This window comes from Dipodomys merriami, unplaced genomic scaffold (assembly GCF_024711535.1).
Source record: "Dipodomys merriami isolate MVZ:Mamm:240054 unplaced genomic scaffold, mDipMer1.0.p SCAF_42, whole genome shotgun sequence".
NCBI classification, from domain to species: domain Eukaryota; kingdom Metazoa; phylum Chordata; class Mammalia; order Rodentia; family Heteromyidae; genus Dipodomys; species Dipodomys merriami.
The window spans coordinates 5,874,533-5,996,428 of record NW_027205826.1 but is presented as its reverse complement, the minus strand read 5'-3'; the positions used below and the strand labels follow the sequence as shown (position 1 = coordinate 5,996,428).

Genomic DNA, 121,896 nt, shown 5'->3' with positions numbered 1-121,896 from the left:
GATCTAGAATCCTGTATGCCTTATCTCCCAGTGTGTTCTGGATATAACTTCACCGTATATGATTGTATTTGTTTGGAGAGGTCAACCTCTTTGTGGAGGTGTGGTGTTTATTGAACGATGGTGGTATAATTTTAGGAGCCTAGGTGGATGTTTCTCAAAACTCATTTACCTGGGTAACCCCTTTCCCTCCAGACGTGGACTGTTTCTGTCACCCAGCAAGCTCCCTTGGACCTCTACTCATCTCATCCCATCCCAGAGCCCATTCCTTTCAAGCTGCACCTTTAGGTAATCTGATGTCTTACAAGCTCTTCATAGACACCCACCAATCATGCCTACCCTTACCTCCCTGCCTTTTGTTATTCTTTTATTATTGTTTTGTGGGCCCTGGGAGTTTGAATTCAGAGCTTGTGTGCTCTCCCTTAAGTCTTTCACTTAAGGCTGGTGCTCTTCCACTTGAACCACTCCTTTACTTCTGATTCTTCACTAGTCATTTGGAAATTAAAAAGTCTTGTGGGATTTTTTTTGCCCTGGCTTTAAGCTTGAATAGCTAAGATTACAGACATGATTCCACCAGTGCTTATCAGATTATTGCAGGTAAATATGCTTTCATCAGATTATTACAGGTAAATATGACTTGAAAGGAAAAAAAGAAATGAATAAGGATCTCTAGTTTAAAGGGCCATCAGTTGACTGCCTTCCTAAGCAAATCCCCCTTTGTTCTCTTCCATCATAAATTCATTAGCTGTGGTACTCAATATCCACGCAGCATCTGTAGATTGGAGAAAGTGTTTAATGTAATAAAACTGAAAGGGGTTTGATGACTACTAAGGGGCTCATCTTTTCATTTCTCTAGATATGATAACAGAAAGAACCTGTTGATAAGGATTTTGGTAATGGGGAGGCTTCGGATGTGTAAGGAGAGGAGATGTATGGCATCATGTGCTCAAGTTTGCAGGTAATCTAAAACTGCCCTTCAGGAGACTATGAAAAACAAATGTAGCTGGGTGCTGGTGGCACATGCCTATAATCTTAGCTGAGGATCACATCATGGTTTAAAGTCAGCCTGGGCAGGAAAGTCCATGAGGCGTTTATCTTCAATTAAGCACCAAAAAGCCAGAAGTGGAGCTGCAGCTCAAGTGGTAGAGTGTTAACCTTGAGGAAAACTCAGGGACAATGCCCAAGCCCTGAGTTCAAGCCCTAGGACACACACACACACACACACACACACACACACACACACACACACACACACACACACAGAGTGATCACTAAGAATCAGAAGTAAAATCTAATTTGCCCATGGCTAGACAGGTGGCTGAGGAGAAATAACCTCTTCATTCGTCACTTCCTTTAAAATAAACTTCTTGCCAATTATTCTGATATTTATTTGTTCATTGCCACCTCTGATCTTTGTGCCTACCAGGACATTCAGGAACAATCACTGTTACTCGTGTCTGCATTAAATGTCTGAGGAGCCTTTCCAGTGTGAGCCCATTATTATTTGTTTTAACTTCTTTGATAATGAGTTGATTCTTGAGATTCTAAGGAATTTGCCCAAGGTTGCCCCGCAATTGATGGCCAAGGTGGCATTGGAAAGACACCGCTTCCACAGCGCTTTATTAGTGGGAGCCATTTGCTTAATTCTGAACCTAACTCGGTTAAAAGGCTTAATCAGGCCTTGGGGACATCGCCACCTGCTTGCTCATCCCTGACCCTTGGGTGCCACCTGAGGCTCCACCGAATCCAGGTGGAGCCGCACACCGCCCCCTGGTGGCAGGCGGGCGCCCGCGCAGCGCATGCTAATGAGGCCGCGCCGCCGCCCGCTGATTGGCTGGCGCGGATTCCAGCTGTTTTGCAAGTCGGCGGGTGAGAGTAGAGCGGAGGAGCCTGCAGGCGGCTGCCGGGGCCCCGAGCGCTCCCCGCCCTGCGCCTGCGGGGACGACGCCCGGGCTGGGGCGGGCCAGGCCGGCTTCCCAACTTAGGGAGGCGGGGTGGAAAGGGGTGCTTTCCCTTTCTCTCAAATTCGTGTTGTGCTGGTGAACTCATCCCGGGTCCAGCATGACGATCCGACACCAAGGCCAGCAGTACAGGCCGAGGATGGCATTTCTCCCAAAGGTACCAGGGGTGTCCCCACCTGTGGGTCTGGCAGGGGGGCGGGGGGCGCCCCTGGGGAGAGTGGGGGGGGCAGCGGGGCGGGCGTCCCTGTCGTCGGTTCGAGATGAGCTCAAACGGCTGGGGAGGTCTGGTGTTGCCTTTTCAAGACGGCAATCGTTGGGTTTGTGTGTGAGCTGTTGGTCCTGGAGCTCCGGAGGCCAGCGAGGCCGGTCGGCCGGAGGCTGCTGCGGACAGCCAACAACCTGTTACTCGAGAAGCGAGGGGAGGCCGCTGTGGGGAGGCAGCGCAGGGCGAGGCTGCGCCGGGGTCCGAGTCGGCCTGTTTGTCTGGTTATAAGACACGGGATGCTAAGGGAACGTGTGTGTGTGTGTGTGTGTGTGTGTGTGTGCCATCTTCGGGTCCACACGGTAGTATTTTAAAGTGAGGGAGGGTGTGTGTGTGCGCGCCTAGACCGCAAAACTGGCGTGATCTGTAAGGATCTAGGGCCTCCCTGAGCCCTTCACTTGAGCAGAGCAGCTGGGTATCTCTCAGCTTGCACGATCAGAGCCTTTTCTTTCTGTTGCAAATATTTTCTTAGAGCAAGCAAGGGGGTGGGGAGGATACACTTGTGGGGTGATGTGTCTGGGGACAAAGCCCTGGTCATTTTGTTCCTGGCTTTTGAGGCAGCAAGTGTGGGAAGAGTTCTATGGGGGATTAGGTCTCAGGTCACTTGTGTGCCCTTCCTTCCTCCTGTCCCCAGCCACTTTCGCAGGACAGTTTGCATCTTCTTAAGCTTATCCCATTGAGTAGAATTAGCTGAATGTGTGGTGACAAGCTAGGCCTGGGCCCTGAGCCCCGAGACCTCAGCAAGTTGCTTAGAGTCAGTGACCAGCGCTCTGGATTTGCTGCATGTTAAAAACCTGTCCCATGGGGGGGCACACTCAGTCACACTTGATCTCCCTCCATAGGAGAGATGTGAGGATGTCCAGAAAACAGAATCAACCCAGAGCGTCAGTACTGCTGCGGCTGGATTCCTAAAAGCCAGAAGAAGCTAACCAAGTCTGATGTGGGAAAGCAAATATGAACTTCCAGGTTTTTTGCAGGCAGGACTGCTCTGGCTGGGGAAAGAGTAATTGTCTGGAGATACTGAGCTTCCTTATTAAATCTTGGGCATTCTTTCCCATGATGGCTGTTATCTAGTAGCTTCTTTCTTTACCTTGGTCTTCTCACTGGTGTCTTAATCTCCAGCCTCCCCTTCTCTATGCAATCTTTCCTCCTCTTCAGCGCTCCCTCTCATTCCCCCCCCCTACCTCCATCCTGGCCTCCCTCTACCCCAGCCTTGGCTTCCACCTTAGTTTCCCTTCCTCCACCCAGCCTCCCTTTTCCACCAAGTTTCCCTCCACCCCAGCTTCTCTTGCCCTCCTCACTCCCTCCTCCCCTCCTCCAAGACACCCCTCCCACACACTGGTTTTCTTTCCAAAATTAAATGACCCCCTCCACTTGAGCCCCCTTCCCCCCATTGGCTTCCTACACCTGCAGAATGCAGTCTCCCTTCTCTGCCTGGCTGCTCAAGATTCCTCTCCAGATTCCTCCCCCCACCAGATTCCTCCCCAGATTCCTCCCCTCCCCCCCTTCATTTCCCCAGCTTACCTCCCCCCTCCCCCCTTCCTCCCCTACCCCCCAGGAGGCAGAGCAGAGCAGTGACAGGTACCCAGGGCTCCCAGCTCCATGACCTCCATACCTTTTTCGGACTTATGTTCTGTCCTAGCTCAGGCTCTTCTGTGAGCCTCCTTTTGCCTCTCTGCGATCCTTCCATCCCCCCTCCCCTGTTCCCACAGCCCATGCATAGGCCCCTCCCCCGTGAAGGTGGGTTCTGTCAACCCCCTAAGTGGACTGACTTCCGCTCCTGTGCCTGCAGATGCCCCCCCATCTTTCTTATTGCTTCCCCTTTGTCTTGCACTGGCTAGGACCCTGCCTGCATCTTCCAGTGTTTTGGGTCATGTCACAGAGCAGCTTAGAGAGCAGGAAACAGGAAAGGCTCTGCAGAACATGTGCTGGGGGACCCTTACCAACCAGCTGGCCCAGCCATCTAGCCTACTGGAGACGGGGTTGGATCAAAGGCATGTGCGTGGCGACAGGTACCATAGTCTCCATTCCAGGCTTGTTATGCTACACATTGTGTCCCTAACAGGGTCTTACCGGCATTTTCTCTTCTGTTTCATTGGACAGTGGTCTGATGAAATGAATGATTATTATTTTACAAAGAAGGAAACTGAGGCCCAGACAGCCTCATGAAAATGATAGGACCAGCCAGGTGCTGGTAGCTTATGCCTAGCTATTCAGGAGGCTGAGATCTGAGGATCATGGGTTGAAGCTAGCCTGGGCAGGAAAGTCCATGAGACTCTTTTTTGTTTTGTTTTGTTTTTTTGTTTTTGTTTTTTGTCAGTTGTGGGGCTTGAACTCTGGGCCTGAGCACTGCCCCTCAGCTCTTCAGCTCAAGGCAAGTACTCTACCGCTTGAGCCACAGTGCCACTTCTGGTTTTCTAGTGGTTTATTGGAGATAAGAGTCTTACGGAGTTTCCTGCCCGGCTGGCTTTGAACTGTGATCCTCAGATCTCAGCCTCTTGAGTAGCTAGGATTATAGGCATGAGCCACCAGTACCCGGGGTCCATGAGACTCTTATCTCCAAAAAACCACTCAGAAAAAGCTGAAAGTGGCACTGTGGCTCAAGTGGTAGAGTGCTAGCTCTGAGTAAAAGAAGCTCAGGGACAGCATCCAGGCCCTGAGTTCAAGTCCCAGGACTGGCCAAAAAAAAAAAAAGAAAAAAGAAAAGAAAAGAAAAAAAGAAGAAAACTAAAAATAAATAAAGAGGTAGTACCAGAAAAAGATACAAAAAGATTACAGAAGTGGCCATTGTCTATTTCCAAGTGCTAAAAAATGCTACAAACATTTCTATGCTGTAAGATGGAATATGGAGGCTGTGGGTGGAGCCTTCAATGAGGCTGGGGACACAGAGCTTCCGGCTGAGGATAAATAGGAGGTTCTGGGCAGAGAGAGGGGAAGATGCTTCGAAGAGAGGGAACGGCACATGGCTGGGAGGCCAAGCATCTGGTGGTCTGCAGACACATGGTGCTGTAGATGGAAGTAGAAGAAAGGTAGATTGAGATGGAGGGATGGAAATGAGCTCTTGCAACTCTCTGAAGATGATTTGATTTGATTTCTTAAGGAACCATTGCAGAATTTGGACTAGGCAAGGAATGCAGCCGACTTGAGCTAAGATTGTTTACTGAGGGTCCTGCTGTGTCCCCCACTGCTGTGACACCCAGGGAATGGAGTCTTTTCATAGTATGTGTGTGTGTGTGGGGGGGTGATACGTTCAGAAGTATCCTCCTGTGAGTGCTGAGGTAGTTCCCCTGTGCCTCCGGCTCCAGCTCCACGCAGTGGCTGGAGATACCTGCCCATCAGCCCAGCTGCTGCCCACCTGCATGCCTGGGCTTGGTCAAGGTATGGTGGGAGAGCTCACCTGGCCCAGGGCTTTGCTCAGGATGGGGTTTAGCCAAGGATACCTGGACTAAAGAGCCACAGGTAAGTGGTTTTCAGTGGCTCTCATACCCATGATCATTTTTTTTTTGGTGCTGCCCCACGCTTTTGTGATTTCTGGTTCACCATCCCAGCCAATCCCGCCTCCTTCTTCCCTAGAGATTTCCCATAGGATTGGCTCTCTTGGTGACACGAGGAGGGTCTTCTGTTTCATGATTTACCTTTCCTATGGCTCCTGGCATCTCTCTGTCTCTGTCTCTGTCTCTGTCTCTCCCCTGCCAACCACCCCTTGGGAAGAGGACTTCATATACCTGGGCAGAGGGTTTTATCTTTTTTTTTTTTTGGTCATGGGGCTTGAACTCTGGGCCTGGGCACTGTCCCTGAGCTCTTCAGCTCAAGGCGAGCACTTGAGCCACAGCACCACTTCCAGTTTTTTGGTGGGTCATTGGAAATAAGAGTCTCAAGGACTTTTTTGCCCAGCTGGCTTTGAACCATCATCCTCAGATCTTAGCCTCCTGAGTAGCTAGGATTACAGGCATGAGCCACCAATGGCTGGCTGGTTGTATCTTTTTTTTAATCCAATACACTTAGTGAAACACCTTTATGCCAGGTGTAGGGGATACCAGGTTTCTTAGAGCACCCAGAGAAAGACAGCTATATAAACAGAGACTTTGTTGTTAATACACCCAGCAGGGGTGGCTGGGGGAGTAGTGTCTGGGGTGTGTGTGGGGAATTAGATTTCATGAGGAGCTCATTTTTTTTTAAAGGAGGAGGTTAGGAAGATGAGTGTCATTGTAGGCAGATGCAAAACACAGATGTGTAAGAGAGAGGGGTGGCTGGAGGAGACTCCTTGGGGTGAGGGCAGCAGGCTCTGAGAGGGCAGGGGACGGGTGTGGAACAGACAGACAGGAAGGCTGGGTGGTTGAGAAGGGTTCTGAGCTGGAGGGCTTCCTACAAGCTGCCAGGAGTTGATGCTTTCTGTGTTTAATGGTGCTGCTCTAAAACCAGGGATGAGTAAGATGGGTTGGTTTACATGCTACAAGTGGGATTCTGATGAGAAGGCGTGACTGCTTTTCAACCCCGGCTGGCTGCATCATTAACAGGATTCACATCAAGTCATTGTCCTTAGAATTTCTGATTTATTTGGCTTAAGGTGAGGCCCAGACATTTGTCTTTTTAAAAAGACCTTCCCAGGTGGTTTGAATATGTGGCTCTGGGGCCATTTGGCAACATCTGGGTATATTTTGGGCTACAGCCACTGGGAATTTTACTGGCACTGAGTGGGTAGAGACAGATGGCGATACTTTATAGTACACAGGATGGTCCCCTAAACAGGTCCCCCAGGCTAGAGAGCATATTAAAGGCTGTGAACCAATGCCCAGTAAAGGCAGAGCCTGTCCTCAGCCCATTGTTAGCTCACTGTGAGCCGCTGATCCACCGAGGATGAGCCAGTGGGTAGATGAGATACAGACAAAATCAGAATCAAGGGGCTGGGAATGTGGCTTAGTGGTATGGTTCTTGCCTAGCATGCATGAAGCCCTGGGTTCAATTCCTCAGTACCACATACACAGAAAAACCTGGAAGTAGCACTGTGGCTCAAGAGGTAGAGTGTTAGCTTTGAGCAAAAGAAGCTCAGGGACAGCGCCCAGGCCCTGAGTTCAAGCCCCAAGACTGGCAACAAAACAAAACACCAGTATCAATAGAAGTTGGCTATTGCAGGTCTTGCCTGGGACCAGCTGGAGTTCCTGCTGGGGTGTAGCAGGGTGGGGGAGCAGGTTCAGGAGAAAGAGCACCTCATACTTAGGCCCAGTGCAGGTGAGTGTCTCCAGATGCTGGGAGGAGCTTGTGATTCTTAGATTGGAGTTTGCCCAGCCAAGATCCCACTTTCCTCTATCAGCAAAACAATGCTGTGCGCTTCTGGGCCACTCACCCCTATCTCCAAGTAGAAAACTCCTAATGATCATTGTCTCCCCTGGGAGCTTCTTCCAGCAACCCCAAGGTCTTCCACTGTGAGTGGCAGCTCCTAATTTGAGGAGCAACGTGGGTGCGGTGGGTGGGCTGTCAGAGCTGTCAAAGCCATCAAAGCCATCGTTTCTGATCCCTTCATGATGTGGGGGTCCCCGGGATGGGACCTGCAGTCACATCTCAGTGCATGGATGACAGAGAGGAAATGTGGGGCTGATACCCCTCCCCCCTTCCCAGCTTCTCCCAAGGCAGCATCACCCTCTCCTCTTCCCCCCTACCCCCAACACAGGGTCAGATGGGGGCCCAGCGGTGGCCTGCTTTTGTGGCATTTATGTGGGAGGGGATGGGAAGCTGATCTGTCTGGGGACAGGAGCACAGCTCTTCCAATGTGGGCCTAGACCTGCCTGGTTTTCCTTCATCTCCTCAGGGACAGACGCCCAGGGGACCCAAAGCATTGGGAGGAGATGGTTTGCAACATTTTGGAGCAGAAAAGCAAGGAGAATGTGGAGAAACATGCAGTCACTTTTCTGAGAATGGGAGATGGCTTTTTTTTTTTCTGATTAAAGATGGAACAGAAAAGCCTGTGTTCATCTGCACAGGCCACCATAACAAAATACCACAGACTCAGTGGTTTAAACAACAGAAATGTATTTTCTCACAGTTCTGGAGGCTGGAATTCTTCCATCAATGTGTAGAGGGTGGGGTTTTTTTTTTCTGAGAGCTCGGGTCTTGGGTTTGGGGATGGTCCTCCTTATTTTCTGGTTCAGATCCTTTCACATACTAGACAAGCTTTACCACGGAGCTACGTTACATCCCCAGACCTTGTTTTGCTTTGCTTTGTTTTCTGTGCCTGGGGCTTGAACTCAACCTCGGTGCTGTCCCTTAGCTTTTTTGCTCAAGGCTAGCGCTCTACCACTTGAATCACGTCTCTTCTTCCAACCTTTTTCTGGTGGTTAATTAGACATAAATGTCTCATAGACCTTCCAGCCTGGGCTGGCCTTGAACCTATATCTCCAGATCTCAGCCTCTTTAGTAGCTAGGATTAGAGATGTGAGCTACTGGCATCTGGTGCTCAGACTTTTTTCTTTTTTGAGACAGGGTCTCTGTTTCTGTACCTCAAGCTGGCCTCAAACTTGTGATCCTCCTTGCCTTTGTCTCCCAAGGGCTGGGGTTACAGTATGTGCTATCATACCTAGCTCTTACTTAACTTTCTAAAAAGACTCTCATGTCCAAAATCAACCAGCTTCTGAAGTGTTAGGGGTTAGGTATGACTTCAACATATGAAGCTCACAATAGAATCTCCAGAACCCCAATGGTTGAACCCCTTTGAATGTTCCCCAGGCCCATGTGACAGTCTTCCCTCCCACCAGCTACTCCTTTTTGCAAAGGGTGACATACCTGCTAGAAAGAAATCTGACTCCCCTCATTGTGATTTTAAAATAACTCTCATTATTCCTCCTCTGAAGGTTATTTTCAAACTCTTAATAACTGGGTTTTTTTTTCTTTTTGATGCAAAGACAAGGAATCAAACCTGCTGACTTTGTCAGGGGAACTCAGGTTAAACTTTCAAGGTGGGATTTTTTATTTCTCCTCCAGTAGATGGGCCTTTTGTTTCCAGGCAATGCTGTGGTCTCTTTGAATGAAAAAACAAATTTCCCCATGAATACAGACTTTTCTCTGGCAGCTGATGTGGGAGAGGGTAGGCTTGGTCTTCACCATCACCAAACTAAGTGTTTCCTGAAGCGCATTGTGAATTCCAAGACGCACAGTTAACTCTGGAAGGAGTTGTTTCCGCAGCACTCTGGGAGACCATGGCTCCTTGGTCCCTTGATTGGCCCAGCCAGCAGGTGGTTCCCAGAACCTTGAGTTGATCTATTTGCTTCTCTCTCTGCCACTGACCCATGGTCTGAGTCATTGCCAGGTTCTGACCCCACAGATGGCCGATGACAAAGCCTTCCAGTGAACCTGAAGTGAAGCGATTCTGTGAGCTGAGACCAAGTGTGCGCTCCGGCCCACACCGGGAGCCCCTGGTACCGCCTGGGACCCGCTGGCTGGCTGAGCCACCGGCCTGTGATCGATTCCAGCTTGTTTCTTGCGATGATAGTTTTGCTTCAAACGCTGATCTTACAATGAAGATTGATACAGGAGCCCCTACTTCTCCAGGCTGAATTAGGACATTTTCCCACACCCCTTGTGAAGGGGGGAGCCTTCCAGTGTCAGGAGCAGGCTGGAGGAGTGAGAGGTGAAATCGAGTTTTCCAATTCAGGGCTTTCCCGAATGACCTTTTGTCTCTTAACACAGGTGCTTTATTTTTTAAACTTTATTTTGTGCCAGCTTGAACTCAGGGCCGCAGCAGTGTCTGTGAGCTTTCTTATTCAAGGCTAGCACGCTACCACTTGAGCCACTTCCAGTTTTTTGGTAGTTAATTGGAGATGAGAGTCTTAAGGACTTTTCCTGCTTGGGCTGTCTTCAAGCCATGATCCTCAGATCTCAGCCTTCTGAGTAGCTAGGATTATAGGCGTGAGCCACCCACACGCCTGGCCCATTATTCTTCTCTACAGCAGGTACACCTCTTTGCATTCCTGTCACCAGCAACACAAGCATTCTAGTGTCCATCACTTTCTTTTCCTGTGTGGACAGGCTCAGAGCCTTGGACCTATCCCTTGGAGAGAAGGTCAGTCAGTCCTCACTACCTAGGAAAAGTCTGCTCACCCTGTCAGCACATTTTGAGGGAATCATTTCAGTTTTTTTCCTCTTCTGTGTTTTATTCCAGTCAGTATCAACTTTTTTTTTTTTTGTGGTGCCAATACAGGGGCTTGAATTCTTCTCTACCCTCTCACTCAGCTTTTTCATTCAAGACTGGTACTCTACCACTTGAGCCATCTCTCTCCTGATAGCTTTTTGTAGGGGATAAGTCTCATCAGTGTCTTTGCTGGCTTCAAACCATGGGCCTCAGATCTCAGCTTCCTGAGTAGCTAAGACTGCAGGCTTGAGACACCAGCACCCAGTGAACACTGGTATTTCATTAGAGTCTACACAATTATAAAACCACCTCAATTAACGGGGCACCTACTATCATAGTCTTCATTTTATAGAAGAGGAAAGAGATTATGTGAGTTGCCTGAGATCCTTCTACTAGGAGAGAAAAAAAAATCACCTCTCAGAGGAGATGAGAGCTTGGGATTCTTTTTCTTCTGACCACAAGCACCTTCAAAGTCTAGAGGGTTCTGTTCATTGTGAGGAGCCTACAGTGTTGAGGGTGTTGCTTCATTAAATGACAGCGGGGTAATGAGGGCAAAACCAATGTAGATGAGATGGTGAGAAGTGGGAAGTGGGGAGCTACTTTCTCTTGGGTGAATGATTAGGATTGGCCCACAGATCTCTAGGAGTGTATCTCCTGGACAGCAAGAGAGAGCTTGAGAGCAGTAAAGGCAGGGCAGGGATTCTTCGTTCCCACCTGCTGCGTCCTGTCCTGAGCCTCTGGTTCCTGCAGCCTTAACAGCTGAGGAACCACGCTGCCCCTCCACTCGGCTTCCTGCTGCCCTGTCTTGCCTGTTCTGTAAGATTCACTTCAGGAATGACCCGTGTTCCTCTGCTGCGTGTGTCGTCTCTTGTATTCTGATGTCTTCTTCTTCTACATTGTACTTTCCTCTGTTTTTTATTAATGATCAAAAAGCCCCAAAGTACTATCACAGAGAGAGAGAGAGAGAGAGAGAGAGAGAGAGAGAGAGAGAGAGAGAGAGAGAGAGAGAGAGAGAGAGGATAGAAGGGGCAGAGGAGAAGATATAGTCTTCAAAGACCATTTCCTTCAACAAGGTCTCACCCCCTAAGTTTCCATCACCTCCAAATAGCCTATCAGATTAGGAGACTAATCCAGGGATGATATCAGAGCTCTACCCTACCCAGTCACGTACCCAGAGTCCTGTCTTAGACTGCTGCTGCATGACTAAGCCTCCCTTATAAGAGCCTCTGGGGGACATCTCAGATCCAAGCCCCAACACGATCTTCCCATTAGTGGGGACTTCCCTGGAGAACGTGACGTTTGGAGCCTGTGTGCAGGAGGCTTGATTAATGGCATTCACAAAGACCGAATGTCAAGAAAAAACAGGTCATCGCTTTTAAATAGAGTAAACATATTTTGCAGTTGATTTTATTTTCATTTAATTTTTTCAAGTGGAGAAACATTTGTGCGTGTGTGTGTGTGTGTGTGTGTGTGTGTGTGTGTGTGTGTGTGTGTGTGTGTTTATGAGACAAGGTCTTCTTATATAGCTCAGGTTGGCCTTGAACATGTGGCTCTCTGGCTTTTATTTTCTGAGGGCTGGGATTCCCGGAGTTCACCACCGTATGCATCTAAAGATGAGTGGGAGCTGTCATCTTGCAGTTCAATCTTCCTTGACAGTGTATTGACTTTTTTCTCTGGCTCCCAATATTTTCTTGAATATTCATGACTCTCTAGTTTAGCTCTCTGATCCGCATCTCTTCGGAAGTTGGGGAGGCCATTTCCAGACACTTGCTATAGTGTGAGTCTCTCAGCAGTCCCTGGTAGCTAGCAAGCCGAAGCAGAAGCGTGTGCGTCCGAAGGTTTCTCTGCCCACTTCCCTTCCATCTTCGTCGTTTCCTCCCCCCTCCCTATCTCCCATCCTTCCCTTTCCTCTCCCTTCTCTTTCCCTTTCCTTTCCTTTTCCTTCTCTCTTCTCTTCCCTTTTTTTCTTCCCCTCTCCCTTTTCTCCTTTCTCTCCCCTTGCTTCCCCTCCCTTCCTCTTACATTTCCTTTTGTTCTTTCCTTATTTCTTTCCCTCCCCTTCTCTTCCCTGTGCTCTCTCTCTCTCTCTCTCTCTCTCTCTCTCTCTCTCTCTCTCTCTCTCTCTCTCTCTCTCTCTGTCTCTCTCCCTCTCTCTCTCTGTCTCTCTCGTCCATCATAGGCTTTGAACTCAGGGCCTGGGTGCTGTGCTCTATCACTTTAAGCCACAGCGCCACTTCTGGTTTTCTGGTGGTTCATTGGAGATCAGAGTCTCATGGACTTTTTTCTTGCCCAGGCTGGCTTGGAACAGAGATCCTCAAATCTCAGCCTCCTGAGTAGCTAGAATGACAGGTGTGAGCCGCCGGAGCCCCTCCTTCCTTCCCTTCTCTTTTTCTTCCTTACCCTCCCTTCCTTCCTTTCCCTTCCTTCCATCCCCTTCCTCTCTTCCCTGTCTCTCCCCTCCCTTTCTTCTCTTCCCTTCCCTCTCTTCTTTTTCCTTCCTTCTCCTTTTCCTCTGCTCATCTCCCTGGACTTTCCTTTTTGTTTTTTGGTATGGGGATGGGCCCTAGGACCTCATGCATGATAATCAAGTGCCTTATCGCTAAACTATATCCCTAGTCCTTTTTTCCCCCCATTTCCTTTTTCCTGTGTTGAGAACTGGCAATTGTAATCACAAACCTCGGTATTGTTCTCTGCCGCTCACTGAGCTACCGGATCACTTGCTGGTGCTCCGCTAAGGCTTTCTCACCATTTCTTTATTATTCATGCAGCAGCTGTTTATCAAGTGCCACCTGTGTACCAGGCACTCATCCAAACAGTAAGAACTACAGCAAGGGAGCAAGACAGACTCCTGAAGAACTTAGCTCCTAGGAGGGAAGAGAGATGCACGACAAACAATTTCATAAGGTGCTTGCAGACTTAGTGTGTCAGATGCTGAATGCAGTGGGAAATGCAAGCAGCGTGTGGGCAAGGTAGACCTCCTGGGAATATCAGAAGAGGGAGGTGAGCCACATAGGCCTCTCAGGAACAGGCAGACAGAATATCCAGAGCAAAGGCCCTGTGGCCAGCAGAGGGTGTTGCTTGACACTCAGGAACAGCAAGGTGGCTGGTGTGTGGCTGGATAGAGAATCCTGGTAAGGAGGAGCAGGAGAAGAGTCATAAAGAAAAGAGGTTCCCACCATGGAGTTTGGTGACTTGCCCTTGGCCTTTGCTCTAAGCACAATATCTCTGGCAGTACAAGGGCTGGGCAGACAAGATAAAGGAATTACCGTGAAGGCATTGGACAAGCTCATCTGGTGGGCTGGACTGTCGCTGTGACTTTGAATGGATTGGGTGAACCGGCTTTTCCCTACTGTGGCAAACCTTTTCTGATTGTCTTGAGTGCTCTTCCAACGTGCGCACAGCTACAGTCACTGGAACAAACCCCACACTTCGGGTATGACATGCGGCACCCAGCCACAGGGAGCTAGCTTCTACCTGCCATGCCGTCCCAACCCTCCCAGTCTGGAGGCACCTGCTGGAGCTCAGGCAGCCCAGGAGGCCTTTGGGTCAACGAAGCGCATGTGTGGCTCTGATCATAAGGGAGCCATTCAGTGCCCATCTGGCTCCTGCAGGGTTAGAGACCCAGGGGTCCCCTTGTGTCTTTGGATCCCGCTCTGTAATAGTTGCAGTCAGCTGAACTTTTCCCTTTTCCTGTCTTGCAGATTGAAGCATTGGTGAAAGACATGCAGAACCCAGACACAGGGGTCAGAATGCACAACCAGAGGGTCCTGGTCACCAGTGTCCCTCACGCCATGACAGGTGAAGTAGCTCCATGACTCTTACCGGGGAGTTGGCAAATTCAATCACATAGGTCAATTCCTCTCTGGTCTTTGTTTATGAATAAAGTTTTATTGGAACACGTTCATGTCCATTCACTCATGGCCATTCACTCTTGTTTTGTTTTTGTTTTTGTTTTGTCGGGGCTTGAACTCTGGGCCTGGGCACTGTCCCTCAGCTCTTCAGCTTAAGGAGAGTGCTCTACCACTTGAGCCACAGTGCCACTTCCAGTTTTGGGAGTGGTTTATTGGAGATAAGAGTCTCATGGACTTTCCTGCCTGGGGTTGGCTCTGAACTGTGATCCTCAGATCTCAACCTCCTGAGTAGCTAGGATTACAGGCGTGAGTCACCAGTGCCCGGCTCACTCTTGTTTTTACATGCCAAGGGCAGGGTTAAAATACAGAGTGGAATCAGGACCCACAATGCTGAAATAGTTACTGTCCAGCCCTTTTACAGAATAGTTTGCTGATTTCTGGGCTTTGATTTTCTTCTAAGCCACAGGTCCCTTAAACCATGGTTCCCAGAAAACCTATCTTTTTGGTTTATTTTGTTTTAATGATGCCAGGCAGCAGGAAGTAAATGCACATTTATTAGGAAAGACACGCACATTTGCCTTGCTCCACTCTTTCCTACCTTCTAGATCACAGTCACACCCTTTGAGCATCCCCAGCTTTGAGCTTCCAGCTCTTCTTTGTGTTGAGGGTAAAGGGCCTGCAAGGCCTCGTTAGGAGATGTTGGCTGGGGCAAAGCAGCCAGCACCAGAACAGAAGGCCACATTTGGTTCCTCCGTTATCCATTCTTTAAGCTCTTGGGATTGTAGTAAAGAGTAGGTGTTATATCATGCATGCTGCTTTTCTAAGCCACAGACAAACGGACCTTGTGAGTCCTCACCCCCACCCCCCCGCCCCCTCCTGTGACCTGACTCCGTTTTTCACCCAAGGTGCCCTAGTCATGCGGAGCTACACTCTCCCAGCCTTGAAAGAAGAGGGAACCCCACTAGCAATGCATCACTCAGAGCTCTGTGACAGAAGCATTAGGACTCGGACTTGTTGACTGGAAAGCTACAGAGTAGCACAGGAAAGAAAGGGAGGAACATGGGAATGTAGGGATCAGAATAGAACTGGGTACCCAAAGAGCAGGGAACCAATGGGAAGACTCTGTAGGGAGCCCATACTCCCCACTCCCCTGCTATTGAAGAAGCAGCTATGGCAGTGGCAGTCTTTGAGATCATCCCTGACCTAGCCCCTCCTTGCTTCTGGTTGCCATGAATAATTTCTGGCTTGATTTCCCTAATGCCGGACTGCAGCGTCATTGCAGGGGAGGTATCCTGTGTCGATCCTCTGGATCACCACACTGCCTGGTAGGGGCAAGGACACACGGGAGGGCTAAGAGAAGTCTATTGATGGTGTGAAGCAGTCCCGGTGGGATACTGTGTGAGGATCAGCCATGTGGCAGGTGTTCCGTGAGAGGCTCCAGCCAGCAGACTTTTATACTGTGCATTGCACTCACAGAAAAGTCATAGTAGATAGCAGCAGCTAGGGACTCTCTCTCTCTCCCTCCCTCCCTCCTCTCTATCTCTCTCCCCTTGTAAATAGAGAGAGACACAAAGGAGTTCAGAGATTTGTCGCCACGTTACTAAGTAAGTGAGCTAGAGTTTGCCAGCTCTTTGAGTCTAAAATTTACCTCATCTACTGTTGGCGTGTAGATACGCATTTAGTTTTCTGCATCTGGGTGGCATCTATCCTGCCAGATTTCCCCTCAGTCTTGCTGCATGGGCGTCTTCCATCTCCTGTAGAAACAGGCTACATAGCAAAGCCCCCTGGTCAGTGCCGGTGATGGCAAATGTTCATCCAGCCTCTCGGGTGGCAGAGGACCCAGGGTTTCTAGAGAAAGATGGCTGAAGCGGGAACCTGAGCAGCATGCCCTGCTGTCAGCACAGACCGCAAGGTACCAATGCCAGTGGCATCCAGATCTCACTCGGTCTATTTCAGGAAGCAATCAAGTGGATGAGAACAGCCCTGGCTCCTCTGGGTGGAGAGTGCTCATCCGTCTCTCCCGTTTGCTGGCTCTCAGCTCAATGCTGCTGTGTAGCTCTTAAAAGGGAGACTGCAATGTCCACAGGCTCTGGCCTGGGATTATTTTTAAAATACAACTTTATTGTTATTATTAAGGTGTGGGGGGTGGGGTTAATCATTTCATAAGTCAGGTGATGAGTACATTTCTCTTTTGGACAATGTCTTCCCTTCCTGTGCTTTCCCCAACTTCCCCCTCTTCTGTCCCTGTCCATAAGTTGCCTAGTTTATTGTCCACGTAGTATATACTGGCTTCCACGTCTCTGTTTGCCCTTCTTCCCTCCCTGTCTGTGCTCCACTCCTTTTGCCCCCTAAAAAAAAAGATAAAAAACAAATCAAAGTGCTCGCTTCGGCAGCACATATATTAAGATTGGAATGATACAGAGAAGATTATTAGCAAAGCCCTCTTGCAAGGATGACACGCAAATTCGTGAAGCGTTCCATAAAAACAAAAACAAAAACAAATCAAAACCAAAAGCAAAATCAAACACTTCCACCACCACTACCACCACCAATAACAAAACACCATGTTTCCATTTCTTGGAATTTGTATGGATAAATAGTATCGTAATTGCTTAGAGGAGTTATGCCTTTAGGTTCCTCCCTTAAGGGCATCTTCCTTTAGTTGGTTTCTGTCCTGTATAAGTGATCATATCCAGTTATATCTGAGATCTATCTTCCACATCTGACAGCCTGGGATTTTACAAGTAGGATGTTAGAATAAGAATTTTGTCAGCCAAGGATGGATCCAAAGAAAGGAAATCCATTGCAAACAAGAATAGGTGGCATGCGGGTGCCGATAGAAGCCACAGCAGAGCATTGGTGCTCTCGGTGTGGCCACGAGGGGAAGAGACGAAGGTTGTCCACACCCAGCCAGAGTTGTAGGCACATAATTAAGCCAGGGGAGTGTGGGTGCTCCCTAAGAGATCCAGAAGGATAGCTCTGAAGAGCAAAGTATCATTTACAACCTTCCATCTCCAAGGACACACGCAGTAGTGTCTCACGTCCGGACTTTATTTGCATGCTTTGTGAGCCAATTTCCTGCCCCTTAAGTGGCTGATCAAAGTTAAGTATGACAAGAGTTGAAGATATGTAGGTGAGGATTGAGCTGCAGATACTAGAGTCCAATCGTGGACTGCCCTGACTTGCAGGCTACAAAGATTGAACTGTATGAAGTGGGGTCTCTGAGGGGTTTGAGCAGTTGAGGGACAAGTTCATTGATGAGCAGAGAGGAGACCAGGCAGGCAACCACACGGAGGAGGGTAAGGCCATGTGAAGGTGAGTTCAGAGGCTGTGATGGTGAATGACTTCATCTCTATTTTGCAGGAGGTGATGTTCTACAGTGGATTGTCCAGCGTCTTTGGATCTCCAACCTGGGTGAGGATTTGTCCTGCACTTGGTTATTGCTGACTACTGTATCTACACTACTACAGGGAAAACTAGACCAAGGCTTTGCTGGTGTGGTTAAGAAATTTACATTGAGCTGGGCACTGGTAGCTCACACTTGTCATCCTGTTGAAGAGGGTGAAATCTGAGGATTACCATTCAAAGCCAGCTGTGGCAGGAGAGTCCATGAGACTCTTATTTCCAATGAACCACCAGGAAACCAGAAGTGGAGCTGTGGCACAAGTGGTACAGTGCTAGCCTTGAGCACAAAAGCTCAGGGACAGCGCCCAGGCCCTGAATTCAGGCTCCATGACTGACCAAAAAAAAAAAAAAAATCCCCCCTCTCAAACCTGGAAATTTACATTGAGAAGATCTTCATGAATAAAACAAACAAACAAAAAACAGCCTGACACTTCAGAGATGAAATAGTTATTTCATGTAGAATAGCGAGGGCATATAGGCTGTAGAAGATGGAGACCATGCAGTCCCAAAAGACTTCTCAAAAGGGGTTCTGAGAAAAGTGGTGTTCATGATGGATGAAGAGAAGCCAGGAGGGTCTTCCAGCAAGGGGAGACTGACCAGAGCAATGCTGCGGAAATGGAACAAACAGAGACTAGAGGGGTGATGACAGGAAATTGGGAGTGATGATGTCCGCTCCGCTACTTGCGGTGGCGGGTGGGGGCACATTGGAGTGCACCTGATCTGTTTGCAGACTCAAGTTTTATCTAGAGATGAGTGTGAGGGAGCCATGTGCAGCTTTGGAGCCTGGAAGGTATCCAGTAACTGTATTTAAGCTGTGATGTTTGCCAGCAATCTGTAGAATTGATCAGAGTAAGAGAATCTGGGGAGCAAATTTCATAGTGGAAAAAAAAAGGCTTTGGGTTCAGTAAGGCATGACAGCTCAGGGTATGGCCCTTGAAGGAGGGGAGGGGAGGGTTTCCCAGGCCTTGGGTGATGGGATAGGATTTAGGCTGGAGTCCTGGGCAGGCTCTGGTTTTGAAGGATTAGGGGGATGGATTTCCCAGTGGAAGATGGAAAAAAAATCTATCTGTTCCATTGCTACTTCTTGGCAAGAAGGTATTCTTTTTTCTTTTTATTATTTTTATTTTTTTGCCAGTCCTGATGCTTGAACTCTGGGTCTGGGTGCTGTTCCTGAGCTTCTTTTGTTCAAGGCAAGCACTCTACCACTTGAGCCACAGAGCCACTTCTGGCTTTATTGAGTAGTTTTATTGGAGATAAGAGTCTCAAGGAGTTTCCTGCCGGGGCTGGCTTCAAATCACAATCCTCAGATCTCAGCCTCCTGAGTAGGTAGGATTATAGGCATGAACCACTGGTGCCCGGTTCAAGCAGGTTTTCTTTTATCTGAGATAAATGCAGAAAGATGACTCTGGTTGGACATGAAGAGGGATGTGGAAATTAATGTGGGAAGGAATGGAAGGCTCTGGATGCAGGCAACACTGCATACAGATGGTTGGCAATCAATGTGATCTCCTTCCCCTTTTCTCTCGAGTGAAGACGTGACTGATGGTCAAGCAGAGACATTTTCTGTGACCTTTGCTAGACCCAAAGCCTAAAGATGCTTCTCCAGGGCTTTCTCAACCATCAGCCACAAGTTACCTGCACAGGGCACCGGTGGTATCTAGTAATACCCAGTTCACTGACTTATTGAGTCGTCCCTGGGGACAGGACCTTTTAGCCCCCTTCCCCTGCCCATGCTTGCCTATAGTCAGGTTCAAGAACCTTGGCGTCCCTCAGGTACTGTGCTGGTAGGACACTCTCCTGGAGTTTGCGATGCTATGTGGGGGCTGGGCAATGCCCTTCTACCTCGCTCTTACTGTTCATGTCTGAACTACTTCTCCCCAGAGGCCCAGAACTTGGGCAACTTTATTGTCAAGTACGGGTACATCTATCCTCTGCAGGATCCCAAGAATCTCGTTCTCAAGCCCGATAGCAGCCTCTATCGATTTCAGGTGAGTTTGGGCCTTGACTTCAGGTGTTCACGGGAGGTTGATTTTATTTGGAAAGGTAACGGCTTGGCCTCCTATCCTCACAGATCAGGAATTTAAAAGTAGCTGGGCACCGGTGGCTCACGCCTGTCATCCTAGCTACTAAGGAGGCTGAGATCTGAGGATCACGGTTCAAAGCCAGCCCAGGCAGGAACATCCATGACTTTCTTATCTCCAATGAACCACCAGAAAACCAAAAGTGGTGCTGTGGCTTAAAGTGGTAGAACGCTAGTCTTGAGCAGAAGTGCTCAGGAATAGCACTCAGGCTGTGTGTTCAAACCCCACAACTGACAAAAATTAAAAAAAAATAGTGGAGTGAGCTAAGGTGTTTTTTAATCTCTTCCAACCCAGGACTAGAGGATAAGCAGTTTGTTCATGAGATTCCAGCCCAGTGGGTGAGCATTGTTTTCCTATTTTCTTTCATAGACACCATATTTTTGGCCCACCCAGCAGTGGCCAGCTGAAGATACAGATTACGGTAACTACTTTACCCTGCTCATCTGCCTTTGCTCATGCTTGCACATTGCTCATTTCCTTGGTGCGTTGTGGTGACATTTGTCTTGCTGTCTCCCTGACCTTTACGCCAGCTCACATCTGTATTGGGAAGGTCTCTGGGGATGGAGGAAAGCCACTGGGCTGAGTGTCTCCTTTAGTATTCTCAGCTCAGCAGCTTCCTGCCGAGAGAGGCTGCCAAGGGGAGGTGGGGGGGTGTTGAGAATTGAAATATGATGATGATGGAAAGCGTCATTGATTTATTTTCTAGCTATCTATCTCGCCAAGCGAAATATCAAGAAGAAAGGGATTTTAGAAGAATACGAAAAGGTAAAAAGCTGTTTTCAAGTAGAATTTATTATAATAGAGTGGGAAATTGTCATGAGCTGGGTTTTCCCTCTTCCTCATATTTATGCATTCATCTGTATCCTATCCACCCATCCATCCACTCACCCATCTGCCCATCCATCTCCTGATGTACTTAGAAATAGTTCGCTGAAGCAAGTTCTCCTCTGTGTCAGTTTTCATTTCTTATGCTCTTGCTCCAGTGGCGCTCAGGCACACAGGGACTAGTGTCTGCTTCCTTTTTTGGTCTCCAAATAACATGGTTTAATTGATATCTGTCATAATAATAGATCAGCCTTCATGAATACCGTTGAACTTGAGTTTATGAAGCAAAAGCAATAGTGTAGACTTTTGTCCATACTACACCGCATTATTTAATTTAGTCTGGGTGAATCATATTTCCCTAAGTGCAAACTTAACCTTCCAAAGCCTCACATTTCTGGCAGAAGGCAACAGTCTTGCTGTATTTTAATTATTTAAAAACATGTTTTTCTACCACTTTGCACTGTTCAAAAAGAAATGTACTCATTACTTATGTCACTGTAACCCTTCTGTACATCACCTTTACAATAAAATTTAAATTAAAAAAAATAAAAAGTTTTTAGTCAGGGACTGGTGGCTCACGCTTGTAATCCTAGCTACTCAGGAGGATGAGATCTGAGAATTGTGGGTTGAAGCCAGCCCAGGCAGGAAAGTCTGTGAGACTCTTATCTCCAATAAACTGCTCAAAAAGCCAGAAGTGGTGCTGTGGCTCAAGTGGTAGAGTGTTCACCTTGAGCAAAGAAGAAACTCAGGGACAGTGTCCAGGCCCTGTGTTCAAGCCCTAGGACTGGCAAAAAACAAACCAACAAAAATACCCCCCCCCCCCCCCCGCCAAACAACAAACATTACATTAACATTGGGTTTTATCTTCATGGATTTTAAATTAGTGTATATTAATTGTACAAATGATGTTTCCTTGTTATACTTTCATATATGCTTTGTGGACTTTTGATAGTCTGTGGTTGAATACTGAGTTTCCATATATTCCCCCTTCTTTGGTCCTCTCTTCCTAGTCGTTTGGGATAGATTGATAGCATTTTATTTAAAATTGAAAAATTTCTTTTTCTTCTGAGGCAGGGTCTCACTGTGTAGCTGAGGCTGGCCTCCAACTTGAGGTCCTCTTGCTTCAGCCTCCTGACTATACAGCTGTACGCTACCATGCCTGTCAGATTTGGGATTACTTAGTTTAAACCAAACAAATCCACATGCAGAAAGATAAGGCTGAAGGCAGTCCATATGGTCCCTCGAATGAACAAAGGTTGTCTTGAAGCTGGGCAAACTGGTTGGCTTAGAACTGTGGGCTCCAGTTGATTAGCTTAGAGCTTTTTACTCTGCTGCCTGTGGCCAGGACTCAGTGTTCTTATTTGTATTTTTCCTTCTTTAGGAAAATTACAATTTCTTGAACAAAAAAATTAACTACAAGTGGGACTTTGTCATTATGCAAGCCAAAGAGCAGTACAGGTGAGTAAAAGGAGCCATTCCTGTTCTCTGGTTGTATCCTTCCTTCCTTCCTTCCTTCCTTCCTTCCTTCCTTCCTTCCTTCCTTCCTTCCTTCCTTCCTTCCTTCCTTTCTCTTCCTCCCTTCCTCCCTCCCTCCCTCCCCCCTATTCTCTTTCTTTTTGTGGGGGATTGAATCTAGTGCCTCAAGCATGTTAGGCAATTGTTTTACCCCCCCACTCATCCCCCCCCCCCCGCCCCCCTGCCTCCCTGCAAGCTATATCCCTGGCCATGTTTGTTATGTTTTATCTTTGATATAGGATCTTTCTAACTTTTCCTGGCTGGCTTCATACCTCTGCCTTCAGATTAGCTGTGATTTCAGGTGTGCTTTGCCACACATAGCTTTTTGTTTCCTTTTATGAAAGTCAATCTTTGCTGAGCTTTGATGTGTCAAACACTGGGTCAGCTCTGGAGAGTAAAAGGACACACTGTGGTGGGCCAGGAAGACAAGTAAGCAGGCCCTGATGCTATCATGGTGTGAGAGCCACACAGTGGGCGTGTGCAGAGGTAGCTGTGGAAATATACTCAACTGGTCGCTGAGTAAGATATAACCAGGTGGAGGATGGCGATGGTGGATACAGAGGGAGCACTGGAGCCTGAAGGCAGGAGGTTGCTCTGGTGGGCATTTCCTGTGACTGGGGCAGAGTGCCAAGTGTGGACTGGGTAGAAGCTAGCACGATACTTGCTGGAGGTGTTAGTCGCAGATCACCAGAGGGCTATGGGGAGCTGTTAGGTAGGAAAGGCCATAATTAGATTTGTCCTTTGGAGCACCCACTTCTGGCTTGCATTTGCCTATTGTCTCTATGAGAATTGGAGCTAAATATCTCCTGGAGAGCTTGTCCTTGTCCATGAGGGCCAGAGATAAGTATTCGGTGGGGACAGTGACAGATCAGTCAGGACAAGGTTAGGCCATGAGTACAAACAGCCCCCAGCTATTAGGGGCTAGACTCTACAGGTTCATTTCTTGTTTGTGTTCTCGTCCACTGTGGGTCATCTGAGCTCCTTCAGTCCAGGATGCATTTGGAAAGGTCCACACCATCTAGGCTTTTCCTACCTCTGTATCAGGACACTCTGCAGATTAGAGAAACACCTGTCACCAGCACTCACATGGTTATGCTTGACTTCCAAAAGGACTGAATGGGGTTGTATAATCTTACCGATGGTCTTAGAAGTAGAGGAGCCGCTGGAAGATCTGGTGGCCACCAGCAGTGGTTACTTAAGTAGATAATTCAAGTTGGGGTCATCAACCTGCCTTGCTCATCCTGACCGTCCAGATCCTAGAATTGTAAGCTTGCTAGTATCCAGTTAGGCTACAGGGCAGACACCTGAGCATGACTCCTGTCCACTTCCTCCTAGGTGGAGCCGACTTCTCTGTGTGCCAGACCACAGACATACCCTCCCCACCCCTCTCTACTCTCATTTTGCCCAACATCTGATGCTTTGGAAATGCTAGGATAGAACCCAGGTCCTTGCTCATACTGGGCAAGTGTTCTACCACTGAACTGTATCTTTAGCTCTGCTTCTAATTTTTGAAACATTTAGGATCATGTCACTCTGATTCAAGAGAGGATGTTCACTTCAAATGTCACTTGCTCCTTTCTCATGGTCTGCTGTTGCACTCAGAGGGCCCTATATTTAGTATCTCAGAGCAGCAACAATAATTATTGTATTATCTGCCATGACTTTCAAAGGTCAGGGATGTGGGAATGGCCTGGGCTGAGTGATTCTAATTTCAAGCCTCCCTAGGAGTTATGGTCAGATGGTGATAGGCTGGGGCCCTGGTGCAGGTGAGGGCCTGCTGGCATTCCCTGTTTTCTTCTGGAAGCTTCTGGGCCCTGAGTGTTGTGTGGCTTGAGCTTCCTTGCAGTATGGCGGCACTGAGGAGGCCAGGTTGCTTAGATGAGGTAGAGGTTCATCAAGCGGCACAGGAGGAATGTGGGGGCCTCCCTCTCTTTTCTGGTCCAGCCTCAGAAGTTTTGCAGTGTGTGACATACAAAACTATCACAGAAAACCCACTTGGCTTCAAGGGGGAGAGGGCATCTCTGTCAATGGAAAGAGAATCAAAGCATTGTAGGCATATTTAGAAATCACTGCCGATACCATCCCCATGTCTACATTGTAGTCCTTGAGTGTTTCCTTACGGCACACGGTGCCTTTCCAATTCTGTTTCTTTAAATGGCCAATCTGTGTCATGTTTCGTCCAAATCTCCTCAAAGGCTGGGACTCCGTGTTTAGCTCACTAATATATTCCTAGTAATTGGAACACAGTGGAAGATCAATAAATACATGAATAAGAAATGCTGTTGTTTAAAAAAAATCATTGTATGACCTAACAGAGAGTTGCTGGTTTCCTGGCTGTCTTAGATTCCAGACATCACGACTCCCATCCATGAACATCTATTGCAGAGGAACAGCTGAGCTGAGCCAGAGAGGACCACTGGGGTCATTAGAGACTGGCTCGCATCATGGAATTCCCATCGTGCCCCAGGCCGTGTGTGGTCCGGCCTCTCCAAGACCGGAGCTAGTTAACCTGGTGGAAAATCCAGTTAGGTTGTCAGGGGGAAGCTGGAGTGACAGTGTTTCTATTTAATTTCCAGAGGAGGCTGGCAAAACACCCTGCTGGAATGGCGCTGTTCACCCAGCCGGCTCTCTGGAGGTTATTATGTTATTCACAGTACATTAACAGGGAGATAAATCTGCTGACTGTCGTGAGGGCATGTGCGTCATCTTACACTCCCTGGGAAAACAAGCGTTGATGAATGTGAGCACAGCTCACCCAGGAAATAGGACTGAATGCGGATTTCGGGGCCATAATTAACCAATGTTTCCCCAGTCCTGGGGGAGGGAGGCCCAGCATCTACTTCCTATGGACAATGGGGAAGGGAGGGTGGGGGGGCGTGGACAGATGAGAAAGGAATAAGCAACCAAGGGGGTCAATGGCTCATGCCTGTAGTCCTACAGGGGCTGAGATAGGAGGATCTTGGTTCAAAGCCAGAGTGGGCAGAAAAGCCCGTGAATTAACCAATAAAAAGCCAGAAGTGGATCTGTAACTCAAATGGTAGAGCATCAGCCTTACCAGCCTTGAGGGAAAAGTTAAGGGAGAATGCCCAGGCCCTGAGTTCAAACTCCAATACTGGCAAACACACACACACACACACACACACACACACACACACACACACACACACACGCACGCAGAAGAAGAAGAAGAAGAAGAAGAAGAAGAAGAAGAAGAAGAAGAAGAAGAAGAAGAAGAAGAAGAAGAAGAAGAAGAAGAAGAAGAGGAGGAGGAGTAGGAGGAGGAGGAGGAGGAGGAGGAGGAGGAGGAGGAGGAGGAGGAGGAGGAGGAGGAGGAGGAGGAAGAGGAGGAAGAGGAAGAAGAAAATGACTTTTGGCAGTCATCAGTTGAGTTCAGAAAAAAATCCCTGACTTGGCCTGTGCTCTTTGGAGTGACAGAGAAGGATGGACAGGCAGAGAAAAAAGAGGATACTAGGAGACCAAGGTCTATCCCTCTCCCCTCCTCCGCACCCCACGCCCCATGTCCTGTTTGGCATTGATGGCAGCCTGCTACACTAGATGTTGATCATGTCGTTTACCAAAGCAAGACACAGTAAGAAGCTAGTGGAGGTTCAGCGTCAGCTCAGATGGTCATTTCACTGCAGCTTGGGGCCATCAGAGAGAGAGCTGGATCTGGACATAAGCTCCGGGAGTCAAGCCCTATTTCTGCCCTGTAGTATGGCCCTGGCAGGGCAAAACCTTGCTTAAATTCTTTCAACTGTGAAGTTGGGAAAAAGCCACTAAGAGGACTAATGGAGATTAGAGGAAGCAATCCATGTACAAACAGTTTGAATGGTACCTGGTGTATGTGTGGTATTGGTGATGTTTATTGTTCTTATACTAGCACACCTGAGGTTACTTGGACAGATGGGGAAAACAGGACAAAATATCATCAAGAATGGAGGTTATCATGGAACAACCCCCTCCCCCCCAAATTTCAAAATATTGCTTCTTGGCCTTGAACGTGGTTTTCTTATCTCAGGACTGGGAAGGAAAGGAACAAGGCTGACAGGTACGCATTGGATTGTCAGGAAAAGGCATACTGGCTGGTGCACCGAAGCCCTGTGAGTATGGGGTCCCTCATTGCTTCTGAGCCCCTCTCCCCATCCTCTGCCTGCACTGTCCTGTCCCTTGCTAGCTTCGTTCCCTCCGGGGGTGGAACTGGAGTAGCAGGAGTTGCTGCTCAGTCTTGGGTGAGCAGGGAGGTGTCCTTCGCTCAGCTGGAAGAGGAGTTGTGCTATCTGCCTGGTATCTGCGCATGGCGCATCTGGACTCATGATCCTCAATACTAACGCATCAACTATCGAGGGACAGGGATGAATGTGTCCTTCTGAGGGGGAACGGTGGTGGTGGTGGTGGGTGTCATTTCTTTTTCATGCCTTGGGAAAAGAATATGAGAAGAAAAATGTAGAACACAGGCCCCAAAGCAGAAGAGTAAAATACTGTGAGGACAGGTGTTCTACGTGGCCAAGTAATCCAGGAACAGAAAAGAAAGCCATCCTGTGTATCTCCAGCTGCCTGTTCTCTTCCCTAGGTCCAAGCTGACAGCTGAGATGGGGTCAGGAGAAAAAGAATGAGTCTATACTCAGCGTCTTATTGCTTGGGGCATCTCTGGCTTTGAGAATTCTGGAGGGCCAGAGAAACAAGCAGTCCATAAATGAGCTGACTTGGGAAGTGTCAGCCCTACCTCTCAGCACAGAGCCGCAGGTTCTGACCATCACCACCCTCTGGGGTGAATTCTGCTGCCTCAGTTTCCTCCTGTGCCGAGCACATGTGCTGCCTGTGGGGCACAGGAGGCGGGAGATGTAAATGAGGCTGTGGAAATGGAAGAGTTGGAAATCTCCTTTTATGGTTTCCTTGTCTCCTTCCAGGCATCAGAAATCTTCAGAACTAGAAAGCTAAATCAGGTCCCTAAAGGTTAAGAACTTGTGAACTTCAATCTCATTAGAGTTCAGCTGTTTTGCTCATTTCCTCCCCTCCCCCGCTCCCCTAGAGTAGATTCTCTTTCAGGCACTGCTCCTGTGGTGCATGGGTTGGGATGCTAGTGTGGTTGAGGTTAAAACCCTGGAGTTGAGCCCCCAAACACATTTTCCCCTGCATTCCTTTAGGGGAAACCAGTTGCCTGACACATGCTTCTGGATGTATGGCAGAGGCTCAGTACCAAGCCCAGGCCTCCTCATGGGCAGTTTAGTGTGTATCAGCTACACACTGCCCATGCTCTCCAGGAGAAGACCACCTGGGTGAGGAGAAGGAAAATGGCATGGTGTGCCCCTGTGCCCAGTGGTACCACAATGGAGGGGACCTGCTCCATACAAAGGCTGGGAAATGTCTTCCACTGTCCATGCATAGACTCCGTAGGGTTAGATGGCCAGTGTGACTACGTTTCTTTCAAAGTGGCATAGACTGGCTGTGTCTGAAGTCTTCTCCACCTTCTCTGGATCCAGGAGGTCTGTAGGATAGAAAGTGAGGGATGAGGGTTTGTCTCATGTGATAGCACACCTGCCGGGAAGGACAATGCATAGATCACCCCAGGTTTGCCCTGGTTCTCCTTGGGTAAATTCTCAGCTCCTGCTAGGCAAATGGCTGGGTGGCTCCTCATAGCATGACAGTGTGTCTGTAAGGTTGTCTCTCCTACCCCTTCCCGCCTCCAACTCTGTCAACACAACCTGCACCATCTTATCTTTACCTCCATCACCTCTATCAATCCCTGCCTCCCCCCACCACGCAGCTCAGGTCCCCAACTTCCTCCTCCTCCTCCACCACCACTGCTACCACCATCACCATTCTGGTGCTAAGCATTCTGCCTTCACCCGCTTGTGAAAGGCACTAGTGTCATTCCCGCTCTACTGATAAGCAAACCGAGGTTCACACAGCTCCTAAAGTGCCAGAGCATCTGAACCCCTAGATCTGAGGGGGAGCTTTATCTCACTCCTCCTCTCAGGTCACCGTGCCCGACAATGTCATGTGATATATCCATTACATCGCAGTGTTTTGGTAACCTCCTTGGTCTTTAGAACATTGCCCGCTGCTCCTAAAGCATAACATTTGGGTTCGGCCCAGTCCCTCTTGGATAGAGTGTTCAGAGTGAGGCTTTGCTGTAGTCCTAAAACTCCTAGCACACGAAACTGCTCTTCACATCTAATCTCCCCTCAGTGGAAACCAGATACCAGTTGTTGAGGACGAGACAGGAGTGCATCTGGGGCCCTGCTTTCCCTAAATCTTTCGGAACATTCTCCCCCTCTTATTGGCATGCATGGAGCAGACATTATTCAGGCTGAGGAGTGTCTCAGCCTGGAATAGAGCAATCTGTCTGACAAACTCAGGGAGCCCTGGAGCCCACAGACTGCCAGACTGTCTCCAGGAGACACAAACAAACCATCAGTGAGTTGGGACAAAAGCCAGCCACAACACACTGAGCCTTGGGCTCTGTGGATGTGGCACAGTCGCTTTGTGGACTGACTGTGGCCACCTGCTGTAGTGTGTCACGCAGCTATGAAATTAACCGGTTTATTTGTTCATTTATCTGTATCTTTGTCTATGAGTCCCCGATTGGGCCCGACTCTGTGCCAGGTCAGAAGTTAGGTGCTGGGCATGAAATAGCAGCTAGAAATCATGGAGCTCCTCCTGTATGTACATGGGAAGCTCTATGCCTGGGTTGCCTCCTCCACCCCTGTCCACAATACGACGAAACAGGGAATGCCGGCATTCCATCACTGGGATGGGGAAATCAAGGCTTAGTGCTCTGTGCTGGGCTGCGAGTTCATACCAAAGGTCCCACGGGCTACTGTGGAAGAAGGACCCGGATGTGCCCCACCCCCGTGTGTGCCCCACCCCCGTGTTCCTCCAGAGCTCAGAATCCAAATTGCTATCACACAGGGAGAAGAGGGTGGTTGGCTGCTGCCTTGGGCCCAGCACCACTGGCAGAGGCCAAGATCAGATGTGGGGTGGGGATGGGGGATCACAGAGCCAAAATGGCACTCGTGATCCAGCGTCCAGTAGTGAAGGAAGATGAGGTTCCGCATCTGCTTTTTACCAGAATGGAACAAAGTAGAGGTCTGAGTACTGTGTAATAGTTTGTTATGTCTAGAGACACAATGGGAAATGGTCCCTTGAATGAGCCATCTTGGGGGTAGGAGGGTGAGGGTTGTCTTCCCTACACCTTTGTGTTACCACCCCAGACTTCTGGGGGTGTATGTAGTTCATCTCCCAGGCCTGGTGTTAAGGCCAAGGATGATTTCGAGTAGTGTACCCTAAATACCATGGTCACGTATCTGAATAGTGAGCTCAATTGCCCTGAGTTCAACCCCCACACACAGACAGACGTTCACCAGAAGAGATGGCAGTTTTCCATTTCCTGCCAGGGTCAGGATAAATGCCACACCCCAGTGGATGGCAAAATAAATGAAGCCAAATCTGACATCATAGAACACTGAGAAGTTATTCAGATAATAATTTCGAAGGCTATCCATTGCCCTAGAAAAAGTAGTCTGACACGTGATTTTATATCATGAGAAAATGGGACAGGAAACTATATATTCTGGTTCTATTCTTTTTCAATGCCGACATGTACTTTTGGAGGTCCCTGTATGCCAGATGCCTAGTAGGCAAGGAGAATAGTTGGATTATGACTCCAAACAGACTTGACTTGTGACTTTAAGGAGCTTACTATGGGCAAGCAGAGAGCTAGAGACTAAGATTATTGCACAAAAGAATGAGTGATGTACCAGAGTAGAGTACCAGAGTAGTTTGACAGAAGCAGGGGGCTTATATCAGTTCTCCATGGAAGTCACATTCAAGCCAATATGTGCTTGTGGCAAACTTCTCTAATCTTTCAACTTCAAATTATATCTTCTCTGCCTCTTCTCTGTCTCCCTCTCCCTGTCCTGGTGTTTTTGTTTTTGTTTTTTTTTTTGTCAGTCCTGGGACCTGAACCCTGGGCCCGGGCGCTGTCCCTTAGCTCTTCAGCTCAAGACTAGCACTCTACCACTTGAGCTGCAGTGCTACTTCCGGTTTTTTCTGCTTATGTGGTGCTGAGGAATCAAACCCAGGGCCTCTTGCATGTGAGACAAGCACTCTACCACTGAGCCACCTTCCCAGCCCATTCCCCTCCTTATCAAACAATTTAGGGGGCTTTGTTTTTCCAGTCCTGGGGCTTGAACTCAGAGCTTGGGCACTGTCCCTGAGCCTCTCTGTGCTCAAGGCTAGCACTCTACCACTTGAGCCACAGCACCACTTCCAGCTTTTTCTGTGTATGTGGCACTGAGGAGTAGAACCCAGGGCTTCATGTGTTCTAGGGAGCACTCTACCACTGAGCCACAGTCCCAGCCCCAATTTATTGTTTTATTAATCTTCGCCCCCCCCCCCACCGCATCAAAAAGGTCTGACACTTTAGGCAAGGACCAGGGAAGGAAGGGACAGGAGTGACATGAGGGAGGGTCCCCAAGCAGGGGACACCAGTTCTCTCTGGGCTTTCATTTACGTCCCAGGAAGTAGTTGGGGCTTCATGCTAACTGAAGAGGAGGAGTGTGTGCATCTCTGGATGGCTTCCTGTTTGTGGCACCAGGGCAGGGGTCCTGTGTGTGCCTCTCATCTCTTGGCAGCATGTCGCAGAGGTGTAGTGACTTCCTGTGCCCTGACAGTTATGTCTGGTCATCTTCATTCGAGTACCTTTTTGTGAGCCAGAAACTGTCAGCAGTGACTCTTGCTGGATTATGAGTCCAACAGCCTTGACCTGTCACAGCACACCAAAGATGATGCTAAGCTGCTGGATAAGTGAACGAATGGATCGAAGAGTGAATGGATGGATGAGCCCAGGAATCCCCAACCAAGCAGAGGTAGAAACCAAGCAGTTTTGGAGGTAGAAACCTGAATGGGACCATAGCTCCATTAACTGAGACAGATGGCTGCTGACAGGAGACAGGAGCAGGCACTACAGGACAGGGCCTGACCATCCTGTAGAGTTGAGGGAAAAGATGGGGCACAGGGAAGGCTGTAGGAACAATAATCCCTGGGGGTGGCTGCAGGCCTGGCAGTCTGAGACATCCAGTCTGGAAAGTGGAAGGAACCCCTGCATTATTCAGGTAAACCATTGAGCTCTCGAGTAGCTGATTTCATGTGGAGGGCGGGAAAGATTCAGAGGAAACTGCTGGATAACTAAGTCAAGCCTTTATGCCAAGGTAGCAAGAAGGGAGCCTGAATACAGACAACTGAGAGTGTGTGTGTGTGTGTGTGTGTGTGTGTGTGTGTGTGTGTGTGTGTTCATTCCAGTGTAGTAGGGTATGTATGTGTCTGTAAATGTGAATATTCATGCCTGAGAGTATAAATGCATGGGTTGTATGTATGTTGTGTTAGTGAAAACGGGTGAGTGTGTAGGAGCTCATATTTCCTGTGTGTTAGTATGAGTGAGTGAGTGTGTGTGTGTGCGCGCGCATATGCATTCAGGTCTGTCTTCTGTTTCATCCATGATCAAGTATTTCTCCCTAGCAGATGAAGGGGAAATTCTTGGAATCCATCTAGGCAAGGCATTGTTATGAAGGCTGCTTCCCATTTCCCTTCCCCTCGAGGTTAGCTCTCATGGCATCTGCCTTGGGCATCTGTATGTCCCTTCATGGTACTGGTCATGACTATAAGTTATATATATATATTTAAGTTTAAGCCAGTACTAGGGCTTGAACTCAGGGCCCGAGTGCTGCTGCTGTCTTAGCTGTTTTGCTCAAGGCTGGCACTCTACCACACTTGAATCACAGCTCTACTTGGCATTTTTTTTCTGTTTAATTGGGGATATGAGTTTTACGGACTCTCCTGCCCGGCTGGCCTCAAACCAGGCTTCTCAGATCTCACCTCCTCAGTAGCTGGGATTATGGGTGTGAGCTATTGGTGCCCTGCTTCTTAATGACCCTTCTGTGATGAGTCGAGGTGGGGAGGGGTGCCTCTCCTCTCTTAACACCAGAAGTGCCTTAGTATACGTTCTGGGGATGCCCAAGAGCAGGACCCTCATGTCACCTTCACCAGCTCCCCAGGGCAGTGTCCAGCACAGAGGAAGTGGTTATTTGTTAATCTAGGCCCAAAGGTCCCGGCTCAGGAGAGGATGGTGGGGCCCCTTCCCTGCCATCTTCAATATATTTTCTATTGTCTTGGTTTTCTCCCCTTCCTTGTCTAGGATGGAGGCCCAGTATGTTTTTGTTTTGTTTTTACCATATCAGGCTGCTGGGCAGGGCTTCTAGATTTAGACAATTAAATACAGATGTTTTGTGCCATTTGAATGTCAGCTAAACAGCATGTTTGTAGAAAACATATGCTTATTTGAATACATTTTGTAGTTTTTTTTGGGGGGGTCCTGGATGTGGGGCCTGAACTCTGGGCCTGGGCGCTGTCCTTCAGCTCTTCAGCTCAAGGCTAGCGCTCTACCACTTGAGCCACAGCGCCACTTCTGGCTTTTTTCTTTTTGCTTATGTGGTGCTGAGGAATCGAACCCAGGGCCTCATGCATGCAAGGCAAGCGCTCTACCACTGAGCCACCTTCCCAGCCCCTATTTTGTAGTTTTAACATAAATATACAATAAGTATTAAACTATTGGAGGGGCACAAATCATCTGTTATTTATCTGAGATGAACTGGATGCCCTAGTTTTTAATCTGACAGCCCAACCTCTGACCTAAAACCATTTCCATGCTATGGAGGAGGCCAGCTCTGATGGAGAGAAAGCCAGCAGCTCCCTCCAACCCTCTGAGCACTGAGTGCTCAGTGCACTGAGCCTTCTTATAACACGTGCCTGGCCTCCACTGGTGCCCAGAAGAAAGTGAAGGACCTCAATTGCTGGCCTCTAAAAGAGAGACCAACAGAGCCTGGCTGCAGAGTTGAGATATGGGGGGGGGAAGGGATCAGAGAGTGCAGACCCAGCTTTGGAACACACCAATGAATCCATCTACTGAATCATCTTCCCTTGTTGCGTGACAGTGACTCTTTACTGACTACGAATAGGACATCCCCTTCTGTTAAACCCTCAGAAGAACCTACCAGGTAGAATGCGTTGTCTCTGCTTCCCGGCTGGGGGCAGAGTGCGGACAAAGCGTTTTGTGAGAGATTTGGCCCAGCTGGAAAGTAGCTGAACCAGAGCTGGATCCTAGAAACGCCTGACTGAAACCTGGACTCTCCCCAAGCACCAATGTCTTACTTCTTATCCAGCCCAAGGCAGAACACTGCACTGTGGGAAGGAGCTCTGTGGGAGGGCTCAGGGGTCCCATGGATGGATCCTAGGGAACACTTACTGAATTTCAGTGTTATCCCTTCCTTCTCTCATTTGTTCATCTATCTATCTATCTATCTATCTATCTATCTATCTATCTATCTATCTATCTATCTATCTATCTATCTATCTATCTATCTATATCTATCTATCTATCTATCTATCTATCTATCTATCTATCTATCTATCTATCTATCTACACATCTACCTAGATATTTATCCTCCACACCCACCCATCCAGCCACGATTTTGGAGATGCTATCCATCCGGCTGTCCATCCATCCATCCATTTATTTATCTCTCCATTCATCCATCTATCAACCCTCCTACCCAACCATCCATCATCCCTACTATGGTACTGAAATGCTATCCATCTGTCCACTATCCATTCATCCCACTAACCACTCACCCATCGTTCCATTCATTCATCTATCTGCCCACTCACCCATCTGGTCTTCCATCACACGCCACGTTAGATGCTGGGGAGCACTGGTATCTGAACAGTCCCCAAGAAGCTCCCTAGCTCCCCTGGAGGGTTGACACACTCTTGTATCTCCCTATGGGTTGGGGTGCAAGCCCTTCTCCGCTTGGTCTCACAATTTGCAGCTTGGCTAACACCTAAAGTTGATCTAATCCTGTAGTGATGCTTACATTGTTTCTATTCCATTTAGCCAGGAATGAACGATGTGCTGGACTATGGCCTGGACCGAGTGACCAATCCAAATGAAGTTAAGGTAAACAGGTAAGTCTCTGCAGCATTCCAGGCATATACATATCACACACACACACACACACACACACACACACACACACACACACACACACACACACACACACACACCATCATCAGCATCAGCATCGTCCAAACAGACACAAATGAACCTGTGGACGCCTTTCCAGCCACAGAAACTGAGAGAGAGTCAGAATTGCTCAGGCTGGAAACCACTGGTCTCTTAATTCTGCCTAAAAGCCATATCATTGTTTTCTCTCTAACCTCCAGCTTGAGCTGTCAAGGGCAGTTACTTCTTTAGGGCATCATCCATAAGGCTTGGCAGTACCTTGAGGTGTGAGTGGAGGCTTGGAGGGCTGAGCCCCAAATGTGGGAAGATGGTAGGGCAAGGGGAAAGGGGAAGGAGCTGGTAAGAGGCATCTTTGGCATGTCTGGGGAGAGAGCCATGAGTCCCCAGAGAGCATCGTGGGGAAATTGTCTGGTTTCTTGTCCGAGAGGCAAAGTGGCTGTCCCGTGACACATACATGGTACCATCAGTTCCTATGGCAGCCTTTCCCACATCCCCTCTTGTCAGATAACAAATCACTGCGGAGGCCTGGTAGGCTCAGTTGCCATGGAGACAGAATATCCTTGAGTAAAATACAGAGCCAGGGTAAAAGATTTTTGTCGTTTCCCCCCGCCCCGCCCTGTCCTCCCCTTCCCTTGGATAAGGAGCTGCTCTGGAAACCTCTTCTCTGTTGGAGGGGGAGGGGAGGGGGAGGAAGCAGCCACTCATCTGACATGGGGGGCGTTGCAGTTCCATCTACGGCTGAGCAGTGTGAGTGTGTGGGAAGCCATTGGCAGGGCCTCCACTTTAGCAAGTGGTGAAGGCAACTGAGGAGCAGAACGGCTCCATCCTGGGAGCTGGGAAGGCTTCTGAAAGAGAGATCAATGCCACTGTCATGGCAGATGGGCTGTCCAGGAAGGAGGGGAGCCATGCCTTCTGGCTTTCCAAACCTGAAATCTTGACAGGGGCCGGCGATGCTCTTAGCCTAGGGCCAGAGCACAGAAGGGCTCACCGTGGTGGGTTCCCCAGGGACTGGGCCACCTCTGCCATTGATATTTCCTCTTTCTCTCTCTTTCTGTCTCCTCCACCAGCTTTTTCTTCCTGGGTGTGCCTGCTGGCTATGTGGAGTCATAAGAAGAAGCACGTGGCCCTCACGCAGTCAGGCTGTCATCCTCTCCGGGCCACCAGTGTCTGATGTGTCCCTGTACGGGGCAGGCCTGGGACCTCATATGCAGGCAGCATCTCCCACATCTGGGGGGCCTTACTTCCATTTTTCTGCCTCGAGAGGAGTATAGAGCACTTGGAACATCTCCATAAAGCCTTGGGAGTAGAGAGATTTTTGTGTTTGTCTCCATTCAGGGAAGAGGGAGGTCGTGTCTAAGAATGCCTGGACTCTGGACTTCTTCTTCCTACACAGAGCTAAAGCCCCACCAAGCCCGAGTTCTCAGGAGACTGTGAGGTTGGCAGGGTGTGTTCGGGATCCCCCGGTGACCACTCCCTCAGGCTAGCTTGGCTGCCCAGTCCTGGCAAGGCCTGACCCTATATCCTAGGAAGTATGCCTCTCTCACTCAGTTCCAGGGTGCCAAGTGCACAGATCTCCCCCTACTTGTGATGATCCTGCCTGGAGACCAGGCACTGGCCTGGCTGTTTGCTGTTATGTGCACAGGGCTGGCTCTTCCGTCCTGTTCCCCCACTCCAGGAGGGGGTTCTAGAGTCATCTAGTGATGGCTAGGGAGAATGATCCCTTGCTGAGCTTCAAAGCACCCAGCTCTGTCACTCCTTACCCATGGGAGCTTGGCTCAAACTCCTGAGCCATTCAGAGCCCCTCCCCTGTAGAGAAAGGGAATCATAAGAGCAACTCTGCTTCTGAGTTGAGGAAATAGGCCCGGGGCAGTGATGGTGGGGATTCACCTGAGGTTGTACAGCTTAGAAATGGTGATCCTGGGATTTGAATCTCCATGAATGGCCTCCAGAGCCTACCCCAAATACTGCCTGATGGTGTCTAATGCCTATGACGTGGGGCTTTTAGAAACATTGCTGGATTTCGTTAAGTCCTTTAGGGGAGATAAGGCGACTTTCATTTCCGTATAACAAAACTGGAATGGAGACTTCACTATTTGCCCAAGGAGGACCAGCTACAATTCTGATTTAGAACCTTCTAGTTTGTAGCGGATCACCACCCCTCTCCCATCTCCATCTCCCCTAGGCCTGGCCTACACACAGAGCCTCTGTGGAGAGGCTCCACAGGCACAGGCAGGTGACTTGGACCAGTACCCACGGCCCCACACCCAGAAGTGCCAGGCTGGATTTTTTTCTTGTCGCCATGTTAACATCTGCTTTTCGGGAGAAGGAGCTCTGCATTTTCATTTTGTAGCAGGGTCTTCAGATTCAGAGAAATCCTGCCTTGACCATGCAGGAAGTACCTGACTTGACAGGTGTTTGCTTCAGATGCTGACAGTCCCAGACCCTGTCTCCTTGGCCAGCTGTCTCTCTTCCCTTTTCCTGGCTGCTTGGCATGAACTCCCTCAGTTGCTGGCTTTCGCTGTTTCTGTGCGTTGATACACCCTCTCTGTGCGTCCATATCTCACCTTTGGCCCTACCTCTGTTTCTTTGCCCATTTCTACCCAGCACCCTCATCCAGAGCCCTTTGCCTCTTCCTGCCCTGGCTTTCTCCTTCCTGTCTGGCGGGGTCTGGCTGGCATGGCCCTGACCCTTCTCGCCCTGTAACAGTTGTCCTCAGCTTCTGTTCCCGTTTGAGCCACAGAGCCTTGTAAACAAGTCTAGACGTGCCCCTATTTGGGCGACTCTGCAAGTGAAAAATAGTGAAGTTGCTAGAATTCCAGGAATCCAGAATGTCAGGGAGGGTTCCTTAGGACGAATGTTCTCCGTGTCGCAACGTGGGTTCACTCTGGGAGGCCCAGTTTCCAGGGACGGGAAGGGATTGAGCTGTGAGTTCCAGGGAGAAAAGAAAAAAAATTGTGTTCCTTCCTGATTTATCATGAGGTAGGTCTCTGAGTTGCACAGAATTGTGGGTGTGTGGAATTTTAAATGATGTCCTTTGTGACCTCAATTAAATGACTATCGTAACAGTAGCAGGTTTGCCAAGTTCAGCAAATAGACGCACGGACTTCCCAGTTGACTTGAATTTCTGATACACAATGCCAATATTTGTTGGTGTTTCATTGTTGTTGTTGTAGACTCTTCTACTCCAGCTGGCTTCAAATTGTGATCCTCTGGATCTCAGCCTCCTAAGTAGCCAGGATTGCAGGCATGAGCCACTGGAGCCAGCTTTTTTTTTTTTTTTTAACCTTTGTTGGGGAAAAAAAAACCTAGGAAAGGCAAGACCAGAAAAAGTGGTATCAGGACAGAGATCTATGTATTTCAGAGTGGAATGCTTTCTAGAAGCTTCTAAAAACCTATTGATAGACCTCTTTCTGAAGCTGTCCTTTCTTAGCCTGAACTCAAAAGTCAGAGAGAGAGAGAGAGAGAGAGAGAGAGAGAGAGAGAGAGAGAGAGAGAGAGAGAGAGAGAGAGAGGACTTCTTCAGGTGACCCTCAGTGTGAACTTGCTTTGGCAGTTTAGGCAGAGGGACAACATGGCTATTTTTTTTTCCAATTTGTGGTGTTGGTTAAGTTGTTATGAATAACTGAGAATAAATCTTGCCATTCGTTCAGCATTCTTCCTCTATGGGAAAAGAAGCTTAAGATTCCTGCTATCTTTTCCATCTCCATCTCGCTCTCGATCCAGAATGAGAGAGAAGTGAGGTTTCATTTCTTTATCTCTCACTTCCCAGATGATTCTAGAGATATGACAGCAGACCAGGCCAGTCCCAAAGACAATCTTTGATTCTTTTTTGTTTTGTTTTGTGGCAGTGCTAGGCTTGCACTCAGGGCCTGGGCACTTGTTGTCCCTAAGTAATTTTTGCTCAAGGCTGGTGTTCTACCTCTTGAGCCACACCTCCATTTCAGGCTTTTTGGTGGATAATTGCGACAAGAGTATTATGGACTTTTTTTTTTTTTTTTTTGCCTATGCTGACTTCGAAACATGATCCACAGATCTCAGCCTCTTGAGTAGCTAGGATTACAGGTGTGAGCCACTGTTGCCTCGCTCATCTTAGTTTTGAGGAGAGCCATGTAAAGTCATAGTGGTAAGTTAAACTCCTTTCCTGGTCATACCACTTGATTGACGGCCTCCCATGGTTGCACAGAATGGGACAGAAGTAGTGGTGATGGGAAATTTCTAGCCTTTGAGTAAGAAAGGATGGGCAGTGTTCATAGGGGGGAAGGGGTTTTATTTTTCCAACAGGTATTTGAACTGTAATGATTTCAATGCCATCCATTGAATGGTTTTATTTCTTTGTTTTTACAGAAACAAACAATTCCTGCTGTCAGAAAAGAGGTAATTAGTCTTGCAGTTCCAGGGGTCTGGTTTAAAATCCTGTAATAAGTTACACGGACGCCGTCTTTATGCTCTGTATTCAGTAGCACAAATGAAACCCATGTGTGGTGTGCAAGCAGTTGTTGTCACATTAAGGGACAGTACAGAATGACAAGGTCATTCTGTCAATGGTAAGGTCAGCATGGAGCTGATGCTGAGGTCCAGATAAAAAATACCCATTGATGTCACACATCTGAGGGGAAGGCAGAGGGGGCCACAGAGGAAACATGATAGAGGGTCCATATTACCAACCAGACTCTGGGCTCATCTCTTTAGGCCCATTCAGAATAGCCTGCATGGCCCAAGATAGAGTCCTGGGTAACATCGCCTGCAGAGGCAGGGCATGGGCAATGGGTATCTGAATGGGAAAGAGGCGGCCTAGGAGGGGGAATGTCTTGCTTCGGCTGACCCTTCAGAACCAGAAAGACTGGGGATGGCCCTGTGGCAGGGACCACTCAGCTCCTATCACCAGGAGGCTGTGAGGGAACAACTAAGCATCAGTCCTTATGGCTCAGCTTAATACTACTTAGGACAGATTTTCCCAAATCAATGCATGATGGGTGAACTAACTTGGAGTTTGGGAGGTCACCTCTCTACCAAGTCCCTGCTCTGTTGGTATTAAGTTGGCTGGCTTAACTCTCATTGTGGATATATAAAAGGCTTCTCATTTTGGAGCCCTATGTGATTGTGAGCATTGGTGACTCTCAAGGGTAAGACTTGGTTGTCTCAAGATGGTCTCTCTTCCAGATCATGTATTACCAGCAGGCCTTGATGCGGTCTACAGTGAAGTCTTCCGTGTCCCTGGGAGGGTATGTCCTTGATTTCTTTGTCTTGCTAGGTGAGCAAGTAGGTAGTTGGTGAACAAGAGGAGAACTTGTGCTTTTGTGCTTTACTGTGTGTGTGTGTGTGTGTGTGTGTGTGTGTGTGTGTGTGTGTGTGTGTGTGTGTGTGTGTGTGTATGTACTGGGTCTTGAACTCAGAGTCTTGCATTCTTGCTTAGCTTTTTTGTTCAAGGCTCTACCACTTGAGCCACCCCCCCACTTTCTTTTTAAATTTTCTTTTCGTTGGAGATAAGCATCTCTCAAATTAGTCGTTTGAAACCAGGATTCTCAGATCTCAGCCTCCTGAGTAGCGAGGATTTACAGGTGTGAGCCACTGGGGCTCAACTGAGAAAACTTGGGCTTTAAGGCAAACAACATGATAGGCTGCCTGCTTTAAGAGCCAATAGAACTGTAGATGCCTCCCCCAGTCTCTTTGAGGTTCAGTTTCTTCTTCACTCACAGTAAGTCTGCAGGTTTTACCTTGGGTTGAGAAAAGTCAAGATTCATCAAGCTCCTATAAAAGTCTACTCTATTCCTTGTCATCCACTAATAGGGAAGCGGGGGCAGAGGCAGGATGGGGGAGGAAGAGTCCCAAGTTCACAGACATGACCTCCAGGGAGATCTGAGACAACCTGGTTCCATTGTCATCCACTCAGATTTATTAATTAGGGATAAGTAGGTTGTATTTACCGATTCAGTGGGCTGCTAAATGTCATTGCTGATCTTTGATTTAAAACCTGTTTCGGATACATTGGAAATCCATGTTTGGTTTAGTGAGTTTCCAGCAAACTCCCCCCCTCCTCCCCCTGCCCACCCCCACCATGAAAATAACCTGGCTTATTTCTATAATCCTTTACTTGAGCTACGTAAGACTTGAATACTGGTCCTGGTTGTTTCAGGGACTGAGGAGAGTTCTTTCTGTTTCCTTTTCTTTTTCTTTTTATACCAGTGTCTTCCAGTGTGGTTAGGAGTTTGTTTCTTGTTTAAAAAAAAACCATGAAACAATTCGTAGTTTACAAAAAATACCACTTCCCCTGAGAAATCGCCCATGGCTGTGGGTGGATTTGGCAACAGTCATCTTCTATGCACATGTAGCCAATGCTCCTCACCTCTGGGTGCTGGTTTTCTATCGGGAAGTGTGTTATGTGGAGGGTCTGGCTTGTCTTGAGAACATTTATTTTTGTCTCCCATGGTAGGTTTGGGGTTCATTTCTCTGTCAGGTTTTAAATAATGAAGCTCAGTAAACCCAATGAATAGTAAAAGACAAAAAAATTACATGTGGACATGATTAATTAAACAGCAGTCTGAACATTCACACAGTGAGACCAAAGAGGATATTCTTAGGAGAGGATCACAAGGGCCCCATAGCTGTGTGCATATGATCATATAAAATGAAGCCTATTGAAATGAACTCCAAGAAATGGTTATTTATTGTACTGTTTGTGGCTTTTTTTCCCTTTTTTCTTTTCTTCTGTTTTTTTCCCCCCATTTTGTTGCTGTTTTTTTTTTTTTTTTAATTTTTTGAATTTCTGTACCCTTTGTTTTGTATGTAACTTTATCTGATTTGGGGAGGGGAAGGGGAAGCACAGAAATGGGACAAAGGGTGACCCAATTCAGCAGTGATACTCACTAGACACTATGTTGGAAATAAACTATATAACTTGGGGGGAGAAGGGGAGAGAGAGGGAAAAAAACAGAAAGAAAATTAGGGAGGATGAACTGTTCTAAAAGAAATACACTCATTACCTGACTTATGTAATTGTAACTCCTCTGAATATCAACTTTACAATAAAAATTAATTAAAAAAATAAATAATGAGGCCTGGGCATTATCCTGACACAGGGTAGGCACCAACATATCAGGAGATCCCAGCCAAAGCACAAACAACCTGTGCTTCCAAGATGGGGAACCAAGACCCCAGCCAGTAAGTCAGCTGTGAATGCTAATATGTCCTGATAGCCAGGCATTGGTGGCTCTGCCTGTAATCCTAGCTACTCAGGAGGCTGAGATCTGAGGATCACAGTTTGAAGCCACCCTGGGCAGACAAAGCTTAGAGACTCATACATATCTCCAGTTAAACAGCAATAAACCAGAAACGAGGCTCAAAGTGGTGGAGCCCCACCCTTGAGTAAAAAAGCCAGGCAAGAGCACAAGGCTCTGAATTCAAGCCCCAGCACTGGTGTGCACGCATGTGCACACGCATGCATGTATGCACACACACTCTCCCAAAAAGTAACTTGATAAAGCATAACGAGGCCATTTTTTAATGAGAATTGACTAAACGGCATCACTTTCCCAAGTAGAAAAGGACAGATCTTGGCAAGTATCTTCCAGTCCTTGGGACTGTTAGAACATTTGTGAGAGGACAGTGGTAAATATGCAGCTCTGTCAATGAAGATTCAGAGGATGAACTGGTCAATCAACATGAGCAGCAATGTAATCTCTTGGTGCTGGAACTTCAGGAAACAATATTCCCTTGCTTTTCAGGATTGTCAAGTACAGTGAGCAGTTCTTGTCCAATGATGCCATCATGTCGGGCTGCCTTCCCAGCAACCCCTGGATAACAGATGACACCCAGTTCTGGGATTTAAATGCCAAATTGTATGTATTTGATGATTGCTTTTTTTTCAATTATAATACACACACTCTACAACTTACTCATTGAAAGCATCCAGTTCAACGTTTTCTTTTTAATAATTACACTCAGAGTAGTGCAGTATGGAGATCCCTCAAACAACTAAATATAGAACTACCCTATGATCCAGTAATTCTACCCCTGGGCATTTATCCAAAAAATTATAAAGCAGGATACAGTAAAGCGACCAATACAACCATGCTCATTGCAGCACTACTCACCATAGCCAAGGCATGGAATCAGCCCAGATTCCCTTTAGTGGATGAATGGATCAAGAAAATGCCACACACACACACACACACACACACACACACACACACACACACACACACACACACACACACACACACAAATGGAATTTTACTCATCTGTTAGAATGATACTGTACCATTTGCAAGGAAATAGAAGGACCTGATTTTAACATCTTTCCACAGCTCCAAAAGAAATCTTGAACTTTTTAGCTATAAATCCTCTAAGCTCTCATCTCCCTAGACCAAACCAGCACTAAGCTACTACTAATCAATAGTTCTACTTTCCGTCTATGGATCTGACCATTCTGGATCTTTGTGATGAGCAGTATCATAGGATCCTTTGTTACACAGCACTTTCAAAATTTATTCTGTCTATAGCTGAGTAATATTCCTGATGTCCCCCCTCCCTCTAATGGTCTTCAGGTCTGAGGCCTTTTGAACAGGGTTTGAGAGTGTGGTGTCCTCCTCGCCTCCAGGGGGCTTCCTCCTGGATGTGGGTCTAAGGCATTTGTCTGAGGCTATAGCTTTCTAGCAAGTTGGCAGGGGTTGGAGAAGACCCTGCAGCTTCCACCCAGGCCATTGCAGGGCAAAGCTCCTGCCTCACGTGGAGTGTTATATTTACAAATCATCATCCTTGCAGGGTGGAAATCCCCACCAAGATGCGGGTGGAAAGATGGGCCTTCAACTTCAGTGAATTGATCCGGGACCCTAAGGGTCGACAGAGCTTCCAGTACTTTCTCAAGAAAGAGTTCAGTGGTAAGTCTGTTTTTGTTTTCTTTTTTAGTTTTTTTCTTTCTTTCTTTCTTTCTTTTCTTTCTTTTCCTTCCTTCCTTCCTTCCTTCCTTCCTTCCTTCCTTCCTTCCTTCCTTCCTTCCTTCCTTCCTTCCTTCCTCCCTTCCTCCCTCCCTCCCTCTCTCTCTTTCTTTCTTTCTCTCTTTCTTTCTTTCTCTCTTTCTTTCTTTCTCTCTTTCTTTCTTTCTCTCTTTCTTTCTTTCTCTCTTTCTTTCTTTCTCTCTTTCTTTCTTTCTCTCTTTCTTTCTTTCTCTCTTTCTTTCTTTCTCTCTTTCTTTCTTTCTTTCTTTCTTTCTTTCTTTCTTTCTTTCTTTCTTTCTTTCTTTCTTTCTTTCGCCAGTCCTGAGGCTTGGACTCAGGGCCTGTGCACTGTCCCTGAGCTTCTTTTGCTCAAGGCTAGCACTCTACCACTTGAGCCACTTTACCACTTCCAGCTTTTTCTGTTTATGTGGTACTGAGGAATCAAACCCAGGGCTTCATGTTGGCCAGGCAAGCACTCTAACACTAAGCCACATGCCCAGCCCTTGTTTTTTGTTTTTTTAAATGAAAATAATTTGAGTCACACCCCTTTCCCATCTAGCCTAGGGTCTTAGAATTTCTCCAGGGATATTTTCATAGCTTTGCTAATGCTCTTGAACAGGACTTCACCCTCCCCAGCTAGAAGAGTCACACCCCGGTCCCTGGCCTGGTCCCTGGCCTGTTCTTTCCGTAGGCTCTACATTCCAGGGGAAAAGTGACCCCTGCTCACAAGTACGTGCTCACCAGGGCTCCAAGCTGGCAGGGCTGCCCTGCTGTCACTCAAAGAGATCCTGCTCCTGGCCCACCCAACCTCAGTCCAGCTTTTCTAGGACATGGAGGGCATAGACTATAAACCAAGCAAGCTTCACCTTTTGGTCTCCCAGACTGATTTTATTTAGCTCAAAGATTCTACAGATTTGATTCATTTGAGGATGGGTGCATGTACACACACACACACACACACACACACACACACACACACACACACACACACACACACACACACACACACACCCCATACTAGGGTTCTTGCTAATGCTTGCTAGATGCTCACTGTACCACTTAAGCCACTCCACCAGCACACCCCACCCCCACCCCGCAACCTGGGGATATTTGATTAATTAATTTGTGCCAGTCCTGAGGCTTGAAGTCAGGGCCTGGGCACCCTGAGCCTTTTTTGCTCAAGCTCTCTACCACTTGCACCACAGCTAAACGTCCAGCTTTTGGCAGTTAATTAGAGATAAGAGTCTCATGGACTTTCCTGCTCAGGATGAATTCAAACTGTGATCCTCTGATCTCAGCCTCTTGAGTGACTAATGTTACAGGTATTTATGTATCTACATGTTCATGAATATGTATGTCTTTTAGGGTCTAGCTCCTACATATGAATGAACAAATGTTATCTTTTGAGCATGTCTTATCTTGTTCAATATACAGTCCTCTAATTCCATCTATTTTCTTACATATACATGGTTTCATTTTTCTTTATGGCTGTGTAATATTCCACAGTATGTATAGAATCCACTCATCAGTTGTTAGGCTTCTAGGGTGATTTCGTTATATGACAGTTGTGAAAGTGCTGGAATAAATATAGTATGCAGGTGTTTTCTGGTCGATTATTTTCCCTTGGATATATGTCCACTAGTGGTATAACGGGCTCACAGAGCAAGTCTGTTTTTAATGTTTTGTTTTTTTTGAAGAACCTCCATACTGATTTCCATAGTGGTTGCACCAGTTTACATTCCCACCCACAGTGGATTTCTTTTACTGCACATTCTCTCCAGCATTTGTTGTTTTATTGATGGTTGCCATTTTCACTAGGGTGAAATGAAATCCTATTGTGGTTTTGATTTGCATTTCCTTTGTGACTGAGGATGCTGAACCTTTCTTTAAGCATCTGTTAGCCATTTGTATTTCTTCCTGTGAGGCCAGTCTGCTCAGTTTGCTTGCCTAGTTATTAATTGGATTATTTATTATCTGGCTGATTAATTTTTGAGTTTTTAAAAGAATATATTCTGGATATGAATCTTTTATATGTTGAATAGCTGGTAAAGGCTTTTCTCCCCTTCTGTGAATAGTCTCTTTGCTCTCATGATCATTTCTCAGTTTGTGAAGAAACTTGGGTTGGATATAGTCCCATTTGTCAGTTCTCGCTCCCATCCTCTAAACAACTGGAGTCCTATTCAGAAAATGCTTATCTGTGCCTAATAACTTTAACTCTACTACTTCCTGTAGTAGAGTCAAAGTTCCAGGTCTTGGCTTTTGAAGTTGATTTTTGTACAGGGTGAGATTTAGAGGTCCAGTTTAGTTATCCTCCAGGTAAATAACCAGTCTTCCCAGCACTATTTATTGAAGAGGCTGTTTTTTGTTTTTTATTTTTTTTCCCAGTGTATGTTTTAGGATCTTTTTGTCAAATAGATCTGGCTGTAGTTGTATGGTTTTATTTCTTCAATACCGCCCCATTGGTTTTTGGGTCTGCTTTGGTGCCAGTAACAAGCTCTGTATCTCTGTGGCTCTGTAGTATAATGTGAAGTCTGGTATGGTGACCTCTCTAGCACTGCTCTCTCTACTTAGGATTGCTTTTGCTATTTGGGGTATTTTATGCCTCCATAGGAATTTTAGGATTTATTTTTCTAGTTTGGTGAGGAATGAGAGTAGGATTTTGTATTGGATCTGTACATTGCTTTTGGCAGCATGACTCTTTTCCTGATATGAATTCTACCAATCTCATTGGGATATCTTTTTTTTTTTAAAAAAAGGTTTTTCCACAGATTTGTTTTCAGTTGGTTTGGGTTGGGATAGATTTTGAAAGTTCCCCTCCCCCACCCCCAGGTGATTCTAAAGTGTGCCCGGGAACCAGGGCCTTGCCTTCTGGTCTTGATTTCTTCAAGGCCTTTGGAGGGTGTGGATGGATGGAAGGAGGCAGAGTCACACGCTATCCTCCATGGCTAGCTGCCTCATCGTGGTGGGTTTTTATGACTTCTTCTTATGCTGTATCAAGGACCATCTGGGGAAATCAAGGCTAGATTAGAGCCAGTTTCACTAGGCTGGATGTTCAACGGGCTTTCCCACCTTTGCTGAAATGTTGTTTTGGGGGATTCATTTTCCTGTTAATGAAGTCCCCAGCCCTGGGGGGAGCTTAGTGTCCTGGTTTTAATATTCAGCTGCTGGTCTGTGGGGTTGGTCTGAAACAGATCCTACTGGACATGCCTTTAACCTGGTAGATGTAGATGATTATGTTGTAACATGGATTGTTGAAGATCTTTCTATAATTAGGCCTGATTGCTGTAATATAATAAACCCCAGATGGATGGGAAAAGTACACGCTCCAGGTGGGCCCATGAATGAATGGAAATGGAGCCATCTAGTGGCAAAAAGGATAAACTTCACACTGAACCCCATTCTTCAGTATTAGAATCCAGAAAGGGCTTCAAGACATCATTAAAACCATGGCTCTGTGTGTGTGTGTGTGTGTGTGTGTGTGTGTGTGTGTGTGTGTGTGTGTGTGTGTGTGTGTGTGTGTGTGTTTTCTGGTACTTGGAACCAGAGTCTCTTGCTCTTGCTTGGCTTGCTTGCTCACAACTGGTGCTGAACCTCTTGGCTTCATTTTGCTGGCAAATTGGATATAGTCTTTCAGACTTTCCTGCCACAGCTGGCTTTGAACTGCATTCCTCAGTTCTCAGCTTCCTTCATAGCTAGCATTACAGGCATGAGCCACCAGCTAAGACCATATTATTGACATTCCCTTTGTGATTCCCAAGGATGCATTTATGTATGAAACAAGGAAGATAAATCATCTGTTTTCTCATTTAATTAAAAAAGTCAAATTGAGATATGAACGTGAAATTCACCCCTTTAAAGCACACTGTTTAGTAGAGTTTTGGTTCTGCTTGTGTTTATTGGCAGTACTGGGGTTTGAACTTAGGGCCTTTCCATTGCTAGGCAAGTGCAAGATGTATATAGTGATATGTATACATACAGTAAGATACATATATAAAATATTATATATATATATATATATATATATTTGTTTTGACACAGGGTCCATGTAGCCCAGTGTGGTCTCAAACTTCTGATCCTTCTGCCTCAGCCTTCTGAGTGCTGGGATTGATTAGAGGCAGGCATCACTGCAATCCAATGCACTTCAGTGGGTTTTATTATGATCACTAAATTGGGCAGCCATGAACATTATCTAATTCTAGACAGTTTCAACAACCCAGAAGGAAACCCCTGCCCATTTTGAGGATTTCATATTACGCCCTGGCTCTTACTTGCTCACGGTGGCCCTCTCCCCATCTCCACAATCCTGTTCATTCCTAGACAACCACAAATCTACTTTCAATCTGTGTGGATTTGCCTCTTCTGGTTATTTCTTACAAATGAGATCATATGCCATGTGAGGGTTTCCCTTCGCATAATGCTTGTATTGTGGCATGTAGTGGCACCTCATTCCTTTTCTGTGGCTGTAGTATATATCCATTTGGTTCGCCTTTCATCAGAGAATAGCATTTGGGTTACTTTGGTTCTTTAGTGTTACAAGTAATGCTGCTGTGGACATTGGTGGAGGTACTTTCGTGCACTTACTTTTAGTAGTAAATTTGTATGTCAAAATCCTTATCACTGTGACCATTGTCAGGATACAATTCAGTGACAATCAATATGCTCACACTGACATGGGGTCCTTACCATCACCTATGCCTAGAACTTTCTCCCTGCTACCCCCCATACTACTCCCTCTGTGAATCTGGCTATGTTTGCCGCTTTATGTTAAGTGGAATCATACAACATTTGGCCTTTTCTATCTGGATTATTAGGCTTAGCATAATGACTGCAAATTGCATTCACATTGCATCATTCATTAGCTTCTCCTCCCTTTTTAAGGCTGAAAAACATTCCATGGTACCTGCCTACCACATTTTGTTTATAAATTCTACTGTCCTTGGCTATTGGAGTTGTTTTCACTTTCTGGCTATTGTGACTATTCATTTAATTTTAATCATAAGCAATCTTTTGCTATGAGCAAGATGGTTTACATTTCACCTGATGCCCAATCAGCTGACTGTCAGTTAAGAACAACATTGGCTGTTAATGGTGGTCCAAAGAATTCTCTGAAGTTCATGAGACAAAGAGTTTATGAGAGTGAGGAGGCATTTTCAACCTGAAATATCTGGAAACTTCTGCAAGTATTGTGAAAGGAGAGGAGGAGAATTCTCTTGTCCAATGCCTGCATCTGCATTGTGACACACATATGTACAGACACAGACACACAGATACATACAGAAACACACACACATCTGTGCCGGATTTATTCTACCACTGGTGTGATTGTCTTTATTTTCTTGGGTAAGACGCCACCCCAAATCGTCTTCCAATCTATTCTTGGTGTTTCTGGGTGCTGTGGACGGGTGGGGAGAGACAGTGGGGTGGGAAGGAGAGTAGGATTTAAGCGGTCTGGATCTCCTCTTGAGCCCCCATGAGCAGCATCTTCTGGCTCTGGTGGCGGTCCGTGGGTGATCAGTGATCAGCATGGAGAGAGATAAAGACCTTTGGGTTGGTAGATACCCTGGGAGGGGCTCTAGAACTCAGGCGTCTACCTTACAAAAGAGGCAGAAGACAGGCAGACCCGATGCTGCCACGAGGAGTTCAGGGGGTCTTTATAAAGAAAGGTCAGAGTGTAGGCAATGACCCTTATCACATGTGACCTTGGACGGGAAATCTCTGCTACAGACAAATTCTAGGACAAAAAGAGGGAGAGAGGGAGAGAAAACACAGCAGTTCCCAAGGATTAGCAGGAGCCTGTGTGTCAGTAGAAGGAAGAACCGAACCCGCAATGAGGGTTTATTGACCTGAGGCTGGCGGGTGGGAGGCCAGTGCCTTTCCAAGGACACTAGAAATTCCAGCTGTGGCTAGCTTCCAGCTGCTCTCCCGGGGCCCCTCCCCCACAGGAGCAGTTAGCCCGATGTCACCACACTGCCAGGTGGCCTGTTTTGCAGGACACAAAGCCTCAGCACCGACTCCATCCCCTCTGACCCGCGTCTTCCATTTCCTCTTTCCTGCTCTCTCCTCGCAGGGGAGAATCTGGGATTCTGGGAAGCCTGCGAGGATCTGAAGTATGGAGACCAGTCCAAGGTCAAGGAGAAAGCAGAGGAGATCTACAAGTGAGCCTCAGCCAGCGAGTTTTGGGATTGGGATGGGATGGCTGGGCTGGGGTCCGGCCTCGGCTCCCCACTGTTCCTCCCTGCTGCTTTGGCAGATTTGGGGGTTCCTGCCGGTGATAAGCCTGGTGAGATGGAGGAGGGGACGGTCCCATTCCCATGGAAACGTGCTCAGGGGTTGCACAGGCAAGCTGTTCTGAAGTACAGCACAGAATGTGTTGGCCAACAGCCCTCAGGTCTCCTGAGGTTTTACTGTGCACCTGTGCGCACATGTGTCCATGTGTCCACGGTGTCCACGTGTGTGAGAGAGAGAGGAAAAAAAAGAAAGGGAGGGAGACAGAAGGAGAGGGAGGGAAAAGGAAGGAGGGAAAGAGGAAGAGGGAGGGAGGGAAACAGGAAGAGAGGGAAGGAGGGAGGGATACAGAGGAGAGAGTGAGAGCACGGAAAGCAAGAGGGAAAGAGAAAGGGGGGAAGGGGGAGAGAGTGGAGAAGAAGTGAAGTGGGCCAGAACCCACCCCACAGGCCATCTTTGGTCCCTGTGGACTCTGAGGGGGAGTCAGGCCTCCCGTGGGAGGAACAGGAAGCCTCGCTTGGGAGACACTTGAATTTGCTTCTCTTAAGTCTCACTTTGTGGCTTTGTCCACCCCCAGCCCCTCAGCCCAGCCTCAAGTGTGTCCCCCTCTTCCACATTACCCAAGAGACGCGGGTGATGTTCCGAAGGGCCAGCGCAGTCTCTGGGGACCAAGTAGACAGGAGGGCAGGTTGCTAAGGAACGCTGCTCCCGCCCCTCCGCGCCTGCTCCCCAGCCTGGCTGGATGGCCTTGTGTGGCTGTGGTCACATCCCTGCCGGTCCTCACATCTGTCCTGGCCACAGTGGACACCTGGGCTCTGAGACCCCATATTTTGAGTTCCTACCCACATGCGATGCAGTGGGGAGCGGCCCCGGCTTGGGGGTGCTGAGCCATGGACAGGGGGGTTGGTGGGCCCGTCCCTCAGGGGGACCCCCGACTCTTCCTTCCTCCATACCCGCTCAGGTTGGGCCTCCCTGGCCTTCGGAGAGGCACGGGCAAGAGCGGAGGACTCAAGTCCCCTCCTAGGAGGACTTGAGGGCCCCCGTGCTGACTCAGACCTGGAGTGCTGGGATTATGGGCCACCTCCCAGTCCAGCACTGGAGATTCACGGTCAAACTCCACTCCATGGGACCCTGGGGAGCAGTCATTTGGAGGTGCCTGTGCCTGGTTTCTGGGTGAGAGAGGAGGGGGGGAGTTCTTCATGAAGCTGGAGCATCACACTTCCATGTTCTAGTTCCAAGGCTGACATGGCTGTTTTCTTGCTTCAAGGGAAAGTCGCTCAACAACCTTCTCAGTGTTCAAGTCTTTAGGGTTTCTTCTCCTTCCTTCCTTCCTTCCTTCCTTCCTTCCTTCCCTTTCTCTTTCTCTCTCTTTCTTTCTTTCTTTCTTTCTTTCTTTCTTGATTTCCTTCTTTCCTTCCTTCCCTTTCTCTCTCTCTTTCTTTCTCTCTTTCTTTCCTTCTCTCTTTCCTTCTCTCTCTTTCTCTCTTTCTCCCTTCCTTCCTTCCTTCCCTCCTTCCCTTCTTTCTTTCTTTCTTTCTTTCTTTCTTTCTTTCTTTCTTTCTTTCTTTCTTTCTTTCTTTCTTTCTCTCTTTCTTTCCTTCTCTCTTTCCTTCTCTCTCTTTCTCCTCTCCCTTCCTTCCTTCCTTCCTTCCTTCCTTCCTTCCTTCCTTCCTTCCCTCCTTCCCTCCTTTCTTTCTTTCTTTCTTTCTTTCTTTCTTTCTTTCTTTCTTTCTTTCTTTCTTTCTTTCTTTCTTTCTTTCTTTCTTTCTTTCTTTCTTTCTTTCTTTCTTTCTTTCTTTCCTGGGGCTTGAACTCAGGGACCTGGTGCTGTCCCTGAGCTTCTTTTCTCAAGGCTAGCGCCCTACCACTTGAGCCACAGAACCACTTCCGGCTTTTTCTGCTTACTGAGGAATCGAACCCAGGGCTTTATGCATGCGAGGCAAGTGCTCTACCACTGAGCCACATCTCTTTAGTGTTTTCTAACAAAGCCAGAATGGACAAGATCAGTCCCCTGCCCCGTGGGCCTGAGCATTGGACTAGCTACTTTTCCCAATATTTTCTTCCCTTTCCATTCCTCCCTCCCCTGCTACCTCTCTCCCTCTCTCTCCCCCTCGATCCCTCCCTCCCTCCCTCCCTCCCTCCCTCCCTCCCTCCCTCCCTCCCAGGCTGTTCCTGGCCCCAGGGGCCAGGCGGTGGATCAACATTGATGGGAAGACGATGGACATCACCGTGAAGGGGCTGAGGCACCCCCACCGCTACGTGCTGGACGCTGCGCAGACCCACATTTACATGCTCATGAAGAAGGTAGGGGAGCTGTGCCCAGGAGGCCTGGGAGCCTGGGGGGAACAGGGAGATGATACCACTTTGCTGGTGGCAGGATGCAGACCCGAACCCTTAGCTTTCCCACCTGTTCCCCAGGCTGGAGTCCACTGGCCGCGACAGACACCCGTGGAGGCTGTTTGCACCTGTGGACACTGGGTGATGTCCATGACATGAGTTGTGATGGTATGAACAGCCTACAAGGTGCATTTGCTTTGTAAAGCATAGACTTCTGTTCTCAAAGAGAGCCCACAGGGAGGCCTTGCTCCTCTGGGGCTGTGGGGCTCAAGGGGGGATCTCAGCAGAGATAGAGATGGGATTTCTTCTCTGGGTCCATCAGAGGCTCAGTCCACAGTGACAGAGGTCAGGCCTGGCGGGTGTGACACGTGAGGGGTTTCGTGTGTAAAAGAGCTAATTTAGGTGTGATTGTGGCAAAACCCTGGAAGAGTGCAGATGTCCTTCTGTAAAGGACCTTTCAAGGAATTGTTAAAAACAAAGAGCTGGGTGAGGTGACTGAAGCCTGTAATCCTGGCTACCTGGGGAGACAGAGATTGGGGCGTCCCACTATGCGACCAGCCCACCAATGGCTGGGCATGATGGTGTGTTCCTGTATCCCAGCTAAAGGGGAGACACCATGCGTATCATCCCTTGAGAAGCACAAGGTGGATGATTACAGCCCAGGCTAGTTCAGTCATAAAGGGAGACCCTCACCTCAAAAACAGCCAGTGTGAAAACGGGTTGGAGGTGTGGCTCAACTGGAGTGCACCGGTCTAGCAGGCATAAGGTACTGAGTTCAATACCAGTACCACGATAAATAGTGAGTCAATGCATGAATACATATATAAATGAATGCATGTAAACCAAAGAGGACCTAATAGAAAAATCAATTCCTTTTTTTGGTGCTGGTACTGAGGTTTGAACTTGGGACCTGGGTGCTGTCCCTTACAGGCATGAGCTCCCCACATCTACTCTTTCTTAGGAAATTCTAAGACAAGGTTTTCTTCTGCTGCTCCCACTTCTTATTATGGAAATTAGTCCCTTTATGGCAAGGTACCTGCTAATAGCTTTGTTGTGGGATATGGGTTGGTGGGGATGGTGGATGTTTATTAGCTTCCCTTCTTTATGTCATTTCCCCCATGTTATTCTCTTACAAGGCAATACGGTTAGTGGGTAATCACTTAGCACTTTCAGCAAGAACATTAACCATCTCTCATGTTTTCCCATTAGTGGGGTTTCTGTGTGTGTGTGTGTGTGTGTGTGTGTGTGTGTGTGTGTGTGTGTGTGTGTGTGTGTGTGTGTGTGTGTGTGTGTGTGTGTGTGGTGTTTTAAAGACCCACAGCAGGGTTTCTTTAATAATAGTCTTTCTTCATGTATTTGAAAATGTTGTGTTTCTTAAAAATGTACTTTTAGTACAGCACATTCAGGAGACATCCAGGAAGACGAGCTACTAGGCAGAATGGAACAGGGTCACGGGTAATTTACAAGCATGGACTCTCTTAGATTCTACTTCTCTTCAGCCTTGTTTCTATGGCGACAGGCACAACAGGACCCAATGGCTCTATTAGCCTTTCTTCTAGACTCCGTCCTGGTTCCTGTAACCATTACTGCTACCACTTAGCCCTTAGAATCAGAGCAATTCAAGAGACCTTGAAGGCTACTCTCAGCCCCCAGGCTTTGTCCTGTATATGTTATGATTAGAGTATTTAGCTAGCTTGGAAGTAGGAAGCCATCATGGAACCACTTCTCTGAAACTAGCGGGGGTTCTAAGTCATGGTCTTCTATTTTCTTGGATATCTTGCCTTTATGCCCCAGAAAACACAGGGCAGAAAAGGGCATGAAGGGGGCTGAGAAGTAGGTGCCCTACCTGTAAGCCACACTTGAAGGAGGGATTGAGTGGGAGAGGTCAATGTGCCCTTGTCACTTCCTGGGTTTGCTGCATGGAAGGTAACTGCAGGATGTTATTGTGGGGGTGTTAGATGATGGGGTGCAGTTGGCGCTGCTGGCCCAGGGGCCACATCTGACAGCTGCACTCACAAACACTGTTTTTCTCTTCTTCTTGTCAGGATTCGTATGCGCGCTACTTAAAATCTCCAATCTATAAAGAAATGCTGGCCAAGGCTATCGAACCTCAGGAAACCACCAAGAGAAGGCAAGTCCCCCTTGGCTTAAATCACTAGCGTCCCACTGCGTGGTTTATAGCGACATGGCAGCCTCTTTCAGCCTAATGTCTGTTATTGAGATATTTGCTAGATGGAAAATACTGGGAACTGAAAGTATCACTCTGGGAATAAATGTTTCAGTTGCTTCTAAGGCTGTAGTATCACAAGCAAGATTTCATTAGTAATTATCTCCAGCATGTTTTTGTGTCTCTAATGCTGGTTTGAAAGAATCCCAATGATCAAACCAAGAATTACTCAACCCAGACAGAAACATCTCATTGTTTTTTTTTTATTGCCACGCCTTCCAAATTGATGAATGGGTATTAATTTAGCTACATCTTTGTATCCGAATTGTTCTAAGACTTTAGAGACAATAGAAAATTGCACCCCAAGAGAAAATACCTGTTTGGTGGGGGTGGGGGTGGGGGGGAGGGGATAAATGGGAACTCCTGCTATGTTCTGGCTGCCTCCTGTTCAGAAATACATTGACTGGGTTCATTCTCACTTTCCCTGTTGCAAATGTGGGTCATTACATCTCATCTTGCCACTGGGACAGTGGGCAACACTAATGTCTGAGGGACAGATTGGCCGTGTGTGTGTGTGTGTGTGTGTGTGTGTGTTGGATTGAAGGTTCAAACGAGTAAGCAAAGGACAGCTTGAACAAAGGCATGGGACCCTGGAAGAGGTTTCCCTCAAACCCTGCCAGCCGTGTGTCCTGCTGTAAACGCTCCTATTTGTCTGTCCAGCTCACGCTGGGCTTTTTTCCAGCTTCTCCAGTCAATTTAAAAGGAGGGCAGTTGGACTGCAGCCTTTAATAAAGGCTTTCTTAAGAAACAAACCCCCAACTCGGTCTCCGTTTGGTGGACAATGACTCTGTTATGACTGGGAGAGAAAGAAGGCCTTTGTGGTACAGTTCTAGGTTGACGAAGGAAGAAAAGGAGTCCAGTGTCCCTGGGGACTTGAGTGCTTCGTCTTGAAGCCACAAGAAAGGGCCAGAAGAACGTCAGAAGTTCAGCGAGAAATGAGCCAGGCCTAAGAGCCAGGCTTGTACTTTCCTCTCCAGATACTTTCTAAGTTAAGGCAGACATGTGAGCTCAGCTGGAGACCTTGAGGGCCACACAGCCAGGGGCCCAGGGTGCCAGACACCCCTGGTGCGGGATGTTGTAGTCTGGCCTTGTGGTGAGTGTGAATCGTGCGTGTGAGTGAGAACCACGTGCAAATGCTTTTGTTCAGCGTGAAGCTCAGCCTGTATCCAGGAAGGGATTTCCAGTGGGTGGGAATTTGTTTCATGATTGACAGCTGTAGGTAGTCTCTTCAAAGTTAACCCTCCCAGGATGTTAACCCTAAACCCTAAGCTTTCCCCTTTGCCAGTCTGGTGAGACAGTCAATATTAGAGGCAGTTTGCGGGTAGGGCAGCCTTCTGCCTCCCTAGTACAGATACAAGCATTCTGTGGCCTTATGTGATCCAGAAAGTTGGGGTCCTAAATCATTCATCTATTATCTCCATTGAAATACTTATTTCCCAGCCGGTGTGGCTGTGGGAATCTGTCCAGGGCAGGTCTCTCTGATGCTCTTCCTCTTTTATCTCTCAGGCATGTAGGGTGTGGTGCTGGTTCCTAAGATGTCATTGAGATTTTTGGTTCCAAGAATCCAGATTTGGCTTCTAAAGGAGATATTTTTTTTTTTGGGGGGGGATAATCCTAAGATCTGGTGTTAGGAGCAGGGTACCGCCATCTTGCCACCCCTCTGCAAATCCTCCTCGCTCCCTCTGCCGAGGACACCCACTCCTCCCGGCCAGTTCCTTCCTTCCTTTTCAGACCTGTGGCTGACATGCTCCAATTCTTTCCTGAGGCAGAAAATCTTGGGGTTTTTTTTTAGTCCCTAAGTCTACTGTGCTGCTGGCTTTCATGAAGATCTTACAGGGTGCTAAGATAATAATTGGATGTCTAAACACTGGCGAAAGGTGTCTGTTGTAGTTGACCATCCAGAAAGCTCTCCTGGCATCTTAATTTACCAACCGGAAGCAGCTGTCTCATTCTCCAGGGGAGAAAGAGAAGAGCCAACGTTGAAGCTGGCTCTGGGAACTCCCCTTGACGTGCCCAGGGACGTGGGGCTAACCTCTCCAGGTTCCCGCCTTCCCAGCCCCAGCCCCACCGCCAGTACTGACAGCCAGTCACCATCTGTGTGCTTCCTCGCAGCACCGGCCTCCCGTTCATGCGTCGCCACCTACGTTCCAGCCCGAGCCCTGTCATCCTGAGACAGCTGGAAGAGGAAGCGAAGGCTCGAGAAGCAGCCAACACCGTGGACATCACCCAGGTTATGAGCAAGCTGGACCGGAGGAGCCAACTCAAGAAGGAGCTCCCTCCTAAATGAAGCTGTGATTCCCGGGGTGGATGGTGGGGCTGAGGGGTGGAGAGGGCGAGGGGAGGAGTGTACTTGGAAGAGGCAAACAAAGGAAAGTAGGATCAAAGTCTAGAAGATTCCATTCCCCATGATTAGAGCAGTAGGGTCAATGAGTTTTCCCCCAGATTCCTCTAATGTGCTTCATGGTGAGTTTTACAATGCTAAAAGTGACTTAAGTTTGTCCCCCCTCCCAGCTCCCCAGGGGTAACACTGGTGATGGCTGGGGGGGGGGAGGGGAGTCACCTGACTTATGACACCCACCTGTCATGTAGCACAAACCATAGGGAGAGTGGGCTGCCTTGCAGAGATACAGACACACCAAGCCTAGTTCTTCTAAGGACATTGGCCTAAAGTAGCTTCAGGAAGCTCCTCATCCTATCTCTCCAGTTTAGACTCTGCTCTCAAGCCATCTGGAGTCCTTCCAAGGAGCAGATTCTAGGTTCCCCCGTGGAAATACTTTTCTAGCTCCTATATTAACTGAAAGGGCCCCGTTAAGCCGGGCCTCCTGCTGAGCTTATGTGTTAGTCACAGCTACCTGAGGGGATAACAGCATCTTTTCCTTCTGTCTCTCCATCTTGTAACTCCCGGGTAATGAAGCAGCTTGTGAGGAATGCAAGACTCGGGCCAGAGAAGAATCTAGGCACTCATGTCTTCATTCCCGGGGAAGAAGGCTGGTAGCTATCCATGGCATTTTCATGATGACTTGAGAGCTAATAGAATGCACTTTTTTCTTTTTCTGGAGGATGCTCTCTAGCTCTTGATGCTTCCCTCTCTGCAGCTATAGGCTAGGCCAGCTCTTTGGTCAGGGGTAGAGGGAAAAGGCAGCTCCAACCTTGACCTTGTGAGGTCTATAAGGTTACTCTTGAAGTGAGGCTTACCTCATATACCTGCATGCAAAAGAGAGAGCAAGGAGGTGAGCAGGAACACATTCATTTACCCAGCTATGTTTTGAGCCCTTACTATGTGCAAGGAGTTGGTGAACAAGCAAGACACAGTTCTTTTCTCACGGAACGTGACGGTCTAGGACTGTCAAAGGTAACTGTTGCTGGGTAACATTCAACCACAAACAAGAACGCCATTCCACAGATGTTTATTGTCCGTGTATACGGGATCATCTCTGTGGCTTCGTGGTTCCTGGCTGGGTTTGCTCACATGTCTACAGAAGCCTAGGCTGGGGTGAATGGATGAGTCTGCTCTGCTTCACCAATCTGTCTTCTTCTAACAACTTGACCTAGGCAGGGAGCCAATGATGATGGCAGAATTACAAGGGAGTCAGTAGAAAGAACACAGGGCTTCACATGGTTTCTTCTGCGTCATTTCATTGGCCAAAGTAAGCCATGGAGGCAGCTGGATTCAAGATGACCTCTTCTAGTGAAAAGAGGTCAAAAGACACAGATGCAGGACAGGGTAGACAACTGAGGTTGCCACTGCAATCAATGACATCAACACAATGTAGATGGAAAACCTGCTGAATGTGTCCTAAAGGGAGGGTGCTGTGCTTGGGAAGATGAGTTGTATAGACTGGTTCTCTTGGAAGCAGTGGCAGAGAAGCAGAGGAGGAGCAAGCGTTGGCTGCAGAATGGGGACGGAGCAGGGAGCCTGTCCCAGGGAGAGAGGACAATGTGTACAAAGGCCCAGAGGAGGCAAATAGCTCAGAGTATAGTGCAAGGCTAGGAGAGCCATGGAGCCTGGACGATGAAGAAGAAATGGAACAAGATGAAGCAGGAGAAGTAGCAGACCGAGGTCATCCAAGACCCTCTAGGCCAGAGTGAAGAATCCATGGGCACTGGTTTTATATTAGCAAGATAATTCCAACCTGAAGAGGAGGGTGTCTGGCTCCCTTCATGGGTCAAAGACTAGCACAGCAAGGCTTAGACTTCATTTATCTCTCTTTTGAACATGGTTGGAATTTTCCAGCTCTGGAGGGTGCCTGCAGGTTGATAGTGAAACCACTATCAGGTGAGTGCCAAGAGGGAAGCGACCATAGCTACCTATGTACCACTTGGAGGCTAATGCTTAAGACCTAGCACGTTCTACACAACATGTATTCAGATGAATGAATGAATGAATGGAGTAGCAAGAGCCCTGGCTTTTTTTTGGGGGGGGGGGTCAGTTGTGGGCCCTGAACTTTGGGCCTGAGCACTGTCCCTTAGCTCAAGGCTAGTGTTCTACCACTTGAGCCACAGCACCACTTCTGGCTTTTTCTTCTTATGTGGTGCTGAGGAATCAAACCCAAGACCTCAGGCATGCAAGACAAGCACTCTACCACTGAGCCACCTTCCCAGCCCGAGCCCTGGGTTTTGATAAGTCTCTTGGACCCTGTTCTGATCCCAGCCCTAGACATGAGGTCTCGAGCAAGTCCCAGAACCTCTTGGTTTCTTATTCATTCATGAAAAGAGAAGTTGGGTCAAGATTTATTCTCAAAGCAGACTTTATGAATGTCAAGGGGAGGGGGGTGGGTAACCAGGCCTGGGATACCAATTCGACTTGAATATTTAGAATAAGAGAAAAAGTTTAGGTGGTTTTTAAAAAAAATTTACATTAAAACAATCATTAATATGTTATGAAATAGAATGCAAAATGTGCATGAATTTTTTACGGTTGGAATATGAGACATCAAAGACGTTTCGCGCTTGGCTGTGGCAGGTTCAGGCTCTGCCCTCAGACTCCTGCGGGAGCTGGTTGCAGCGCTCTCCTGCCGTTTGGCCTACTTTCGTGGGAAAGTTTGAGAAGCAGGAAATGAGAGGATACTTGCTGCTCCTTCAAGTTACTCTGCATGAGCCTAGAGCCCGCCCCTAGCAACATGGTGGGCAGGGTAGTAGATGTGTTGAATATATCATGCATTCTTTTCTGACATTTTTTATGGTATTGGGGTTTGAACTCAGGGCCTCACACTCCCGCAGCTTGCTTGCTCAGTTAGTGCTCCACCAACGGAGTCATGCCCCTAGCCTTACTTTGATTTTAGAGATGGAGTTTTTGTGGACCTACGCCGGCTTTGAACTGTGATCCTCCAATCACATCCCAGGAACCACTAGCCTGGGGAGGGAGTGAAGACTTGGAGAGAGCAGAGTTGCTTTGGGGGCAGTTAGCTGGATTGCAGGAACAGATGGAGTGACTAATCTAGACTATCTGGAAAGCTCTATCCAGCAACTGGAGATGTTCGATTTTATACACTTGTATAACCTCACTGTACCTCAGCTCTAGACATTAGCCCTTTTCCAGTCTTTACCTATGTCCTCGCCACCTCAGGAGTTTGCAGTGCTCTCTTCTACAATTCTTGGGCCCAGTAGGAAATTCTCCTGTGTTATAGAAAAGAGGCCATGGGTCTGAGTTCCGAGGTCCTGCAAGAGTGTTCATGGTTGCTGTCAGTTCTAGCCAGTAGCAGTTGCTCCTACCAGGGCTCAAGGGTAACACCAGCCTCACAGGGCCCACTTGGATGTCAGATGGCATCAAAGATCGTGTTAATTTGGACAATGTGAGTGACATGTTTAAATCATTATGATAGTCTCTTGGGCTCACACACCATCATAATCCTTAGTGCCAATAGTTGAACCCCATGACAAACCTTTTGATGCGTGTACATTTATGTTAGCACAGGCACCAGGGTTTCCTCTGTGGAATTCCATTTTCCCAGCTTGACTGTTAGAGAAAAGACTGTTTCATGAGGAGTATTCAGTGCAAATAGAAGGGTCAGAGCCAAGAACATGAGACCTTAGACCCATGCATGACATATAAATGTTCAATAAACACTAACTGCTGTTATCATCATCATCGTCATCATCCTTACTACTATTATGACCTTCATATCACCATCATTACCGTCCTTACTATCATCTTCATCACTATCACCACCATCACCATCCTCACTACCATCATCACAACTACCATCATCTCCAGTGTCTCACTACCATCAGCACTGTTACTGTCTTCATTACCCTCGCTCCCTACACTTCCATGCTCTTTAAGCAGACTTGTGTCTTCTTCTGTCTGTTGGTGTTGTCCAATAAAGAGGCTCCTTGTCAGGGCGTTTCCTGAGAGTAGGCAAACCACTCTTATCCTGCACCACCCTCTCTGGTCTCTCAAAATCTTGTCCTGCAACTATCTCCAGGGAACATTAGGATAGAGTCCAGGTGTGGGCAGGAGAAAGAGTCTGACCCCCAGAAGCAGCATCTTCTGGGAGAGGAGTAACTAACAACAGTGTAGTTACTGCTCAGCCAATGCAAGGGTGAGTTCCAGCTGGGAAGATTTTGTGCTAGACTGTGACCAATAGAATGACTGGGAGACAAAATGACATGGCCACCCAAAGAGCTATTTCCTCATGTAATCAAGTTTTCTTATTTGCTTCTGAAGAATTGAGGAAGGGGAGAAAGGAAAAGGTATAGCAGGCAAGACTGCATATCTGAATGTTAAATTGGAACACATCCCTCTGGTTCTCAGGAAGGCAGTTCAAGTGGCCATGGGTTTTCTTTTAAATTCTCAGCTAGTTTTCTGGGGACAGAAGCATGAGTTGCACCCTCCTACATCATGTGCTTTGCCTTCCATTAAAAAACCTGTGATTGCGTTCTCACATTAATGTACCCGCTCCATTTCATGCTTCCTTCTCTTGGTTAACCTCGCGCAATAAAATGCAGTGCACAAGAAAACGGAATCAAACTGTCCTCTTTGTCTGTGTCCTGTCACATTTCTTTGCCACGTGTCTTGCATGCCACCGCTTTGCTTTCTGACATCAGTGGTCGCTGGGGCATAGGTCTCCAAGCTCCAGCTCCAGGCTGGAGGGGATCCATGGGTCACTGGTGGGAGGAGGTGGATAAAGCATCCCTCTTAGAGCGTCCTCAGCCAACCCAGCCAATGGCCATTTGCCCAGAAGAAAGAACCATCTCAGGCAAGGTAAGTGAAGAAAGGTAGCAGTCACTTTTCCTATCCATTCTGTTTTTCATCCTTGGAAAAGAGAAGGTGTTGGAGGAAGAATGGGATGGGGAAAAGAGGGAGCGAGAGAGGAGGATGGAAGATACATAGGGTTGGGGGAAGGTAGGGAGGAAAAAATTCTAGTCATAAGCTGTACAATCCCTGTCAGGTTGTATCAGCTCCATGAGACTTGTTGTCGTATCTGTAGAGTAGAATTATGGAAGAAGAGTTTACCATTGATTCTGAAGGAATGGGTTTTCAGTTAGAGTCAGGAGGCACCATTCTGATACCTCTTTCTTTCCCCACATCTTGACAAAGCCTAGCTTCTCTTGTGAGTTATGTCTATTCCTTCCGCTGCTAGGATCCCAACCTCCCATGGGCAATAGGGGTCAACATGGCTCAGCAAAAACAGCAGGGACTTTTTGTTACACCGCTCTGGGCTTCCAATCTCACGTAGTCACTGATTAAGTCTTTGATGGATGGGTAAGCAACGGTCCCAAAGCACAAAGGCTTGTTAGTGCATGATTGCCCACGGCGAGACAACCGCAGGGGTGCCTTGGCCCATTGAGACCACCACGATAGAGTAGCATTACCTTGGTGGTGGCCCATTAACAGAAAATTCCCATGGTTCTGAGGACTGAGAAGTCCATGGTGAAGGCACCAACAGATCCAGAAAATGATAGCAGCATCTCACTGTACCCTCACTGTGCTCTCCGGGGTCTTTTACGTAAGGGTCCCATTCCTACTCACCTCCCAAAGGCCCCTCTCCTCAGATCATCAGCTTGGGCATGTGGATGTGGAGAGAATCTTCAGGCCACACATTGGTACCAGGTCCTGAACAAGGCTCACCAGCCAGGGGTCAGCCAGGGTAGCTGCACTCTAACCTGGAAGTTCTTGGGAGGGTCCTCTTCCAGGCTTGTTCAGGCTCTTGGTAAGATGTGAGTCCTTATAGAATGAGTGTCTTAGAGGACTGGAAGTAGCTTCTTGACCGGATATGCTGATCCATTCAGCCATGCAGACCTGGGAGTTTTAAGTCTCTCTCTCACCATTTCCACCATTCCTTGGCTCCTTGAGCATGAATTTTCCACCTCTGTCAAAAATGGAGATAATGGTAGTGATTTGCCTCATCGAGTGGCTCTGGGGGGGGGAGGGAGGAGGATACAAGCGTCCCTGATATTGAGTAAATTGTTCAGGCTGGGGACTTCTGGTTGCTAAGTTCTCACTGTGTCTTAACAATAACAATACTTGTTAGTAATGTGATTATTCACCAGCCCAGGTAGGTCCTGATCCTGGGGTCTGGTTCCTAAACTGTTACACGGAGCAATAGCTCAAGCTGCTGTTTCAGAATAGGACGTTGTTTGAATGTCAGAGAACCAGTGGGAGACAATGAAGACTCCTTTTCACCCCCATTTCCAATCTTATCCAGCCATTTCAGACATCTGCCCCTCCCTAAAAGCTGCCCTTCCATGCACCTGCCCTATTTCCTTTAGGTTAGGTCATCTTACCTGGGTGACTGGGAGACCAGGACCTCATGCCACAGAAGCCAACAGCCCCCTGCCCAGGGCTGAGGCCGCTGCCTTTCCATCTGCAGGGCAGTTCTTAGGGGGTGGAGAAAAGGTGACGGTGGAGATCCCTGTCCTACATCGGGGACTTGAGATACGTCCCCTTTCTCCACTCAATGACCAGGGGTCAGGCCCTGCTGAAGTGGTGGGGGTCTTGCTATTTCTTCTGCTCAGTGAGATGCTTCCAGGCCTGAGGCTGGGGCCACTGGTGCAGAAGACATGGCCCTGGGGGTGCTGGGGCTCGCTCCCCTGGGTCATGGTCCTGAGGGGTGATGGAGAACTCCTGGCTTCCCTCCAGCATCTGGGAATGGGAAGAAGGCTGGTTTGTGCTCTGGGACAGGACTGTCCCGCTCTGGGGCTCTTGGGGACAGACAGGTCCCTAACAGCAGGCCTCTATATGTCTGTGCTGCTGTCACAGGGGGCAGACAGACAGGCCTGCACCCTAAGTCATCAGAAGTGGGAGGGGGGTTGAGTTAACTGAGGGTGGTTTGAGGGGGGCCCCCAGAACTCACCGCTGAGCTTTCTCCTTTCCTTCCCTACAGCCAGGCCAGCACATGGCTCCCAGCCCCCACCTGGCCGTGTACACGGGGACCTGCGTGCCTCCCTCTCCTTCGGGCCCCTTCTCCCCGTCCTGCCGCTCTCCCCGGAGGCCTTTCCCCTCGCCCAGCCGCTTCATCAGGCGGCCCAGCACTGCCATCTGCCCCTCACCCATTCGAGCCGCCTTGGAGGGCTCTTCGGGCTTAGAGCCGAAGGGGGAGGCCAGCTGGTCTGGTGCCCAGGGCGATAGCAGCGAGACCTCCATCGATGGCCCCGCGTCCCTCAGCCAGCCCAGGGCCCCTGTCAAAGCCCGGCCGGCCCTGTCCCTCAGCAGGTTTCTGAGGCGAGGTTGCTTGGCTTCTCCGGTCTTTGCCAGGCTCTCACCCAAGTGCCCAGCTGTGTCCCACGGGAAGGTGCAGCCCCTGGGGGATGTGGGCCAGCAGCTGCCCAGGCTGAAACCCAAGAAGGTAGCAAAGTAAGAAGAAGGGGCTTGCACTGCGCTTGTGATGACCGGGGAGCTGCGGGTGTGGACAAGGCCCTGTGGCACACATGTGGCCGGGAGGTGGTGGGGCTGGAATGCTTCCCTCCCTCTTCCTGACAAGGAGGAGGCCCAGAGGTCTTCTTAAAAACCAATTAGCTAGGGCTGGGAATGTGGTTTAGTGGTAGAGTACTTACCTAGCATGCATGAAGCTCTGGGTTCGATTCCTCAGTACCCCATATACAGAAGAAGCCAGAAGTGGTACTGTGACTCAGGTGCTAGCCTTGAGCACTGAGAAGCTCAGGGACAGAGCTCAGGCCCTGAGTTCAAGCCCCAGGATTGGCAAAATAAAATTAATTAGCTAATTAGTTAACTAATTATTTTTTTCAGAACCAGGTCTGTATTCTCCCAATTAGGCCAACACCGCCAGCCCTTTTGGCTTTGGCTTTGGTTACTTTTTCCAACAAGATCTTGGCTTTTATGTTACCTTGGCCTACAATCCTCCTATTTACAAATCTCAAGTAGTTGCTTTTTATTTGTTCAGATTTGGGGAGGGGTGTCATAACTGTCCAGGATGGCCTTGAATGGGGAATCCTCCCGGTCTCTGCCTCCCAAGGAGCAAGGATTAAACGTGTGGGCCACTGCACCCACCTATATGGGGTTTTTTTTTGCTTTGACTTCTTTTCCTGTCCACCTTTTCCTTATGTCCCCCTCAACCCCGAGAATATGAGTTTAATAAAGACACTGATTTGTAAAGGGTAGAAGATCTATGGCCACGGTAGGATGCCCAGGTGATGTGATCCTAGGGTATGCTTCCCCTACCTTAGGGGGCTTGCATTCCCCCAACCCCCATCCTCAGGGGCACCTGCATGTTTCCATGTGCACCCCTCCTAGATCTTCGTGTTGGCGGTGATATCAAAAATGCAGATGCCCAATCTCTTCCTGAGCAGGAATCCTCCTCTGCCAAGTACAGAGAGGAGCTCAGAAGAATGCTTGATAAAGCCCATGGCAGAAAACCAAGTGGTAGACAGCACAAACTATGAATCAGCCCATCCTTATTGGATTTGAGAGGAGGCAGTCAGGGGTTACCCCTCCCCCCAAACGAATGAACTAGTTCCTACGTTTGGCCCTGCTTGAGCTTGGAGAAGGAAGGGACAAGCAGAGGCCTTAAGTTGTCATGGGTACCCAAGGAGCATTGGCTGCGCTGTGTGTTGTATGCATGAGGGGCGGTGAGTACCCCAGGCCCGTGCCCCTCCTACCCGCGTTGCTTGGAGGAGCAGGAGGGAAGGGGGGTCCCCCTTAGGAAGGGGAGTAGAACCCAGTGCATGCTTGTTGATTCTTCATCAGGAAGGGTGATGATGGAATGTTCTAGCTCAGCCCTGCTATGTGGGTGTGGGGCTTTTTAACAGTTTCTCAGGGATAAAAAGGCTGCTATGTCCTACAGGGACTTTCTGAATTCATCAAAACCCAGAAGATCTAAGCTCTTGCCCCCAAGTAAAATGAAGCATGTTTGGAATCCTAATCCCTAATAACAGGGATCTCCTGAGCCAAGGGGGGCACAAGCCCCTTTGGGTAAATGCCCCCTGTGTTGGTGTGTTAGTCTACTTGGGGCTGGGGACCAGCTGGCCTCCTACCCGTTTGTCATGTGTACTCTTTTGTGCCTGAAGCTTTTTCCAGATCAAAATGGATGTGCCTACAGACACTGGACACTGCCTAGTGGACTCAGACGACGCTGGGACAGGGGAGTCTGGTGACCGGGCTACAGAAAATGAGGTCATCTGTCCCTGGGAGAGCCTGGCGGAGGGCAAGGCTGGCTGAGCTGAGGCCTTGGACCAGGAGCATCTTCCTGGCAGATAGATACTGCCAGACTGGGCCGTGCTGCACACCTGTTCTCAAACCAAAGTGCATTAGAATGAAAATGGAGGGCTGGAGAGACTGGGGAACAGTCCTCTGGCTGGCTGGCTCCCCTACTTCCCGAGTCATGATGTCCCCTTGTGTGGCAAAAAAAAGGCATGTGGGCCCGAAGATGTCCCTTGCTGCCTTAATACCAATAAAAGGATAACTCGGAAGCATTTCTTGGACTGGAACGTGAGCATGTGCCCAATTGTATTAGCTGTTCATGAGCAATAATAGCTTACGAAATAAACTCGTGTTTTCTTCTGTTTTGTGGACAAGGGGACATTGAGTACCTTCCAAGAGTCTCCCCCACCCCTTCCCTGTCTAAATTGGTCCAGCCATAATGCTTTCATCAACTAAGCTTTAGGGGGTGGGAGGCGTCAGGCCACCGGAAGTGGAAAAGCACACCCCTGCAATGCAAGGTTCTATAAAAGTAGGCATCAAAACGGATTGTGTTGGGAACAACACCTATGAGGGTTAAAGGATGGAGCTGAGGAAAGGAGGGAGGGACTTAGCCCTCCAGGGAAGGAGGAAAGGGTGGAGGGAGTCTGAGAGGCAGCACATTTCCCAGAATCTGGGCCAGGCCACCAGGATGGCATCCTTGAGTCAAAGTCATTGTCAAAGGAGTCTTGCAGGTCCCGGGAATGGGCTCTGCACTGTTGCCCGGACAGTTGCAGGATCATGGTCTGAGGACCCCTTCCTACTCCCCCAGAGGAAAGCCTGGCCTGTCAGATACAGACTCTGTGTTGCAGCACTGGGTCATTCGTCCATCCTCTCCGTATAGGAGGACCCGGGAGCCTATTTTCTCTTCCACTGCGCCAGGCCAGTAGGAAGTTATGGGGGCTGGGCCTTGGGTACTCTTCCTACCTCTTTCTCCCAGCTACTCATCCAGAGAGTGCCTACTGGGTGCCCAGTGCTAGCCTGGGGAGGTAGCTGTGATAATGACTTTTTGCCCCCTGGATTGATCTCATGGTTCTCAACCAGGTTGATTTACCTCTGTCCCTAGGGCATACAAGGCAGTGTCTGGAGAGAGTTTTGAAGGTCAGGGTTGTGGTAGGGAGTCAGGGCTGCTGCTGGCATCTAGAAGGTAAAGGCCAGGGAGGGCTTCTCAACTTCCCACAAAGCACAGCACCCTCACAACAAAAGATGACCCGAAGAGAATAGATGGATAGCCACTCTAAGAAACCCTGGACAAGCTTGGGTTGCAGGGGGCTCACACCTAGCTACTCAGGAGGCTGAGCTCTGAGGATCGCAGTTCAAAACCAGCTCAGGCAGAAAATTCCATGAGACTCTTGTCGCCAATTAACCAACAAAAAGCCAGAAATAGAGGTGTGGCTCAAATAATAGGGTGAAAACCTTGAATGAAAAAGCTAGCGGAGGGCATGCGGTCCTAAGTTCAAGCCCTAATAACTGGCATGCATGTGTGTGCATGCACTCATACAAAATAAAACCTGGATTAGAGATTACACATTATATCCATGTCTTAGGGTTTTCCCCTAATCCTGGCATTGTTCCCCAGGTTCCTCCTGAACTTGTGATTGGATTTGACCAGTGGGTTGAAATTAATTGTTATCTGTTGAATAAAACAGTTGTTCAGTTCTGTTCTCACAACAGGGCATGGTGAGGCAGGTTTATAATCCCAACTATTGGAGAAGTCCGTCCTCTTGTAAGGTCCTTATTCTAGGAGATAGGATCGAGACTATCCTGAGTGAAGTTATCTTGGGACCGTATCTGAAAAAAATAAACTAAATTGGAAAAGGTTAGTTGTGTGGCACAGTGGTAGAAACTTTACCTGGCAAATTCAAGGGCCTGGGTTCAAAATCCATACTTCCAAATAAAGAGGAGGGGGAGGGTTGGGGAAGAAAGTTGAACAAAAAGTCTATAAAGGAAAAGAAGTTTGCTAAACCAGTTATGACATTCCCTCTCCTACCTCTCAACTACAGCAGAACTCAATCAGCAGACACAAGCCTGTCTCCTCCTTTGCCTTCTGACAGATTATCTCAGTTAGGTACAAATACTGAGGCTGGTGAATCACCTCTTTGCCCACTTCTAAAAATGAATGATGGGCAGATGGGTGGTCAAAACCTGGACTTGACGAAGTCTACCCAGCAACTACCGAGGCTCAGTACTCAAGAGCATTGCTCTCATGGCTTCTGATAGACTTAGTCCATGGGTCTGAGTTAACTTTTCTCCCAGGAAGAAAGTGGGATAGTCTGAGTCTTCCCTGGAAAGTGTTCGTTAGTTAGTTCAGTGCCTTTATTTGCAGGGCTGGTCTAAAATGAGATTAAAGTTGAGGGCAGTCCATAACCTTGGTCAGTGGGGCCAGAAATAAGGGGAATAATCTCTTGATTTGAATGCTAGTGTTTGTGCGACTCCACTTCTACACCCTGGAGTCCAAAACAGAACTCATGCTGCTTAGATCTTCAATATCAGTGATAGCAGAATCCAGAATGTACTGGGTGAATGGAGTAAAATCTAGGCTAAAGTTCAGTAATAAATAGATCCCAGAAAGACTTGACTCAAATAGGGAGTTGTTCTCTGTTACATAGTAGCTCAAAGACAGGAGGATAGTTCAGGGTCAGGAGAGTCAAAGGAAGGAAGGAAAGGCAGGGAACACTACTTTCAAGAAATATCTATTGTTATTATAAAAGTGATGTACAGAGAAGTCAGGAAAAGAGAACAGTTCTTTCTGTACAATGTCAGCCCTTCCCTCGATCTCTCCAAGTTTTCCCCTCCCGTCCCTACCCCCAAGTTGCATAATTCATTTTCAACACAGTGTCCAGTGAGTACCAGGGCTGCTTTTGTCCACCCTTTGCCCCTCTATTTCTGTGCCTCACCTCAAGACATATAAAGGAACAAATGTAATGAAAAGAAAAGAAAACAAAAACATCAAAAAGAGGGGGAAAAACCCTCTTGCTTTCATTTCCTGGAGTTCATTTCGATAATTACTATTTTGTAGGAAAGGAATACTTACTTTTAAAAATCTTGTTGCTCAGCCAGTCATTGATGGCTCCTGCCTGTAATCCTAGTTACTCAGGAGGCTGAGATCTGAGGATCTTGGTTCAAAGCCAGCCTGGGCAGGAAAGTCCGTGAGACTCTTTATCTCCAAAAAATCACCAGAAAACCAGAAGTGGCGCTGTGGCTCAAGTGGTAGAGAGTTTGCCTTGAGCTGAAGAGATGAGAGATAGCGCCCAGGCTCAGAGGTCAAGCCCCACCATTGATTAAAAAAAGAAACCTTGTTGTTCCACCCATCCTCTAGCCCCAGCAATGCTGATGCTTTTTTTTTTTTTTTTTTTGATTATGGGTCTTGAATCTGGGCCTGGGCGCTGTCCCTCAGCTCTTCCACTCAAGGCTAACGCTCTACCACTTGAGCCGCAGCAGCGCTTTCTTTCGGTTTTCTGAGTGGTGTATTAGAGATAAGAGTCTCAGGATTTTCCTGCTCAGGCAGGCTTTGAACTGCGATCCTCAGATCTCAGCCTCCTGAGTAGCTAGTATTTCAGGCGTGAGCCACCAACGCCCAGCTTGCTGATTATTTTATTTGAACACTAGAATCTGGGACTCTTGAATGATCCGATGCCCAGACTAGACAGAGTCCAAGCAAGTGAGGATCTCTCGGTAAGTGTGGGGGAGAAGTAATGGATTATGAAAGAGTCTGGGCTGGCCAAGTCATGGAGAAGTGTCTGGACACCCAGCAAATGGGCTGGGGAGGGAGAGGAGAGCAGGAACTCTTGATTACTGACTCTGCCCAGAGCCGGCCTGTCCTGTCTCCTTATTCTTCACCAGAAGAGGGAGTCTGCGCCTCACACATCCCAACCACGCACATTAAGTGGCTCCCAGTTTTTCACAGACATGATGTCATTATGGACAGCCGTGTCCATTCCTCTGTATCTTCCCAGGTCCGCAGCTAACAAGAGGAGTTGCTGGGTTTAAGATTGTGCCTATTTTAAGACCTGTCCCTCAGGATGAGTTAGATTGCTTCCAACAATGGACGGTGTGAGGGAAATCATTTTGTTAACATCCTAGCCACAATTGTCCCTGATACCTTGTCTGTGCCTGCATGTACTGTAGCATAACATCCAGGTGGGTCCAAGCACCTTCCTCCACACGCCAAGGATGCTGGGGTTCTGGTTCTTCTTGCCTATCCCTGGAAACAAGGACAAAGTGGGTAACCAGAGAGACTGCTGGACTTGGACCTCCCTGCTTGTCTTCTGGGAACCTGAGCTAACCATGGTGACCTAGCTTTGGTGGGACTCTGGACATTTATTGGGTACCACTGTTATCAGTGAGAGAAGCTCACAGAAGTTGGAGAACTTTTTTTTTCTTTTGCTAATCCTGGGCCTTGAACTTTGGGCTTGGGTGCAGTCTTGAAGCTCCTTTTGTTCAAGGCTAGCATTCTAGACCACTTGAGCTACAACACCACTTTTGGCTTTTTCTGTGATTAATTGGAGAGAAGAGTCCCACGGCATTTCCTGCCGGGGCTGGCTTGGAACCACGATCTTCAGATCAGCCTCCTCAGTAGCTATGATTATAGGCGTGAGCCACCGGCACTTGGCATCAGAGAATGTGTATCATGATGCTGGTCACCTTGCACGTTGTGTCAGTTGAATACCTGGTTTGTCTTCCAGTGAAGTCATTGAGATGGAGGACTATGTGGTTACCTTTGACCCCTGACACAGAAGTTGTCCCTGCCCCCAGGACAGGGACACTCTGTCAGCCTCCTTGTTGGAGGTTCTGTTCCAGAGGCTGCTGGTGTTCCTTTGTCTTCCCCAGGAATGGATTTTGTTTCTGTAAACACAAATGTGATGCCTCCTCTCCATCCATCCTCAGGATGTCAGCTGCCCAGGTGGGACACCTTAACCTTAGAAAATGCTTCGGGAGCCTTGGGTGGTCCCTCACTCTGGGGCATGGCACCTGGAGAGGTTGGCTCCAGGGCTGCTGAGACCGAAGAGACAGGTTCTGCCGTGACTGCTTGAAATTCATGTTGCCATAGCAGCGTGGCATTAGGCCACGGTGATCCTGCAGTACAAAGCTTTGATCTCAGGGAAGGCAGGGTTTCTTTTGCTCTTTGGCTGGTTCTAAGAGGACACTGTCTTGGGACCAAGCTTTGCCTTTGCTCAGGGGCCTGGGGATTGTCCCAGAAGCAGAAAGCTGGAGACAGAAAGACAGAGAAGGAGGCCCTTAGAAGTCGATTAAGCCCTGAGATTCTAGTCTGAGGGAGATGGCTCAAAACCCTAAGGGCAAACGATCCTGGGTCTGAAGCCCACAGTCAGCACCTAATGAGGGGATGTGCAGGTGTGAACTGACTTGACAGTCAAGCTGAAATATTTGTGTGCGTGTTGGGGTCGCAGAGCTAAGAAAGTGGGGGGCTTATACATAGTTATTGGGCTACTTCAGAATGCCTTTGCATGGATAATCATTTATCTCTTCATTCAACACCTGTTTATTGAGTACATACTAGGTAGCTAGTGCTAGGGGCTGTCAAGGGCTCTCGTGATTTTGGCGCTCAGCAGCTAGGGCTCTAAAGCTTGCATTCAAACGACACTCCCAACAATGTGATGGACTGCGGGAGGGAGAGAATCACTCACCTGGCATAATCAAGGCATCCACAGACCTGAAATGACAGGAACAGGAAGAAGACCCTCCAATCATAGGGCACAGAGGGAAATCGGTGTGGTCCAGTGGAGAGGGGTATGATTACAGAGGGCCGCAGAGTGCGGTTTATGGAGGGGAGGAGGGGAATAGGAGACAATTCAGTGGTTAGGTTGATCCTAGTGCTGAGCTTGAGGCGGTTCATCTGAACCTACCAGATGACGGAGAGTGATGGGAGGATTTTCATCCTGACTGTGGCTGATTACAGACACACTTCAGAAAAGGGAACGGAGGCCGGATGTGGGATGGAGTGAGGAGGGACGCTAGGTCTGAAATCTTCATAAGACCCAAGAAGTTAGGGACTGGGGGAGGGGAGCACACAGCAGGCCATGGCCTGATGGGATGCACAAGGTGACAGAAGAACCCTGGGACTGTAAAGGAAAGAAGAGCTGGACATGAGCACACCTGGAAGGTGACCTTAGGGGAAAGGAAGGAGCAAAGCCAAGAGCACCCACCCAGCCATCATGTTCCACAATGGCTGCCCTCAGTGTGGAACCAAGGAAAGGTGGAAGGAGAAGGAATGTGGGAGATAAATGGAGGGTTTGATTTTGACCCACCACATCAGCTTCCAAGAGGAACACTGAACTAGTGGTAAATCTTTTGAGGACAGCTTCATGGAGATCAGAAAAATACTGAAACCCTGGAATCGGTGAAGGGATTGAAGGACAGAGCACAGGGAGAGAAGGACAGAATAGAATCTGCAGTAAAGCCAGTGAAGGACGATCGTACTGAGGAAGGAGGGAGAAGAAAAAGGAAAACGTTACAGTGGAAACTCATGGAGATGGGGTCAAGACGCATCTAATATGTGCTGAGCTCTTGCCTCAAAGACACTCATTTCCAGTAGAGAGAGAAGGCAGAAAAGGCCACTGCTCATCTGCAGAAAGCTACCCCAGTCTCCTTGTCACTTAACTTCTTATTTCCTTCCAGTGCCTTGGTGCAAATTACAGAAAGGCACTCCTTCCAGATGATTCTATGTTTTCGTGTCTAGGGTGTTGGCGAGCAAGCTTACCCCTGTGAAAATTCTGAGGTGCCCTTTCTTCTACTCTTTGTGAAGAGGAGCAAGATCTGGGTACAGATGGCACCAGGTGCTAAGTCAGACAGAAAGGGCGGAAGGGCAACCAGAGAGTGGAGAGGAAGGACATACAATTTGAGTCGGGGAGGCTAGACAGAGAACATATCTCCAAGAAGATGCATTTGAGGAAACACATTCAGCGACTACAGGGAGAGAACCAGTGAGAGGGCTATTGCAGGAGAGCAGAATAACCTGAGCCGCAAGTGCTGATGTCACCTACTCCCTTGGGCTGCTGGGCTGAGGATGGATTGTAGATGCAAGGCTAGGGAAGGGGGACCACTCAGGAGAAGGAGACTCTCAGAGGCCAGGGTGAGAAATGAAGCTGGGTTAGAATAGAGGGATGATGTGGGGGAGGGGGAAGGGTTGTGCAAGGCGGGGCAGGTTCCCGGCACATTTTCATATTACAGCAAAAAATGATTCCCTGGTGGATTGGATATGCAATGTGTGCCTCTGACAGACAAAGTATAGGTAAAGTTTATTCTTAGCACGTCTTCTCCAAATTGTATTCATCCCATGTATTTTCCCAGAAAAAGGTTACTAGATTCTTTTTCCTCTGCCACTGCCATTACATTCAATACCACTGCAATTTACTTATAGCAAAGTTTATTACCATCTACGTGGTATCCCTTTGTTTTGAAAAGTTCCGGCCAATACAACAAAAGTTGAGACAAGATTTGTGAAAAGGAAGAGAAAAAATATTATTTAAAGATAGTATGACTATGAATATAGAATGTAAAGACTATTTAAATTAATTGGGGAATTTAGTAGGGGGAGAGAAATAAAAACAATATTTTCTTTCACCAGTATGGTAGATTCCTTATCCATCTAGAAAGACTTCCTTTCTCTTCCATTCTTGTAACTTATCTTGAAGGAGACATATACTGAATTGTGCAGTGTGGACGAAGTATTCTGTAGATGTCTGTCAGGTCTACAGTTTCATTTAAATCTATGGTTCCTTTGTTGAATTTTTGCCTCTATGACCTGTCAGTTGAAGAGAGTAGGGTATGGAAATATCCAATTCTTGTTGTTGGGTCTGTGTATGCTTTTAAGACCCTTAGGCTTGTGTAACAAAGTTGGGTATGCTGATATTTGGTGCACAAACATTAAGAATTGCTGTATCTTCTTGATGGAGAGTTCCCTTCTTAATATCCAATGACTTTTCTCTCTTTGGAATAATTAGGTTTAAAACTGCTGTATTGGATGTGAGTATGGAGTATAGGTACACCTGTCTGCTTTCAGAGTCTATTTGCTTGAAAAACCTTTTGTAGTCTTTCATCCTAGGCCAATATTTGTCTTGTTTTGTCTTTCTGACAGTGTGTTGCTTGTAGACAACAGATGTATGAGTCTTGACTTTTGGTCCAACTCACCATTCTCATATTTTAATTGAAGAATTGAGATAATAGATATTGAGTGTTAAAATTGAAGAATTATGTTGGAGTAACTACCACTTATAAAAACTAATGTTAGAGAATCTCCTGGTCTAAGATATTTATCTACTCATCTGGTGGGATTTGTTTTCCCCCATTTTTTAATATATACATCGATCTTCTTATTCTATGTGCAGAATATCTTTGAATATCTCCTGTAATGATGGTTCGGTGGTGATAGCTGCTTTAATTTTTGTTTGTAATGCAGTGTGCTTAGTGCCCTTTTGTGATAAAGGATAGCTCCACTGGGTAGAAGATTCTTGGTTGGCAATTTTTGACTGTGTTTGAAATACATAATCCCAAGCCATTCTTGCTTTTAAGGTGTCTGTTGGAAAATCTATTGTTATTCTAATGTGGTTCCTTTTGAAAATGACATACTTTTTTCTCATATTGCTTCCAGTATTCTTCCCTTGTTCTGTGTTACTATTGTTTCACCTGTAATATGTTGTGGTGACATTCTTTCATAATTTGTTTTGTTGTGTGTTCTTGAAGTTTCCTTATCTTTATTGTCCCTTTTTTTTTTTGAGATTTGGGGGGCTTTCTGCTATTATTTTGTCAAATATATTTCTATACGTTTAGTTGTCATTGCTTCCCTTTAATCTATGCCATAATTCATAAATTTGGTTTCTTAAATCAAGTTCTTATACATTTATTTCATATTTCTCTGGTCTTTTTTTTTTTTTTTGTTGGTCGTGGGGCTTGAACTCTGGGCCTGGGCACTGTCCTTCAGCTCTTCAGCTCAAGGTGAGCGCTCTACCACTTGAGCTACAGCGCCACTTCCGGTTTTCTGGTGGTTTATTGGAGATAGGAGTCTCACGGTCTTTCCTGCCCGCTGGCTTTGAACCGCGATCCTCAGATCTCAGCCTCCGGAGTAGCTAGGATTACAGGCGTGAGCCACCAGTGCCCGGCTGGTCTTTTTTTTTTTTTAACTGTATTTTCTTCTACTTTTTCTACTGTGAAGAAGCAGAAATTCTGACTTCCCTATTGTTTAATCTGCTAGAGTGACTTTCCATTTTTTTGGGGGGGGGGGTTCTGGTCGTGGGGCCTGAACTTGGGCCTGGGTGCTGTCCCTCAGCTCTTCAGCTCAAGGCTAGCGCTCTACCACTTGAGCCACAGCGCCACATCCAGCTTTTTCTTTTTTGCTTATATGGTGCTGAGGAATCGAACCCATGGCCTCATGCATGCAAGGCAAGTGCTCTACCACTGAGCCACCTTCCCAAGCCCTCTCCATTTTACTTTTTATCTGTAGGACTTCAGCTTGACTTTTTCTTTTTTCAGGATTTTTAACTCTTTATTTTACAGACTTCTTTATTTAATTTATTTGTTTATGGGCATAGTCTGATCTTTTTTTTCTGTTTATCTGTATTCTCTTTGAGTTCACTTAACTGTTTATTTGTATTTATTTGATACTCACTTAGATTTCTATTTGTGCTCTCATTAGATTCCTTTATTTGTTTGCTTGTGTTCTCTTTGTGTTTATATAGTTGCTTACAAATGTCTTCTTTCATTTCACTGAATGCTCATATCATCATTCTTTTGAGTTCCCATAAGGATTTTTCTCCATTTCACTGTTCTTCTGGTCCTTTGTTGTAAAACTGGTGATGTTTGGAAGTGTTACATTTCCTAGTTTTTTCATATTCTATGTAGAAATTCACTCATTTGAAGATTCCTCATGATTTGACTGAAATCTTCACATTGTATTAGTCTCGTTATTCTCACAGGATTGGGTATACCTGTGTTGATGTGTCCCTTTTCATCTTGGCATGGGGATGTAACTCAGCTTTAATAAATTAATTCAAAACCTGACCAGATAAGTACAAAAAACCATTGTTAACAGTATATACACAATCAATCATATTATATGTACAGGGGGATAGGGTTTTATGGAGGGGCTCCTAAGGGGTTAGGAGGAGGATAAGGAAACTGCGTATAGGTGAGAATTGAACTATTATGAGTGGGGAGGGTGAGAGAAGAGACAGCAAGTATGGAAGATGGGGGAAAGGAAAGTGAAGCATGATAAGTGCCGGCAGGGATTGCAAAGGCAGTCAAGATGGGAGAAGTAAAGAAGGGGAGAGATGGAATATGTTGCTGGTAAGACAAAACAGAAAAGAAAGAAAAGGTGCAACAGTGAGCTTTTGTTTTTTGTTGAGGGTGAGATTGACTGTTAGCTGGGCTCCATCAAATGGACTGGCTCATCCTAGCTCAGTTCTTGCTCCAGGACTTGGATTAAACAAATGGAGCTCACCTAGTGGAAGGGAGAACACTCTACTTCTCTTTCCCTGCTCAGGTGGTACTGTGTGAGTCCTGACAGTGCTCTGGGGATAAGGTAGAATTGGGAGGTGCCTGTGTCATTCTCTCTCATCTCTGTTGTTAGAGTGTCAGAGTGGAGATATCCATCCTCAGTCTGTTTGAGTTAGTCACCTTGTGGAACTTTACCCTGCTGAAGGGTTTTCTCATGGGGTAGGTGACTCCCATACCCTGGGTTTATCTGGGGTCAGATTTCCAAGGAATAAAACACATTAAATTACCACAAAGTTCCAACGAAGCTCTGTTTTGCTTCCATTCTACCCCAGGTTTCTGCTTGTGAGGTATCAAAGGGTCTACTCTCAGGGGTAGGAGATTGGCACTCATCCCTGCTGCTCAAATTCCCTTCTGCACCTGCTTACTTCACTTGGTCATCATGGATAGAATTCCCAGGGATGATGTAGATGATAGGAAAGTTTGGCAGCACAGAGAAGAGCAGCAGCTGCCACCCAGTAGAAGCACTCACCCACTGAACAACCTGGCACCTGGTTGGGTCCCTCTTGTGGAGCTGTGAGTTCAAGTCTTCCTTTGGTGTTGATCTGGCCTGGTGTCCATGCTCACAGGTGCTCATTTACTGCTCTTATTTTGCCCTGGGCCACAGGACAGAGTTGTCAGTTTGATCCCCCAAAACAAAAACAAAAACAGAAAGAAAATAAAAGCAACCAAAGCCAAGCTTGCTGAGCTCCATAAAGTTGAACTGTTCCTATGGTGGTTCACATGTGTGGATCTCACCAGGAAGAAAAGGTAAGAGGAAAGTACAAACCATAAGCCCCAAACAGAAGCCACCACAAGAGCAAAAAGGAAAAGGGAAAATGGGAAAGGAATCCAGGAAGGAACTTCTGTCCCTCTGCTACAGAGGGGGATTCCCTGCCCTGAGCTCCATCTGTCCAAGTAAGGTTGGTTCCTTTCTTCAGTTTAGGATTTACTAATTTTGCTATCCACTAACCTCTTTCTGCCTACACATTGTATGGCATCCTTGCCTAAGCTGGTCTTTCCCCTAAGTCACATACATAAAGTGGGTCCACAAGGACACAGGAAAAAGAAAGTGGCTATCAGCAGTCTGCCATTTTTCTCCTCATTTCTAATATTTTTTAAATTGAGGTAGTTTGTGTGTAAAATCTGATTTTCTTGGAACCTGGAAGGTCTCCCAATAACATTCTCATATAGCGACAGATGATTGGAGCAGGGTCTCCTTTAAACAGGAAATGCACTTTCTAATTGTTTCTTACATAGTGCCTCATTGATGTTAGCCATCTTGTCCCTGTAGACATTTGCTGATGTGATCCTTGATTAAATACTACATTTAATCCTTGGATTATAGAAGAGCATCAGAAAGCTCATTTCTTCTTTGGCTTTTCACCGCTGTTCTATGGGATTCCTTACTATGATTATTATATGAAGCTGTTAAAGACTTTTTCTCTGTACTCAGCACCTCACATACTTCTGAATCTTAATTTCTTGTGGCCAATCATGACTCTACCTAGCACAGGTTGCTAGGAAGATCAGAGTCAAATGTTCCACCAAATAATCAGAGCCATATATGTGATCTATGCATACAGAAGGTGTATATTGAAGATAAATGGCAATATCTTGGGGGACTTTCCCAAAAGTAGGTCCTGAGAAGAGAATTTATGTGTGATATTGTAAAGGCATACTTCCAAGAGAAACCAGTTAAGGTGAGGAGGATTCAGGGCATGAAAGCCAAGTAGGGGAGGGATTTCAGGACCATGGAGAGTAACTTCTCTTCCCTCCCCCTCTCCCCTACTGCTCCCATCCCACCCCAAGCAGTTCTGGCCTACCAGCTTTCTTTTTGTGTCCACCTCTTGAAGTCATGTCAGTCAGGGTCAAGTCTGATTCTCCAGTTTGCTAGCAGTTTATAAGTGTGTCTTGGGTCCTTTAAGTAGTGACAAAAGAGAGGACAGATGTGACTTTTTTTTTCAGTCTGTTGTGAGTCTTGAATTCTGGGCCTGGGCACTGTCCCTGAGCTCTTCAGCTCAAGGCTATTGCTGTACCCTCAGTGCCACTTTGGGCTTTTTCTGCTTATGTGGTGCTGAGGAATCGAACCCAGGGCCTCATGCATGCAAGGCAAGCACTCCACCATTGAACCACCTTCCCAGCCCTAGAGGATAGAAGTATAGTTACGTACTCACTAAAATGATCCAGGCAGGATGTTCTGGACAGGATGGGAAAGGATGTATTGATTCTGGGCACATTAAAGGGGCGAAATCAAAGGTTGGTGGCCAAATTAGAAGAGACTAAGGGTTAGCAGCAGGAAGACTGGACCCAAGTCCCAGCTTCTGTTGTTTTATTTTATTTTATTTTTAAGCAGGAACTTTTTTGACTGCCGTCCATGGTAAGAAATACATTTTACATGGTGAAGTCAATACTGCTGCGCTCCATCCATGTCACCTTAGTCTACCCCAAGGTCACTACAGACAGCACCCCTGCTTTCTGACCATTACTCTGCCTCTCTGTCCCAAAGCATTCTCTGGTCATGGGGACATGCTTGATCCACATGAAATATACCCACAAAGTACGGGGTTGCTCATGCCCAGGTGAAATACTGGCCAAGAGAGGGTGTGGTTGGTGGGCTGGGGTGCTGATTTCCTCACTTTCCCCCTGAAGCCTGTTCCACTGGGGACTGAGGGCTTCTAGTATGATCGGACCCAATGTTCCACAGTGGTAGCCCAGGCATGAGCGCTCACACTTGGCTGACTTTCCTCCCTTCTTGTCTTCTTTCCTTCTCTTCTACACAGTGCAGGTAAAGGAACAGGATGGTTGCTAGTAATCCAGTCCACTCCAATCTGCACAGACTAGACGTTAATACGGGCAGCCCTCTGTATCTGCAGATTCCTCACTCACAGAATCAGACAACTTCAGAACAGAAGAAATTACATCTGTATCAAATAGTTACAGATTTTTTTCCTTGTCATTATCCCTTAAACAAAAGAACAACTATTTATAGAGGGTATACATTACACTAGGTTTTTATAAATAATCTAGTGATAATTAACTGTGCGGGAGGATTGTAGAATTTCTAGGCAAATACTACACCAATTTGTATAAGAGACTTGAATGGACCACAAACAAGTATCAATAAAAATGTTTTTGCGCCGGGCGCTGGTGGCTCACGCCTGTAATCCTAGCTACTCAGGAGGCTGAGATCTGAGGATCGCGGTTCAAAGCCAGCCCGGGCAGGAGAGACCGTGAGACTCCTATCTCCAATAAACCACCAGAAAACCAGAAGCGGCGCTGTAGCTCAAGTGGTAGAGCGCTCGCCTTGAGCTGAAGAGCTGAGGGACAGCGCCCAGGCCCAGAGTTCAAGCCCCACGACCGACAAAAAAAAAAAAAATGTTTTTGCTTTGCTTTTCCTTTTTGATAATACGGGGCTTGAACTAAGGGCCTCGTGTCTATTAGGCAGGTATTCTATCACTGAGCCCTGCTTCCAGTCCTCAATAACATTTAAAATGGAATTACATTGATATATAAGGGACCTGAACATTGATGGATTTGGTATCCCCAGGGATTCTGCAACTACTTCCGTTCAGGTAGATATGAGGGAGAACTGAGTATCAGATACACCTCCCCTTCCCTTCCCTCCCCTTCCCTTTCCTTCCCTCCCCTTCCCTTTCTTTCCCTTCCCTTCCCTCCCCTCCCCTTCCCTTCCCTTTCCTTCCCTTCCCTTTCCTTCCCTTCCTTTCCCTTCCCTTCCCTTCTATTTTCCTTTCCCTTTTCCTTTCCATTTTCCTTTTCCTTTCTTTTCTATTTCCTTTCCCTTCCATTTCCCTTTCCCTCCCTTTCCATTTTCCTTTTTCTTCCCTTCCCTGCTCTGATTTCTGGACATGTCCTCCCAAATTGATTTAACGATCCATTCTCAGATGTCAGCCTATAGTTTGGAGACATCCCAGACGGTGAACATGTTCCAGAGACCTGGATCTTGCTCACATCAGACAGCCAGAGAGTTGACCCGCTCCCGGGGACACCCAGTGAGCAGCTCAGGGGCTTCTAGCAGCCTGTGGAGCCTCTGTTTCATTGAATTTTGTACTGACAGTTCTTGTCAAGAACTACTTTATTGGTCTCTGCTGACCATTTTGGCATGAGGCCCGATAGAAACAAAGCCCCCCTCTTCTCTGAATAATCCTTTGGGTCACCTCAGAGAAAACTGGGGCTGGGAGTGGATGGTGGAGCCAGCAATTGGGGGCAAGGAGGAGGAGGAAGAAGAGGAAGAGGAGGAAGAGGAAGAGGAGGAGGGGGAGGAATGGATGTGGATTTTTTAAAGGTTAGTGGAGTACGATTAGCGAATGCCTGGAGATTTATTCCAAGGGCCTTTCCTGACTGAAGAAACAACAAGAAAAGAAAAGAATAAAAGAAACCACCCAAACCCACAAGTGGGATGGAAGTTGAAGAACACTTTAATTCATAAGGAAAAAGGGCTTGAATAATTGATGCTGCCGCCAAGCTGAAGATAATTTCAGCTCCCCCTCTCTATCTCACAAAGACATTTAGCATTGGTTGAGATCAAAGTATCAGGAACCCCTGCTGCTAGGCTGAAAGGCAGAGCTCTCGCAGCGGCCTTTCTCCGCTCTGATAATGTCGTCTTTATGTAGTTAATAAACTGTACACTTCAGTCAAACTATATCATTACAGAAGACTTAGGAAGCTAATAATTTAAAAGCAAAGAATTGCCTCTGTTCTTCACTTTGAACTAAACAACATCCCGTCGAATGAGGGGAGGGGGACATCAAAGTCTTCTCTATTACTCGTGTGGATGGAGCAGAAGGCCTCACAGAGTGGGTACTTCAGTCATCGGGCGGGGGGGAAAGGAAAGCAAGAAAGAGGACACATGAAAGATATCAGTTTAGCAACCCCAAGGTGGTATCAGGTGTTTTATTGTTATTATTTGTACAGTGCAAGCATCAGGTGGCTCCCTTCTCCATCTTGTGTCCTTGTCAAGTGGATGCCGTTGAACCGGGCCAAAATGCTCACTCTCCACCTTGGTTCCTATTCTCTGGTTGTCTGGGCCCTGTGTCTCTGTGCAGGGCACTGGTTCCCCACATCTCCCACTGTCAGCCCTGGCTTCATGGCCATGCGGTGGCTCCTCTGCCCCTACTCTCTCTCTGAGAGCCCACCAGCTTGCTGGGTGACAGCATCCTTGTAGTTGAGTTGTGGAGATGTGGAGTGACTCTGAGAAGAGGCCCATTTGACCAGCACTTTTCCTTTCTTGTCAGGCTGGCGCTGTTCTCTGCTTCTTCCTCTGTCCTCAAGGGTTTGGAGGATGAACGCATTGGCAACGTGGATTTTCATGCAAGTGGTTTATTGAGAGAGACTCTGGGGCCAGAGATGTGTAGGGGAAACAAGACAGACAAGAGGAAGAAGCTAACGTAGATAGGGTTGGTTCAGCTGAAGTTAGGAGCCATCTTGACTGCATGGGAGCTCTGGGTATGGTGGTACCTGAGGTGGTTTTCTGAACACATTCTTACTATTACTTATCTAGATCTTTCACCATGTCTGTGAGGTATTGTGTATGTCTCATAAGTAAGGGAGCAGGCTTAGGGAGGTTTTTTATCTTTGCCTTGGTATCCTCAGCTTGAAAGTCCGGTGCTGTGTCAGTACAAATGTTTGGAACTGACCTCTTCCTTGAACATTGCCACAACCTCTGTAGAATGGCTTCATATACAGGTAATAAGTGACATAAAGAGGACTGGAGGCCTGGCTTAGGTGGTCGAGCTCCTTCCTAACAAGCAAAAAGCCCTAAGTTCAAACCTTAGTACCACCACTACTGCCAAAAATGCTGCAGTGAAACCAATACGTCTGTTCTACTCTGCAAAGTGGAAATATTAGGCCATAATGCCTCATGATACTAGTCTCTCTCTCTCTCTCTCTCTCTCTCTCTCTCTCTCTCTCTCTCTCTCTCTCTCTCTCTGTATGTGTGTGTACAGTATTTTTAAAACATTAAGGGATATTTTGGTGTCTGAATTCCTTTTACCCTTTGACTAACCATCTCCCTTCTGCCTCCCTCCCTATCCTCTGAATTAAAGTTCAGCTCTTTGATGCTTTTTGCCTTCAGGGAAGAAAGTGAAATGGAAAGCAGTTGGGAAAGACTCATCTGTAGGAGGAGAAGGGAGGAGCTGGGGTCTAGGGGGCCTGGTCCTCTAGATCTGGGCCCCCTTTGGAGACTCTGGCCCCAGCCCCCAGCCCCTCCCCCTCCTCTTCCACAAAGGGAGGTGGCATTCTTGTCTGCCGTGGGATAGGGGCTGGAGGCAGGAACCAAGATATGGAGAGGAAGAGGAAAAGAAGCTCTGTTACTCACACACTTGAAGCTGCGGACCACATGGAACTGCCTGTTACCTGAGCCCAGACAAAGAAGGAAAGAACAAAGAGCAAAGTCCGCAGCTTGGTGCTTATCACTGAGTGATTTCTTTTTGCTCCATGCTCTCCTGTGCGATGAAATATTAATTTTTGAAGAGTGAAAAAACAACAACTTGTTATTAGAAATCCTCCTCCTCCTCCTCGTGAAACTTCATCAACAGCAGCAATGCTAGCTTTCATTTATTAAAGACGCTTAATACAAGGCAGATATGGTCTTCATTGCGTTTTGCCCATGAGTCAATGGAGCTCAGAGTAGCAGATGTGCTAAGGATCTGGGCTTATCAGATCCCAAGTCCTGTGTCCTTTCTGTCTCCCTCCCTCCTCCCCACTCCCATTGTCTATCAGGATAGCATTTTTCTATTAAACAAAAAATTAGCCAAAGAATCTGGAGATGGGGTGAGAGGCTGCATATGAGCACAGGTGCTGGGCAGAGCTGGCCTGGTCAACAAACAGAAGAGTCCATCCGAAGGGCTGGACAGCCTGGGACCCAATGACGCAGCTGTCCATACAGTGTGAAAGACAGACGTACCAGGCTGGGTCACATCCATGCAACAGTGGAGGGATGGCTTGTTGTTTTAAGAACTGAGCTGTTATTAAGGGCCAAGGCACATGAATCATGTCAGCATCAATCTACTCAGTATACCCAGGCAAGCACTTTTGAAAGCACCTGTCACATTGAAATGCGACATAAACAGAAAGAAACTTAGAGCAACCAGAGTGCAGTATGATGGATTCTCACCTAGAGAACATGCCCATGCTACCAGCTCCCAGCTCAAATAACAGGTGTACCGAGAAACCCAGAAGCCCACTCATGTCCTCCTTCAGTTACTGTCCCCTTAACAAAGCCAACAACAATGACCCTGATCCTAATACCTTTGGTTACTTTTGAACATTGTGTAGCTGGGGGAGGGGCAGCGTTGAAGATTATATGAATGAATCATGAGATATGTCAATGATATCTGTCAATGATGTGTATATAGAATTTGTTCATGATCAGTTGAGTAGATACATTTTGTCATATGGGAGTATAGAGTATAATATTCCATTGAATGAATGAAGTTATACAGTATCCCAGATATGTTTACTTATATATGTCTATGTCACATGTGAGTCTATTTTTTTATTTTTATTTTTGGGTCCGGTCGTGGGGCCTGAACTCTGGGCCTGGGCGCTGTCCCTCAGCTCTTCAGCTCAAGGCTAGCGCTCTACCACTTGAGCCACAGCGCCACTTCCGGCTTTTTTCTTTTTGCTTATGTGGTACTGAGGAATCGAACCCAGGGTCTCATGCATGCAAGGCAAGCGCTCTACCACTGAGCCACCTTCCCAGCCCCACATGTGAGTCTATAGTGGAGAATTTACCTGTTCTCCTAATAGACATTTTATTCTTTTTATCTTTCCTTCATATTGCTTAGGGAACAGGTGTGTCTAGTTCTTTGGAGCCCATAATTAAGGCTGGAATTACTCAGTGCTGGGATATATACTCTCTCTATATATGTATGTTTACATGTGTGTATATATATATATATATATACACACACACACACACACACACATACACACACATATTCTACATTGGTATATATCATCAAAAATGTCCCACAAATGGATGCCAGTGGCTCATTCCTGCAATCCTTGCTACTCAGCGGTCTGAGATATGAGGATCTAGATTTGGAGACAGCTGGAAAATAAATCTGGGAGACTCTTTTTCTCTAATTATTAACCATCAAAAACCTGGAACTAGGAATATGGCTCAAACGGTAGAGTGATAGCCATGAGCAAAATGCTGAGCAACCAGCCCCCCCCCAATTTCTAAAGTAGTACATCCATCCCTACTAGTAATGTGTGTGTGTGTGTGTGTATGTGTGTGTGTGTGTGTGTGTGTGTGTGTGAGAGAGAGAGAGAGAGAGAGAGAGAGAGAGAGAGAGAGAGAGAGAGAGAGAGAGAGAGAGTTTGCAGTTACTTTCTTTACATACACTTGTATTTTGGTGGGTTTGTCATAGTATTTCATTGTCTTATTGAAGTTAAATATCTGAATGACTTTTCATGTGTTCATTTGGCTTAGGATCTCCTTCATAAGGGCATCCATCCACTCATCCATCCACTCATTTACCCATCTGCTCATTCATCCATCCATCCACTCATTCATCCATCCATCCCTACATGTGCCTATTAATTAAACAATATCCGTTGGGTTAAATTAAGTGCTAGACATAGGGTCTCCTAAGAGAGAGGCACCTGGGTCAGAGCACTCAGGACTAGGTAGGAAACTGAGGCACTTCCTTACCTAGAGGCTGGGGTTCAGCCTTTTCCATCTGCCACATACAGAAACCTCAGTTACTTGTTCATATTCCTTGGAGAGCTATTATTTGATGATTCAAGCAATTTTCAAAATGGATAACCCCTCAGATTATTGTCTCCTTTCATTTTCTCATCTTGGAGATGACAAAATCCGAATTTGGGAGCTTGAAGGATTTGTTCAAAGATCTGGCCTTCATTTCACTGCTTTGGTGATTTCCTGGTTCGATGCTCTGATAACTGGTGGGGACAGAAGAGAGATTACAACAGAACCCACGGGTTAGTCACATGCTGGTCTAGTGTGGTAAGACGTGCTGTTGGTTCTGCCCAGCTATGGAAAGTGAAAAGAAGATCAAGAACACCCAGAGAAGATGTTCTGTGGATTTTTCCTGTCTCCTTCCCTGCCTCCTTTCCTCCTTCCCTGCCTCCTTTCCTCCTTCCTCTTCCTCTTCCTCTTTCTCTTTCTATCTCCTTCTTTCTTTCTTTCTTTCTTTCTTTCTTTCTTTCTTTCTTTCTTTCTTTCTTTCTTTCTTTCTTTCTTTCTTTCTCTCTCTCTCTCTTTCTCTTTCTCCTCTCCTTTCCTTTCCTTCTCCCTTTCCCTCTCCTTCTGTCCTCTTCCCTTCTCTTCCTTCCTGTCCCCTCCTTTCTTGCCCCTCCCTTTCCCTCCTTTTCTCTCCTTCCTTCCCCTCCACTTTTCTGTCTCTGTCTTTCCTTCCCTTTCCTTCTCTCTCTTCCCTTTTTCTTTCCTTCCTTCCTTCCTTCCTTCCTTCCTTCCTTCCTTCCTTCCTTCCTTCCTTCCTTCCTTCCTTCCTTCCTTTCTTCTTCCCTCCCTCCCTCTCTCTCTCCCTCTCTCCCTCTCTCCCTCCCTTCCACAATTGAGACACAGCATATATCTATTGAGGCTTCCAGGGAAAATGAGCCAGATGCCCCACAGAAGTGCATTTCTGAGCGATGGCCCCTGGAGCTTGTGAAGTGCCTGCTCCCACTCTGAGCTCTGCAAGGCGCCAGGTTGCTCTGCCCAATTGCTGTTTCCCAACTTCTCCCTTCCAAAAAGGAAATTGCAGGCATGTTGCTGCTGTGCTTAGGACTGGGGATTATGGAGCTTAAACTCTCTCCTCCAAGCCATGTTCAAGTTTTTGACTTAAAAGGGAAATGTTTCATTTTCGGCCAAATGCATCCCCCTCTTTCCCCCTTTCTGGATGGAGAACAAAGCAATTCAAATCAGAAAACAGGGAACTCCATGCACTGTCCACAGGGACCAGGCTCCCGACTGGATCCCACGGAATCTGATTGAAGTGCAACTGAACCCCTCTGCGTTTGTTCAAATGTCATTTAAATAGAAATGTTTCAAATCTCTGCCAAGGAACTGCCCAGGGGGTGGCATGGGACAGAGTTGGGCCCTCATGGCTCTGCGGGCTGCTGGGGGACCAGACTGCAGGGGCAGGACCCAGGCCAGGTTGACTTAACCCAGCTCACTGGGAAAACTAAGTAAGTGATGGAAAAAGAGAAGAGAGGGGGAGGAGGAGAAAGGAAGAAAGGAAGGAAGGAGAGAAGGGAGGGAGGGAAGGAGGGAGGGAGGGAGGGAGGGAGGGAAGGAGAGAGGAAGGAAGGAAGGGAAGGAAGGAAGAAAAGGGGGTAGAGGAGGATTCTGTTTTGTTTTGTTTTGTTTTTTGTTAGTCTTGAACTCTGGGCCTGGGGCGCTGTCCCTCAGCTCTTCAGCTCAAGGCTAGTGCTCTACCATTTGAGCCACAGCGCCACTTCGGGTCTTCTGGTGGTTAATTGGCAATAAGTGCCTCATGGATTTTCCTGCCTGGGTTGGCTTTGAACTGTGATCCTCTCAGATCTCACCCTTCTGAGTAGCTAGGATTACAGGCATGAGTCTCCAACACCTGGCTTCTGGGTGGCTTTTTATTAGCACTAAAGACACCAGATATAAATGAGGCATGATATATATGGCATCCTTTTATCCCTTTTAAATACAGTTGAATTCAAAGTCCAGATGAACTAGGGATCATAGTGAAGCTTCCAGATTTGTCCTGTCACTTCTGTTCGCATTATGAGGATCCCAAGGCAAAAGCATCTGCCCAGCTGTCTTTAGGGACCATTCAGTTGCCTGGGCTTGAAATTTGGGGCTAAGGGCATGGGTATTATTTCCTCACCAAGGGAAGGTCAAGGGTTCGAGACACAGTTGGTACCCAGTCCTGGGAATTTATAAGCATTACCAGGTTGTCTCCCTTGGGATAGCCCTATCAGGAAAAGTCTAGTGACTCATCTTCCACTCAGCTAGCACGACAACTCTTTTATCTGCTTTGTGTGTTGTAAGTTCAGGGTAAAATTTTGTGGCCAAAAGAAATCTGCTCCTAACAGCAGTGTTTGAGAATCACTGAAGTAGACATTTCAAAGGGCCTGTGTTGCTGACACTCTATGAGATCAAAATTGAGAAGAAATAGGATTCGGAGTTGTTCCTTCCTCTCCAGGGACCCATTAGCATGGGGTAGAGCTAACTTGCCCTGCGAGGCTCCCCCTCTCAAGACAGGTAAGCAGGACTTACCTGGCTGTTAGAAATGGCATACTGATGCCGGGGTGAAAACATAAAGCAACTCCTACTGAATATTTGATTCGTGTCAAATCTTCCTCTCCCAACCCCTCTGATGCCTTTGTTTCTCCTTCAGCCTTTGCCCAGGGGAAGGCTATAAAGCAGTAGTTCCCCCATGTAACTCCAGATGAGAGCAGCTTTTAAATATCAGAAGGTTCTCGTGGATTCTCACCGGCTGATAGCTGCATTTACCTTCTCTGTGGACAGAGAAAACAGAATGAAGGCAATCCGCTCTGAATTGAATCATTCTTCTAAATAAGTTTGCATTTGGTTATTATGATCTGTTTTGTGTTGGAAAGACCATTACACATTTACCTCTACTTAGGCAGTTTATAAATAATGTTCAGTCAAAATGATCGTCTTTGCAGTGGTGTACAGAAGGGACAGCACTCGTAAGGGATGTGTGTGTATCTTGATCTTTATCCTCTGTCCTTTCTATCAATAGATGATGTCTTTTCACTGCTGAGTCTGGAACTTGGCCTCCAAATCTCTCAACTGAATGCCCTATGTAGCCATTGCTAAAGTACAGAAGTTGGCACTTGGCATAAACTTCTTTCCTTCCTCTGCTGTAGAATGGAAGGCTCTCGAAGGTAGGGGTCAGGGACTGCTTGCTTGGCATTATTCTGAGCCTAAAGACAGCAATGAAAGATTTCTAGAACTTGTGATGGGTCCAGCTGGATCTGGTTTAATCAAACCAGTGAGTGGCTTAGAGCTATGAAGTGAGGAGAGAGATCATCAGTATGGGTGATCTCACCCTGTGAGCTGCCTCAGCATGATTGGCAACCTAAACATGGAGAAGAGCGATCGAACAAACACTGGTGGTGGGACCACCGGAAAGTAGGAACAGCCCAATCATCTACCAGCTGATAAACAAATATCATATAACCTACACTGAAAAAATTTTAAGCCATCATACCAAAGGAATAAAGTATTGATATGTGCTCTGACCCAGATGAACCTTGAAAACAGTATGCAATTTAGAGAGGTCATACACACTGGACAAGATAGTACAAGTTGATTTCACCAACAGGAAATGTTTAGAATAGGCAGAGCATAGAATTGAAAGTAGAGGGGCTGGGAAGGTGGCTCAGTGGTAGAGCGCTTGCCTTGTATGCATGAGGCCCTGGGTTCGATTCCCCAGCACCACATAAGCAAAAAAAAAAAAAAAAAAAAAAAAAAAAGAAGAAGAATTGAAAGTAGATTCTTATCTTCCCAGGGCTGGGGGTTGGCACAGAACAGGACTGATCCTGAGTATGGGAGTTCTTTTAAGAGTAACAAAATATTCTGGAGTTACATTGAACAACTTAGTGAATACTTCTTAATGGGTGGATTCAATGGGGTGTCAATTATACCTCAATTTTAAGACAGATGCGTGTGGGAACTGTTGGAGTGTGTGGACAGAAGCTAATGAGAGCTCAGAAAGCTTCAGGATTCATTTCTCCTGATGAAGATCTTCCTTAATCATCAGATGTAAGATGTAGATGTCAGGGTCATTTGTTTATAGTGTCTTTGACCTAACCTGGTGTTTGGGACTCATTTCTTTCCTTACTGCTCAACTTTAATCTGACCAGTCTACTTCTCCTTGTATTATGGATGTGGATGGTTTTGTACAGAAGAAAGAAACATGAACACTGGTGAGACATGGTACAATCTTGGATGTTGGTGGCATCCTTTGTCTGCTGAGGAATCCTGCACAACTTCCCTTGCCCTCCCGAATCTGTTTCCTCATCTGTAACAGAGATGGCTAGAAAGACCCAATGTTTGCAAGTGCTTATGCAGTCAGTGCCACAGCCTTGCTTTTCCTTGCCTGTCTTCTAGATGGTGAATGCTTTGGGTCTATTCGTGAGCAAGCATAGGTTGTAGGGAAGGCTGATTGGATGGGCAAATTGCTTCTACCCCCTTCTCTTACTCGCGATCTATAAAAGAAAGGAACTCAGATTTTCTCCCGCTTCCTCTCCCAGAAAAACTTGGACTGCTTGCAGGGGCCCTAATACCTGTACAACTGTGCACTGTTGTGCAGTGTCACTTAACTCCCCTACCCACCCCCTCTTTTATCCTCAGAGAAAGCTCTTTGCTGAGATGGAAACTGAGTCAGAGGTTTCCTTCCAGAAGCCAGTCCCATCTCTACGCCCCTCTTCACGCTCTGACCCCCAAGCTGGCTTTCATTCCCCCCTCTTTCAAGCTTTGAAGACAATTTCTTCCCAGCACTTGTCAAAAATTAAAGCGAGACCTGCTTTCAAACATTCTGTCTGTACTTGCTGGCCAGGAAAGGCTGAGTCTGTCTCCAAAGAATTTGCATTTACATTCCAAATATGCACTTGCGCTCAGACCAGAGAATGTCTTCCGGCTTTCAAGCTGGGTTCGGCCTGACCTTTAGGTTTTAATATTTTCAACAAAGTGTCATTTGACAATTCAACTGCATTCAGAAAACAGAGGAAGTGCACGTGCCCTCATCAACGCACAGACAGCGTTGCCGGTGTGTGATGAGGAGACATAGCTCAGGGCCAACTACTTTATCTTTTATGCTCACCCTTCATTTAATTTTTTAAAAAAAACTCTCCACAGCTACGCGATAATTTTCATTTCAAAATTTCACCTCGGCTTTGGCAAAGAAGGTCAGCACGAAGCCTCTTAAGGATGAAGACCACAAAGTCTGTGTTTCCTGACTCAAAAAAGCATACAATAAAGGTCTTTCTTTGCCTTCTTCCCAGTCCTGGCATCCAACTTAGCATCCTCATGGTCCCGCATCCCAGCTCCCACAGGGAGGAAATCTTATCGCAGCCAAATCTGAACTTGATAGGAATGTAGATGGACTCCCCTCTTTGCCCCCCAAGTAATGGTGAGCAAGCAGGATCCAAACACTGTGTGCCCCTCTCCCTTCCCCCAGGTTAGCTCATGAGGTGGTCCCCACACAGAGAGCAGAGCCGGCCATTGTGCAGGGTGAAGTCCCTCAAGTGGCCAGGAGGGGGTGTCTGGTGCTTCGGAAGTTCTGCTGGTGGACTGTAGGCTCTTCTTCGCTTAGTTGCCATTCCTTTTCAGGCATGGAAGGCTCCATCCTGACAAAGTTTTGAGGCCTTCACTTCAGGACTCGGCCTGCAGACCAGCCTGTCACAATCATCAAAGCAGCCCTGGAGCCGCACCACCCAAGTCTGTTTTCCTTAGAAGTCGTGTGAACAGTGGGGATTCTGGAGACAGCTTCACTCATCACTCGGTAGGCCTGTGTAGCACAGGATGGGGGCAGGTTTACACAGATGCAGCTGGTGCTGGCCCCCGGAGCAGGTGTCTGATAACTCTATTCAGACCACCCTCCCAGGAAAACGCCCCCATTGGATGGGAGGTATGGAGTAGCCTTCAGGAGACTCCACTACCCATTGTTGCCCATTGACTTGTATGTGAGGCCCTGGTGGGTACTTGGTAAGGCTACACTGATCATCGTCATGACCAGTGCAGAAGTACTCATCCATTCATTTAGGCCCGAGGAAGCAGGCTCGGATCGATGACATTCTTTGCCCAAGGTCGGAGATCAGCAAGTGGTAGATCAGGGGCCTGATGGGAGGTGTTCCAAACCCTGGGCCAGCCTGGAAACTCTGCCCCACCTGCACAAACAGATGGACCCTAGGAGGCTGGAGAAATATCCAGCTCTCATCAGGTAATTCCAACTCTTTTATTTTGGTCAGTCATGGGGTTTGAACTCTAGGCCTGGGCGCTGTCCCTCAGCTCTTCAGCTCAAGGCGAGTGCTCTACCACTTGAGCCATAATACCACTTCCAGTTTTCTGGGTTTTTTTTTTTTTTTGGAGATTAGAGTCTCACAGACTTTCCTTCCCGAGCTGGCTTTGAACTTATATCCTCAGATCTCAGCCTCCTGAGTAGCTAGGATGACAGGTGTGAGCTATGGGTGCCTAAAACTTCCAACTTTTTAAGTAGCCTTTTCCTGTTTCTTCTGTGGTCTTATTATTATTAGTTTTGGCTTCTTTCAATCTATCCTTGTTGGTATGGACGAGGAGGTGCCAGAGTTGGAGTCTCCCCTCTTCAATTCCCAACAATTATATTGGACAGCTTGCTTCAGAAACAGCCAGGTGACTGTCCCTCCCTGCCAACCCACCTGGGCTCTGTGATGGATAGAACTCACCTGTTTCAAAGAGGACTGCAATTCAATGAGCCCCTCAAAACCCAGGGAAAGTTATCCTGGGTACTAGTTTCTTGATACTTCTAGACAGCTTCCTCTTGGGCGTCCTTTACAGCAAAGGGGCGGGAAGCTGTCTGAACATTTCTAGACATGTAATCTTTTATTTTTTAAAAAAGGAGGAAGATTATTGCATGCCTCATCACAATATTTCTTTCAAAACATTGTAGTGAAGGATGCACAGTATAAAATTTACCATTTTAAGTCTGGCACCAGTAGTTCACGCCTGTAATCCTAGCTCCTCAGAAGGCTGAGATCAGAGGATCACAGTTTGAAGCCAACCCAGGCAGAAGATTCTGTGAGACTCTTATTGCCAATCAACTACTCAGAAAAAGCCAGAAGTGGCACCATGAATCACATGGTAGAGGGCTAGCCTTGAGTTTTAAAAAAAGGCTCAGGGACAGCACCCAAGCCCTGAGTTCATACCCCTGGACCAGCAAACAAACCCAAAACAGCCATTTTAATCAGTGTACAGTTCAGTAGCATTAAGTCCATTCACCTTAGTATGCAACTATCCCTATCCCATGCACAATACCCTTTGCAACTCTAGATTCTTATTACCACTCCAGCTCCCTACTTACGGGGCAACACCTCTCTATTTGTTTTCTGCATGAATTAGACCACAACCACATATACACTGCGTAAGTGAAACCATCTAGGAATTTGTCATTTTGTGATTGGCTTAAAGTCTCAAGATCCCTCCTCTATGTAGTAGTTTATGTCGATTGCCTTTCTTCCTGTTCTTGTTCTTCTCCTCCTCGTTCATCTCCTTTTTTCCTTCTCTCTCCTCTCTTCTCCTTATGCCATTTTTGTTACCATTCTCTATATCACCTCCTCACGTCTTTCTTCCCAGACAACCACTCATTTCTTTCATCAGAGTTCACATTTTTAGAGTTTTATATAGATTGTGTATTCTTTTTGTGTGTAGGGGGGGATTTCACTTCCTTCGCTAAACACTTTGGGATTCTTATGTTCCTTGAGTGATCAATAATTCATTTCTTTCTAATTGCTGAGTAGTCGTATATACTATAATTTATCTATTCCTCCCCTGCTGATGGATTTTTTTTTCTAGTTAGGTTGGGTTGAGTGACTATACTGTTCAAGTCTACTATAGCTTTGCTGATTTACTGTCTATCTGATTGATCAATTATCATGAGAGGAGTACTGAAATCTCTTACCACCATGACAACTTATTTCTCCATACAGTTCTTTCAGACTTTGCTTCATGTATTTGAAAGCTGTGTTAGTAGGAGCATAAATGTTCAAGATTGCTGTGTCCTATTACTTCTTATGAAATAATCCGTTCTTTGGTCATTGTTAAATGATTCTTGGCTCGTGGCTTACAAGGTAACATCGTGGCTGCCTAAGTTTATTGTTAGCTAGTTAAGACTGTGAGACCCACGTGAGTTCAATGCACTATGAGAGTCCAGGCCGTGCCAGTGGCTGGCCCACTCAGATGGGCTGAGCAACAACAGCCTGTCCTCCATTTTCCTTTCTGTGTTTCCCTGGGGAGGAGCTTAGTGGAGGACAAGCCCATGATGGGATAAGGTGCCTAGAATATCTTGATTTATTACTGGGCCCGTATCCCAACCTGGTAAAGACCCAGAAATGGCGAGGAGGTTGGTGGTGACCTTGTCTAGACTCAGAATTTATTTTGAAGTGACAATTTTGGAAGCAAGACCCAGACTGTTCAATGTGTTCAGTCTGAGATGATGTTAAAAGCATCTACTGTACAGGGGCAATGTCCTGGGTTTACAGTTTCCTGACTAATTCCATCATAAACTTAATTGCCTTTGCTTTGGCTTTGAAGCCCAAAGGCTCGGTTGGCACAAGACTGCCTCCTTCCACACACACCCAGACTCCTGGCAGGAAGTAATGACTCAATAGCTAAGTGCCAGGGCTCCTTGACTCATTATCCAAACGGTCCCTTCTGGCTGGCCAGGAGCTGGACTCTCCCTCTTTAGAGGTGATGTCAGGCAGGAACCACTTCGCCAAAAAGCACACTGGAGCGTTTGGAAGGCAAAGATCAGGAATTGCTACTTCTACCTTCAGTCCTGTATATGCTGTCCTGAGCACTGGGGAATCCAATTCATTGCATTGCTCAGGTCCAACCCTCTCTGTAGTAGGAGCTCTTGTTAACTCTTCTAGGTGCCTCATCCACAGGGTCTCAGACTTCAGACTCAGTACAACCATGACAGCCAGGCCACAACCCATCCATTCTAGAAAGGAAGACTTGGCTGAGGTGCAGATGAGTTGTGTGAGGATCTACAGCTAGAATAAGAGACGTTAAAACCAGGAACTCAAAATGGTGTCACCTGACTCTAAACATAGGACTCCTAGTATTATTATTCCTAGGAGAGCCATGACAAATTACCACAAGGTTGGTGGCTTAAAACAACAGGAATTTTTCTCTGAGTTCTGGAAGCCAGAGTCCAAAGGCAAAGCACTGGCAAGACTGTTTTTCTTTTTCTTCTTCTGGAGGCCTCAGGAAGAATCTGTTCCACACCTCTCGCCAAGTGTCTTGTGGCTTCTGGTGGTTCTTGCTCATTGGCTTCTAGATGGATCTCTGTATTTTCTGACTCTGTCTTCATGTGTCTATCTGGGCTTCTTCTTGGGGTTTCCATGAAGGGAGCTGAAGAGTTGGAGGCAGGCTAGGAAAGGTAATTTTTGAGGTGGAAGGAGGACGCAGGTTGATTCTTGGTCAATCAATAAGATTTTCTGTATTTGGGTTTCCTCCAGTTAAGGGATCTTATAAGACTTAAATATTTGCCAAGTGCCCAGCCTTGTGCCCAGCAAGTACCCAATGAATATTAGTTATGAATGACTGTGATGGCTCCCATCTCAGTGGAAATAAAATCCAAAGTTCCGTAGCTAAAACACCTTCTACTTCTGGCCCATGTCCTTCCAATCTCATTCACAAAGACCCTGTTCCATCTGCTCTCTGTGTCTCAGCTTCCCTGGCTTTGGAGCTGTTCCCTGCTACTCCTCAGGGCCTTTGCATCTGAGCATTTTTCAACTTGGATTTCTAGCACGTTTCTTACTCACTTTATTTTACTCTCCCTTTAAAAGTCATCTGGAGGCTGAGGCAGAAGTATCAGTAGTTAAACCTGTAAGCTTTGTTCATTTTATGTGTGTGTGTGTATGTGTGTGTGTGTGTGTGTGTGTGTGTGTGTGTGTGTGTGTGTGTGTGTGTGTGTGTGTGTGTGTGTATAATCACAAAAAATTATTTAAAAAAGGTATGGAGGCACCAGTGACTTGTAATCCTAGATACTCAGGAGGATGGAATCTGAGGATCACAGTTCAAAGCTAGCCTAGGCAAGAAAGTCTGTGAGACTCTTATCTATAATTAACTGCCAAAAATCCATAAGAAGAGACATGACTCAAAGTGGTAGAGTGCTAGCCTTGAGCCTTGAGCTCAGGAACAGTACCCAGGCCTGAGTCAAGCCTTAGGAATAGCAACAGAAAGAAAGAAAGAAAGAAAGAAAGAAAGAAAGAAAGAAAGAAAGAAAGAAAGAAAGAAAGAAAGAAAGAAAGAAAGGAAGGAAGGAAGGAAGAAAGGAAGAAAGAAGAAAGAGAAAAACCCTGCTACTTTTATTCCATGTGTCTTCTATGACCCCATTATTTTTTAGCACTTAGAATCAATTTATATATAAAAATAGGATCTATTTATTTGTTTGTTTTTATTTATTTGTTCTTTTTGTCAGTCATAGGGCTTGAACTCAGGGCCTGGGCACTGAGCTCTTTCATTCAAGGCTAATCCTCTACCACTTACAAGCACAGCTCCACTTCCGGTTTTCTGGTGGTTAATTGGAGATAAGGGGCTCATGGAGTTTCCTGCCTGGGCTGGCTTTGAACTGTCATATCTCAGCCTCCTGAGTACCTAGGATTCCAGGTGTGAGTCACCAATGTCCGACCTGATTATTTATTTTTTTCTTCCTCCACGAGTGCCAGCTCTGTAGGGCTCCATTGAGCTTGTTGCTGAATCATTCATACCAATGATGGTGACTGACGGACAGTACTTATTTCGGTAAGTATTTGCCCCATGAATGAATGAATGAACGAACGCATGAATGAATGGGAGGAATCAGCATGATGGATCCTCACTGGTCACAACGTCTATATCAGCCATCCTGTCTCACCAGCCATCTTTTGAAGAAGTAGTTCAACAGTAAGAACACTGGCCGCTGAGCTGTCTGTCACACCAGCTGAGCTCAAGTGGCAGCAAGCGTCTACCATACATACCACACCTCTCTGTGCCCACTTGTCTAGGTAAAGTCATAGGCTCAGAGAAGTTGTCCATTGCTTAAAACCACAGAGTTTGTAAGGCCAGAGGAGGCTGGCATTCCAACCCATGTCTGCCTGTCTCAGGGCCTCCCTGTTTTATATCACTCCATGCTGGGGGTCTCCCTTAACTCTCATTTCTAGAGGAGGAATAAAGGGACTAACGATGGAATTTGTGCCCACGGCGGGGTGGGGGTGGGGGTTGATGGTCTATGGGAAATTTTTCCATCTCAGCTCCCAGAAGAGGGTCCTGGCCTCCAGAATTCTTGGCAGGAGGGAAAAAAAGATGCTCCTGGACCCTCCTGGCACTGACCTTGAAGAAGTAGCTGCAGAAACGCTTTTCATCTAAAATCCCCTGCCGCTTCCAGCCACCCACATCTTAAATCCTGTCAGCAGAGCCCTCTCATAGTTGACATTCTTTCCCCGAGTTCCTGACCCCAGCATTCCCCAGCAAAGTCCTCTGTTTCCACCCCTGTGGCTGGTGGATCACTGGGGAAGAAGGCTAGGATTGGTAAGGGCAAGGGGACTACAGTCTCTCTCCTAGGGACGGGGAGCAGAGGTCACTTGGCTGCTTGTTTTTAGAAACCCACCTCTAGGAAAGGTTCTGGAAGTTGCCATGAGATGTTGGAGTCCTTTTAGGGATGTATGGAGTCACAGTATTTTCAATGGCTCCATATGTTTTATGCCTAGCTTTAGAGGCCACTGGTCCACCCTAGAAGCTATAGAGTCAACAGCTGTGGGTGAGTTGTTCACGGGCAATGGGGCTCCCATTCTGGATCTCTGAGCCCATCTGGTATTGCTCTCCACGCCACGTGAATTGGAGAGCAACGCTGTAATGGAGCCTCCATTAGAATCAGGTCGGAAGACAATGGAGAACTTGTTTCTGATCCTGGCCCCTTCATGCCCACTTGGAATGCATAGTCCACCTTATCTGGTCAGAGCCAGCTCAGATCTCAAAGCTCAGAGCAGTGCAGGTGTGGGAGCACACATGTGGTAGGAGTTCTCTTGTGCTCAGGAGAAAGAAACCTAGTGTTTCCAAGGATCTGGGGGACCAGCCTTAGTTCCCCTCCCCCGGCTTCGTCTTGGCTGCTCCTAGGCTCAGCAGCCACCCTAGCGGTGCTGACATCTGCCTGGGCCTTGGCCCGGGCTGCCCCTTTATGTACTGGGTTGAGTAATAACCCCTGCCCAATTCATCAAAGCTTCATCATTGTCCCAGAAACTCACCATGTGACTTTACTTGGAAGCAAGGTCATGGTAAATGTAATGAGTTAAGATGAGGTCCTATGAGGTAGAGTGATCCAATATGGCGTGAGTCCTTAGAAGAGAGGATATAAGGACCTATGGGGAAAAGATGACCTTGTGGAGGACAGGCAGGGATCAGGATGACACAGACAGATGTCAAGAAAGACATAACATTGTCCAACTATAAGACCCTTGGGCGAGGCACAGAGTCTCCACCCTGGAAGACTAAGAGAGAGTATGACCTTGCTGAGACATTGCTGTTGGAAACCATTCAGTCTGTAGCTTATGGTCACGGCTTCCCTGGATGACCCATTAAGTTAATGGACTGAAATTACCTCATTTCCACTCGCCAACCCCACCTCTACTCCATTTGACCACCCTCCTACCAATCCTCCAGCCCCACATGACTGCCCTTCCCAATCTCCTAACCAGCTCAGATCCTCCTGCAACGCATCCCAGTTTTTCACATTGCAGCAAGGTTTTGTGGGCTCACCGTCTCTCCCCACACCTCCAGTTCCAACGACATGGGCCATGTGACTCTCAGAGCTCTTCCAACCAAACCTGGGCATGTCTCACTGTTCTGTGGCTGTATTGGACAAGAACTTTTGCCCCATCTCTGATTCCCCTGACCTCCCAGTTCTTCCTCCTAGCTCGCCAGGTTGCAGACTCAAGGGTCCTGCAATGGAGTCTGCAATGGCTCCCAAGGGGAACCGGGTTGCAGCTGGGTGGGGGATAGGGATAGGAACTGGACAGGCAAATCTTTTTCTATTTGCAGGGCTGCTCTGGAGTGCATCTCCTTCTTGTGGCCATTCTGAACATATTGTGTAGGCCTGGTAAGTACAGCTGCTGAGTATCCCATGCACACACTTTTCCTGTTCTCTTTCCCCCTTTCTCTACCCGCATTGCCTTGCCAAACTGTCCCTACAAAGAAAACATCAGGTGCTTCTATCTTTGTTACAGGCATTGTTTGGTACAGGGCCCAGTCCAAAATGGTGCTCAAATCTGCATTAGGAAATAAAACATACTCGACCCTACTTTGTCAAAGGCTCTGAGAAGGTCTGCAGTGGAAAGAAGTCCTTGAATGCCTAATTTGCAAATGAACATTCCTTGAAGTCTTTCTGTATGGTAAGCGTAAGTGCAAGCACTGCACATGTATTAACATTGGTGTAGTTCCTACTATAATTCCTGATTATCTTCCCATAGGAAGGAAGGCAGAGGGAACGTGAGTGAATTGTAATGCAGACAGCATGTAGAGAAGGCTGGCTGATAATCAGGGGACCCTGGCTCCAGCCTGAGTGCTGATAATCATAAAGCTAGATATACACACCTGGTTGGAACTTGGAATTGCCCCTCCCCTCCCTACTTTTTATGATGGATGGTGTTAGATCATTTCATCTGTTAGCATCCACTGAGTTTGCTCTACTGAAAAGTTTGCCCTAAATTTATCTTGGTTTCTTGCAGACATGTTGGTATAGCCACCAGGGAGATATATATACACACATACATAGATACATATATATATATATATATATATATATATACAGAGATACATATACATATAGATAGAGATAGATAGATACAGGCAGATAGATATATTGCTTTCAATGGCCTTTAAAAAAAATCTCACAACTTTATACAACTTTATACTGTTCTTATATTAAAAAAAGAACCAAGGATCATGTCTTTACAAAATTGTCTTTATTATTTTTAAGTAGTTGCCCCAGTGAGCTTCAGTTGAGCACATAAGTTTACGAGTACCCTGCATCTTGATCAATGTGACCTCTCCCATCCTTCTCTCCCCTCTCGACCCCACCCATCCCCTCAAGTTACCCTGGGTAGAAAGTCCCTGGCACGCGCTGTTCCAGTGGTAATTCCTATTCTTTGTTACTGCCCCCTAGTTGAAAGAGAGAGCCTTCTTTAGCATGTATGGCCAGCAATTGCTCTATTTTGTCCTCTAAGTGTGAGCATGGCCAAGAAGAGAAGTAGGGAAGGTCATTTTGGTGGGAGGCAGGGTTCACTGGTTTCTGATGGAGCTGCCATGTTGCCTCAGTTGTTCACGTCACAGCCCTAAGGGTGCTGTTCCCATGTATCAGTTTCCCCGCACGGGAGTCACCCTGTGTGCCAACCACAAGGCTGAGGCTGGGTGGGGTGAGGTGGCGTGAGGGTCATTGCAGGACTATGACCACTACAAACACAATCTGGTTTATCTCAGCGGCTCCGGGTGTAGTCTCTGCCCTATGACAAAGGACCAGGAAACTGATAGTGGCGCCGGGAAGCTTGCCCTGTCTGAGGCGAGGCCTGAGTTCTTGCAGGAGTGTCTGCAGAGCCACGGCCCTGTCCACATGGCCTTCCTCAGCACTGGGGGAGCTCTGCCTTCCCTGGGTGGTAATTCTGCCTCCATCACTCTTCATTGTGAGGGGATCTGTGCTTTGTGTTGAAGGCCACATTTGAACCATACACCCAGTCCTGTTTTGCTTTCATTATTTTTTTTTTTTCAGGTAGAGCCTCATGCTTTTGTGTCTCTGGCTAGCCTCAGACCAAGATCTTCTTTTGCCTAGCTAGGATCACAGACCTATAGCACCATGCCTGACCTGTTTGTTGAAATGAAGGTTTTGCTAACGATTTGCCTAGGTTTGCCGAGAACCTTGATCCTTTTGATCCTTGTCTCCCAAGTAGCTGGGATTGCAGGCGGGGGACCTACCCTGTCTGGCTCTGCCTTTGTTTTTCTATCATTGGTTCACAGGTTCCTACTGTGTGACTATGTGAGAGCCACCCTACCAGTTGCTTCCGAGGGCTGCACACTCCAGTCTCATCGGTTTGGGATTCTCTAGGTTCATGTCTCTAATCCAATCAATCTGCCTTGACACCAGGCAGGAAGCCACATATGTGAAGCCTTTTGCCCACTTTTCATGGAGGTCTGCCCCTATGGGTTTACCTCCTCTTCCAACCAAATGGGAGCACGTCTTCTCTCACTTATATCCTCTCTCCTATTTCTACCCATCAAAACTTATCTGCCCATTAAGACCCTTTTACATCCCTCCCCCTTCCAGAAGCCTTCTGCGTTGCCATGGTGACCCTGCCCTCTATCTCATCCCATTGTGTTAAGGAAACTCCGGCATCAAACTGTTCACGGACAGCTTTGCTCCTTTCTTTGCCTTCCTTGTCTTTAGATCTCTTTGCCCTGGGGTTTGTGAAGGTTTTTTTTTAACGTGTTTCAGATCTGTGAACAGCAATTCAGTGGTGTGGTGACTGAGTTCAGTTGGTCCTCCTCCTACCTGGGATCTCCTCACATAGGAGAGCAATGGTCATCATAGTTAAGCATCCTGCTATTTCTTCAAAGCTCAGCATCACATACAACCCATCTGGAGTTCGTGAAGTGTCATTGCTGGGCTGAGTTAGACGGAGGCTTGCAGTTAGAACAGACCGCATGGGAGGGGCTCCAGGCAGCAGAGGGCCCAGGGTAGATTCTCTTTGGAGATGGGTGTCCACTTCTCTGAGACGCAATGGGGACATCGCTGTCTGTGCCCAGGAGACAATCTCCCTCGCTGTCTTCTTTCAGGCTAATGTATTCCTAGGAAGCAGCTGTCTTCCTTTCTCCTGGCACCTGACAGCTCAATGTTTGAGTTGGGGAATTATGGCAGTTAAAGAGAAGGCTGGGCCTCGTATCAGTATCAAATGTCCCCAGGGCCCTGAATGAAGAGTTGTAAACTCTGATTCCACCCAAGGGAAGGAGGCATGCAGGCCAAAGAAGTGGACTCTTTATTACCTAGCACAGTCCATATTAAATCATCTTCTCTAACCCAGTTCTTTCTTCCCAACACAACATTGCAAGGAAGTCTCCTTTGCTTACCCGGCTGGAGATGGCTCTGTTTAGCTCCAGTTTCAGGCAATCAGCCTCATTCACTAGTTGATGCTCTGTCATCAAAGCTGAGCTTTCCCTTTGGCCTTGGTCTTTGTAGGGACCAGTCCGTCCTGGCTTCTTGGAGGAAGAGTCTGAAGGAAATTCTAAGGCTCAGAGATGAGAAGGAGCCAGTTTTAGGTCTTGGGGGGCAGGGCTGCTATGCTCATGGAAGCCAGTAGGTGTCTCTGTTGCACACCATAAGGACTCAGGAATGAGAAGGCCTTGCAGAAGACCACTTGTCCTCTGCAGATTGCCTGGCTGCCCCCTAGAAGCCACCTTCTTAAAGGGATATTTTAGGGGTTGGGATCAAGACCAGGAAGCAATGAAGGAGCGAGGGAAAGGAGAGAGGCAGAAATATACAAGGGAGAGGAATGCACAGGAGAAGAGCATCTCAGAGCAGTGTATAGTCAGGGAAGGGTCAGGGAGGGCTCAGAGGGGAGAGGCAGAAGGGGAGTGGAGAGGTAGCACTTCCGGGGTATGGAGGTTAGAGACTGCCCCTGGTGGAATGGAAGGTCTGGGTTTGTATCTTCCCTCACTCTGTTCCTAGCAGTTGGGCTTCAGGCAAAGGCTTCAACCTCTCTATTTCTTTGCTCCTCTCTTAACTGAAGATCTAATGCCCCACAGGGTAGTGGAATCATTGAAATAGGAGCTGCATGGTGTGGGATGACTTGTTGTTACTCAATAGTCCTGAGCTATTTCTTATATGTGGTCAGCGGAGGCAGGTGTCAACTTCTCCATTGAAGAATTCACAAATTGGGTTCATTGGAACCAGTAGGATGACTCTGAGAGAGGGTTTAACTATGATTTCAATGAATCACAGTGAAGAACTGCTCACCTGGGAGAAGAAAAGGGAGCAAGCCAGACAACCAGTGGCCAGCTGGCTTCTCCCTTCTTGGGAGGATGCTGGAACCTGATTGTCAGTGACCCAGCAAGCAGGCGGCCATGGACCTCAGGGGCTCAGAACAAGGCCCTACAGTCAAATCCTAGCACTGTCACTAGTTATGTGGTTACAGGGCAAGTGGCTTACCACCTTTGGTGCCTACTATCCACATGAAAGGGTTGTAAGGATCCAGTGAGTCATAGCTTTCTTGAATCAACAAGGGTGAAGTGCCTGCTAGTCGACATTACTGTGGGACAGGAGGAAATAACTGGATGATGTTGTAAAGATGGGGTTATTCCAGACCGGTGTTAATTTATCTTCATTATAAAAGGAACATATGGTGGGTTGAGGCATTTCGCAAAGCATTTTACAAAGCCAAGGTCAAGGAAAGACAGTAACAACAAAAACTTACCCAAGGCCATAGCTAGTGGGGAACTAGAAGAGTCTGGTGTCTCAACTTCAGATTAAGTAGTTCTTAAAACTATTCCTATTCTTGGGGCTGGGAAGTTGGCTCAGTGGCCCTGGGTTCAATTCCTCAGCACCACATAAGCAAAAAGAAAAAAGCTGGAAGTGGTGCTGTGGCTCAAGTGGTAGAGCGCTAGCCTTGGGCTGAAGAGCTGAGGGACAGCGCCCAGGCCCAGAGTTCAGGCCCCACGACTGGACCAAAAAAACAACAACAAAACAACAACAACAACAAAAACTATTTATATTCTTCATCCTGACATCAAGATAAAATCTCTAATAGTACTTCTTCAAGTGTTCCTCAAATGATTAGTCATAGGTACTTCTAGAAAGAGGGTTTATGATTAATTGCATTTGATAAATATGTTAATAGAAAATGATATAGAGTTGGGTGCTGGTGATTTAATTATGCCTGTAAGTCTAGCTACGCAGGAGGCTGAGAGCTGAAGATTTTTGCCAGCCCAGACAAGAAAGTCTGTGAGACTCTGACCTCCAACTAAGCACCAGGGAATTAGAAATGGCACTGTGGCTCAGAGTGGTAGAGTGCTAGCCTGGAGCAAAAAATAAAAATAAAAAATGCTCCGGGACAGCAGCCAGGCCCTGTATTCAAGCCCCATGACTGACAAAAATTTAAAAAAAAAGAAAAGAAAAAAACAAGACAGAGTTTATCTACACCTATCATGAGACACAGAGGCCAGGGAATGAAAAGTCTTTCTTGAAGGAATAACTTTTGCTTGCCTGGGCTGTCTCCTGAAGCAATAGCTCCTGGAGCACAGTTTGGATTGCCAACATGGTCATTATATAGAGTTTGCAAGTGGGGATGTCTGTGTGTGGCAGTTAAGTGTGAATGACTCCGTTCTCTTGTCATGCTGCAATGTCAAGTACACACACACACACACACACACACACACACACACACACACACACACCCCAAATATGTCATCCTAGAATGCATGCCGCTTAATCCAAGCTGATTAGTATAGGCCCATTCCCAAGGTCAGTCCAAGGGTGCTGGCACGAATAGGGGAATAGCACATTTCTTTTTCTTTTGTTCCTCTTTAGACTTATCTGTACTTTGTGAGCATCCTGCAATGAGCACACATGTCCTCCGCCCAAAAGAAATATCATTCAGTATTGCACAATTGGTAACGATGCCTCAACTTGAAAGCATGTGGCTCCTCTGGGATTAGCTGCTGTGTCTATCTAATGACTTAAAACAAAAGCATGGAGGGGGGGGGTGGTGCGCCTCAGATCTTCACATGATACTAAATTTGGTGGGGTGGCTCGCTCTCAGAAAGCCAAGAATAAAATTCAAAACAACCGTGACAAATTGAAAACATGGCCCTACCAAAAACCGGATGAAATTCAATAGTACAATTATAAGGTGACATATTTAGGGCTAAAAACAGCCACCATATGCTTAGGATAAAAGCAGCACCAACTCCCAATTGGTCAGCAGTTGGCAGGTGAATCTCCAAGCCAAAGGTTGGTACCGGAAAAGAACTTGGAATAATGGAAGGCCACAGGCTGAGAACACAAGAGCAGGCTTAACCGCCCTCCACCCTGCCCCCAGGATCTTAGCTTTAAAGAATGTGTGTGTGTGTGTGTGTGTGTGTGTGTGTGTGTGTGTGTGTGTGTGTGTGTGTGTGTGTGTGTGTGTGTGTGTGTGTGTGTGTGAAATGTGCTGGTACTGGGGCTTGAACTCACAGCCACGTGTTCTTGCTTTGCTTTTCCTCTCAAAGCTGGCACTCTACCACTTGAACCACATCTCTACTTCTGGCTGTTTTTGTTGTTGATTACTTAGAGATAAGACTCTCACAGATTTGTCTGCCTGGACTGGCTTTGAATGCTGATCTTCACATCTCAGCTTCCTGAATAGCCACGAATACAGTTGTGAGCCACCAGCCCTTCCAGCTCAGAGCACAAAATCTCAACAGTGGTCTTCTAACTCACGCAAGGAAGGCTTTCTGGATCAGAGAGTGCATTCTTCCTGTCTTGGGCAGGTTGTAATCTGTCTTCTATCAGGCTCAGGGGAACATTGTAGTGCCACATTTGTAGAAGAAAAGCTTTGTTCTGCTGTGTGGGGATAGAAATGGTAGAACTTCTGGGGCACTTGGCTGGTTTATGGGGACAATCAGAGAAGGCATTTGAAATCTGAAGTGTCTCTAAGAAGCCTTTCTGGTAATCTGGGCATCTGGTCATAGTCAATGTAGCCGTGCCAGCTGGGTTGCTCACATATAAAAGCCCTGAAGTAAGCCATGAGCCCTGGCAGCCCTCTCCTGGCACTCACCTTACTCAGCTTCCCTTTATACCACAGAGACTTGCCTATGTCATCCCTGTATGAAGGACTTTCAGAGATGGGAAGTGTCCAGGTGAAAGCACCAATATCATTGAGTAGGTGGAAATTTGGCCCCATGAATGACGGTTAACACAATTGAAATGATTTTTCCCCCCTAAGAAATCCAAGAAGACTCTGAACAGCTCAACTACAGAGTTAACGCAAGCAGCCTCCACCTTTGCTTCTGCTCTTTTCCCTTTCTTAAGCACTGGTGGGCAAAGTACCACCAGGAAGGATCAACCAGGCCCATGGGAACTGGGCACTGGCTTCGGTTTCAGACTTTCTGCAGAATTCTTCGTGTGATGCTCTCAGGTCATCGTTAATAAGGTCCTATGATTATCCCTGCCTTTTAGAGGAAGAAGTTGGACATGAGAATTCCATAAAGCGTTGGAATTCAAGTGTTGGGTCCTGGATCTGAATTGTCTCATGGTGGTTTGGAGCAAGTCACCAGCAGAGACTGTGCCTTAAGGTGTCTTTGAAAAGCTCATCTTTGTTGCACATTGTGCAGCATGGATTACTAACAAGGAGAACTTGCCAAATGACAGGGACAGCCTGTGTCATGTCATAGAACTCTGATGTGTCACATCGGAATTATGAGCTGAATCGTGTCATCTGTTCTTAGGCCCAACCTCCAAGACCAAGGAGGCAGTCTTTGAAGTGATACGTGAGGTCAAATGGGGTCCCTAGGGTCGATCCCAAGGCTCCTCCTCCTCTGACTCCTCCTCCTTTTTTTCTTCTTGTTATTCAGTGTGGCAGCACTGGGGGGATGAACTCAATATATCATGCTTAGTCCATGGGTGCTCTACCATTTGAGTGTCTCCAAGCCCTTTTTGCTTTAGTAATTTTTCCAAACAGAATCTTCCTTGTGAAGGCAAGCCTGGACTGTAGTCCTCCTATTTATGCTTCCTGCACAGTCCAGCCATCTCTGTGTCCAGTATTTTAATTGGTTGAGATAGGTTCTTGAGAATTGTTTTGCCTAGGCTGGCGACAGACAGTGATCTAAGCCTCCTGCGTAGCTGAGATTATTGCCAGGGAGCCATGACCGACCCCTCTCCTGTAACCTTTGCCTCCTTCCCACTGCTTGGGGGAGACACAGGCCACAGAGGCTGGGGTGGGTAGACTCTGTATGATGATGATGGGGTGTCCACCAGTGCCCTGGGTGCCTGGGCTCCAGCATCTCCACAGCTCTATCACCAGAGTGGTGCTGACCCATCCTGGCCCGTGGTGGCCCTCTACAAGGTCCCCTCCAATGGCGATGCTCATTTCTAGGGCTCTGAGAGGATCTAGGGAGGCTTAGAGCCCATCTAGCAGCCTGCAGGCAGAAAGGCCTGGTTGCACGGGAAGGAAGAAGCACAGAGTCGCTTTCCCTTCCCCAGAGCTGGCGCCCAGTGCCTGTGGGGCCCACGGCCTCGTGGCAGTCAGTTTGGAATATTTTTGTTCCATTCATGGGGCCCTAATGGAATCAAGACCCAGCTATTTATATTTACAGATGGTGCAAACTTTGCTGGAACATCAAATGAGCCAGATGTTGTTAGGACAGAGGGAAATTAGTGACTTGGCTAGTAGACATCAGAGTCCCCGCCTCCTAAGGTTTTCTGGGCGCAAGATGCCCGGGTGGATGATAAGGAACTTGAAGATGGGGCCTGCTTGATTCAGTGCAGCTTCTGCAGCCCAGCATGGCGAGTTTCTTGGGAGTTCCTTTGACTGGGGGGGGGGGGGGGGTGGAAGGGCGGGGAAAGAAATGTAGTCATTGTCTGCCTCCATTGTCCCTTCTGAGACGTTGCTGGGGGGGCCCAACAGCAGGCTTTCATCTCCAATTATTTTCAGCCAAGGGGGAGGGGAAAAAAAAGCAGATGGTAACTAGGACTGAAAATTTTTTTTTTCCTTAAAGAATCAATATTAATAAAAGATGTGTTGGAGGTTGTGAGTGTATCCCGAGGTAACAGGGCATGGGGGGGGGGGGGGGAAGAGGAGAGGGCAGGGTCTGGGGAAGGACAGATGTGTCAAAGCTAAATGTTTCCCCAGAGACCCCGCCCCCAGGCACTGGGAATGGTGTGGGGGGGTACCCCTTGGGAGCCCAGCATCTGGCTGGTGGCTGGAGCTCTAATGTCACACACGACTCTTGAGATTCTAAGGCCCCACAGGGGGAGCAGGGTGGCGGGGGGGGGGGGGCGGGGAGGGAGGCAAAGGTTGTCCTGCTCTCTCTTGTATGCACAGCACGCTGGCGCCATGGGGTTCCCCTCCCAGCCGGGTGTGGCCCAGATGGCTCTTGGGTGCAGCTGTAACTCCCAGAGGAGGCGGGTGGGTGCCCTTACTTCCCTGGTCCACGCCAGCCTCCATCCACAGTCCCAGTGTCCATCTGTCAGTGAGTGCTATCCGGTGTCCGCCAGCTGCCCAGTTGTTCCCTGGGGGGTCGGGGGGGGGTGGTTGGATTCTACATCTGAGCAGAGAAAGGGTTCTGGTTCTTTCTAAATGTGAAGCAGTTCACAAGGGAGGACAGCCGTGACTCAAAAGGTCCCGTGGGGAGGAGGGAGAGATTGGTTTCTGAGGGCGTTCATGTTTGAGGCAATGCCTACTCTTAGCTACAGAAAGGGATGGAGGAGCAAACCACCCAGGCTGAGCCACAAGGAGCTTGCACCCCAATGTGATGGTCAAATGCATGCACAAGCTAAGACTTTCTTCTAGCTTCACCCCTGAGCTCAGAGAACAAAATGAGAAGCAAGCATGCACCCCAGTCATGAACTATAGACACTAACACTAAAAAGAAACACAAGCCTTCCCATGAGACCGTTGTGCAGCTTCGCTTGTCAATCTTGTTTGCGTCTTTGCTTTGGCCACTAGGAATCTTATAGGCCAGAGCATGGTTTGCTTAAAAGCAACAAATGCCGAAGACTTCATGGTATCTCTTGTAAAAATGATATCGATCCTAGCTCTAACTTTTCTTCTCTCATTTCTTTCTATTTCATGCCCTTCATCTGGTATATTTTTTTAAAGTTGGATTGTACATCTAGGTCTGTCTTGAAAATCCTTTTTGAGATCCTATGTGGATACACAAGCAAGTTTGGGCATTGTGGGGTTTGATTCAGGCCTGAAGATCGCCCTTACTTTACATGATTCTCGGTAGAGCATGAGCCAGAAAGAAAAAAAAAAAAAAAAAAAGAAAGAATTTCTTGAAAGGACACGGCGTAACTCATGAATTGAAATCCAAACTGCAGGTAAAGCATTTGGCTATGTGATGAATGGTTTCATGCCAGGCACTGGTGGCTCATGCCTGTAATCTAGCCACTCAGGAGGCTGAGATCTGAGGACTGCAGTTCAAATTAGCCTGGGCAGGAAAGATTGTGAGACTAGCTGTGCTCAAGTGGTAGAGCACTATCCTTGAGCAAAAAAGCTCTGGGACAGTGCTCAGGCACTAAGTTCAAATCCCCTGACTGGTGCGCGCACACGCGCGCGCGCGCGCGCGCACGCACACACACACACACACACACACACACACACACACACACAAGAATGGCCTTGTAAATAAAGGTATGATATATGTAGTCTACTTTTAAATGGCCCAGAAGTGGCAGGTCTATCTGTCTGTGTGTATCTATCTATCTATCTCCCTATCTATCTCTATGAATCATCTGTCATCTACTGATTATCTGTCTTCCCATCAATCTGTCTATACTCTGATCCATCCATCCATCCATCCATCCATCCATCTATTTACCAAGGAACAGGGAAAAGAAACAATGACAGTATCTTACTTGGGGGGGGGTGGTGAAAACCTTGTGTGTCCAAGTGACTTTGCTTCATAATTTTTTATTAAAAGGGAATCTAAAAAATTCCATTCCAAGCCTGATACTGGTGGCTCACACCTGTAATAACAGCTACTCAGGAGGCTGAGATCTGAGGATTGCCATTCAAAGCCAGCCTGGGCAGTAAAGTCCATGAGACTTACCTCCAATTAATCACTAGAAAACTGCAAGTGGCTCTGTGGCTCAAAGTGACAGAACACTGGTCTTGAGCAAAAAAAAGGGGGGCTGGGCTCAGGGACAACACTCAGGCCCTGAGTTCAAGCCCTATGACTCCCTATTCAGGGAGACATTGTCCAAAAAGAAATATACTCATTATCTGACATGTAACTGTAACCCCTCTGTAATCCCCTTTATAATACCAATTAAGAAATCCATTCCATCTTGCCTTCATCACTCGCCTCCATTTTCTGCCTGCTCAGGAGATCCTCTACGTTCTTTCTTTTTTGTTTTTGGTCCGGTCATGGGGCCTGAACTCTGGGCCTGAGCGCTTTCCTTCAGCTCAAGGTTAGCGCTCTACCACTTGAGCCACAGTGCCACTTCTGGCTTTTTTCTTTTTGCTTATGTGGTGCTGAAGAATCAAACCCAGGGCCTCAGGCATGCAAGGCAAGCGCTCTACCACTGAGCCAACTTCCCAGCCCCGAGATTCTTTACTTTCATCTGGATGCTGAGAAGACAGGAGTTGGGACTGATGCCAGGAAGACTAGGTTTTCACAACGAGGATATTTACATTCCCTCTGCATTGCTGTGGATGGGAAAAAAAATCCCACCCAGGTCATCCGGAAAGGCTGAAGCCAGGAAGCATTTGTTTTTTGGAGGCTGGGGAGCAACACCCTCAACCTTTCCCCCCCCCCTCCCCCAGCCCTAACTTCTTGTCAGTTACAGTCCATCCATATTGGGCTTCAGAAGGAAAACAGAATCACCAGCAAGGGGGTCCACTGACTTTCTAGAATCAGAAATCAATGCTTGCGCTGGTTGGGCTGCAGGTGGCTCCGACGTAGCTGGGAGGTCCTCCAGAACGGTGCTTGCCTGCTGTGCTGTCCCTCCTGTACCCCAAGATGGGCTCTGTTAGAGAGCTCTGCCAGAACAGGCCAGGCCAGCTCCTCTTACAACTGTTGTTCCACACAGCTCCAGCAGGGGGCGCCAGCCTCCTCCTAGCTCTGGGTTCTTGTTTCCATGGCCACCAGACAACAGCCATAGGACACATGCATCAGAGAAGGTTTCCGGGCTACCTGGCAGAATCAGTGTTCCCTAGCTCTTCAGGAATGACTGGTCTTCAGACAACCCCCGCCCCCCCCCCCACCAGGCAAACACCCCAATGACTTCTGGGCTGCGTTCAAGGCCAGCTGGAAGAGCTTTCGACTGTGTTGAACAAAGGAAAAGGAATCCCCTTTGCTCTCTCTTTAGCAAAGGCTGCGTGGCCTTCTTACATGATCTCTTTCCTCTGTCCGCCAAGTTTCACCTCGCTAGACGCTTCCTGCTTGTCCCCTGCCCTGTGAAGGATGGAAGCGTCTCCAGTTATCTGTCAGCTCCTTTCACCAGCTCTTGGAAAAGGGCATTGAACTGGGTTTGTTTAATCCGTAGAAATCCTGCGTGTTCGGAACTGGCTTGGGGTGGGTGGGGGGCGCTCTCCCGTGACGTGACGGGTGTATTTGGAGGGAGTGGGCAGGGGGGCCAGGACTGACAGCATTTGCAGAAACAGCCAAGCCAAGGACACCAGGAGTCATCCAGCCAGTCAAGTGACCTTCCACACAATGTCCAGAAGCCGCACTCTCTCCCCACGACCCATTATTTTGTTCTTTTTCCAATATTCTTCTTCAAAGTCTTTTATCCGATGTAGTTCAAAGTGGTTTTTCCAACTCACAGCTCTTTAATCTGAGCAGTAACTGGGTGACGCAGCAGATGGCGGCAGCGATAAGGCGGGGAGGAGTGGGAGGAACAAGTCCTCAGCAAGACAGGGGAATTTAGCCTGGGACGGGTCAGGCTGACCTTGGCTATATGGCTCAGGTGGCTCCAGGGAGGCTGGGCTGGAGCAGAACTTCCGGGGCAAGTGGAGACGTGGGGTAGATGGTGGTGACCAGAGCTCTGAGGGAGCGACTCCAAGCCTGGTGCCCTAAAAAGTCGATGCCAAGAGTGGCCGCCCTCAGTCTTGAACTCTACCCCACTTCCTGCCCAGCCCCAGCTGTGCCCCACCCCCTTCTCTGTCAGCTTCCTGTTCTCAAACTGCACTGTCTTCAGGTTGGGGGTGGCGTGGGCTGGATGGTGTTATGGGTCAGAGGCTCTGGTTCAAATCTGGTTCTTCTGTTCCTTGGTGGATGGACTGAAACCTACGTGCATTTTGTTGTCTCTGGGGAGTTGAGGTGTCCAGTCCTTGGTGAAGTAGTTCAAGTTCATCCTTGCTCTGGGAAATCTCATCTCTCTCTCTCTCTCTCCCCCACTCTCTTTTATTTATTTAATTTAATTTTTAATAAGTTTTTTCATTGTGAAAATACCGTACAGAGGGGTTACAGTTACTATTTACTTTTGTTTTCGTGCCAGTCCTGGGGCTTGAACTCAGAGCCTGGGTACTGTTCTTGAGCTTTTACAGTCAAGGCTAGTGTTCTGTCCCTTGAGCCACAGCTCCATTTCTGGCTTTCTTTCTTCTTTTTCTGGTAGTTAATTGGAGCTAAGAGTCTCATGGACTTTCCTGCCTTCAAATGACATTCCTCAGGTTTTAGTCCCTGACTAGCGAGGATTACAGATGTGAGCCTTCACTCTTAATAAAGTTTGGGTTGGCTTTCTTTAGTGTCCTTCATACTCTTGGCTTACAAACCAGCTAACTCTGAGGCTGGGTAGACTTCAGATGGCTCAATTTCCCTGGCCAGGCAGGTCATTTGATTTACATTTCCAGCTGGTAAAAATGGACAAAAGGTGAAGTGGGCAGCGCTTGTGCTTGGGAGGGAGTTGAAGTAACCGTGTCGTTTACTGAGCACAAGAGCTGGGCCAGGGTCAGATTCATCCTGCCCGGGACCATTTCAGATAGAGGAGCACAAAAAACTCCAAGGCCCATGACCCTTCAGTAATGCACCAGGCCCTGCGGCTGGGCTACAGCCAAGCTGTCCCCAGATCGGCCCAAATCCTCCATCTTGAGTCACAGACACTTCAAAGGGCCTCCTAGGAGAGACCAGGCCTTTCAAGAGAGCTGATTCCAATGTGCACGCATGCCGTATCTCGCGCCGTGGAAAGGTGTGCAAAGTGAAGGCCCAGCCCTAGGAGGTTGCAGTCAGCTGTGGGTGGTGACGGCCATGTTTACAGACTGCAGTGACTGTGCACAGTGAGCTCAGTGTGCCTGAGACAACCACTTGGATCAAGAGCTCCTGGAGGAGGGGGCATTTAGGCTGAGATCCAAAAGGGAGATGCTGGATGGCGGAGGGAACCCCAGAAGCAGAGGTCCAGAGGCAGGAGGGAGCCTGGGGAGCCCAGGGACCAGGGTGTGCAGGAGAGAATGAGTGCAGGCCGAGGGGACACCCTGGGGCAGGGGCAGGGGCAGGGAGGGCTTCGGGAGGGGCGCCGGCAGGGGATGGAACTCTGAGTTCTGGTCTGTGGCTAGCTCAGCTTGTGTGCGGAGACCCATGAAGGGAATGGAGGCGCTTCTACCGGTACAAGGGCCCCTCTGCCCAGACAGGTCCCCACATGGGCCCCCTCTGGGCCAGCAGTTGTGTCCCCCTCCTCCAGACATCACATCACACAAAGGGCTGGCTCAGATGATGCGACCCCTGTTCCGGAGCCCACTGGGAAGCGGGCACAGGCTGCTGATGGCGCTGTCATGGAGCAAGGCTTCTACACAGTCTACAAGCTCTTCGCACACACGAAACCTGTCCATCCATACTCAGAGTGAGGCCACTGTGACTACCCCTGCTTCACAGTGAGGAAACCCAGGCACCAGGCAGTCCAGCAATATCGTCAAGGCCTCTCTCCTCTCTCTCTCTCTCTCTCTCTCTCTCTCTGTCACACACACACACACACACACACACACACACACACACACACACACACACACACACACACACACACAGAGTACTGGAGGCCCAATTAGCAGTGGTACCCCAACCTAAGCCACTTGGCTGTGGTGTTTCATACTATCCGATCTTGCCTCTCAGAGTGCCAAGAGCCTGCAGGTCTTTCAAGCCACCTCTTAACCTAGGGACAGTTCATCCATCCAAACAGAAAACGGAGAAACTTGAACCAGCCCTGGTTCTGCACAGCCGTGATCCTCACACTCGGGAGGCTGAGGCTGGAGGCTCACCAGTTGGAGGCCAACTTGGACTACGTGAGACCTTGTCTCAACAAAACCCTCACAACAACAAGAAGAAACCTAGAAAATATAGGTTGTTTATATTGGTAGTACTGGGGTTTGAACCTAGAACCTTTGTGCTTGCTAGGCAGAGGTTCTACCACTTGAGTTATGCCTCCAATCCTTTTTGCTTTAATGAATTTTTTTCTTTTGCCTGAACCAAACTGAACCTCAATTCTACCTATGCTCCCCCACCCTCCCCGAGTACTCTTGGAATGACAGGTGCACTCCTGGGGGGAGAGGGTCTCATGAATTCTTCTTGCTCATTTTAGCCGCTCATTGCAATCATCCTGATTTCTGTCTCCAGAGTAGCTGGATTACAGGCACGAGTCCCCCTATCCGGCCCCAAGATGAGAATTCTGAGAAGCCCCAACATGTAATAGGGCTAATCAGAGCCCTAGCACGGTGAGTAGAAGACTCTTGTGCTTAGTGGCCGACATCGGACAGCCAGGTCCTTCTGTGGGGAAATCAGTGATGGCCATCACTGCTTCCTGGCCACAAGAAACCCACACTGAAACACGATTCAATATGCTTCCTGCAAAGGAAACATCCCACAGTTAAACCAAACACGGGGCACCCTCTCTCTTCCATTCTCTGGGATGGTCGTTTATGTGGTATGGGCCATTCTGACCCTAGCTCAAGTCTGTTAGGCCAAGTTCCAAGCTACTTTTTCTTTTCCTTGACAGTCTAGGCCTCCTTATGCGAAGCAGAAGGCCAGAGTAGGTGAGCTCTGCTCCCTGGACCACACCTACTGCTTGAGATGGGTTGGGGAAGACTGAACACTGCTTTGTGGCTTCTTTCTGTGTCTCTGAGCTCCATGTCCTGGCTTTTCTATCAGCCTTTCTGAGTCTCCAGAACATTCAACTTGCCCTCTCCAGGGAGACTACTTGGGAAGAACAGAATCTTCCTAGGTGAGGGGGGGGGGAAGAAAAGAAAAGAAAATGAATATGAATGTATGGCTGTCATGCCAGGCAACAAAGGGAATTAGACCCTGCCCACCCTGTCACCCTAATTCAACTCAGAATAAAAGGTCATCATTTCCAAAGCAGCCAGCTTCTCACTAGTACAGGAAGAGGAGACACACCACTACCCCAATTCCTCTTACGTGTAAAAACAGAAGTGACTCTGTGCCACGAGTCTGCTTCCAGGCTGTAATTAATATCCCATAAAGGACAATTCTAGCTTAGCGCTGGTGGCTCGTGCCTGTAATCCTTGCTACTCAGGAGACTGAGATCTGAGGATCCTGGTTTGAAGCCAGCTTGGTCAGAAAAGCCCATGAGATGCTTCTCTCCTATAAACTACTGTAAAAAGCCACAAGTGAAGCTGTGGCTCAAGTAGTAGAGCAACAAAGCTCAGGAACAGTGCCCAGGCCCTGAGTTCAAGCCCTATGACTGACAATAAAGCAAGCAAGCAAGCAAGAGGAAGGAAGGAAGGAAGGAAGGAAGGAAGGAAGGAAGGAAGGAAGGAAGGAAGGAAGGAAGGAAGGAAGGAAGGAAGGAAGGAAGGAAAGGAAAAGAATTCTATGTGTCAGAAAACATCCCCTTCCCACTTCTATCCTGAGTGAGGGACAGGGCAGAAAACTTAATTTCCCTCTTTATAGGCAAGATTTTTTTTAAGCTATTGAAGGATCACTTGCCAGATTAGGCCAGCTCTGAACTGCTCTGGAGAATGTTCCTTCACCCAACTCCCAGCCTGCAAAGCGATAAGGGATCTGTAAACATTTTTGGAAAAGTCTTTCCCCTACCTTCCTGGGCTTGCTGCTTTGAAGTTGAACTGCAGGAAGACCTCCAGTCGAGATGAAAACGTCTTGCAACTGATAAAGTAAGTGAGGATCTAGCTGAAATCCACTCGGTAATAGAGATTAGTGAACCGGAGAAGGCCTCACTCCGCGGGAAGATTATATATATATATGGCTTAGGTTCAGTCAAAATGAACCCAAACACCCTCTGTCCTCCTCCCACAGGCCAGGGTGCTCAGCGAGGCACTGTGAACGCAGCGGTTTTCAAATCCGTAAAGTTCTTCATGGTTCCTAGAACTTCTGTTCTGTGCTGTGGTTCTCAAATTCCTTCCTGTGGACCAGCCACTCAGATCTCGTTCAGGTTGAGACTGGACTTCCAGGAAGCCCCCAAGGGGGACAGCTTACCCACGCTTAGAAACCACTGTTCTAGAATCAGCTGACATGTGGCAGATAAAAATAAGTACAAGGCTGTGGTCTTATGGTATAGACTAGTTCTGGTGGTGAAAATACTGAAATGTGGCCATTCTTTGGGATCTAGGGGAGAGCTGCGTTCAGCACTGCGTCTTCCTTCCCAGGAGATGAAAAATCTGTGATTCGTCAGGCCTCTTATATAAAATGGGCAAGTCCTCCATGCACATCTCTTTCTGCACGTCTGATCAGGTGACTTGCGGTATGGAATACCTGGGCTGCTTCTACCCAACAGCTTATGGAGATGACTCGCTCCGCCACACACAGAGCCTTCACGTCCTCTCTGTTCTGGCTTTCCTCTCTCTCTCTTGAGTTCATCTCTCTAAGGGGATTTGTTTAAGTGGAGAATCTAGGAGTTTGTCACCTGGGTTTTCTCTTCCACAGCCAATTCCTCAGCAAGTTCTACCATCCTACCCAGAATCCACCTCTTCCTTCCACCTCCCCGGGGAGCTCACTGTCATGGCTGCCTACAGTATTGACCTCCCTCAACTCCCACTCTTTCCTCTAGTGACCCCCTTCTCCACCTGCTGGCAAGATGGCGGTATTAAAACATGATTCTATCATGTCACTAGCCCACTTGAAATTCTCAAATAAGACCCAAATTATTTACTGCAAATTATAGTGTCTCTGTCTCCCTGTAAGCTACCACAGCCCACCTCTTCTTGCCTTTCTTCTGTTCCTGAGAAGATTTCAAATTCATTCCTACCTCAGGGCCTTTGTACTAGATGAGCTATCAACCTAGGTTGTTAATTCCCATCCGCCATGTGGGCGCTTCTGACTTTGTAAACTCAATTTAGCTACACAGCTGCTGTCTTCCATCGTATTTTAATTCTTCACACAACACTTACCACTAGTGGATGTCTTAACTGTTTACTTGTTGGTTTACTGTTGGTCTAGCCCATTCTTTCAAATGAGGATGTTGGCCACATAGTGCAGTGACTGGGAATTTATATTTCCATTAAGAGGAAACAGTGTTATGCTTCCACCCTTCCTATTCAATTGTGTGTTCATCAGACAGGAGTCCTACCTATCCCTGCCAGCCACTCTACTATTATTCCTGAACTAAGGAAACAAGTGATGAGTAGGTTTGCTAGAATTGTGTACAAATTAAGCTGGGGTGCAGGTGACCACACCTGTAATCCCAGCTACTCAGATCCAGGGGATCTTAGTGTGAAGCCCAGTCTGGACAGAAAAGTTTGTGAGACTTCATCTCCAAAGTAATCAGCAAAAAGCCAGCCTGGAGGCATGGCTCCAGTGGTAGAGCACCAGCAAGCAAGCAGGCCGAGTATATGAGAAGTCCTGCATCCAACCCTAGGATCATGCACAAAGGCAGAAGTCATCCAGACATTCAGAGCGAGGCAGTTTCTCAAAAAAGCAAAGATGCCTGTGGATTGTGGCAATGGTGGGCAGATCCTCATTGGTAGATTGTAGTCAGCTGAGTTTTTTTTTCAGTAGTCAGATTCCTGGGGTTCACATCTCTCTCCCTGTAGGAGCTGCTTTCTAAGCGTGGAGTAGAACCTGTGTATGTCTGTTCCTTTCAAAGCAGCCTGGGGTGGGGGGAGATCGCCCACTTTGGGGCCTGGTACCTGGTCAGTTGGTGCTGGGGCCTAAGAACATGTGGTATGGGTCACTGTTATTGTGCACTTGGCAGCAGGGACCCTCAGCCCTACCAAGAGTCTGTTTTCCAGAACATTCGACAACATCAGCAGCCACTCCCAAGGCCAACTTCTCTTCTGCCCAGTGATTGTCTCAACTGCTCGATCCGCCTGTGCCAGTTAATTGTATGTGGAAATCAAGAGTAGCTTTTAACTAATCTGAAAGAGAGAGCCTGGTCAAAGCTTGTTTGAAGACTGGCTCGCTCTAAAACTCGACATGACTTAAAACAGAATCCTATAAGTTCCTTTTGCTAAAATACTTTCCGGATGTATTAGGTATAACAATAGTTTGCTACATGAAAATGGCTTTGAAAATCTTAAAAGTGTTATAAAAGAAAAGGGACTTTTTTTTGCATTAAATTGGATGTGAATATGACAGATTTCAAAGACTGTCAAAATAACGAATTTACATCAGAAATGCGGCGGCTCTCTTTTTCAAGGCTCTTTCCAACCACTCAGAAAGGCATTTAATGCTGAGCAGGTTCAAAATGTCGCCGACTCCCACTGGTACCAGAGGGAGGCGGACCCCACTAGAGTCTCTGGGTTTCAGATAATGTCTCTGGTTCTTTTCAAGTTAATAAACTGCACTCCTGTCAAATTGCAGATAAATGAAAGAGATGGTCCCATTGTTTTCTCCCACATCTTTGCTAAGAAAGATATCTTCCAATTTTTCGGGAGGACCCAGTATGCCAAAAAAAAATAATAATAAACTTGAAATAAATCCACCCTGCCGTGACTTTACTGGATCAAAGCCGATAGAATTTCTACAGAAGCACTTTGCTCAAGTTTGCAGGGGCTTTCGTTCGGAGAGCGGCTCATTAAGAAGCTTCTAATGCGCTTGATTGTTTCAAAGTTAGCCATCTAAATTTTTAATCATGTATGAGCACAAGATAGTCACAAGGTTGCCCCCTAAACACCGCGAAGCCTTTATATTCTAAAGAGTCATGTCAATATAATATTTTCCAGAGTAAGCAGCAGGTAGGCTCCGGGAGGGGGTGGCTTCAAACAACTTTCCTCTTTGATGGAAGGGTGGACAGCTTTCTGAAGTTGCCTTTTAAAGAAAAATAAGTCTGAGCGTTTTGAAATCTGGATTCCTTTCTTTTTGAGGGAATGAGGCTGCTGTTCTGTTTTTCCCCCCTCTCGTTTCCTTTCTTGATTAATAAGAGAAAGGGGAAATAAAGCTTAACTAGGGTCCCAGCCTCTCCAACTGGAACAAGAAATCCTCATTTATTCACACTCTTGGGTTAAATGTCTTCCAGCATGAATCATGGGGTCAGTTTTTGTATTCTTCTCCTATGGGGACATTAGCGTTTTTTTCCTTTCTCAAGATCCTACTGTTCGGTTGGGAACACAGAGGGCACAGGGCTGGCTCCACTGAGCCGTGTGCACACTGACATCCGCTCCTCCAGGCTTTCAGGAATAAGAGATGCCTTTACAATGGGTACACGAGGAGGGAAGAGGGCTGGGAAGAGGCCTGTAGAAAATAAGGCCCAGGAGACCGGGATTGGAAGACTCCTGGGAAGCTGTGAAACCTGCCATTGACATTGAGATAGCTCTTCATCCTGTTTTTATTTACTCAGCACAGGCTGAGTAAATAAATGGTCACTTTACACTCCCATATGGCAGTGCTATAGCCTGGATGAACGTCTCTCAAAGGTCCACATGTGAAGGACTGGCCCTCACTGGCAAACCTCCTGTATCTTGAAGAGGTGGAGCCAAGTGGGAGGTCTTTAGGTTATTGGAGATGTGCTTCAGAAGGGGATCCAAGGTTCCCAGGTCACTCTGTCTCTCTGCCTCCTGGCTCGTGATATAAACACTAACACCTGTTTCTGCCATGATAGGCTACTCGCTAGAGACCTGAACCAATGGTGTCAAGATCTGTTGATCTTGGCCTGGAACCTCCTGAACTGTGAAATGAATGAACCAGTTTTCTTTTTTCCTGTACTTACTGGACAGTTGTATATCCTCTTTGATGAAATTTCTTATTTGGGTCATTCATCCTTTTATAAATTGTTGTTGTTGTTGTTGTTGTTTTTCTGTTCAAGGCCTTACATATTCTAGATAGTAATTGCCTTCTGCATGAATCTGAAATAGACTAGGGATGCACTACCAATGATGATGTCAGCTACTGAAACCAACCAAAGGACAATCTTTCAATGGTGGAAATAGGATTAACGTTAGTTGTCATTCCACTAACAGGTCAATGAGATAGCTCTTAATCAGTCTTGCCTGATCATCAGGTAGCTTCCAAGTTGGCTTTTTCTAACTTTCATTTCCACTCTCCTTTAGGAACTTCAAAACCTCTGCTTGCAGTTGGTGGGGACAGAGGAAGGGGAAGTAAAGATCATTCACATCCTTAGCACTAAAGTGTTATTCATCATTCTCATATCCCCTTAGGAAGACATAGGCACATGGCTGCTCCATCTACATGCAAGAAGGATGGGAAATGTAGTCCTGGGCAGGTCAACTCTTCCCAGTTTCAACTCTACACTATGGAAGGGAGTACAATCTTTGCTGGTGGTCATCTAGGTCTCTCTGTTAACATGACATGAATGGCTTTTACTAAAGTGATCACTGAAGCAGGAAGATGATCAAGGGAGAGGTAAGCCTGTGCTTTGAATCTTATGCTATAATACTGCTGATGGAAAAGGGGATACAAAATTCCTCTTCTCTTCTTGTTTCTGACTTCTATCTGGAAGGAGAATAATCAGACTGACTAGTATAAGAGAGACACCGGCCAAAAAGGCATTGAAGCCAAATCGGAAACATTCCCTGACTCCATTTGGATGGATTCTCCTGGCTGGATGGTTTGACCTCAGGGATTCTAAGAAGACTAGTTAAAATGTTGCCAAGCCTCACAGAGAAGCACTCCGTGGCAGGAAAGATGGATTAAACTTACTCCTAATAGTTGTAAAGGAGGGGAGGGTATCTTTCTTTATGCTTCTTTGTTGAATCTATTATATGTCTCCAGTAAATTCCTAAAAACAACGCTTTAAAGGATAGTTGTTATGCTCCTAAAAAAGGAAAAAAAAGTGATGATTAAGTTGGCATGCATTCCGGATGTGAAGACGGGCCAGGTTAATGGCAATCTTATAGTCCTTAGTCCTAATACTGTGGTAAATTAAGAAGATTCAGTGAACATTGATAACCAAGGTTTATACAACATTTGGCAAAACCTCTCATAGAGAGAGTATATGGCCTGAGAAATGGCACAATTAGACGGGCAGATTGCCCCAAAGGACATTGATAAATAGGAAGGAGAGGCTGCTAACTCAGTGCCTTCAGGAGTGACAGATGTCAATAAGTAGATGTGGACCAGTTGCTTGGAAAGAGGCAATAATAGTGAGGACAAGGCAAAATGGAGAGCCCAGATCTTCCTTAATAGCTGTGGGTACTACACATACCCAGGGGCAATATTCAGTCCACAACCTACACAACTACGCACAGCTGCTCCTGTGTTTGGACTGTCAGCCTGGTGTTGACATCCCTTCCATCTTTCAGACGAAACTAGAAATCCAGATTAATTCAAAGTTAAATTTTTTAAGAGAAATCCAACATTGTGTATGCCAAACAAAATGCATCTCATTTGATAATTACACCATCCCAATGTGAGCTCTGACCCCAAGGAAGATTTTTAAGTAGCACAGGGCTGTGTCCTTGGTCCCACCCACTCAACATTTTTTTTTCACTCAACATTTTTATCAATGACTTGGATTAAGGTCTAGAAAGCATGTAAATCAAATTGGCTATGACTCAAAGGCAGAGTCACAGCTGGATGACCAATTCTGGGCTTGGAATAACACGAAGAGATGGAGAAGGAGCCATACAAGAAGAGTCCGTGGGTAAACAAATATTAGATCATTTACTTGGGTCCAAAAGTACAAGGGAACACCCACAGCTTAACAAGAGCACATGTTGAGGGGGGGGAATGCTGCAGAGATTCTATTGCCAACAAATCAGCCTGAGTCAGTGGAGTGATGGGGTTGTCAACATGCAAAGGCTATCTTAGAACTGCACCAGCAGGCTCAGGTCCTGGATGGCTCAAGGCAGCTACCACTAGAGCTTTTGCCCTGGGTTCTGGGAAACACAAATGCAAGGAACACAGAGGAACTGGAGCAGAGTTGGAGGATCTCTACTGGGAAAGTCAAGAGATTGGAAACTATTCAAGCACAGAGTGGCTGAAGATGAGAGGGATACTTCCTTTAAACAGCAGGAGCCTTGGTGATATTGACATATTGACATCTTGGAGATGGGAAAGTCTTGGAGATGTTGCAAGTTTCGGTATGTGTGTGTGTGTGTGTGTGTGTGTGTGTGTGTGTGTGTGTGTGTGTGTGTGTGTGTGTGTGTGTGTGTGTGTGTGTGTGTGTGTGTGTGTGTTGTAGGGGGAGGGCTTGGGGCTTGAACTCTAGGCCTAGGTGTGTCTTTGAGGTTTTTTGCCCAACTCACTCTAACACTTGAGCCACAGCTCCACTTCTGGCTTTTTTTGGGTGGTTAATTGGAGATAAGAGTTTCATGGACTTTTCTGCCTGGGCTGACTTTGAATCTCTGTTCTCAGATCTCAGCCTCCTTAGTGGCAAGGATTATAGGCTTGAGCCACTGGTGCCTGGCAAGGAAGTCTTGGGTTTTTAACATTTGAGGAGTTGTCATATGGATATTCTTTATGGCTAGACTAAAGCCAAGGGAGAAATGGAGCTAAGAGCTAGCATTTTATCCAACCTTCAAATACTCTTCAAACACATGTCCTGTTAGGAGAAGAGCTGCCCTGGAAGGAAGTTAGCCTCCACTTCACCTCTAAAGACAGGCAGTGAGTGGATCACAAGGCCAGGAACATGGCAGGAGGAATTTGGCCATTAAATGGATGGCCATCAGAGCTGCATCAGACATAGACAAGGTGGAATATAGGAAGAGCCCAGGTAGGGACTAGAATTGTCCTATCTACAGCCACATAGTAACCCTCTGGCAGCGCATGTAAGAAACTTATGGGTGGTGATTTATGAGAACTCTAAGAGTCCCCAGTTCATCCCCAAGGGATGAATCACATATGTAGTATTGGTTGGAGATGGCCCATTGGTCCTGCAGGGAGACTTGAGGACTGCATGTGCTGTTGAACTTTCAGACAGAATCATAACTTGAACCAGGTCTCCTGGTCTCACCTTTGCCCATGATTGTGGTGGCTTGGTTTGGATTATCCGAGGGGAAAATGACCTCAGATGACATTTGACGGCTTAACCTGGCAGCACAGAAACCTCCCAAACCTGAGAGACAGAGACATTCTTGTTTCTACAGATATTCTTTTTGGATAGATTCATTTTAGATTCATATTCTATCGTACTCTTTCTATACCATTGATCTTTCCTATCTGGGGTTCTTTGTATACTTTTTTTGT

At 47.3% G+C, this 121,896-nt stretch overlaps 1 protein-coding gene and 1 non-coding gene across 4 annotated transcripts; both read left to right on the top strand.

The window, feature by feature from the left end:
* Window positions 1–1,892: 1,892 nt before the first annotated feature.
* Rgs9 (regulator of G protein signaling 9) lies at window positions 1,893–65,767 on the top strand. 3 transcript variants are annotated; one of them, XM_069993282.1, is made up of 19 exons: window positions 1,893–2,115; window positions 14,044–14,140; window positions 17,557–17,607; window positions 19,480–19,586; window positions 20,049–20,100; window positions 20,386–20,444; window positions 21,886–21,962; window positions 26,038–26,119; window positions 33,971–34,033; window positions 38,444–38,473; window positions 39,260–39,321; window positions 41,821–41,934; window positions 42,860–42,975; window positions 49,100–49,187; window positions 51,423–51,561; window positions 53,640–53,725; window positions 55,934–56,051; window positions 63,148–63,617; window positions 65,288–65,767. In XM_069993282.1, the coding sequence occupies exons 1-19, from the start codon at window positions 2,059–2,061 to the stop codon at window positions 65,436–65,438; spliced, it is 2,019 nt and encodes a 672-aa protein (XP_069849383.1). In that variant the 5' UTR covers window positions 1,893–2,058; the 3' UTR covers window positions 65,439–65,767. The 3 variants fall into 3 exon arrangements, with proteins under 3 accessions (XP_069849383.1, XP_069849385.1, XP_069849384.1); XM_069993283.1 differs by lacking the exon at window positions 1,893–2,115 and adding an exon at window positions 13,190–13,246; XM_069993284.1 differs by lacking the exon at window positions 65,288–65,767 and having other exon boundaries at window positions 55,934–56,112; window positions 63,148–63,183.
* On the top strand, window positions 16,571–16,680 carry LOC138807531 (U6 spliceosomal RNA). The gene has a single exon (XR_011366198.1). It is a non-coding gene; the product is annotated as a U6 spliceosomal RNA (small nuclear RNA).
* Window positions 65,768–121,896: the final 56,129 nt, after the last annotated feature.

Coding starts and splice junctions, on each gene's coding strand:
- Rgs9 (XM_069993282.1), top strand. CDS start 2,059: ATGACGATCCGACACCAAGGCCAGCAGTACAGGCCGAGGATGGCATTT. Junction 19,587..20,048: donor GCAGCCTCTATCGATTTCAG/GTGAGTTTGGGC, acceptor TTTCTTTCATAG/ACACCATATTTTTGGCCCAC. Junction 39,322..41,820: donor TCTTCCGTGTCCCTGGGAGG/GTATGTCCTTGA, acceptor CTTGCTTTTCAG/GATTGTCAAGTACAGTGAGC.